The 139,391-nt window shown below is 49.1% G+C and overlaps 5 protein-coding genes, 1 long non-coding RNA gene, 1 other non-coding gene and 1 pseudogene across 24 annotated transcripts; 5 read left to right on the forward strand and 3 right to left on the reverse strand.

Annotated features, from left to right (window-relative positions):
- Positions 1-5,382: 5,382 nt before the first annotated feature.
- Positions 5,383-40,774, forward strand: EIF4B (eukaryotic translation initiation factor 4B). 2 transcript variants are annotated; one of them, XM_015151796.3, is made up of 15 exons: positions 5,383-5,601; positions 15,362-15,499; positions 17,689-17,897; positions 18,861-18,977; positions 20,775-20,829; positions 21,462-21,596; positions 26,657-26,782; positions 26,882-27,055; positions 32,157-32,385; positions 32,976-33,088; positions 35,810-36,023; positions 36,611-36,666; positions 37,852-37,957; positions 38,252-38,324; positions 38,707-40,774. In XM_015151796.3, exons 1-15 carry the CDS (start codon positions 5,589-5,591, stop codon positions 38,785-38,787), a joined length of 1,839 nt encoding a protein of 612 aa, XP_015007282.3. In that variant the 5' UTR covers positions 5,383-5,588; the 3' UTR covers positions 38,788-40,774.
- LOC107000870 (uncharacterized) lies at positions 11,742-45,661 on the reverse strand. Of its 5 annotated transcripts, XR_013401133.1 has the most exons (6): positions 45,383-45,661; positions 44,497-44,597; positions 44,115-44,181; positions 43,599-43,720; positions 14,254-14,331; positions 11,742-13,778 (listed from the first exon to the last, which is right to left on the reverse strand). It is a non-coding gene; the product is annotated as an uncharacterized LOC107000870 (long non-coding RNA). The 5 variants fall into 5 exon arrangements; XR_013401132.1 differs by lacking the exon at positions 14,254-14,331; XR_013401136.1 differs by lacking the exons at positions 11,742-13,778; positions 14,254-14,331 and adding an exon at positions 38,315-38,429.
- TNS2 (tensin 2) lies at positions 42,970-63,202 on the forward strand. Of its 12 annotated transcripts, none has more exons than XM_077954351.1 (29): positions 42,970-43,185; positions 50,374-50,482; positions 50,974-51,011; positions 51,924-51,962; positions 52,282-52,320; positions 52,472-52,521; positions 52,777-52,948; positions 53,813-53,863; positions 54,195-54,317; positions 54,406-54,470; positions 55,627-55,710; positions 56,181-56,293; positions 56,385-56,445; positions 56,639-56,714; positions 56,927-57,056; positions 57,206-57,271; positions 57,348-57,461; positions 57,684-58,895; positions 59,037-59,187; positions 59,307-59,896; positions 60,012-60,101; positions 60,454-60,579; positions 60,793-60,885; positions 61,016-61,093; positions 61,260-61,337; positions 61,759-61,927; positions 62,019-62,087; positions 62,387-62,416; positions 62,565-63,202. In XM_077954351.1, the coding sequence occupies exons 1-29, from the start codon at positions 43,111-43,113 to the stop codon at positions 62,701-62,703; spliced, it is 4,230 nt and encodes a 1,409-aa protein (XP_077810477.1). In that variant the 5' UTR covers positions 42,970-43,110; the 3' UTR covers positions 62,704-63,202. The 12 variants fall into 12 exon arrangements, with proteins under 12 accessions (XP_077810477.1, XP_077810480.1, XP_028685342.2 ...); XM_028829509.2 differs by lacking the exon at positions 42,970-43,185 and adding an exon at positions 45,351-45,595; XM_077954350.1 differs by lacking the exon at positions 42,970-43,185 and adding an exon at positions 45,763-45,916.
- A 252-nt stretch (positions 63,203-63,454) lies between these two features.
- On the reverse strand, positions 63,455-79,240 carry SPRYD3 (SPRY domain containing 3). Its single transcript, XM_015151828.3, has 11 exons — positions 79,161-79,240; positions 76,356-76,502; positions 74,990-75,065; positions 74,032-74,156; positions 73,585-73,720; positions 72,529-72,714; positions 67,335-67,484; positions 66,824-66,881; positions 65,418-65,537; positions 65,159-65,331; positions 63,455-64,811 (listed from the first exon to the last, which is right to left on the reverse strand). Exons 1-11 carry the CDS (start codon positions 79,181-79,183, stop codon positions 64,677-64,679), a joined length of 1,329 nt encoding a protein of 442 aa, XP_015007314.2. The 5' UTR covers positions 79,184-79,240; the 3' UTR covers positions 63,455-64,676.
- A 19,249-nt stretch (positions 79,241-98,489) lies between these two features.
- Positions 98,490-103,091, forward strand: IGFBP6 (insulin like growth factor binding protein 6). The gene is made up of 4 exons (XM_015151830.3): positions 98,490-98,871; positions 101,428-101,573; positions 101,757-101,876; positions 102,778-103,091. Exons 1-4 carry the CDS (start codon positions 98,541-98,543, stop codon positions 102,898-102,900), a joined length of 720 nt encoding a protein of 239 aa, XP_015007316.1. The 5' UTR covers positions 98,490-98,540; the 3' UTR covers positions 102,901-103,091.
- An 888-nt stretch (positions 103,092-103,979) lies between these two features.
- Positions 103,980-117,958, forward strand: SOAT2 (sterol O-acyltransferase 2). 2 transcript variants are annotated; one of them, XM_001102393.5, is made up of 15 exons: positions 103,980-104,520; positions 105,020-105,075; positions 105,983-106,119; positions 106,436-106,495; positions 106,781-106,888; positions 109,270-109,546; positions 109,984-110,053; positions 112,539-112,623; positions 113,089-113,134; positions 113,324-113,453; positions 115,026-115,123; positions 115,543-115,641; positions 116,501-116,636; positions 117,148-117,293; positions 117,493-117,958. In XM_001102393.5, the coding sequence occupies exons 1-15, from the start codon at positions 104,439-104,441 to the stop codon at positions 117,541-117,543; spliced, it is 1,581 nt and encodes a 526-aa protein (XP_001102393.2). In that variant the 5' UTR covers positions 103,980-104,438; the 3' UTR covers positions 117,544-117,958. The 2 variants fall into 2 exon arrangements, with proteins under 2 accessions (XP_001102393.2, XP_077810483.1); XM_077954357.1 differs by having other exon boundaries at positions 104,383-104,520; positions 105,955-106,119.
- A 6,850-nt stretch (positions 117,959-124,808) lies between these two features.
- Positions 124,809-127,547, forward strand: LOC144332922 (vesicle transport through interaction with t-SNAREs homolog 1B pseudogene; annotated as a pseudogene).
- Positions 127,548-131,205: 3,658 nt separating this feature from the next.
- On the reverse strand, positions 131,206-131,312 carry LOC114671255 (U6 spliceosomal RNA). The gene has a single exon (XR_003721129.1). It is a non-coding gene; the product is annotated as a U6 spliceosomal RNA (small nuclear RNA).
- Between the last annotated feature and the right edge of the window lie 8,079 nt (positions 131,313-139,391).

Here is a 139,391-nt window from a genome sequence, read left to right on the forward strand (position 1 = left end):
AAGCAATTCTCCTGCCTCAGCCTCCTGAGTAGCTGGGATTACAGGCATGCACGAGCATGCCTGGCTAATTTTTGTTATTTTTAGTAGAGACAAGGTTTCACCATGTTGGCCAGGCTGTTCCGAACTCATGACCTCAGGTGATCCGTCCGCCTCGGCCTCCCAAAGTGCTGGGATTACAGGCATGAATCACTGCACACAGCCCCATTATTTCTTTTTATGTATCTATGTATTTATTTATTTGAGATGTTGCCCAGGCTGGAGTGCAGTGACGCGATCTTAGCTCACTGCATCTTCCACCTCCCGGTTCGATTCTCCTGCCTCAGCCTCCCCAGTAGTTGGGATTACAGGTGCGTGCCACCACACCCAGCTAATTTTTGTATTTTTAGTAGAGACGGGGTTTCGCCATGTTGGCCTGGATGGTCTCGAACTCCTGACCTCGTGATGTGCCCACCTCAGCCTCCCAAAGTTCTGGGATTACAGGTGTGAGCCACTGCACCGAGCCAACTTTGTAGTTCTTTAAGATGCGTCGTTAGATTGTTTATTTGAAGTTTTGTTTTTTTTTTTTGTTTGTTTGAGACGGAGTCTCGCGCTGTCACCCAGGCTGGAGTGCAGTGGCCGGATCTCAGCTCATTGCAAGCTCCGCCTCCCGGGTTCACGCCATTCTCCTGCCTCCGCCTCCCGAGTAGCTGGGACTACAGGCGTCCGCCACCTCGGCCGGCTAGTTTTTTGTATTTTTTAGTAGAGACGGGGTTTCACCGTGTTAACCAGGATGGTCTCGATCTCCTGACCTCGTGATCCGCCCGTCTCGGCCTCCCAAAGTGCTGGGATTACAGGCTTGAGCCACCGCGCCCGGCCTATTTGAAGTTTTACTTTGTTTTTTGATGTAGATACTTATAGCTATAAACTTCCCTCTTAGTACTGCTTTCACTGTATCCCATAGGTTTTGGTATTTTGTGTTTCCATTATTATTTGTTTCAAGAAATTTTTCAAGACATTCTTCTTAACGTCTTCATTTTGCCACTGGTCATTCAGGAGCATACTGTGTAATTTCTGTGTGTCTGTATAGTTTCCACAGTTCCTCTTGTTATTGACTTCTAGTTTTATTCCATTGTGATCAGAGAAGATGCTTGATATTATTTCAATTTTTTGAATGTTTTAAGACTTGTTGGCCGGGCACGGTGGCTCACGCCTGTAATCCCAGCACTTTGGAAGGCCGAGGCAGGTGGATCACGAGGTCGGGGATTCAAGACCATCCTGGCTAACACGGTGAAACCCCATCTCTACTAAAAATACAAAACAAAATTAGCCAGGCATGGTGGCAGCCGCCTGTAGTTCCAGCTACTTGGGAGGCTGAGGCGGGAGAATGGCGTGAATCCAGGAGGTGGAGCTTGCAGTGAGCCGAGATCATGTCACTGCCCTCCAGCCTGGGTGACAGAGTGAAACTCCGCCTCAAAAAACAAACAAAAGACTTGTTTTGTAACTTAAGGTATGGTCTATCCTTGAGAATGATCCATGTGCTGAAGGAAAGAATGTGTATTCTGCAGCCATTTGATGAAATGTTTTGTAAATACCTATTAGGTCCATTTGGTCTATAATGTAGATTAAGTCCGATGTTTCTTTGTTGATTTTTCTGTCTGGAAGATCTGTCCAATGCTAAAAGTGGGGTGTTGAAGTCTCCAGTTATTATTGTATTGGGGTCTATCTCTTTCTTTATTATAATATTTGCTTTATATATCTGGGTGATCTAGTGTTGGGTGTATATATAGTTACAATTGTTATATTCTCTTGCTGAATTGACCGTTATCATTATATCATGACCCTCTTTGTCTCTTTCAGTTTTTGTCTTGAAACCTATTTCGTTGCCTGGGCATGGTGGCTCACGCCTGTAACCCCAGCACTTTAGGAGGCCAGGGTGGGTGGATCTCTGGAGGTCAGGAGTTTGAGACCAGCATGGCCAACATGGTAAGACCTCATCTCTAGCAAAAATACAACAATTAGCTGGGCGTGGTGGCAGCAGCCTGGAATCCCAGATACCTGGGAGGCTAAGGTACAATAATTGCTTGAACCTGGGAGGCAGAGGTTGCAGTGAGCCGAGATCATGCCATGGCACTCCAGCCTGGGAAACAAGAGTGAAACTCCATCTCAAAAAAAAAAAAAAAAAAAAAGAATTGGCCAGGCATGGTGGCTCACACCCATAATCCCACCAATTTGGGTGGCTGGGGCAGGTGGATCACTTGAGCTCAGGAGTTCAAGACCAGCCTGGGCAACATGGGGAAACCCCATCTCTACAAAAAAAAAAATACAAAAATTAGCTGGGCATGATGGCACGTGCCTGTGGTCGAAGCTTCTCGGGAGGCTAAGGTAGGAGGACCACTTTAGGCCGGGAGGTTGCAGTGAGCCATGATCTCGCCACTACACTCCAGCCTGGGTAACAAAGTGAGACCCTGTCTCAAAAAAAAAGAAAAGAAAGAGGAATAAAAGAATGGCTACTCCATAGGCAGAGAGCAGCAGCACGGGCTGCTTGACTAAGAATACTTAAATTATTTCTTGATTTTATGTGAAACAAGGGGTGGATTATTCATGCCTTCCCTGGAAAGAGGAGGGCGATTCCCATACTGAGGGTTCCTCCCCCTTTTAGACCATATAGAGTAACTTCCTCACATTGCCATGGCATCTGTAAACTGTCAAGGCCTGGTGGGAGTATCTTTTAGCAGGCTAACGCATTATATTTAGCATATAACGAGCAGTGAGGTCACTTTAGTCGCCATCTTGGTTTTGATGGGATTTGGCCGGCTTCTTTGCTGCATGCTGTTTTATCAGCAAGGTCTTTGTGACCTATAACTTGTGTTGACCTCCTATCTCATCCTGTGATTAAGAATGCCTAACCTTCTGGGAATGCAGCCCAGTAGGTCTCAGACTTATTTTACCCAGCCCTATTCAAGGAGTTGCTCTGGTTCAAATGCCTCTGACAACTGCACTCTCCATTCAGCAGCCTGAGTAATCTCTTTTTTTTCTAATTAACGCGTGACTTACATAAAGTACACAAATCTTAAGTATATGAATTCTAGATATACACCCATGTAACCACCACTCACATCAGGATACTAAATAATCCTTTTTAAAATTTTATTTCTTTTTTTTTTTTTTTTTTTTTTGAGACGGAGTCTCGCTCTGTCGCCCAGCCCAGGCTGGAGTGCAGTGGCGCGATCTCGGCTCACTGCAAGCTCCGCCTCCCGGGTTCACGCCATTCTCCTGCCTCAGCCTCCCGAGTAGCTGGGACTACAGGCGCCCACAACCGCGCCCGGCTAATTTTTTGTATTTTTAGTAGAGACGGGGTTTCACCGTGGTCTCGATCTCCTGACCTTGTGATCCGCCCGCCTCGGCCTCCCAAAGTGCTGGGATTACAGGCGTGAGCCACCGCGCCCGGCCAAAATTTTATTTCAAGTCATGACATTTCTCTGCTTTAAATCATTCCATACTTTCCCAATCCCCTTGAGACAAAATCCAAACACCTCCTAAACCTGGTTACACAGTCTCACATGATCCAGCCCCTATCTCTCAGGATTCATCCTGTACCACGCTTCCCTCCCCTGCCCTCACCATATTGCAGCAATCCCATCTGCGCATCCTGTCTTCTCCTAAATCTCTTCAGAAGACATTTCCAGTGCTGGCAGCTTATAATTTAGATCTCCGGCCGGGCGCGGTGGCTCAAGCCTGTAATCCCAGCACTTTGGGAGGCCGAGACGGCCGGATCACGAGGTCAGGAGTTAGAGACCATCCTGGCTAACACGGTGAAACCCCGTCTCTACTAAAAAATACAAAAAACTAGCCGGGCGAGGTGGCGGGCGCCTGTAGTCCCGGCTACTCGGGAGGCTGAGGCAGGAGAATGGCGTAAAAACCCGGGAGGCAGAGTTTGCAGTGAGCTGAGATCCAGCCACTGCACTCCAGCCTGGGCGACACAGCGAGACTCCGTCTCAAAAAAAAAAAAAAAAGATCTCCGTCTGAATGTCACTTCCTCAGAGGTCTCCTCTGACAGGCAATCTAAAGTTGCACCCAATCACTTTTCATTACACCACCTTGTTTTAAGTACTCACAGAATACTTGTTGTAATATTTTATTTATTAGTTGCTTATATATCTGTCCTTCCCCCACTAGAATATAACCCCTTTTGGGACAGTTCTATTCCATGTTGTACCCACAAATGTCTGTGCCTGGCACACGGTGAGCAACAAAAATTTTCATTGAACGAATGAAATGGAACATCAGCTAGGGGAAGCATGAATAGCCCTAGTCTCAGAAATCCTGAAGGCCTAAATTTGACTAAACCTAGTCAGTAAATTGGAGCATTAAATGAGGTAAAAGCCCATGGGAATTAAGTCTTCAGCATTTGTTACCTTCTTATTCCGTCTGAACATGCCTCATTAAAGCCATTCTTACACAAGACGCTCGATTTGTTTTGCCTTTACAAAAAGTAATTTGAAAACAAACTCTGGCCGGGAGCAGTGACTCACGCCTGTAATCCCGGCACTGTGGGAGGCCACGGAGGGAGGAATGTTTGAGCCCAGGAGTTCGAGACCAGTCCGGGCGACATAGGGAGATACAGCGCCCCCCCTACGCCCGCCACTCTGTCTCCACACAAAAACTTTTTTTTAATTAGCTGGTCCTGGAGGCGCTCGCCTGTGGTCCCAGCTGCTCGGGAGGCTGAAGTGGAAGGACCGCTTGAGCCCCGGAGGTTGAGGCTGCCGTGAACCGAGATCGCGCCACTACACTCCAGCTTGGGCGACAGGGCGAGACCCTGTCTCAAAAAATAAAAATAAATAAACAGTAATTTCTGATGTGGCTTTTAAAAACTAGGCCGGTCGCGGTGGCTCACGCCTGTAATTCCAGCATTTTGGGAGGCCGAGGCGGTGGACAGCCTGAGGTCAGGAGTTCAAGACCAGCATGGCCAAGATGGTGAAATACCGTTTCTACTAAAAAATACAAAAAACTAGCAGCGAATAGTGGCGGGCGCCTGTAATCCCAGCTACTCCGGAGGCTGAGGCAGGAGAATCGCTTGAACCTGAGAGGCGGGGGTTGCAGTGAGCCGAGGTCGCGCGCGCCATTGCACTCCAGCCTGGGCAACAACAGCGAAACTCCGTCTCAAAAAAAAAAAGTACGTTAAACTCAGACTCTTCCCTTTCAGAACATCCATTTCGCCACACCCATCACCGGCTCCGTGCAGAGTAAGCGGAACCAGCAGCGAAGCCCCACCCTTCCCGTCACTCTTCCGGCAGGAAGTCTATGCATCACGAGGCCGGCCAGGGCTCAACCCCAGCCCCGCGCCCGCGTGTAGCCCTACGTAAAGCGTGAGGGGTTTCGCGACAACCCAGGCCCCACCCCTTTGGCCACATGTCGCGCATGTCTTCCCGTCGGAAGCCGTGCCACCTCGCCGCGCAGCTTTACGAACCTAGAGCAGCGCCGCCCCGCCTCCTGTCTCCGTCCTCACCTCCCCGCCCCCTCCCAGCTTCGAGTCTCCTAGCCCGACGCGCCCGCTGTAATCACGTGATTGCCTCATCCGGGTCCTTTGCGTTCTCTTTCCCTCTCCCAACATGGCGGCCTCAGGTGAGCGAGCAGCCGAGCGCGGCCAAGGACTGGGCTCGGAAACCCCCCTCCGAGCGTGATCCACTGATTTCCTGAAGTCGGGGAACTGCTGGCACCGGTTCCTTTCTGAATTGAGGGCTGCGGCAGGCTGGCGGCGTAGCCCTGTTAGGTTACTACCTCGGGATGTTTGGGGGGGAGGGGAAGGACACCTTCCCCTCCCCCTCACACTCTTTTCACCCTTTCTGCGCGAGATTGGAATAGGCAGTAATGGTGGACTCTGGCTTGGAGAAGGAGGCGCAGAAAGGTGTGCGGGTGGTGCGAGGCCTTTTCGTAGACGTGAAGCACCGTGCCCACGTGAAGGCGTGGAGGAAGGAAGGAGGCGGTTGCTGCGCGGACGAGTGCACATTAGGCTACGTCTCCAAGGCGCGAGGCTGTAGCGGACCGGAGTCGGGGGCAGGGGAATAAGTGTGGGGGGAGCAGTTGGAACGCGAGCGCGAGTCGGTGGAGGGGCGGGGGAAGGCAGTGGTGCGCGTGCGCGGTGGGAGACACGAGGGTAGTGGAGACGGGCGCGCCGTCAGTCCTTGCGCTAGAACCCAGATGGGAAGCTTTTAACGCGCCTGTGTTGCGCTCTTTTTATGTCCTTTTAGGTTGTCTCTTCCCTTTCTAGAGTGTGGCCCTGTGCCTGTATTCTTCCAAGGGTATGTGTGTTAGGCTTGGAGGTTGGTGCTATTGGGGGGTGGGGAACCCAGTGTGGTGCACCCACGTGTTGAGAAGCACGGATGTGCACCTGGATTTCCTTCTAGGCTTTTTTCTCATACTCGGAGGCGTTTTTACTCAGCGCAGCTATATGCAAGGATCAGGTTTCTCTTCTGGCGCTTCCATGTTGGTTGAATGTGGATAGCTCCAATGGGAGATTTCAGCTTTTTTGTTGTTGTTGTTAAGGTAACTGTACAACTACCAGCAGGTACTTTAAGATAGTGCTTACTAGTGGCTGGAGTTGCTTACTTTATGTATTACTAGTGATTGGAGTTGCTTACTTCTTTAGACAACCTTGGAGGTTGCCTTGCAAGTCTACTTACATATCTAATGGGCCTGTAAGAGCAGTGATGACCCAACATCTTGTAGCATTGATTTTAGTTTGGGGAATATAGTTTGTTTTCTCTGGCATGACCTTGCATTCTTGAAAACATTATTTGAACTCCCATCTCTGGGTGCTCATTTCTTACCCGGTAATTCATCATCTCTGTTACAAAGAAGCTAAGGGTTATGGTTGGCTTTGGAAAATGTTGAGAAATTTGAGGTGCATTTGAAGATCTTTCATTGGTGTAACACTTGGACAGTTGGACAGTTGACCAAGCACTTTTGTGCATTGTTGTCTCCTTCGATCCTGAGGTACTGCAGAGAGCTGGTGGTATTTCCCAGCTGAGGAATATTATTTAAGGCCACACTACTCTCAGCTGGCAGAGCAAGCTCATAATCTTTGAGACTCCTCAGCAACTTAAAAGTATCAAGGTGTCATCATCAATTTAGGACGCTGCCCTAAAGCATCTGAAGTTTACAAAAATGTTCAAATTTTTTTCTCCAGTGGGCTAGTACAAGTCCTAAATATATTTTAAACTAATCGTTGCTTAAAGTACTTACTTGGTCTGGATTTGCCACCTTAACAGTTTAGTAATTTAGTGAAGAAAATTTGTGTTTTCTTAACTTTCGTTTTTTTTTTTTTAGAGGCGGAAGACGTGCCAGCAATTTATGTCCTTTGTTTTACCAAGTTGAGGGAAATCCAGACTGATTAAAGGGATTTACTCAGTGCCGTCCCATTTTCTTGTTCTTCCATATTTACTCCACTCCCTTGAAAACCCTCATCTCCTTTAATTCACTTCAGTAAATCTTTTTAGCTGGTACTGGTATTTGAGCACAAGTCACGTCTTTCAGTCTGCCCTTGAGGAATCTGGGGTTTATCGGATGGTTTCCCCGCCCCTCTTTTCCAGTCACATTGGCTTTGTGAAGTAACCAGTATTCCCTGATGAGGGAAATGGATGTTATGTATTCTGTGTGAAAATACATAAAACAACTTCATTATGCCTCTTTTACTGTTAAATGAGACCAAAAAATTCTTTGCAGCAATACCAGTTTCCAGTGTGATCCATTATTGACCTTCAAGAACTAAGGTAGGTCTCAGAACTAACTATAGAATGAGGATAGTTTGAATTCCTAGAAACTTGATACATTGAGCCAGTACACTTAATTTCTTGCTTTGCTTCTTAGAAAGAATTCTTCAAGGCCTGGCGCGGTGGCTCACGCCTATAATCCCAGCACTTTGGGAGGCTGAGGCGGGCGGATCACTAGGTCAGGAGTTGGACACCAACCTGACCAACATGGTGAAACTCTGTCTCTACTAAAAATACAAAAATTAGCTGGGTGTGGTGTCGCGTGCCTGTAATCCCAGCTACTCAGGAAGCTGAGGCAGGAGAATCACTTCAACCTGGGAGGCAGAGGTTGCAGTGAATCGAGATTGTGCCACTGCACTCCAGCCTGGGCAAAAGAGCAAGACTCCATCTCAAAAAAAAAAAAAAAAAAGTCTTAAAAATACGAAGTTTTTCATTTCCCTTAAATTTTCATTGTGACTACTTTAGTAGACTTGTTACAAGCCAGTTACCTCTTGAATCTCAGTTTCTTTATCTGGAAAGTGGTCATTATTTGTCTGCTCTCCCCTTACCTAGAGGGAATCAGATGTGTTTGATACAGTTTAACATTTAAAATGCTTTCAAATTGAGCAGGTTGCAGTAGCTCATGCCTGTAATCCCAGCACTTTGGGAAGCCGAGGTGGGCAAAACACCTGAGAACAGGAGTTCGAGACCAGCCTGGCCAACATGGTGAAACCCAGTCTCTACTAAAAATACAAAAATTGGCGGGGTGTTGGGCTGGGCATGATGGCTCACGCCTATAATCCAGGAGGCAGAGATTGCAGTAAATTGAGATTGCACCACTGCCCTCCAGCCTGGGTGACAGAGCAAGACTCCGTCTCAAAAAAAAAAAAAAAAAAAAAATTTAAAATTGGAAATAACATACATAAGCTCATGCACAGGCCTTTCATTTCCATAATGCTTCAAAATGCCATCCTGTGTGACATCTCATTTGATTATTTTTATAGGGAGAAGATGCTCTGCAGTGGTTGTTTTCATACACTGCTAACTCTCACAGTAAAATGGTTTTAAGGGTTGCCATTGTATATTGCTTATAGATTACCCAGTTTCAAATTCCATCCTCCATCATGTATATGTTATTCTGGGAGTAAGATGCCCAGAAGGCTAAAACTAAAACTCTTTTTGAAAGTTTAAATACCAATACAGAATACTGTCAGTTAAGATAAAGCAGTGTTTCTAAGTAATGTCATTGAAAAAAGAGGTATGTTTCATCTCAAAACATTCTGGAATTCTCTTTTCATAATGGTAGAGGAAATAACTGATGAGTACAGTATTTTAAGTGCATATTTGTAATTAGATTTGCCTTATGTACATTTATGAGCCAGTTTCTTAAATTTGTAGTAGATACTGCTATGGTCCCAATAGTAGGAAAGTACTCAAATCAAGAAGTTTAATTTGAATTTGTGTAGCTCCTGTCTCCCATTTTGGGTAATGGTTAGTATGGCATGCATTGGGCACTTTGATTATGTAAATGATCAAATTCAGTATCCCTGGAGGGATAAGGAAAAGGTAGTATGGCATCTTCTTGTGTCAAAATGAAGTAATTGGGCACAGAGAGGTCATGAAGCTGAATCTGTACGGGAGTCAAGATGGTGGAGCTCTTATGAGTTCTGACTTAGTCTTTATCTCTACTATGCTAAACTTACCCAATCCCCAACTAAATCAAAGGGTGGTTTACATTGGGATCTTTTCAACTTTACAATGGGTTTATCTGGATAGTAAATGCTGTTTTTACTTGAGATGGGTTTATCCTGATAGTCTTATCATAAAGTCGGGGAGCATCTATATAGTGCAGTAAAGGTGAAGGTGAAATATTATGATATTACATTGCATGAAATGTCTTTTCATGGCTGGGCTTTAAACACCAATGTAATTAGTCTAATTCTAGACACTCTATTTGGGTAGATTGATTGTGTTTATACAATGTTGTTGATTTAGGGAAACATTTGTTAATCATTAATTCATTATTTAAAGTAGCTTTTTTTGTTGTTTTTGTTTTTGTTTTGAGACAGAGTCTCACTCTATGGCTCAGGCTGGAGTACAGTGGCATGGTCTCGGCTCACTGCAATCTCCACCTCCTGGGCTCAAGCAGTTCTTGTAGAGATGGAGTTTCACCGTGTTAGCCAGGCTGGTCTCGAGCTCCTGACCTCAGGTGATCCTCCCACCTTGGCCTCCCAAAGTGCTGGGATTACAGGCATGAGCCACCACGCATGGCCTAAAGTAGCCTTTAATTATGGAGAATTTGGCAGAACTCACTTTTAATAATAGCTTTATTCAATGTAATTTGTATACCATAAAATTTGCCCTTATAAAGTATACAGTTTGGACCGTGTGCAGTAGCTCACACCTGTAATCCCAGCACTTTGGGGTGCCAAGGCAGGAGGATCACTTAGGCCCAGGAATTCAAGACCAGCCTAAGTAACATGGTGAGACCACATCTCTACAAAAATTTTTTAAAAAATTAGCCAGGGATGGTGGCATGTACCTGTGGTCCTAGCTACTTGGGAGTCTATGGTGGGAGGATTGCTTAAGCCCTGGAGGTCAAGGCTGTAGTGAGCCATGATCTCACTACTGTACTCCAGCCTGGGTGACACAGCAAGGCCCTGTACAATTTGGTGGGGTTTAGTGTATTCAGAGATGTACAACCATCATTATTATCTAATTTCAGAACCTTTTTATCACCCCCAAAGAAAAGTCCTTTGTATAGGACTAACATTTCCTTTTCATTTATCTTTTTATTCATTGAAGTGAAACATCACTTAGAACATGGTTCTCAACTAAGGGACAGTCTTTCATCCCAAACCCCCATCCCACCATAGAGCATTTGGCAGTGTCCAGAGACGCTTTTGGTTGTCACAGTGGAATTGTTGTCGGGGGTTGCTATTGGCATCTAATGAGGAGAGTCAGAGATATTGCTAAAGATCGCCCCATGACAAGAAATTACCTAAGCTAAAATATGAGTAGTGCTGAAATAGAGAAACTCTGAGTTAAGAAGTAGGTTGTATTTATTTTAGTGTCTATTATAACAAATTCTGTTTATTAAGAAAACCATGAATGTGTTGTCTCTTGTTTAAGGGCTTCTGGACTTAGCAATATTTCCGTTTTTAAGATCTTCTATTAAACCTGTATGGATATATAAAGAGCTGGTGGTGTCTTTTCCCCACTGTAGACCATGTATAAATAATTGGGACACGTTTTGTTTTGCGAGGTGATTGATTTGTTACCTTTTTAACCAGTTCACATAAGATTTAGAGAAAATTAAAGAATTGGACCAGTTCATTGTCGAATTGCAAAGGATTGATAAACCTGGAGCATTAAACAGTGCTTTACTTATAAGGCAGAGGGAACACTGTTGATATCTAAACATGTAATGGGCCTAGGTATTGGGGGAGCAAAGGGCATGGAGGATTTAGATAACATCTTTTCTCAGTTACTGGAATGAAATGGAGTGGAACAAACACGGGCACCTACTTTAGGCTTATTGATTTTGCTTTTCAAGGGCTAATTCCTTTAAACCTGCTGTTCATGTTGTGACTGAGTCAATGCTGCTGCTGCAGTTAAATAAGTTAAAGATCTTGTACGGAATTTTAGCCTTTTTTTTTTTTTTTTTTTAAGACTTATCTAATAGCTGGGGTGCAGTGGCTCACGCCTGTAATCCCAGCACTTTGGGAGATGGAGGCAGGAGGATCACCTGGGGTCAGGAGTTGGAGACCAGCCTGACCAACATGGAGAAACCCCGTCTCTATTAAAAATACAAAATTAGGTGTGGTGGCGCCTGCCTGTAATCCCAGCTACTCGGGAGGCCGAGGCAGGAGAATTGCTTGACCCTGGGACATGGAGGTTTTGGTGAGCCAAGATTGCACCATTGCACTACAGCCTAGGCAACAAGAGCAAAACTCTGTCTCAAAAAAAAAAAAAAAGACTCGTCCAACAGTAATTTCTTAACCAGAGGGCCTGGGAGTGGGTGGCAATCAGAGGAGGGGGAGACTTGTGATTTGAAAAGACATTCTAAGATTTAAAAGTGCCTTTAATATTTTTTAGTCATGATATTTAATTTGTTTGGAAATTTCAAATAACATTAAAGAGGAAACTTGTTTGTCAAAGGAGTCAAGGGGTAAGAGTTGAGAAACTGATCTACAAAGTTGATTTAAGCCAAATCGGACTAAAGGGCAGATTAATTCCACATTCTGCTGTTTTGGTAGAAGATACGTATATAGAACAAAGAGGAAAGGGATACCTTATTCAGATTGTTATGTTCTTATGTTGAACTTGACCTCATTGTACTGACCATCAGTTCTATTTTTATCCTCCCAGTGGAAGGACAGGTTAATAATTGGATATTAGCTGATGATACCAGATTAAGCCCCATGAGGGTAAGGATATCTAGCTAGCATCATGTTAATCCCAGACTCTATTTTTGAATTAAATGATATGAAAAAGTCTAAAATAAGTGGTTTACCTCATGTCTTATCCATGTTAGCTTATTAAACTCTCCCGTAGATCTTTGCATATGAGGCTGGGCGCACAGTGGCTCATTCCTGTAATCCCAGCATTTTGGGAGGTCGAGGTGGGTGGATCCTTTGAGGTCAGGAGTTCAAGACTAGCCTGGCCAACATGGTGAAATCCTGTCTCTGCTAAAAATAACAAAAATTAGCCAGGCTTGGTGGCACGTGCCTGTAATCCCAGCTACTCGGGAGACTGAAGCAGGAGAATCACTTGAACTTGGGAGACAGAGGTTGCAAGATGGTGCCACTGCACTCCAGCCTGGGCAACAGAGTGAGACTCCCTCTCAAAAAAAAAAAAAAAAAAAACTTTTGCATATGAGCTGCAGCAATAAAAGTGCTATGAGACCCAACATCTGCATAACTGTATTCTTTGAAAGCTATGGAATAAGGCCAAGTGCAGTGGCTCACATCTCATCCCAGCACTTTGGAAGGCTGAGACAGGTGGACCACTTGAGGCCAGGAGTTGAAGACCAATCTGGGCAGCGTAGCAAGACCCCCGCCTCTACAAAAAATTTTAAAATTAACTGGGCGTGGTGGTGCATGCCTATAGTCCCAGCTACTCAAGAGGCTACAGTGGGAGGACTGCTCGAGCCCAAAAGGTCAAAGCCGCAGTGAGCCATGATTGCACCACTGCAAAAAAAAAAAAAAAAAAAAAAAGAAAAGAAAAGAAAAGAAAAAGAAAGCAGGCCAGGCGCGTTGGCTCACATCTATAATCCCAGCACTTTGGGAGGCCGATCACAAGGTCAGGAGATCGAGACCATCCTGGCTAACACTGTGAAACCCTGTCTCTACTAAAACTAAAAAAAAAAAAATTAGCCTGGCATGGTGGCACGCACCTGTAGTCCCAGCTACTTGGGAGGCTGAGGCAGGAGAAATCACTTGAACACGGGAGGCGGAGGTTGCAGTGAGCTAAGATCACACCACTGCACTCCAGCCTGTATGACAAAGCGAGATTTCATCTCAAAAAAAAAAAGTAGGATGGATTCAAAATGTGATCTGGTTGATCATAAACGATACTTTCGGAGCTGGATTAATGTTAAGTCACTTGAGAGATATGGAAAATACCATGTTCGTGGTCAACTTTGATTATTTTAGCCGGGTTCATCTGGTTTGCACGTTGAGACCGTAATACTTCAGGTTCCGATTGTGTCCGGAAGGCTGTGTGTTAACATTCATAGCAAACTGGTTACCTTTATTTCCTGAAAGTTGAATTTTGAAAGAAAGGCAGATACCAACTGAGAAAGCAACCTTCAGTTAAACAAAGGGGTACATCAACTTTGATATTCTTGGATTAAAAATCAGGTGACAGTTGGAACATGGAGGAGAAATTCGTGATTATAAAAACCATGAAGCCAATCTTTTTTACAACAAAGCTGCTTGCTTTTTTCTTAATCATGTAGTGTCTGCTATCAGGCCAGTTCTGGAACTTTACTGAGTCCCTTCTGCTCTTCTGAATTAGTTCTTGATTGGTGGTAACTTCTCAGAAGTTCTGAGGACCAAAAAGAAAGAGCAGTGTCAGTTCGCTAAGCTGAACCATTTGGAGATTACAAAGTATTCCATAATGGTGGGAAACACTTAAATGTGTTGGTTATTAGGGTTTTCTTGTGTTTTCCTTTTAGCATTATATCCTCATATGCAGTGTTGTTACAGTAGAGAAGGACATTTTTTCTAGAGGGCAGAGAGATCTAGGAAATATGACTTTTACCATTTGAACACTACAAATAGCAGTACGTTTTACCATGGTTTTGATAATCTGACATAGAATAAGCTGCTGAGAGGCAAGGATACCTTGGTATATAGAAAGAACCTTGGACTTCGTATGAAAAAAACTTGGGTTTTATCTTCAGCCTAGCCATCTAATGTCTCTGTAACTTTACAGACATCTAGTGTTTCACTTAACCTCTCTGAGACTTAGTTTCCTTTTCTGTAAATTGATAGTTGTGGCCAGGCACCATGACTCATACCTGTAATCCCAGCATTTTGGGAGACTGAGGCAGGAGGATCACTTGAGCCTAGGATCCTCCAGGATACTTGAGACCAGCCTAGGCAACATAGGGAATAAAAAAAAAAATTAAAAATCAGCTGGACATGGTGGTGTACCTCTGTGGTCCCAGCTATTGAGGAGGCTGAGGTGGGAGGATCGCATGAGCCTGGGAGGGTTGAGGCTGCAGATAGCCGTGGCCACACCACTGCACTACAGCCTGGACAACAGAGCAAGACCCTGTCCCAAAAAAGAAAAAAAAAAAATGGGGCCGGGTGTGGTGGTTCACACCTATGATCCCAGCACTTTGGGAGGCTGAGGCAGGTGGATCACCTGAGGTTAGGAGTTTGAGACCAGCCTGGCCAACATGGTGAAACCCCGTCTCTACTAAAAACACAAAAAAGTTAGCGGGCATGGTGGCGGGTGCTGTAATCCCAGCTACTCGGGAGGCTGAGGCAGGAGAATTTCTTCAACCCAGGAGGCAGAGGTTGCAGTGAGCCGAGATGGCACCATTGTACTCCAGCCTGGGATACAAGAGCAAGACTCTGTCTCAAAAAAAAGAAAAAGGATAGTTGTGATTCCTTCCTCCTATGGTTTGTTTACAAGTGTCAAACAATCTTCAGAACTGCCATACAGAATGTGTTATGTGAGATACAAATTTTTATTCATCTTTTTTATCCAAGGAGCAGTGAAAGTAGTAACTGAATAGAAGTACTTACAAAATTAAAGATCTCAAATGATAAGTGAATATAGTAGAAAATAAAAGGTTGCCCCCACACTCCAAACATACTCTCCAGGGGGTATCTCAAACACCCAGACCCTTTTCCATACGTAAACATGTGTTTACACATAATAGATATTCTGCAACTTTTAAATTTCTTATTGTTCACTTCTTCTTTTTGTACCATTATATTGTGCTTTCTCCTTATTTATGTCTGTATAGTACCCCTTCATGGAAATGCCATAATTTAACCATTTGAGGAGTGTCCATGTTACTTTCTTTGAAAATAACGTTTTACAATATTGCATTGTACCAGCCCTGTAAATATCTGGGTATTGATGAATAATCTTTCTCTTGCCTTTTAAAACAGCAAAAAAGAAGAATAAGAAGGGGAAGACTATCTCCCTAACAGACTTTCTGGCTGAGGATGGGGGTACTGGTGGAGGAAGCACCTATGTTTCCAAACCAGTCAGCTGGGCTGATGAAACGGATGACCTGGAAGGAGATGGTAATTTTTCTTTTGTCATCATGTTTGGAATGTTTATTATTTTCTAGAGGAAACCTATTACATAATAATTCACATCATTTGTAATCTGAAAAGAACTTACTCATTTTTTAGCACCTGAAATCTTACATATTTTGTAGAATCTAAGGTTTATTCTGAGGTTTGGGCTATCAGACTTTGCAGTGAAGACTGAAGTGGTCATTTAAGAGAGCTTTGATAGTTCTTGCTCTTGCACTAACAGACTTCTTAAGTTACTATTCTTTTGGGCCTCATTTTCTTCATTTTAAAAGTAAGCAATTCTATGGGGTCCTCATAAAGTGATGTTTCAGGCTGCTCGCAATGGCTCACACCTGTAATCCCAGCACTTTGGGAGGCCGAGGTAGACAGATCATGTGAGATCAGAAGTTCAAGACCAACCTGACCAACATGGTGAAAACCTGTCTCTACTAAAAACAAAAATTAGCTGGGCGTGGTAGCATGTGCCTGTAATTTCAGCTACTCGGGAGGCTGGGGCAGGAGAATTGCTTGAACCCGGGAGGTGGAGGTGGCAGTGAGCCGAGATCATGCCACTGTACTCCAGTGTGGGTGACAGAGCGAGACTCCATCTCAAAAAAATTAAAAACAAAAAGTGATGTTTCAGTGTAATCTGTTAGCTATGTTTACTCAGAGCCAAGGAATAATTAATTCTAGGAGTTATTAGTATAAAATCAGTGTCCTTGGGTAAACAAAACTGGTCTGAGGAAAAGGAATGAGAACACTAATTATGGTGGGAAAATAAAGAAGAGTCATTGAATGTCATTTGGACAAGTTCTGTACCTTCAGGGAGTCACCAGAAATAATCAGGAGCTATTTTTTATAATTACCAGGTATGACATAAATCTCATTACCATTGTTTTTTTCCTGAAAATCTTTTATTGCATGCTGAAAGAATAATTTTTCTTGTGACCTGTTCTCATAATTCCTAAAAATGGGATTTTTTTTTTTTTTTTTTTTTTTTTTGATACAGTCTCACTCTTATCGCCCAGGCTGGAGTGTAGTGGCGCACTCTCAGCTCAGCACAACCTCTGCTCCTGGGGTTCAAGCGATTCTCCTACCTCAGCCACCTGGGTAGCTGGGATTACAGGTGCCTGCCACCGCGCCAGCTACTTTTTGTATTTTTAGTAGAGTTGGGGTTTTACCATTTTGGCCAGACTGGTCTTGAACTCCTGACCTCATGATCCACCTGCCTCAGCCTCCCGAAGTGCTGGGATTATAGGCATGAGCCACCGCACCCAGCCAAAACAGGAAATTTTATATAGGTCGTACTTCCCATAAGTGTTGGTATCTGAAGTACAAATTCATGGACAGTTCTGTAGGGAAAGATTGTTGTTGTTGTATTTTTTGTTTGTTTTCAGACGGAGTCTCTGTCGCCCACACTGTAGTGCAGTGGCGCAGTCTCTTGGCTCACCGCAACCTCCGCCTCCCGGTTCAAGCAATTCTCCTGTCTCAGCCTCCCAAGTAGCTGGGATTACCGGCACGCGCCACCGTGCCTGGCTAATTTTTGTATTTTTAGTAGAGACAGGGTTTCACCATATTGGTCAGGCTGGTCTTAAACTCCTGACGTCAGATCCACCCACCTTGGCCTCCCAAAGTGCTGAGATTACAGGCGTGAGCCACCGAGCTGGGCTTATTGTTTTTAAGGGAGGATAGACCATGCAGAAAAATACTCACTTCAGCCTCGCCACTAGGAGTATGAGAGTTGTCAGTAGTCGTTAAATACACCTGGAGTAAGAGGGACCCAGGTTTGAATCCTAGCTTTACCATCTGTGACCTTGGGCAAATTACTATGTGAAATCTGAGTTTGCTTTTCTGTAGAATGGGGGACAACCTCATAGGACTGTTAGATAAGATGGGATATAATTAATATAAAGTAGCTGGCACACAGTAATATTCCATGAACAGTTGTATTTATGGAATAATTCCATACATTTATGGAATAGTATTTCTTTGCTACATAAGGATTGAGGTGTCATAATTAATCTCAGAAGCATCTTCTTTTTGTAAAGCGCCCTTGTTAGTGAACCCCCACTTTTTTTTTTGTCTGTTTCCTTGTATAGCATGTTTAATATTTGGCAGTTAACATGGGTCCTCTTGTTCTATGACAGTAGTGAGAGACGTTTCTTCTAATTCTTGTATTCATTCCTCTATCCTAGTTTCAACAACGTGGCACAGTAATGACGACGATGTGTACAGGGCGCCTCCAATTGACCGTTCCATCCTTCCCACTGCTCCACGGGCTGCTCGGGAACCCAATATCGACCGGAGCCGTCTTCCCAAATCGCCACCCTACACTGCTTTTCTAGGGAACCTACCCTATGATGTGACAGAAGAGTCAATTAAGGAATTCTTTAGAGGATTAAATGTAAGTGTAAAAGTTGTAATAATTAACTAGATATTGAGGATAGTGTCTAAAAAAGACTAATTGTGGAATCAGCAGTTGCTCTTAAACAACTAAAAATACAGTTTAAGGCTGGGCATGGTGGCTCACACATGTAATCCCTGCATTTTGGGAGTCAGAGGTGGGTGGATCATTTGAGGTCAGGAGTTCGAGTCCAGCCTGGCTAATGTTGTGTTCTTCTACTAAGAATACAGAAATTAGCTGGGCGTGGTGGCACACGTCTGTAATCCCAGCTACTCGGGAGGCTGAGGTAGGAGAATTGCTTGAACCTGAGAGGGAGAGGTTGCAGTGAGCTGACATTGTGCCACTGTACTCCAGCCTGGGTGACAGAATAAGACTCTGTCTCAAAAATATATATATATATATATAATTTAGTTTTTTTGTTTGTTTGTTTGTTTGTTTGTTTGTTTGTTTTTTTGAGATGGAGTTTCGCTCTTGTTGCCCAGGCTGGAGTGCAACGGTGCAATATCAGCTCACTGCAACCTCCATCTCCCAGGTTCAAGCAATTCTGCCTCAGCCTCCCAAGTAGCTGGGATAACAGGCATGTGCCACCATGCCCAGCTAATTTTTTATATTTAGTAGAGATGGGGTTTCACCATGTTGGTCAGGCTGCTCTTGAACTCCTGACCTCAGATGATCCACCTGCTTCAGCCTCCCACAGTGCTGGGACTACAGGCATGAGCCTCTGCACCTGGCCTGAATTCATATTTCTTTTAAGGGTTAAATTCATATAGTTCAAAATTCAGAAGGTATAATAGGGCATTTAGTAAAGTTTCTACTATCCCTCTGCATCAGTTTTCCTCCTGAGACAACCATGTTCTTGTGTATTCATAAAAATTCACGCACATACAGTAATGCTTTCGTACTCCTCTCAAAAAATGGCAAATGAAGAACGTTGGGAAACTTTGTTGTTTCTTATTCCTTCAGATCAGTGCAGTGCGTTTACCACGTGAACCCAGCAATCCAGAGAGGTTGAAAGGTTTTGGTTATGCTGAATTTGAGGACCTGGATTCCCTGCTCAGTGCCCTGAGTCTCAATGAAGAGGTAAAGAAAATAAGAGTGGGGATATGAGGGGTGTAAGTTCACAAATCTCGTGTTTATTTATCAAACTGATATTTTTTAGGTTGAGTGAGTGGCTCACTTCAAAGATTCCCATATCTACAAATAAAGGCCTGCATTATTTAACAGTATATCACTTAACATTCAACATTTAGCAAGTCACACTTCAGCAAATTCAGTAGGCCCCAATAATTTAGAAGAGGTACTTAGGTGGAAAATTGTGGAAGAAACGCGCCACACACCATGTCTCTAAAAAAGTCTCACATTGGTTTACCCATAGTGTTGCCTCAACTCCTATGACTTTTTCAGAGTAATCTGACCTGATAAAGGCAAATAGAAAAATCAAATTTGTTTAGTATTGAAAGGCATATCTCATTTTCAGGGAAGTGTTGTAATGGTATTTTTTGTTCATTTAAGAGGATTTGGAAACATTTCCTACAAAGGAATATATTATAGGAGAGAGACAAATATCCAATCCTTCTGCTTGTCAACACTCTCTACAAAATATTTTCCTGTCCCAGAACTTGAGAGGCTTATATCTCAGAAGAAAAAAGACTTTTTTCCTCCTTTAACTCCAAAAACACCTTATTGTTTATTGATAAGGCAATTTCTAGTGCCATTTGTGCCATAATTCGTGCCCATAAGTCCTAATTTGCCCTATGACATGATTGAAATCAACACCTCTTAGAAATAGTTTTGCTGCCTCATAATTACCATCATCATAATCTGTCATCAGCGTGAAATAGAGATAAAAATTAATGTACTTAGTTAAATTTAAATGCATATGAAGGTCTAATGTTGTTCCAGAGTTACTCTTATTGGATTGTTTTTAGATTTTATTAACTTTAGTGGTCTCTAACCTTACTCAGTCTGGATAAGAAAAAGAATACCATGCAGTTGTTAACTATTTGATGCTTACTAGATGAACTATTACTTAATATATTGTTGTGGTGCATATTTAAGAGTTACTTTGTTACTAAAGATTTCATTATAGTGGTGTTTAATATAGTTTTGGGTATTTTTAACTAAAAATCATTGTTATCCTTCTTCAACTGTAGATTCTACTATGAAATGAGGAAAAATCAGCAGTAGAATTAATTGGGTTCAAAGTGTGTAAATAATGATGTGGGAAAGGGAAGTCAGAGGGTATCTCTGGAAGAACTGATTTATCCAAAGGTAATACTGAGTGAAAGAACCTAAGATTGTAGACAAAGCATGCTTTATGCAATTTTGCTGGTGTATAGTACTAGTAGGGGCTCTATAAATGTGTTGGGTGTTTTTATTTTTAGGAGACAGGGTCTTGCTATATTGCCTAGGCTGGACTTGAACTCCTGGGCTTAAGTGATCCTCCCGCTTCAGCCTCCCAAAGAGCTGAGACTGTAGGTACATGCCACTGCACCTGGCTTCTATAAATTTTGATAAATAATTGCTGTGGCACCAAATATGCCTTTTATTCAGCTAGTTATGTGAGGATTGTTTTTAATTTACTACATTTGACAAATTACCTTGGATCGTTAAAAAGTTAATTCTGTTCTGTGAAATTAAGCTTTGTAAAAGTAGTATGATAATTGACCTAATATTCAAAGCCAGCTTAAATTTGTTGAATTTTTAAGTCTTTATAAAGGACTCTTTAGCCCACAGATTGGAGTGTTAGCTAGATTACAGTGTTCTCCTTTATCTTCCTTCCCCTAGTGCTTCTGCTATGCCCAGACGTTCAAGGTCACTCAAGGGATTTGTGCATAATGGGGCAAAAGGTTGGTTAATATGGTCCTATGCTCTCAGTCTCTAGGTAACAGGAGAATTCGAGTGGACGTTGCTGATCAAGCACAGGATAAAGGTAAGGAAACTGGTAGAGATTTCTGACTGGTAATGGTCCTAGGATGACAACAAACCATCCTTTCCCAGAAAATTTTAATAGGGGTAGTGGTGGGCCTGCCTGAATCTACAGTAACAGTTTTCAATCAGTTTTGCCCCACAGGGGATTTCTGGCAATGTTTTAAGACAGTGTAGGTTGTCACAATTGGAGGGAGTGCTGCTGACATAAGTAGAATCCAGGGGTTAATTCTGTAGGGGATAGGACAGTCCCTATCAACAAAGAATTATGCAGCCCAAAATGCATGTCAAGATTGAAAAGCCTGATTGATCTAGATGAACATTAAATAGATGATAAATAGATTATCTGCCTAACAGCACATTGGTCACAAAGGGGACCTAATTTGTATATGTTTCACGGACTCCTGGCCTATGCAGAATTTGAGATAGCTAAGCATTAAATCAATAGGAAAAAATGGGAGGAAAAGAACCACTCGGGTTGAATTGGAGCATGTACTTATGGGGCCTGAGGTAACTGGGATGACAGTGTGATGTGAAAGTGAAAAATACGGTCAAGTGGGGTTTTTCTATGTGTGAGAAACATCGGGCAAAGTTTTTATGAGCTAACTTACGGTTTTTGTTTTAATGTATCTGTAGACAGGGATGATCGTTCTTTTGGCCGTGATAGAAATCGGGATTCTGACAAAACAGATACAGACTGGAGGGCTCGTCCTGCTACAGACAGCTTTGATGACTACCCACCTAGAAGAGGTGATGATAGCTTTGGAGACAGTAAGTGTTTTTATGAAGTTAGTTTCTTCTGTGCTTTGGGAGGCTATTTAGTAATAGGCCAAATGTGTTACAGATGATCACATTAACAGATAGAGGGGGGAAAGCAGATTAAGAAAAATTTTGGATAATATCTGAAAGAATTGATAGATGCAGAAAGCAAATTTGACAAATTAATAATTTTATTTAGAAACTTAACCAAAGAAAGGGACAGACATTTCTCTTTTTTTGGAGACAATTGTTTATAAAGAAACCCAACCTGGGCATGGTGTCTCACATCTATAATCCCAATACTTTGGGAGGTCAAGGCAGGTGGATTGCTTGAGGCCAGGAGTTTGAGAGCAGCCTGGGTGACAAAACCCTATCTACCAAAAAAAAAAAAAAAAGCTGATGTGGTAGTGCGCACCTGCAGTCCTAGCTATTCAGCAAGCTGAGGCAAGAGGACTCCTTGAGCCCAGGAGGTCTAGACTGGGTGACAGAGCGAGACCCTGTCTCCAAAAAAAAAAAAAACCCAACACATTCTACAAAGTGAGCTATTTGAAATCAGAAAGAGACAGAGTCTTGCTCTGTCGCCCAGGCTGGAGTGCAGTGGCGCGACCTTGGCTCACTACAACCTCCACCTCCTGGGTTCAAGCATTTCTCCTGCCTCAGCCTCCCAAGTAGCTGGAACCACAGGCGTGCACCACCACACCCAGCTAATTTTTGTATTTTTAGTAGAGATGGGGGTTTCACGATGTTGACCAGGATGGTCTCGATCTCTTGACCTCATAATCCGCCTGCCTTGGCCTCCCAAAGTGCTGGCATTACAGACGTGAGCCACTGTGCCCAGCCGATCAGTTGCATTACTATATGCTTGTAGCAAACAATTAAAATACATTTTTTTTATTTTTTTACCCGAGACGGAGTTTCGCTCTTGTTGCCCAGGCTGGAGTGCAATGGCATGATCTCAGGTCACCACAACCTCCGCCTTCTAGGTTCAAGTGATTCTTCTGCCTCAGCCTCCCGAGTAGCTGGGATTACAGGCATGTGCCGCCACGCCTGGCTAAATTTGTATTTTTAGTAGAGATGGGGTTTCTCCATGTTGGTCAGGCTGGTCTCGGACTCCTGACCTCAGGTGATCCTCCTGCCTCAGCCTCCCAAAGTGCTAGGATTACAGGCATGAGCCACCACGCCTGGCCTAAAATGTAAGTTTTTAAAATAAAAATATTGATTCACTTTAAAAATACTCAAGATATAGCAGTGAACAAGGATATAGCAGTGTAATTTTTTTCTAATAAAAATTGATTCACTTAAATGCTCAAGATACAGCAGTGAACAAAAACAAGAAAATCCTGTCTTTATTGGGCATATGTTATTATAGTGGAGGGAAGAGAGTGTGTGAATAATTAAATAGTTGGGGTGCGGAAAGATAGGGGAGTGGGAAATATCATGGGGTAGGAGTAGAGATTAATTATATACATCACTTTAACAAAAACCTTTATTGGGAAAATTATGCAACTTTATTAAAATACACAAAAATAGACGACACTAATTATTTTTAAAATGGAAAGAAGCTACTAGCTAGTAAAAATAAATTAGTGTTTTGTCTGTAATCAAATAATAAGATAACAACAGGGATAAAATTCAAAACCTGTTACATTAAGGGGAAAAAAATTGTGTATAAATTTGAAAACAATACCATGTAGTATTAATGCATAAGTTGTAAAAAATATAAAGCTGTGCATGGTAATTTTAACCACCCTTGTGATTGTTGGTGGGGGTAGGGAAAATTCTGTTGTTACATCTGTAACATATTTCTTTTAAACAAAAAACTGAAACATGGCAAAATATGACATTCACTAAACCTAAGTAATAGGTTCATAAGTTTGTTATAATGGCTTCTTTACTTTTCTATATGTTTGAAATAGTTTAAGTAAAAACAGAAAAACTTAAATTTAAAAGCTCTTTGTTTTGTTTTTTTGAGACAGAGTCTCGCTCTGTTGCCCGGACTGGAGTGCAGTGGGCCTGCCAGGTTCAGGGTGTTCCTTGTGCCTCAGCCTCCTGAGTAGCTGGGATTACAGATGCATGCCACCACACCTGGCTAATTTTTGTATTTTTAAGTAGAGATGGGGTTTCACCATGTTGGCCAGGCTGGTTTGTAACTCCTTACCTCAGATGATCTGCCCACCTTGACCTCCCAAAATGCTGGGATTACAGGTGTGAGCTAGCACTCCCAGCCACAAGCATTTTAATTTTGTGAGGTACCTTTTGAGCTTTGTACTAAATATAATTGAGGAAGCAATAAGGGATATAATTCCTATTAGAGGAGAGTCTTTAACCATTTAAGATGTAGAAGGAAGAAGAATGGGTCATAGGTCTGAAAGAAGGGTAAATCAGCAAGTTTATATCTGACTTCTTACATGACTTTGACACAACAAAGCCTTGGGGAGAACTACCTGAGGTGATTAACTTCAGCATTTATGCAAGAGATTCTATTGTTAACAGGAAGAAATGGCTCTTGAAAGAAAAAGCAGACAGTCAGACCAAGGGTCCTGTTTTGAGTCCAGGGGCATGACTTTTCTCACCTGAAACCTTGAATTTAGAGCAAGCAGGATGGATAACGAGTGAGTGTGCTGTTGTTATCCAAAGCTGCCCCAAAGTCAACTTAGTTAACCTGAATTAAAGATCCAGAGACTCCTATCCCAAGCATTAGGCCAAAAACAGAACCCTGAGGGGTGTTGGGGGGTATTACACTAAGTATTCCTGTGAAATGTCAGTAATAGCATGTGCTGCTTTTCTCCAATGTGGATCTGTGCTTTCTCAATAAATGCAAGCTTATCATAATTTCAGTATTATCGAAATAAAATCAAGTGTAAATCGCATCTGCAGAAATTAAACCACATTTCAAAATAAACACAGGGCTGATTTTCTTGTGTCCGTTTTAGATCATTTCTATAATCATTTTACTAACATTAGCATGTTCTTTAATATATAAAGTTTATAATACTGGGAAATGTTATGTCTGGTCAGTAAAAAGTATGTGGTTTCCAAAATGAAATCATTATTTATATTTAAAAGACAGTAGCCACAAGAAAAAGATCCCTGGCCTGGCACGATGGCTCACGCCTGTAATCCCAGCACTTTGGGAGGCCGAGGTGGGCGGATCATGAAGTCAGGAGATCGAGACCATCCTGGCTAACACGGTGAAACCCGTCTCTACTAAAAATACAAAAAAAAAAATTAGCTGGGCATGGTGCCGGGTGTCTGTAACCCCAGCTACTCGGGAGGCTGAGGCAGGAGAATCACTCGGACCTGGGAGGCAGAGGTTGCATTGAGCCCACGATTGTGCGACTGCACTCCAGCCTGGGCAACAGAGGGAGACTCCGTCTCAAAAAAAAGAAAAAAGAAAAAGATCCCTGTTTGGCCCCTGTATGTAAATTAATCAGCCTTATAAAATATTTGTAGGTTTTTTTAGTTATTTAATTTATATTTAGAAATTCAGATTTTTTTTTTTTAACATAAAAATCTGGGCTGCCAGCTTCTCTCAGAAAATTGGAAGATCCTAGCAACAGTCAACTGGAGCTAAATAGCAGCTATCCCTTTTACAGACAACTTAATGCTACCCAGTTTGCTATCTGAGTTACTACATTTCTTTATACAGATTTCTAGTATTTAGGTTCCTCTGATACTGAAATGCACATGTGTGTGTAAAATATAGTTTATAACAAACATTGCAACGAATGTCTTTGTACATGTATCTTTATCACACATCCAGTTATTTCCTCAGGATGAATTTCAAGAAATTAAATTGTTGGCCAAGAAGGGTATACATGACTTCAAAGCTTTTCATGCATAGTTCTAATACAACTTTCAGTATTTATACTAATTTATTGATTTACTTATTTATTTTGAGAAGAAATCTCACTCTGTTGCCCAGGCTGGAGTGCCTTTGGCACAATCTTGGATCAGTGCAACCTCTGCCTCCCTGGCTCAAGTGATCCTTCCACCTCGTCCTCCCAAGTAGCTGGGACCACAGGCCTGTACCACCATGCCCGGCTGATTTTTTGTATTTTTGATAGAGTTGTGGTTTCGCCACGTTGCCCAGGCTGGTCTCAAACCCCTGAGCTCAGACGATCCTCCAGCCTCAGCCTCCCAAAGTGTATTTGTACTGTTTAAAATTATGATCAGCAGTGCAGAAATTGATTAAAGCTCCTAAACTTCAATAGAAAATTATGTCCTGTTAGTCATATGTTGCATATATTGTTTCTCATTTTGTTTGCCTCTTAAATAAAGTAGTCTTTGTGGCTGGTTGTTATGGCTCAGGCCTGTAATCCCAGCACTTTGGGAGGCCAAGGCTGGAGGATTGCTTAAGCCCAGCAGTCCAAGACCAGCCTGGGCAGCATAGAGAGACTCTCTCAAAAAAAAAAAAAAAAAAAAAAATGAGACATAGTCTCACTCTGTCGCCAGGCTGGAGTGCAGTGGTGTGATCTCAGCGCAGCCTCCGCCTCCCGTGTTCACACATTCTCCTGTCTCTGCCTCCCAAGTAGCTGGGACTACAGGTGCGCGTCACCACGCCCAGCTAATTTTTGTATTTTTAGTAGAAACGGGGTTTCACCATGTTGGCCAGGATGGTCTCAATCTCTTGACCTCGTGATCCGCCCACCTTAGCCTCCCAAAGTGCTGGGATTACAGGCGTGAGCCACCACGCCCAGCTAAAAAAAATTTTTTAATTAAAAAATAGGTGGTCTTTGGGATCACACATGGAAGATTCCAACTGTGTTGTTTTAGTGTCTTGTGCTTACTTTGGTTTTTTTGTTTGTTTGTTTTGTTTTTTGTTTTTGCATATAAACCTTTTCTCCTTCTGGAAATTCATTATAGAATATTTAGGGATTTTATTTATTTCCAACCCACCCTTCCCAGATTATTAGCTGAGCAACATTTATTTCACCTGAGAAACTTTTTGAAGAAATCAGATAGAAAATTTAAATAAACACAAATTCTTCCAAACTGGTCTGATAGCTTACCATGTTTCTATTAATGGTGCCAGAGGAAAGGGGATGGTGTTACTTGTCTCTTTTCTCTAGAGTATCGAGATCGTTATGATTCAGACCGGTATCGGGATGGGTATCGGGATGGCCCACGCCGGGATATGGATCGATATGGTGGCCGGGATCGCTATGATGACCGAGGCAGCAGAGACTATGATAGAGGTAATTGTAAAATGTTTATGTTGAATTGTTCTTTCAGTAACTTTTTTGCTTCTTTTTCTCTCTCTGCTGTGATTATTATAATTTGGGATATGTTTACAGGCTATGATTCCCGGATAGGCAGTGGCAGAAGAGCATTTGGCAGTGGGTATCGCAGGGATGATGACTACAGAGGAGGCGGGGACCGCTATGAAGACCGATACGACAGACGGGATGATCGGTCGTGGAGCTCCAGAGATGATTACTCTCGGGATGATTATAGGCGCGATGACAGAGGTAATAGTTTTTTTTTTACTTACATGGAGCAGAAACTGGGAAAACTACAGAAAATTTGTGATTATGTTACAAACCACTGAGTTGGGCACAGATATAATTTGCACATTGTACAGGAAGCAGCAAAGCATAGTAGAAAGAGCATTGGCTGGCCGGGCACAGTGGCTCACGCCTGTAATCCCAGCAATTTGGGAGGCCGACGCGGGCGCATCACGAGGTCAGGAGATAGAGAGCATCCTGGCTAATGGTGAAACCCCGTCTCTACTAAAAATAGAAAAAGTTAGCCAGGCGTGGTGGCAGGCGCTTGTAGTCCCAGCTACTCGGTAGGCTGAGGCAGAAGAATGGCGTGAACCCGGGAGGCGGAGCTTGCAGTGAGCGGAGATTGCGCCACTGCACTCCAGCCTGGATGACAGAGTGAGACTCTGTCTCAAAAAAAAAAAAAAAAAAGCATTGGCTAAGGATGACATCAGTGGAAATACAGCAGTCGAATTCCTTTGTCTCATATGCCTTCACAGATAGATTTTTTCAGTTAAAATTTATTGAATAAACAGTAAAAATAGAAAAAAAAAATTGCCAGATACTGTTATGTTGTGATCTCAGTAAATTACACTTAAAGCAGATGGTTTTAGCTACATTTTTCAAGTGAGGGAAATGAAACTCAGATTAAACGTAGTCCTGTAGCGCATCATTGGTACTGTGGGGTTGAAAACTAAGCATTAAGGGTAAGTGCAGTGACTCACACTTGTAATCTCAGCGTTTTGGGAGGCCAAGATGGGCAGATCATTTGAGGTCAAGAGTTCGAGAACAGCCTGGCCAACATGGTGAAACCCCGTTTCTACTAAAAATACAAAAATTAGGTGGCCGGAGCGGCACACACCTATCATCCCAGCTACTCGGGAGGCTGAGGCAGGAGAATTGCTTGAGCCCAGAGGCGGAGGTTGCAGTGAGCTGAGATCGCACCACTGCACTCCAGCCTGGGCGACAGAGTGAGACTGTCTCAAAAAAAAAAACATTGCTGATTTCAGTACCATTATACCATAATAATTGATGTTCATTAATTATAAAGGTGAGATTTTGGTACACCTATTCTAAAATCATGCCCTAATATTATAAGATATAAAATGTAAACTGTTACAAATCTAACTTGTTAGAAAATACTAATAAATGGCCACCATTTGTGTTCTAACTTCAGTGATGTCATATAAAAGGTTATGGCATGTGTCCCAGAATTTTTTCTTTTTTTTTTTTTATTGAGACAGAGTCTCACTCTGTTTGTTGCCAGGCTGGAGTGCAGTGGCACGATCTCGGCTCACTGCAACCTCTGCCTCCTAGGTTCAACCAATTCTCTTGCCTCAGCCCCCCAAGTAGCTGGGACTACAGGCGCACGGAGTTTCACCATCACTAGTAGAGATGGGGTTTCACCATGTTGGCCAGGATGGTCTCGATCTCTTGACCTCGTGATCCGCCTGCCTTGGCCTCCCCAAAGTGCTGGGATTACAGGTGTGCGCCACCGCGCCTGGCCAAAAAAACTACATTCTTTTTTTTTTTTTTTTTTTTTTTTGAGACGGAGTCTTGCTCTATCACCCAGGCTGGAGTGCAGTGGCCGGATCTCAGCTCACTGCAAGCTCCTCCTCTCGGGTTCACACCATTCTCCTGCCTCAGCCTCCCGAGTAGCTGGGACTACAGGCGCCCGCCACTTCGCCCGGCTAGTTTTTTGTATTTTTTAGTAGAGACGGGGTTTCACCGTATTAGCCAGGATGGTCTCGATCTCCTGACCTCATGATCCGCCTGTCTCAGCCTCCCAAAGTGCTGGGATTACAGGCTTGAGCCACCGCGCCCGGCCAAAAACTACATTCTTAAAAGCTATTTCCTCAAGCAAGAAGCCTAAAAATAATAACTAACATTTATTAACTACTCTGTTCCATCTGTGAGCTGAGTGCTTGTACAAGTATTGTTTAATTCTGACTTCTGTGTGGTATAGGTAAAATTACAAGTTAGAAAAGTGGAGGCTTAGATGTGGGCTTCATGTTCTCCTTGACTTCTGATCTTTTCCTATGTCACACTGTCCCTTACCTCCCCACCAAAAGCTGCATACCTGATTTTTTTTCTTTTTCTCTTCTTGCTCTTACCCCCAATTCCCTCTAAGATCTGCTGTCTTGTCTCTAGTCGCTGCTGCTACCTTTGTTGAAGCCTCATTGCTGCACCCACATTACTGGCCATTGCCTCCTAACAGAGTTCCCTTCCTTGCTCCATTCTTCACATTGGCCCCAGTTGTCAGTTGTCTTTCTGGCATAAGATCTAATTACCCTATTCTCCTCTGTTTAGACCTTTCTAGTTTCCCCAGGACCTGGAAGATAGCCCTTTCTCTATACCTCTGACATACACAGGCCTTCACTGTTTGCCCACCATTTACTTTTTTTTTTTCTTCTTGAGACAGGATCTCATTCTGTTGCCTAGGCTAAAAGTGTAGTGACATAATCATGGCTAACTGTAGCCTCAGCCTTCTGAGCTCAAGTGATCCTCCTACCTTATCCTCCCCAGTAACTGGGACTATAGGTGCATGCCATAGGCCTGGCTAATTTTGATATTTTTTATAGAGATGGGGTTTCTTCATGTTGCCAAGGCTGGTTTTAAACTTCCAAGTTCAAGTGATCCACTTGCCCTCGGCCTCCCAAAGTGCTGGGGTTACAGGCGTGAGCCACTGTGCCCAGCTGTATTATTTTATTAATATCTTAAATATCTGAAGTGAGCTACTTTTTCTGAGCCCCCATTTTATCTTATAAAAGTGACAGGGCTATAATACAGATGTAAAATACGTCTAGGAACATATATAAACTGTCGACTTTAAGCCCTCATAGAAAATTTAGATCTTGTTAAACAGTACCCTCTATCTACAGGTACTACGTGCATACGTAGTAAAAGTATAAAGTCAAGTGTGGGCATGATAAAGTCACCATCTAGTGGTTATTTAGAGGACAGAGTGCAGCTGGTCATGTCATCAGGAGGTTTTACCTCTTCGTTAAGGTTACATTACTTAAGTCAGGTGATTGTATAGATAGGCTTTCTTTGTATCTTTGGTATATCCAAAATATTTAGGACAAACAATGATTTTTAGTAATTTAACTTCCTTGAAACACTTAGGTTTCTCTTTAAAGTATTCTGACAACTTGAATCAAGGAAGAAATCAGGCTGCCTTAAGAGTTTATTTGTTCAGTGTTACATGCTTTGCCTCATGAACCACCTGCCAAATTTATATTATACACAGAGACAAGGGTATAAGATTTAGAGTCTTCCTGGCTGGGCGTGGTGGCTCACACCTGTAACAGCACTTTGGGAAGCCGAGGCAAGCGGATCACTTGAGGTCAGGAGTTCAAGACCAGCCTGGCCAACTTGGTGAAACCCCATCTCTACTAAACGTACAAAATTTAGCTGGGCATGGTGCCATGTGCCTGTACTCCCAGCTACTCTGGTGGCTGACGCAGGGAAATCAGGGAGGCAGAGGTTGCAGTGAGTTGAGATCACACCCCTGCGCTCCAGCCTGGGTGACAGAGCGAGACTGTCTCAAAAAAAAAATAAAGAACTAGAGTCTTCCGTATCATATTGTATTAGTTCTTAACGCACAGATTTCAGAGCAAGATACTTTCATCCAGTAGTTTAATGATGGTCAAAACTTTTTCCCATATAAAAGAAATCTTAATAGATTATTAATTTATCACTTTTTTTTTTTTTTTTTTTTTTTTGTGGAGAACGGGATCTCACTATATTACCCAGGCAAGTCTCGAACTCCTGGGCTCAAGCTATCCTCCCGCCTCTGCCTCCCTGAGAGCTGGGATTACAGGCATGAGCCACCGCGCCTGGCTTTCGCTTTTTTTTTTTTTTTTTTTTAATTTATCACTTTAATGTTTACCATTTTTAGTCTTTCCTGTGGTCTTGAACTACATCATGGATGTGGTACAAGAGTAATTGAAGTTGATTGGTTTTTTGTTTGTTTGTTTTGTTTTTTGAGATGGAGTTTGGCTTTTGTCGCCCATTCTAGAGTGCAGTGGCACCAATCTCGGCTCACTGCAACCTCCGCCTCCTGGGTTCAGGCGATTCTCTTGCCTCAGCCTCCCGAGTAGCTGGGATTACAGGCGTGTGCCACCACTCCCGGCTAATTTTGTATTTTTAGTAGAGACTGGGTTTCTCCATATTGGTCAGGCTGGTTTCAAACTCCCAACCTCAGGTGATCTGCCCGCCTCGGCCTCCCAAAGTGCTGGGTTTACAGGCGTGAGCCATCACACCCAGCCAGAACTTGGTTATTTATGCCACCTATTTTTATTTTTATTTATTTATTTATTTTAGGCAGAGTTTTGCTTTTGTTGCCCAGCCTGGAGGGCTGGAGTGCAGGGTTGCAATCTTAGTTCACCACAAACTCTGCCTCCCAGGTTCAAGTGATTCTCCTGCCTCAGCCTCCTGAGTAGCTGGGATTACAGGCACGCGCCACCATGCCAGGCTAATTTTTTATTTTTAGTAGAGATGGGGTTTCTCCATGTTGGTCAGGTTGGTCTCGAACTCCCAACCCTAGGTGATCTGTCCGCCTCAGCCTCCCAAAGTGTCGGGATTACAGGTGTGAGCCACCACACCCGGCCTAAGCTACCTTTTTTTTTTTTTTTTTTGAGACAGAGTCTCGCTCTATCGACCAGGCTGGAGTGCAGTGGTGCAATCTCAGCTCACTGCAAACTCTGCCTCCTGGGTTCACGCCATTCTCCTGCCTCAGCCTCCTGAGTAGCTGGGACTACAGGTGCCTGCCACCACGCCCAGCTAATTTTTTGTATTTTTAGTAGAGACGGGGTTTCACCTTGTTAGCCAGGATGGTCTCGATCTCCTGACCTCGTGATCCACTCGCCTCAGCCTCCCAAAGTGCTGGGATTACAGGCGTGAGCCACCGCGCCCGGCCTAAGCTACCTATTGTCTAATGATGTCCTATTTGACTTCTGCGGATTGGTTAGGCCACTAACTTGAATCTCATATAGCATTTCATAGGAGTTATATCTGGGAATCTGGCTTTCAGCCATCAGCTTCTGACAATTTGGAAAACTATTACTTAACGTTTCATTTAACTTAGGTCCCCCTCAAAGACCCAAACTGAATCTAAAGCCTCGGAGTACTCCTAAGGAAGATGATTCCTCTGCTAGTACCTCCCAGTCCAGTCGAGCTGCTTCTATCTTTGGAGGGGCAAAGCCTGTTGACACAGCTGCTAGAGAAAGAGAAGTAGAAGAACGGCTACAGAAGGAACAAGAGAAGTTGCAGCGTCAGCTGGATGAGCCAAAACTAGAACGACGGCCTCGGGAGAGGTAGGTTTTCTTCTTGATGGATATCCCATCTAGGAATCCAGTGGTTCTTAATGGGGGCATTACATCCCCAGGGGCATTTGGGAAATTTGTGTCATTATCATATCACTGGTTGTCACTGATGAGCATTTAGTGGGCTGTGGCTGGGGGTGTTAGTATGCAGTGTTAGGGACAGTTTTACACAATGAAGAGTTGTTTCCTGTCCATCACAAAAGTGTTTACTGTTAAAAGCTGGTATGGCATCTAAAAGGCTAGAGACCTCCTATAATAAGTAATTGCCCTGAAAAACTAGGCTTGGTAGTGAGTGGCTTGTAGAACCATGTTAAAGAAGGGCAGTATTGTAGATTATGTAGGATAGTGTTCTTAACCGTATTAGTTGATTCTTGCTGAAGTAATTAGGGCCAAAGTGTGTCTTAATGTCTGTAGCTTTCAAATAGTTTGAGGGAAAGATAAATTTATATGCACATACACCTATAGATGAAGCAAGTGTGGTAGAATATTAATAAATGATGGTTCTTGAGGGGTCAGCATGGGTCTAAGGTGGCCTTCATTGAGCCAGGCATAATGTGTGTTTTGTGAAATCTCTCGTACAGACACCCAAGCTGGCGAAGTGAAGAAACTCAGGAACGGGAACGGTCGAGGACAGGAAGTGAGTCATCACAGACTGGGACCTCCGCCACATCTGGCAGAAGTAAGTCAGACCAGGGTGGGTATTGTGTTATTGCCGTTTTCCATAAACTATCCATAACCAAATTATGCAGAGACTTTGCAGTATTTAAATTCAGTCATGAACTCTTTATATGAGTTGCATGGGCCGACTGGAGTTTCATGTCTTCTGCTCTAAAGAATTTGAGGAATGGGTACCAGAGTAGACCTAGATGATCTGCTTAATAATCTACCACTGAAGCGGATACTTGACTGTTAGGCTTGTCTCTTCATTTTATGTCCCTTTTTTTTTTTTTTGGTGTATTTTCTTTTTTCTTTTTTTTTTTTTTTTGAGACGGAGTCTTGCTCTGTCACCCAGGCTGGAGTGCAGTGGCCGGATCTCAGCTCACTGCAAGCTCCGCCTCCTGGGTTTACGCCATTCTCCTGCCTCAGCCTACCGAGTAGCTGGGACTACAGGCGCCCGCCACCTCGCCCGGCTATTTTTTTGTATTTTTTAGTAGAGACGGGGTTTCACCGTGTTAGCCGGGATCGTCTCTCGATCTCCTGACCTCGTGATGCGCCCGTCTCGGCCTCCCAAAGTGCTGGGATTACAGGCTTGAGCCACCGCGCCCGGCCTTTTTGGTGTATTTTCATTTTATATTGTGACATCTTAGAATGTTGTCTATTCAGAACAGTCAAAGGCTTGGAGTTTCATATGAGCTGTCCCAAGACCAACCTTCTTTGATGTTATCACCAGAGCAGTGTTCTCAAGCAGTGTTACTACTGGTTGATCAAGCACTTTTAGTGTTTTAGAAACCTCAGTGGTTCAATTATAATACCTCCTTCCCTTACCGTGATGTGGTTTTTTTGTTTTGTTTTGAGATAGGGTCTTACTCTGTCACACAGGCTGGAGTGCAGTGGCATTATGATGGCTCACTGCAGCCTCACCTCCTGGACTCAAGTGATCCTCCCACCTCAGCCTCCCTAGTAGCTGGGACTGTAGGCATGCACCACTACACTGGCTAAATTTTATTTATTTATTTATATATTTATTTTTGAGATGGAATCTTGCTCTGTCTCCCAGGGTGGAGTGCAGTGGCACGATCTCGGCTCACTGCAAGCTCTGCCTCCCGGATTCATGCCATTCTCCTGTCTCAGCCTCCCAAGTAGCTGGAACTACAGGCGCCCACCACCACGTACAGCTAATTTTTTGTGTTTTTAGTAGAGACGGAGTTTCACCGTGTTAGCCAGGATGGTCTCGATCTCCTGACCTCATGATCTGCCCGCGTCGGCCTCCCAAAGTGCTGGGATTACAGGCATGAGTCACCGCGCCCGGCCTATACCCAGTTAAATTTTTGTAGAGATGGTTTCCCCATGTTGCCCAGGCTGCTCTCAGCCTCATAAAGTGCCAGCCACTACGATGTTTTTTAAGGTCTTTTCTCCCACCTCTAAATTGATTTGTACTTGCATTCTTTTATTTATTTGTTTGTTTGTTTATTGAGACGGAGTTTTGCTCTGTCACCAGGCTGGAGTGCAGTGGCACAATTTTGGCTCACTGCAACTTCTGACTCCCTGGTTCAAGCAGTTCTCCTGTCTCAGCCTCCTGAGTAGCTGGGATTACAGGTGAGCGCCACCATGCTCAGCTAATTTTTTGTATTTTTAGTAAAGATGGGGTTTCGCCATGTTGGCCAGGATTGTCTCCATCTCTTGGCCTCATGCTCTGCCCTCCCTGGCCTCCCAAAGTGCTGGGATTACAGGCATGAGCCACCGCTCCCGGCCTAGTTTTTTATTTTTAAGACAGGGTCTCATTCTCACCCAGGCTGGAGTGCAGTGGTGCGATCATAGCTCACTGCAGCCTTCAACTCCTGGCCTCAAGCAGTCCTCTTGCCCCAGTATCCCAAGTAGCTGTGAACGATGGGTGCATGCAACCATATCTGGCTAAATTAAAAATTTTTTTTTAGAGATGGGGGTCTGACTACACTCCCCAGGCTGGTCTCAAACTCCTGGCTTCAAGCAGTCCTGCCTCAGCCTCCCAAAGGAGGGTCCTTGTTTTGAGAAGACACGTATTACCTTTTTTAAAAAACACACATATGTAGGTTGTTGTTTTGTTTTTTGAGATGGGGTCTCACTCTTGTCAGCCAGGCTGGAGTGCAGCAATACGATCACAGCTCACCTCATCATCCCTAGTAGCTGGGACTACAGGCACATGCCACACTCAGCTAATTTTTCTATTTTGTGTAGAGCTGGGGTTTCACCATGTTGTCCAGGCTGGTCTGAAACTCCTAGGCTGAAACGATTCCCCCCACCCCCACAGCCTCCCAGTGTCCTAAGATTACAGGCGTGAGCCACTGCACCCAGCCAGTAGGCTGTTTTTCATAAATGTGATTGCATCATAGTCCATGTGTGTTGAGTTTTAAGTTGAAGTTGAGCAGTGGTTACTACAGTTTGGGATTTCATCATAGGTCCTCTTCACATATGTACATTCTCCAGGTCAAGACACTTTAACATTGAGAATGCAGAAAGGCTGTCAAGGATACTCATTCCTAAAAAGGTCAGATGGCTGGGTGTCCCTTAAGTTGTATACGTGGTCATTATTTTTCCTATTTCTCTGTGCATCAGTAAGACATTGTTCTGGAAATACTTGTAAACCACTGGTTTAGGGATAAATCCATCTTTGGGAGCCAAAACTTGGATGTGTACCATTTTCCACACTATTGAGATCCTGGTAGATGCATGAGCATCTGCAGCCTGATAATTTGATCTTTTCACTCTGGCTTCACAGATGCACGAAGGAGAGAGAGTGAGAAGTCTCTAGAAAATGAAACACTCAATAAGGAGGAAGATTGTCACTCTCCAACTTCTAAACCTCCCAAACCTGATCAGCCCCTAAAGGTAATGCCAGCCCCTCCACCAAAGGAGAATGCTTGGGTGAAGCGAAGTTCTAACCCTCCAGCTCGATCTCAGAGCTCAGACACAGAGCAGCAATCCCCTACAAGGTGAGTCAGCTTGGAAACAGTAGTTGGTTAGCTGTGCAGATTCTAAAATACTGTGATGTAATGACAGAAGATGCCCTACAGGATGCCAGCATTGTATAGCACCTTACAAGTTATGCTGGCTTTAGTCTCTTAGTGTGCTGGAATTGGCTCATAAGACCTAGTTCCATTTTCTGGAGTTTTGATAGCCAGTTGACATCACTTTGGTAGCTTGAAATCAGCTATGATGGGAGTACTAGTGCCACATAAATCTGCAAATATAAGTCAGAGGCTTGAGCCCGGGAGGTGGAGGTTGCAGTGAGCCAAAATGTGCCATTGCACTCCAGCTTGGGCAACAGAGTTAAGACTCCAAAAGAAAAGAAAATAGCAATACTAATCTTGCATGATGTGATGATTAGAAAGCATATGGCATTTAGTGTTCAAATTACTGCTTTCATTGCTTGCTTTCCCATATTTTAATGTTCCATAACATTGAGTATGATTTTGTTTTCTGTAAAGCTTACCTACTGCATTTGGAAGATGATTATAAGTTTCTTGGCTGTTTTCTCCCTGAAACAACTGATGAATGTGATTACCTGTTTTCCTTCTAGTGGTGGGGGAAAAGTAGCTCCAGCTCAACCATCTGAGGAAGGACCAGCAAGGAAAGGTGAGCTCATAGTATGGGAAATAGGTTTTTCACCTAGAAGCCTAAATAAAAAGGCCTCCAAAATTAGATTTTGAAGAGCATGTGTCTTGCACCTGATACTGTGTTAAGAGTTCTTGGGTTGGGCCGGGCGCGGTGGTTCAAGCCTGTAATCCCAGCACTTTGGGAGGCCGAGACGGGCGGATCACGAGGTCAGGAGATCGAGACCATCCTGGCTAACACGGTGAAACCCCGTCTCTACTAAAAATACAAGAAAATTAGCCGGGCGAGGTGGCGGGCGCCTGTAGTCCCAGCTACTCGGGAGGCTGAGGCAGGAGAATGGCCTGAACCCGGGGGGGGTGGAGCTTGCAGTGAGCCGAGATCGCGCCACTGCACTCCAGCCTGGGGCACAGAGCAAGACTCCGTCTCAAAAAAAAAAAAAAAAAAAAAAGAGTTCTTGGGTTGGCCGGGCATGGTGGCTCACACCTGTAATCGCAACACTTTGGGAGGCCGAGGCGGGCAGATCAGAGGTCAGGAGTTCGAGACCAGCCTGGCCAACATGGCGAAACCCCGTCTCTACTAAAAATACAAAAAAAGTAGCCGGGTGTGGTGGCACATGCCTGTAATCCCAGCTACTGGGGAGAGGCTGAGGCAGGAGAATTGCTTGAACCTGGGAGACGGAGGTTGCAGTGAGCTGAGATGGCCCCACTGCACTCCAGCCTGGGCGATAGAGCAAGACTCCATCTCAAAAAATAAAAGAATTATTGGGTTATCTACCTTTTCTTGCCAGTAGAGGGAGGAATGGCCTCTTTGGAGAAAGTATGAAACCCTGCCCTTTCCTGGTAGAACATTTCTTTGACAGGAGGAGAAAAAAATCGGAAGGAAATTAACACTTTCAATCCAGATTAGAAATGTTACCATCAGCAAGGCCAAGGTCACTACAGAGCGTCATAGTCTTTATTTCCAGCTTGCTTTTCATGATGGCACATCCCTACATGGAACTTTTTAGTGGATTTTGTTTGGTTTTTGTATTTTTGTGTGCTATAGAGGATGTGGAAAGAAGGCTTCAGGAAGGAAGTCTGGGTTGGCATGAGGTTAGTTTCCCTCAGTACATGTGGGCACAGTTTTCTTCAGCTTAAGGGAAATCTTAGGAGAAGGACATTGATAATTTTACTTGCCTTTAATTTGTTTACATGACTGCTCAAACAGATGAAAATAAAGTAGATGGGATGAATGTCCCAAAAGGCCAAACTGGGACCTCTAGCCGTGGACCAGGAGACGGAGGGAACAAAGACCACTGGAAGGAGTCAGATAGGTATGCTTGTTCTCTTTCTCATTATCATCTTTCCTCTGATCCACGTTTGTGTAATTAAGAAATTAAGTTCTTGGTTCTCAAAGCACTGTCAGATCTCTCATTGTGAGCAAACTAAAGTCAGCCAACATGACAGTTAAGATTCTGAAAATCTAGAAGTAATACATCATCCAGACAACAAGGACTGTTGGCTAGAGGTGCCAGTTTCAGTGCTTTGAAACTGCATGCATGCACGCACATATTTGTATTAGGCGAGTCCTTTCCTAAAGATGTGGTTTTATGCTTACGTCTCTGCAGGAAAGATGGCAAAAAGGATCAAGACTCCAGATCTGCACCTGAGCCAAAGAAACCTGAGGAAAATCCAGCTTCGGTAAGTGTTGAAGGCTGCTCCCAATTTTTCGTAGAATACTTTTTGCTGTTGGACTTCTTTCCATTTGGAATACAAAGTGTTTGGAAATAAGACATTGGTCTTTATCTAAAATAGCACAAGAAGTTTAGCTTTTTCCTGGTTTCTGCCTTCCTTTGTTCTCATCCCTTCTACAAGGTGTAGAGGTGGTATGGGACTACAGTAAGATCACATGTGCCTCTGACCCTCTTCCCTAGCTCCTCTCCAGTGGACAATGTTGATGACTAAGCAAGTGGGTGTCATCTGACTGTCATCCCCCATTGCCAAAGGATCAGTATTCTGTGTCTTGGGTTTTGATGTGATAATTCAAGGCCTTCATTATCCTGTCACTCTCGTTGTGTTACAGAAGTTCAGTTCTGCAAGCAAGTATGCTGCTCTCTCTGTTGATGGTGAAGATGAAAACGAGGGAGAAGATTATGCCGAATAGACCTCTACATCCTGTGCTTTCTCCTAGTTTCTCTCCACCCTGGAACATTCGAGAGCAAATCAAAACCTCTATCCAGACAAGACAAAATAAAACTCACCATCTCCTGAAGACCTTTCTTACCTTTTTTTAAAAACAAAAAATGAAATTATTTTGCATGCTGCTGCAGCCTTTAAAGTATTAAAGTAACTGGAGAATCGCCAATATAGCCAGAGAGAAAGGGACTACAGCTTTTTAGAGGAAGAGTTGTGGTGTGTTAGGTCACCACACAGTTGCCAGTGTGATTAGTGCCTAGGGGCCTCCATTTAGCAGAAATGGTAATGACAGTGATATAACGTCTGGAACCTGGTTGGGCAGTAGGGGAGGGAGGTAGAAGGAAAATTGTGAGATTTCTACCTTTTAGTTTTTATCCTATTGTGGCATATATGAATTCTCAAAACATTATCTGAATACATTTTCCACTCTTGGAAAGGTAGATTTAGCCTCAAGTTGTTTTAGTCTCCAGGAGGCTGCCAGCCCCTCCTCTTATTTAATTCTGAGTTTTCGGGGCCAGCCTAGGGGGAATTTTTTTTTTTAACCCCCCAGGGGGGTAGTTGGGAGTGAGACTATAGGCCATAAAGAATAGGACTGCATTGGACCAAAATAAATGGGAAAATCGTGGTTTGAAAAGAAGCTTTTGGGAAGTGATGAGTCATTTTGTACCAGGTAATGGGGAAAATTGTGTGACCTCCAGCAAACACATGAATGGTTATTTCCTGGAGCCGGAAGCACTTGGGGGTCGTCGTAATTCCCAGTGTTTTCTGTGTCCTAGTTTTACCCTTTCTAAACACTGTCCTTTTTGAAAGTTTGAATATATCCACATTCTGTTGAAACCTTGAAACTAAAAACTTAGACTCTTGTCGTCATCTTAAGTTCTTCGTGCTACTCTTAACCTCCCAAAAAGCAGTCTCTTAAGTCACATAGATGATGTCTTGGGCATTTTCTCTCTCAGCCATGGAGAGCTGTGAAAGGAAGAATCGCTGCTTTTCTCAAGCAAATCGGTTTCTTGATGTCTTTTGGTTCTCACTCCTTGCCTGCTCCTGATGCTTTGACCCCTTTTATAGATCAGAGTGCTCTAGAATAATGGATGGTCTTGGATGGTGGATAAATAGGGACAGGGACAGTTAAATTGGGAGCCTTTTTTACAACCTTGATGAGTTTTTCCCCCCACGTTTCCTTCTCCACTGAAATGCTACACCAATGCTTGTTGGATTCATGAGGTAGCCAGACCAATGTGTTGTTTTTCTTTATTTTTTTTTTTAAAGCTTCCCTTGAGAGAATAAATGGTAATGGAGAGAACTATTTAACAAGGTCCTGGTTTCTCTTGCAACACAGTAGCTAAACTTGCCTGCTTGTATGTGCATTTTTGTAGGGATCGGCTTGGTAGACAGTATTAGCAGAGAAACGACACCTTGATCTTGGTTTGCAAGCCCGTCTCCCATCAGTCCTAGATTAGGCCCTGTTCAGCCATGCAGGGGTGTTGGTTTATGCGTGCTGCAGCAGTGGGCATAATATAATTTACCCAGTTGACAAAGGTGTGTACCAAGTGAATTTAAATAATTGGTGTGGATTGGCCAGTAGCTAAGAAGTGGGCTTTTAAAGAGTGTTGAAGATTGAAAGGTTTTTTGTTTGTTTTTTTTTTTAAAAAGGAAAAACCATTGATTGTAGATAATGAAAAGCTAGGGTTTGCCCTCTTCATGTCTACTCTCCTTCCAAATAGTTATATCCAAAACTGTTTTTCCCTCTCCCCTGCCTTGTCCCCCCTATTAAAATAGAAACGGGGATTAATGTCCCACTCCTGAATACATGTAAAATTTGTACAAAAATATCTTCTATGAAAATGATTTGTAATCTGTAGACTTATTACCTGGGAGATGTCTTGATGTAAAATCCCATCCTTTGGGTTGTGGGTTTTTTGTTTTCTCCAAATAAATCTGATCTTTAAAGTTCATTGTAATGCTGAAATTCTTTGACATATACTCTTCACTCCCAGTGGTTTCTACTGGAGTCGTTGACTGCCTGTTCCTCCTTCCCCCACCATCTCTGAAGTTTTCATTTAGCATTAGATACCATATTGTCCAAGGTCAGAGGGTGGGGTTACAAGGTAATCCATTACAATGTTTATTGAGGCCCAGTAACACAGTTTGCATCCCAGCTCCCCTCTTGCTTGTTTTTTGGCCTGGTGTTAATTATTTAATCACCTGGATGTGCTTGCAGTCTATTTCCTGTACTGTTTATTTTAATCAAGATGTGGGAACTCTAAGAATGAATCCTTGCGTCCTTGGGGCAGTTCTCTCATAATCTCCCTCCCTTACTTCAGCAATCTGGAGAGGTGCTGCTCCCTTGAGTCAGCACTGCACTGGTGGACCAGAGATACTGGTGACAACCTGGTCAAGGTTACCAGAACAGAGGCTTACAGACTCAGTGGGAATTTTCCAAACAGCTAGGGACAGACTGGTCATTGTTGCAAGGCAGGAAAGGGGTTAGGACAGTGGCAGAGAATCCCTAAGGTCACAAGGAGGTGGAGCATACAAAGGAGCCCGGGAAAACCTCAGTCAACAATTTTGGGGATTTAAGAGCCAAGAGGAGGAGCCAGTTAACACAAATGGCATTTCCCAGCCAATTGGAACAGCTGCTCTTCTAGTTTCTGGCCAGTGCATTTTTCTGTTCTCCAAAATTGGCAAAGTTGAGGGATATGAGACTCAGCTGTGATGATGTGAAGGCTTTTCAATGTGGCTTTAGGTGCCCCTATCGCCCAGGCTGCCTGGGGAACCTACAAGGTAATGCTTGTTCACTGCCTCTCTACCACTGGAATCAGTTTCAGTCATATTCTCCAAGCTTTTGTTTCAAGCCACTCTCTTAGCTGTGCAATACTGAGGTTTAGGTAAATGATGGAAAGAAGGAACGAAAATAGGAAAGGCTTGTTGAAAGAGGTTTATGATGGCTGTGTACAGAAAGGGTATAGAGGAAGGCCCTGTGTATGGCCACATCCTCATAAAGTGTGTGGCCAGGTGCGGTGACTCACGGCTGTAATCCCAGCACTCTGGGAAGCCAAGGAGGGCAGATCACATGGTCAGTTCTAGACCAGCCTGGCCAGTATGGTGAAACCCTGTCTCTACTAAAAATATGAAAATTAGCCAGGCGTAGTGGCACACACCTGTAGTCCCAGCTACTCAGGAGGCTGAGGCAGAAGAATCACTTGAACTCAGGAAGTAGAGGCTGCTGTGGACCGGGATCGTACCACTGCACTCCAGCCTGGGTGACAGAGCAAGACTGTCTCAAAAAAAAAAAGATGTGTGTTAGCCGTGCATGGTTGCTCACACCTGTAATCCCAGCACTTTGGGAGGATGAGGCAGGAGGATCGCTTGAGCCTAGGAGTTTGAGACCAGTCAGGGCGACATGGCAAGACCCTTCTCTACAAAAAATAGAAAAATTATCCAGGTATGGTGGTGTATGCCCATAGTCGCAGCTACTCGGGAGGAAGGATCACTTGAACCCAGGAGGTCAAGGCTGCAGTGAGCTGTGATCACACCACTACACTCCAGCCTGGGCAACAGAGCAAGACCCTGTCTCAAAAAAAAAAAAAAAAATGTGGGTCCACCCAGAAGCCTCCCAGCTGCAGAAGTGGACCCAGGAGTGGTCAGCCCTCATTGCCAACCTCTTGTAAATCTTGAACTACTGGACAAGTAGGGGGAAAGTGCAGGTGCAGCATCCTACTTCACAAGGGCTAACTTGAGGCTGGTTAGGTCCCACGTGTATCCCAGTCCACATTAGCCTAGTTTCTTCTCAATAGAATCAAACACTATACTCTGGATCCCAAGGCACTAGGGTCCCAGTTCGTGCTGAGGGCGTCGCCTCAAGTGCTAAGTGAGCTCACAGCATCTGGTTTCTCAGGAAGTGAGAGAGCTACACATCTGCTCCTGGGAAGCATTATTTGTCAAATAAGCCTTGTTTCTCTGCAACCATTGTAGCCCCCAGGGCCACAAGTAAAGAGGGACTTGCTTCCCTTACCCTCCCCCAAAAGAAATTTGGAAGAGAAGAGCTGAGCTGCTCCCCGCCCAGCTGCAGCAACCTCCTGCTTGGACAATACACCCTCTGTCCTCAGCCAGGAGATCCGCCTCTGGAGTTGGCTCTGCCCCTTCCCCCACTCTTCCTGGTTCCCAGCACCCAAACCCTCTACTGGAGTTCTCCTGACCCAGTGGTCTCCAGCCAGGACAATCCCACACCTTCAAATCCTCCCCCTACAGCCCCTGCACCCCAAGGATCTGAGCACATTCAGTAACAGGCATGGGGTCACCCCAGACCATGGAAGAGGGGGTTCCACCTTCAGTGCCAAGATGGACCACCCTCTGCATAGTCAAGGTAAGAAAACCTGTGTGGAGGGAGGCCAGAGGTGTTCCTGAAATTATTTGGCCTTTATTAATATCAACCTGGCTTTCTCCTCCTCCCCTTCTCCCTCCTCTCTGAAGCTCCTGCTGCTGTGAGCTGGAAATCAGGATGCCTGGCTGGCCCTTCTGAACCTTTCATTTTTGTTTCACTCCCACCAAGCTACCTCCTGCATAACTTCTTATTCTCAGCCTTTCTCATCAGCTTCCTTCCTGCAGCTCCCTTCCCCACTATCCCCAGTTTGAGAGTAGGAATCAAGCCAGAGCTGGGAGTTGGACCACCCATCTTGTGACCCTTTTCCAATTCCTTGGAACCTTAAAGTTCCTCTCATGGGCCTGCCAGGCAGCAGCAAAACCAGCATGTGTGAGGTTCTAGCCCTTACCCCTCACCTCTCTGGGGTCCAATCAAGTTCCTCTTTGAGTCCCAGTCTCTCCATTGGTAACTTTACAGCTGAGGTAAAGGTACTGCCACAGCATCCATCCCAAGGCCCAGCCAAAGACCCTAAGGAATGCTGGGAAGAGCAAGATGTTAAAAGAGCTGGTTGAAGGCTCCAAAGACATGAACACATTTAATCATCTCATGTATCTCGATTACGTAATCAAATCTGGCCAAAATACATGGGACAACCTTCAGCCCTGCCCTTTCTCCAGAAGCCTCCAATCCCTGCCACTCTCCTCGGTATTCCCCTAACTCTTGCCTCTCCCCTCTTCCCAGTGCCTCCCTACTCGTTCCTGCCTGGCTCCCCCCACCCCCTCCTGTCCCCAGTGCCCAGTGACTCCCACTGCTCTAACCTCTGAAACTGTCTATTGAACACCAACTCAACCAAGAGCAGTAAGATCAAGGCTTCCCAGTCCCAACCATATCCACCCCTCCCAAATGCCAATTTCTGGGTGGGGGGGACACACCGTCATCACGCACTTCTTCACAGACTCTTCTTCCCTGCTGCAAGATTGGAATCAGGTGCTCCAACCCCTGGAAATGAGAACCAGTCTTCTCAGCCTTTGCCAAAGACAAGATGAGCACAGAAGGGACCCAGCTGAGACAAGACAGGGAGGGAAAGAAGGCCTTAGAGCCAGTAGTACTGGCTGCTTTGGGCAGGCACTGGACATTGAGCCCTGGGCACTGGGTTCTCAGAATCCCAACCTTCCTTCCCCCGCCCCTTTTCATCATGGAAAATCCAGCAGGGAGGGTGGAGGGAGAAAGTTTCAGGAAGTGCTCACTGCTAAAGGACGCTGGGGAATGTAGGAATGGCAATAAGTTCAGAACTTCTAGGAAGATATCCCCTACCTTATCCCTACCCTCCACCTTCCCCTCCAGGGTGGCACGACTCGAACCTGCCCTAGGACCCATTAGCTCCATTCCATAAAGTTCCTATCCAGTACCAGGCACTGCAAAAGAAGAGAATGAAGTCAGACCATAGAAAGAACTTCCATCTCCATTTGGAAAGCCTGGACTCAAGTTAAATGTAAGGAAGACCTTCTCAGAGGTCTCCTGCAGAGTGGGAATGACGGTCCAGCTCTTTCAAAACAGGGCAATGGGCCAGGCATGGTGGCTCACGTCTGTAATCCCAGCCCTTTGGGAGGCCGAGGAGGGGGAATCGCTTGAGCTCAAGAATTGGAGACCAACCTGGGCAACAAAGCGAAACCCCATCTCCACAAAAAATTAGCTGGGCGTGGTGGCGCCCGTCTGTAGTCCGAGCTACTAGGGAGGCTGAGGTGGGAGGATCGCTTGAGCCTGGGAGGCAGAGGTTGCAGTGAGCCGAGATCGCGCCACTGCACTCCAGCCTGGGTGACAGAGACTCCGTCTCAATGAATAAACGAAGCAGGGCACTGGATGGGATGGCTGGAGCTGCTTGCGGGTGGAGATGGGGGCTTGAGCCTGATGGAGGTCCTCAGCTGTGAATCCTTTCAGAATACTAGCCCAGGAGGTCTCCTGTGAGGCAGAGGACCAGGGAAGGGTGTCCGGCGACTTGGGCCAAAAGTAACACCAGGTGTCTTCACCTGATTCAGGCGCCCGCCTGGGGTAGGGGACGCTAGCACCACCAGGGTAGGCCACGGGTGGTACTCTCAGGTCAGGCCCAACCAGGCACACTCCTGTCGGGAGGGTGAGAGGCTGAGGCTGCGCGGCAGTTCCCTGTCTCCTTGTTCCTAGTTTCTTCTGGACCTATGCCCACCGTTTCTTCTGCGTCTGTCTGGCTCGCGTGTTTCTTTTTGCCTGTGTCCCGCCGGGTCAGGCTCTCCCCGTCTCTGAGACTTTCCCGTCCCCGTGTCCTCCGCGTCCGTCTCTCTCCAACTCTCTCTCCCCCTCTCAGCCACTTCCTGTCTCCAGTATGTGCCTGGCTCGGCCCCGCTGGCCGTCTGCGCACCCTCTTTCCCCTCGGCTCTTTGTGAGTGTGGGTTCGCGGGAGAAGGCGGGGAGGAGAGGAGGCCGAGGGGCGGGGAGCGGGCGGAACGTGGGGATTGGAGCCGGGAGGGAGGAGGAGGAGGAGCGGGCGGCCACGGGCGCGGGCGCGGGGCGCGGGGCGCGGCGCGCGGCGGGGGCGGGAGGGAGCCCAGCCGAGCGCGGCCGCCCGCTCCCGCCACCGCCGCCTCCGCGTCCGCGTCCGCGTCCGCTCCGCGCGGGCACGGGCGGGATGGGCTGGCCCAGGGGCTCCCCCTGCTGCTGCCCCGCCCCGCCGCGCCCCCGCCCCGCCGGGCGCCCCCCGCAGGTGAGTGGCCGCGCCGCGCTGCGCGGGTGGCGGCCTCTGCGTCACGGCCGCGCGGGCAGTGCCAGGGGCGGGCGCCAGGGGGCGCGGGGCCGCCGGAGGTCGAGGGGGCGCGGGGCGCGGCCCGGGACTGGGGCTGGGGACTCTGGCTGGCCGCATGGAGCTGGGAGCAGCTGGAGGCCAGGACAGTGACTAGGGGGCGGGGCGCGGCCGCGGTCCTACTCGATCAGGCCGCCACGCCTTCCAGCACCTGGGGCGCACGGGGCCGCGCGCCGTGCCACACACGCAGGCCCGGGACCCGGCAGCAGCTGGGAGCGGCGCCCGGGACCCGGCCTGGCAGGGTGCGGGCGAACGTTTTCCTTTCCTGCTTCACATGTGGGACACTGAGGCCCTAAGCGGGCACAGACGAGGCTACTTCGACTCGCCAGCCCCGCTCTGCGACCCCCTTCCTTCTCTGCCTCCATCCTCCAGACCCTTCTGGGCACACCCCCAGAGCCGCCACCCTCCCTCGCTCCTTCCCTGGGTCTTACCCCTCCTCCGCGGCGGCCGGGCTCCCAGCCTCCCTTCCAACCACAGCTATTTCCAGGAAGGGGGGTGTGGGTGGAGGGGGTTCTCCAAACAAACCCAAGACTTCGGAGAAAGAGGGGGCCCGGCTGGGGGAGAGGTTGACAGGCTCTGGAATGTTATAGGCGGGAGGAGGGTGAGGGTCCAAGTGGGTCTAGTGATGCCTTCCCAGCCCTCCTCAAGTGAGCTACTTTTCCCCTCGGGACTGGCTCATAGGGATTCCATCCCTGCCTCCCTTCTGAGGTGTGAGTGCCACAGGATGGGAGGGACTCACAGCCACAGTGGATCCTGACCACCCCACCCCTCACCGGACTCACTGCTTGGGCATCTCCTTGCTGGGTCTGGGTGGGGAGTGTGAGACCAGTGAAGGTGAGAGGATGTCTGGGGACCTGTTCCAGGTGAGGGGACTTTCAGCCCCTATGGAGGCAGCAGATCGAATCCTGTAGAGTCCTGGTCAGGGCCATGTGCCATAGAAGGTGGGACTGGACAGAAAAAAGCCACCCCCACCGCCCACCTTGTCACACTGCCTCATCTCCCCCAAGCAGGGCTGGGGGCTGGACAAGGCCAGGCCCGGTTGCCCACACTGGCCAGGGGCCTGGAATGTGCTGGGACACAGCCAGCCTGGCAGGATGGGGGTGGGTCGCAGAGCCCGTGCTCCTCTCCAGTTACAGGCTGGGGGCCCAGGCCTGCCACACAGATGCCACCTTCTGGCCAGGATATCCTGGGGACACACTTCTTGGCCTGGAAAATTGGAGCTTCAAGGGAGAGGTCTCAGGCTAGGCCCAGCCCAGTCAGGTTCTCACAAGGGTCTCAAGTGGGCACCCACAGCAGGCCTCACCCCAGAGAATGCAGGATTCTCCATCCCAGAGAACCCTTCCTGATGGGTATGAAGGAGCAGGAGGCAAATAGAAGGGATCCCGTGGGAGAAGCCAGGGCTGTGGGAGTTGCCTGAGTACTGGGACATTCAATAAATACCATGCAAATGAGAGGGGCACATTTGCACATTCTTTCAAGTGACAGCTACAGCCGGTCCCAGGGGCTGCTGTCCACAGCTTGGGGCTGAAGACTCCCAGGCCATTAACCCCTTAGCTTTTAGGGAGATTACTCCCCCTTTTCCAAGGCCCCATCCATCTCCCTCCCTTGACTCCCAGGACGGGAAGTTGGCCATGTTCCCAGGAGGGAGGCGGGAGGCCCGTGGATGGGGGTGGAGTATGTGTTGGGAGAGGGGACCTCCTGTCCAGTCCTCAGGCCCTGGGACAGCTGCTGAGGAAGGAGAGCAGACCCAGGAGAGCCATGAAGGTAGTACTCAGGCTTCGGGGTTGCAGCAGGGGGAGGGTACAGCCCTTGGGTGGAGAGACCAAGTTGCAGGGCTGGAAAGAGGGCTAGGGATCTGTGAGATCATGTCTGAAACAAAGCCAGGGAATGGGTGAGTGGGGGGCACTGTGTCAGGAGCAGAAACCTGGGGCCTTTCAGGAGAAGGGCCTCATATGCCTTAGGCTGTGGCAGGAAAATGGATTACTCCCCAAACCTGAGCAAAGCAGTCTTGTGGCTGGAACTTGGCCTTGCAAGGTGTATTGAGGGTAAAGGTGGGCGGTGCATGCTTTCCCTTTCCTACTTCATACAGAGTTAAACTGAGACAGGAAGGGGGCCCCCAGTCCCATTTTTACCTGACTCTCAGGACACATTCGGGATCCTGGGCCTGCCTGCTGGTAGTAGTTCCCAGCTCCACTCCCTCCCCAGCGGAAGTCCCTCGAGGGCTTGAGAGTTCTGGCTGGAGCCTGGCTGGGACACACTGTTCCCCACTTGCCCTTTAGCCCTGCCCTGAGACCAGAATTCTCACCCGGCCCCACTGGGGGCAGGATCTCAAGACCATGGATCCCTGCAGATCCCTGGAGAGTGTGGTGTCCCAGGTGTGGGACAACTCCAGAGTTGGGGAATGGGGGGAGCAAAAGATCACAGGCTGACACTCCCAGCAGGGTAGATCCTGGGAATCTGATCTCCTGGCCTCCCCCACATCCTCCCCCCTCCACTTCCTGGAGCAGCGACCTGCCCCCTTCCCGCCTGCACTTCCCTCCACGTCCAGGGCCGGGCTTCTCCTCACACCAGCCAGACAGCCTACCCTCCGCCCAGGGGAAGCGGCTGCCTCCGCCAGGCCGCTTCCAGGAAGCCCCGGGCCAGGCCCCAGCATTGTTCAGGCCCTGGGGCCAGCACCCCAGCCAGCAGAACACCATGAAGTCCAGCGGCCCTGTGGAGAGGCTGCTCAGAGCCCTGGGGAGGAGGGACAGCAGCCGGGCCACAAGCAGGGTAGGAGTGCCCACCAGCTGGGCAAAAGAGGGGCAGGGGTGGAGGTGTGGGCAGTGGGGGAGGGGACCTGGAATCAGGCCAGGCCCTCTTCCCAATTTCAGCTTCCTCAGCCTTCTCTCCTGGCCCAGCATCCCCTCCGGAGTGGCCAGGGCTGTAGTGTGAGGGGATGTTTGGGTTAGAGTGGGTACCGCTGTCTGTTTTGGCTCCTCTCACCTTCCCTGCTCTAGCCTGGGTCAACCCTGGGGGTCCTGGCCCCCCAAACCTAAGCCCCAGGTACCTCACTGTAGGACTTTGCCACGCACTATCCAGGTATCCTAGAGCAGACTCAGAGATCATCAGGCCCCTTCCCGGGCCCGGGGAAGTTTGAGGAAAATGGGGTGGCAGGGCAGAAAAGGAGAGAGGAGAGGGAGTCAGGAGTGCTTTCGAACTGGAGGTTTGCTTTCCACTGACAGCATCCATATCTGCTGCTAATGCCTGCATGCTCCCAAGTGTCCTAGTGGGTCCCACAAAGTTGGTCCAGCCCAGAAGTGTTGCAGGGACAGTCAAAAAACCAGAGATGCTGCCCACATCCCCATCACTCCCTTTCCCAACTTCCCAGTCTTGCCCCAAAAGCAGCAGCTCAGGACAACCTGAGAGACTACTGTGATGGGTCCCCAGGATGAGGACAGCAGGAGTCTGAACTCCAGAGGAGGGGGAATATGGGTAAAACAGAGAGGTGGCAAGGAGACAAGCTGTCCCCAGACAGAGGATAGGAGGAGTGAACCCACAGTGGGAGGGGAAGGGACTGAGATAGGCCTGGGCCATAAGGGGGCATCCCAGGCTCCTGCTTCACTGCACCTCTGGATCAGGAGGGGCTGAACAGAGAATCTGGTCCACTCCTTCCTCATTCAGTGTGTGAATGAATCCCAAGTGCCAGGGGGCAGGGGGTCGGGGGAGACCTCACAGCATCCAAAACCAGCTAAACATCTCTCCCAGTGACAGGCCTCTGTTTCCCTCCAGCATGACCACCCCCCTTATCCAATTGCTGTCTGCTGCCTCAATGCACAATGAGTAAACATGTTGTTCTGACCATGGGGGAGGAGGGCATGTCAGCTGTCTGGAGCGTGGGGACAGCAGGAGCTAAAGGAGCAGGACTGGCTGAGGCCACTCCTGCTGGCTCAGTCTGGTGCTGCAGGACTGACATACAACAGGTATGTCTGGAACCTCCCTGCTCACTCTGCACACAGGTCTCCATGAAGGGAGGACAAGACGGGAAGAGTCAGGGAGTACCCCTACTGCACCAGGGGGAAAGCCTGAGCATGTGGGCTTTCCACAAGGGCATCACATACCAGGGCCACGTGAGGGGCCCAAGTGATCCCCTGGGGAGGAGCTGACCCAGCAAAGGTGACGCAAGGGGTCAGATTCCATACACAGCTGAGGACAGGCCCAATGACCGCCCTGAAGCAGCTGTGGCCAAGTGCGTCCTACAAGTTTGAGGGCTTGATCTGGATGGAGGAAACCAGTGCAGTGCTAAGGCAAGGCTCCTGCCCAGTCCCAGAGATGGAGATGGGCCCACTGGGAACTCACACCTCTGTTTGTCCTTCCACCCTCAGCCTAGGAAAGCTGAGCCTCATAGTTTCCGGGAGAAGGTTTTCCGGAAGAAACCTCCAGTCTGTGCAGTATGTAAGGTGACCGTCGATGGGACAGGCGTTTCGTGCAGAGGTGAGGTGCTCTGTCCTGTGACTCTGAGACCCTCCACCCAGTACCACTGTGTTGCACAACTCCAGCAGGCCAACTCACACAATCTCAAATGTAATATGCTGCTCCTGGATTAGGCACAATGGCACCTAAGAGGCGGCTGCCTCCCCCTTCACATGGCCCTGGCTCCCCATGACAGACACCCCCCACAACCCAGGAGACCCAGTATTCTCCACCATCTTCCCATCCTGACTTGTGACTGTAGTCTTCCTTCCCTCCCTTCCTCCTCACCTCCACCCACCCTGGAACGTTACCCCTGGCCTACGCAATAGTACCCCACTGCCACACTCTTCCCTCAAAACCTAGCCCTGCTCCTCCGCCCTAGCCAGCCCAGTCCAGCTGGGATCCTGGAAGTCCCAGGATCTGGTTCCAGGGTCTGGGAGATGAGGGAAGGCCATTCCTTCCACTGTCCCACAGGCCCCTGCTAACCCCTCTCCTCCCCCTACCTCCCCTAGTCTGCAAGGTGGCGACGCACAGAAAATGTGAAGCAAAGGTGGGTATCTGATTCTACCTGATAGGGGGAGAGGGTCTGGAGTCCCTTCCTCCTCCCAAACAGGCTTCTCCAACCACACTGGCATCAACCCTCCACCTCCACCCCTCTCACCATTGGGGAACCCCTCCTGGGTGGGAGGGGTGCTGACTGGGCCCTTTAAGAACCACCCTACTCCGCCTTCTGGAGGGCTGGCCGGCCCAGGCGGGTGGACAGCGAGACAGCGTTTGTCTTGGTGCTGTGCCCAGGCTGCAGCTGGCGAGAGGATGGGGGTGGGGAAGAGGAGGAGAATGAGGAGGAGGAAGGGTGGGGTGGGTGGGGGGTGGGGGAGCAGGATTTCAGAGACTGGGCAGCCGGATGGGCTGTGCCTTCCCTCTGGGGAAGGGTCCTCAAAATGCCTGGGCGGGCCTTGTCCTGGGCCCTGGAAAAACTGGGCCTTTCCAGAAATAAGCTGTAGATAGCACCCACTGTCCACTGGGCACCCAAGACAGCCCTATCTCTGAGGAGGTTCCCTGGTCTTCCTGCAGGGCAGGGAAGGAGGGTCCCAGGGCCCTGGAGCTGGCTTGGGGGAGCTGTGTGCCCAGGGGCGGGGTCTCCCGGTGAAAGAGGCCAGTGTCCGTCCCTGGCCATGGCCTGCCTGCGTGCTCTATATATAACTCCTGCCCTGCAGCTGGATGAATGGGGGTCTGTGTGGGCTGGGGGCTGAGCGCCAAGAGCAACAAGTGGGGGGCCTGGGGGGTGGGGGACCAAGAGGCCAGAGGGGAGGTGCCCTTAAATAGCACAACCTCAGCTGGAGCCTGTGCCCATCCGCTGAAGGCCCCTCCACCTTCCTCCTGAAGCTGAGGGGCTACCCCATCCTCAAGCCCAGGAGAGCCCTTCACCAGGAGCTCAGTTCCTTACTCGGTACCCTTCCAGGTGACTTCAGCCTGTCAGGCCTTGCCTCCCGCGGAGTTGGTGAGTGCGCTCTGGGATGGGGTGGGGAAGGCAAGGAACCTGGCCATGGTGTCCAGAGGTCTGGTGGCTCCAGAGAGGGCCCCCAGGAGATGACCTTGAATGTAGTGCTGTGGGTATTGCTCATCCTACAAGGAAAGAAAAAACTGTCTAAGTCCTCTGCTGATCTTGTGCCCTTGGGCCTGCTGGGGATAGAACTCCTCTCCCTTTGTCCAGTACAGCCTTCATCAGGACACTGACATTCCCTTCCACTGTTCCCAGGCCCACAGTGGTCCTTGCCCCTGCTGTAACCACTCCCTTTTCCTCCCCCATCTCCCTCTAGCGGCGAAACACGGCCCCAGTCAGGCGCATAGAGCACCTGGTAAGGTGATGCTGGAGGAGGAGGGGGAAGCAGGTAGCTTTGGGAGTAAGGATCTAGATTTCCTGAAGACAAAAGTGTATGGCTCTGGAGTGGGCAGTCTAGAGTAGGGGGCACCCAAAGAGATGTCCAGACACTGTCTGTTATCCACCAGGGATCCACCAAATCTCTGAACCACTCAAAGCAGCGAAGCACTCTGCCCAGGTAAGTGAGGGTGCTGGGGTGGTCCCACGTGACCCCCTTTCCGCCGGCCCCACACCTCAGCCCAGGGCGCTGCCCCTCAACAAAGCTCCCCGGGACAGCCCCCCACCCCCAAAGCGGTATTCTCTCTCCGGACCGACCCACCCACCCTCAGGACCCACCAGGCTTCACCTGCTGCCCAACAGACAGCCTTCCCATCACACTAGCCACCTCCGGGTGCCCTGCCCCTGCGTTCATGCGTAGGCTCCCCCTCCCCAGGAGCTTCAGCCTGGATCCGCTCATGGAGCGGCGCTGGGACTTAGACCTCACCTACGTGACGGAGCGCATCTTGGCCGCCGCCTTCCCCGCGCGGCCCGATGAACAGCGGCACCGGGGCCACCTGCGCGAGCTGGCCCACGTGCTGCAATCCAAGCACCGGGACAAGTACCTGGTGAGGGGCGGGGCCATCAGGAGTCAGCCAATGAGAGGGGCGTGGGGTTCAGATGGGCGAGGCTAATCACTGACGTCACCAGTGGAGGCGAGGCCGCCAGTGGGCGGGACCAGAGGAGTGGGGGTGGGGTGGGGTGGGGTGGGGTGGGGTGGGGTGGGGTGGGGTGGGGTGGGGTGGGGGCGGGGGCGGGGGCGGGGCCCGCAGTGGCGCCTGGAGCGGAGCGGAGTATCCAGGAGCGCTGGCGACTTGGCTGTGAGTGGCTAGGCCGGGCCTTAACTACCTTCTTATTTTCTTTCTTTCTTTACTTTTTTTTTTTTTTTTTTGAGACGGGTCTCTCTTTGTTGCCCAGGAGGTGATCCGCCCGCCTCGGTCTTCCAAAGTGCTGGGGTTACAGGCGTGAGCCACTGCGCCAGGCCTGCACTTTGTTTTAGAGGAAGATTCTTTTTTTTTCTTTTTTTTTTTTTTTGTTTTTTTTGTTGTTGTTGTTGTTTTGAGGCAGAGTCTGCACTCTGTTGCCCAGGCTGGAGTGCAGTGGCGCGATCTCGGCTCACTGCAAGCTCCGCCTCCCGGGTTTGCGCCATTCTCCTGCCTCAGCCTCCCGAGTAGCTGGGACTGCAGGCACCCGCCACTGCGCCCGGCTAATTTTTTGTATTTTAGTAGAGACGGGGTTTCACCGTGTTAGCCAGGATGGTCTCGATCTCCTGACCTCGTGATCCGCCCGCCTCGGCCTCCCAAAGTGCAGGGATTACAGGCGTGAGCCCCCGCGCCCGGCCTAGAGGAAGATTCTTAACTTAGGATCCACCTCCACCTCGTGCCTCATTGCCGGAGGTCCCTTCTGTCTAAAGCCCTCCCCCTTTATTTCAGCTCTTCAACCTTTCAGAGAAAAGGCATGACCTGACCCGCTTAAACCCCAAGGTATGAAGGAAATGGCCTGCCCAGTCATTAAACCAAGCCACCCCTACCCCAGAAGCCCCCAGCTTCCTCGTTATTAATAGTAGCGATTGGCATCTACTTCACTCTTAAGCACCTTCCCCCTCTCGCATGACATATTACTGGAAACACCCCAAAACGTGATGCAGCAGGTATCAGCCCATTGTATAGATAAGGAAAGTGCTGAGGTTATCATGGAGAACCAGCAGATCCCCAGCCTTGCCCCCAGACCCGTATGCCCTGTCCCCTTTCCACACCGCCTGTGTCTCTCTGTTGGTGGGCCCCAGCCCCAGTTGCACCCCTGCACTCTCCCCAGGTTCAGGACTTCGGCTGGCCTGAGCTGCATGCTCCACCCCTGGACAAGCTGTGCTCCATCTGCAAAGCCATGGAGACATGGCTCAGTGCTGACCCACAGCACGTGGTCGTACTATACTGCAAGGTGGGCCAGGACCTCGGGTTCCCTGGTGCCTGGAGGCTCCAGGTCAGCCTGGAGCCCCCAGACCCTCATCCCTGTCTCTGTCTCTCAGGGAAGCAAGGGCAAGCTCGGGGTCATCGTTTCTGCCTACATGCACTACAGCAAGATCTCTGCAGGGTGAGGCTCCCAGCACCGGAGTAGCCCCTTCCCCAGTGGCCCTTTCTCCAGCTGGCCCCTTAGGAACCATCTCCCCTGGAGCCCACCTCTTCATTGAGAGTCCTTTGCTGTCAAGTTAGCATTTCCACCTCCCTTTTATCACTAGTACAGCAACACAGTCTGCAGCAGATGGTCTGTAAAGTTTCCTAGGGCAGCCACAAACAGGGTGGTGTAAAACAGTGGAAATGGGCCAGGTGCCGTGGCTCACACCTGTAATCCCAGCACTTTGGAAGGCCGAGGTGGGCGGATCACCTGAGGTCAGGAGTTTGAGACCAGCCTGGCCAACATGATGAAACCCTGTCTCTACTAAAAATATAAAAATTAGCAGGGCGTGGTGGTGGGTGCCTGTAATCCCAGCTACTCAGGAGGCTGAGGGAGGAGAATCGTTTGAACGCAGGAGGCGGAGGTTGCAGTGAGACCACATGGTGCCACTGGACTCCAACCTGGGCAACAGCGAGACTCCATCTCAAAAACAAAACAAAACAAAACAAAAACCGGTGGAAATATACTGTCTCACAGTTCTGGAGGCCAGAAGCCCCAAATCAAGCTGTCGGCAGGCCCTTGCTTCCTCTGAGACTTGAGATGGAATCCTTCCTTGTCTCATTCTACCTTCTGGTGGTGGCCAGCAAGCCTTGGCGTTCCTCGGTTTGCAAACACATCACTGTAATCTCTGCCTCTGTCATCACATGATGTTCTCCCTGTGCATCTCTGTCTGTGTCTCTTCCTCTCTTCTTATAAGGACACCAATCATATTGGATTCAGGGTCCACCCTCCTTCAGTATGAGCTCATCTTAACTAATTATGTCTGCAATAGCCCTATTTCCAAATAAGGTCACATTCTGAGGTACATGTCTTTCGGGGGGATATAATTCAACTCATGAGATGGTTTTGTTGCCCCGTTTTACAGATGAAAAAACTAAAGTTCAGGGAATAATTGCCTGGGGCCCAAAAACTAGTAAAGTGACTGTACATGGTGCTTCTCATTCTCATTACCACCACTCTGGGCTTCCTCTAGACTCAGGGGATCATATCTCTCCTCCCTCCCCTGGGGCTCAGGGATGGGAGGCCAGGATGAAGACTAGTCCCTAATCCTCAACACTGGCCTTGCTGTCCTCAGGGCTGACCAGGCACTGGCTACTCTTACCATGCGGAAATTCTGCGAGGACAAGGTGGCCACAGAACTGCAGCCCTCCCAGCGTCGGTGAGCAGCCTGGGTGGGGATGGGCCAGAGGAGCAGCTCCCTTCATGGCTACCAAGGCCAAGACTCTCGTATCCATGCAGCACACCTTCACTGAGTGTGCCAGGGGCTGTGCCAGGTGCTGAGAATTCAAAGTGGACAAAGCCCCTGCTCTCATGGAGCTTTCATGCTAGTAGGATGGAAGGCAGTAGACCTGGGAATAAATAGACGAGGAGGTCCGTCATAAAGAGAACCTTAAGGACAGTCGGGGCCTGCCACTATAAAGTAAAGCAGAGCTCTGGGGAAAGAGCTTTGAGGCAGAGGGGAGCAAGAAGGATTGAGATTAGATGCAAGGAAGAACTTTCTGGTGACCTGGTAGACGGGAAGGAAGTGCTGAGGAGAAGAGCCAGCTTTCTAAGGGTGGATGGTTGAAATGATACAAGGTGACCTCCAGAGGAAAAGGCTTATGTTCTCCTCGACACGCCCTCTGCCAGATACATCAGCTACTTCAGTGGGCTGCTGTCCGGCTCCATCAGAATGAACAGCAGCCCTCTCTTCCTGCACTATGTGCTCGTCCCCACGCTGCCAGCCTTTGAACCCGGCACAGGTGAGTCTGCCTGAGATGTGCTCCCTAGGGAGAGCCACCTTCAGGCCCCTCCACTCAGCACCCCTCCGCGCCTTCTCCTCTGCCCCTCCAGGCTTCCAGCCCTTCCTTAAAATCTACCAGTCCATGCAGCTCGTCTACACGTCTGGAGTCTAGTGAGTGCTCTATTCCCAGGCCCCTGACACTTCATGGCCAGGGCCCCGCTTGCTCCCTGCATTCCTGCTTCTCCAGCCTCCCCAGACACCTGGGCAGGGCTCCGACTCTGGTCTCCTGGCTCCCCCTGACTGCATAGCTGCCTCTGCACACAGGAGCTCTGGTTCATCTCTGCCTTCTCCTCTCTCCCCACAGTCACATTGCAGGCCCTGGTCCCCAGCAGCTTTGCATCAGCCTGGAGCCAGCCCTCCTCCTCAAAGGCGATGTCATGGTGAGGGGGTCCTGGCAACAAGGAGAATCCCGGAGATGGGGCAGGGGTTGGTGGTGTAGCCACACAGTCACCAATTTGAGACAGATTGGAGGGCGAGTAGGGAGATCACCTTGAGATCGAGGCAGGGCAGAAGCTGTGACTAGGCAGTCCCCAGGGTGGAAGCACAGAAGAGGACTTGAGGCCTGATTCCCAGCCTCCTGCCTTTCCCCCAGGTAACATGCTATCACAAGGGTGGCCGGGGCACAGACCGGACCCTGGTGTTCCGAGTCCAGTTTCACACCTGCACCATCCACGGACCACAGCTTACTTTCCCCAAGGACCAGCTGGACGAGGCCTGGACTGGTGAGTCTGAGACAAGTGGCCTGGGGCTGGAGCCCAGGTGGCAGGCAGGCAGGTGGCAGGCAGGCAGGTGGCAGGCAGGCAGGTGGCAGGCAGGCAGGAGAGTGTGGTATGGGCCAGGGGCCTGGCTCTTCACTGTCTACTCCCCATAGATGAGAGGTTCCCCTTTCAAGCCTCCGTGGAGTTTGTCTTCTCCTCCAGCCCCGAGAAGATCAAAGGTAAGAGCAGGGACATGGGCTGGGGACTGACGGCTGCCTCTACCCTGCTCCCCAACACCCGAGTGGCCTTCCACAGGCAGCACTCCACGGAATGACCCCTCGGTCTCTGTCGACTACAACACCACTGAGCCGGCTGTGCGCTGGGACTCCTATGAGAACTTCAACCGGCACCACGAGGACAGTGTGGATGGTGCGCAGGGCAGCCTGCAGGGTGGGAGGTACAGGGTTGTGGCAGGGCCCTGGAGGGGCCGTGGCCAGGGAGAAGAACACTCCCTCCTCCCCAGGCAGAGCCCACTCTCGAGAGACACCCCCGGCCCGATGGCTATCTCCAGTGCCATCCCCTCTCATGAACTCTCTCTCTCCCTCCCTATTCCCTGCTTGCCCTCCCTCCCTGATCCTCTTCCCCACTCAGGCTCCCTGACCCACACCCGGGGTCCCCTGGATGGCAGTCCTTATGCCCAGGTGCAGCGGCCCCCCCGGCAGACCCCCCCGGCACCCTCTCCAGAGCCTCCACCACCCCCCATGCTCTCTGTCAGCAGCGACTCGGGCCATTCCTCCACGCTGACCACAGAGCCGGCTGCTGAGTCCCCTGGCCGGCCGCCCCCTACGGCTGCTGAACGGCAGGAGTTGGATCGCCTCCTAGGAGGCTGCGGAGTGGCCAGTGGGGGCCGGGGGGCTGGGCGAGAGACGGCCATCCTAGATGACGAAGAGCAGCCCACTGTGGGCGGAGGCCCCCACCTCGGAGTGTATCCAGGCCACAGGCCTGGCCTCAGCCGCCACTGCTCCTGCCGCCAGGGCTACCGGGAGTCCTGCGGGGTCCCCAATGGGGGCTACTACCGGCCAGAGGGAACCCTGGAGAGGAGGCGACTGGCCTATGGGGGCTATGAGGGATCCCCCCAGGGCTACGCTGAGGCCTCGATGGAGAAGAGGCGCCTCTGCCGATCGCTGTCAGAGGGGCCATACCCCTGCCCACCTGAGATGGGGAAACCAGCCACTGGGGACTTTGGCTACCGCGCCCCAGGCTACCGGGAGGTGGTCATCCTGGAGGACCCTGGGCTGCCTGCCCTATACCCATGCCCAGCCTGCGAGGAGAAGCTGGCGCTGCCTACAGCAGCCTTGTATGGACTGCGGCTGGAGAGGGAGGCTGGAGAAGGGTGGGCAACTGAGGCTGGCAAGCCTCTCCTGCACTCAGTGCGGCCTGGGCACCCGCTGCCTCTGCTCTTGCCTGCCTGTGGGCATCACCATGCCCCGATGCCTGACTACAGCTGCCTGAAGTCACCCAAGGCAGGCGAGGAAGGGCACGAGGGCTGCTCCTACACTATGTGCCCCGAAGGCAGGTATGGGCATCCAGGGTACCCTGCCCTGGTGACATACAGCTATGGAGGAGCAGTTCCCAGTTACTGCCCAGCATATGGCCGCGTGCCTCATAGCTGTGGCTCTCCAGGAGAGGGCAGAGGGTATCCCAGCCCTGGTGCCCACTCCCCACGGGCTGGCTCCATTTCCCCGGGCAGCCCGCCCTATCCACAATCTAGGAAGCTGAGCTACGAGATCCCTACGGAGGAGGGAGGGAACAGGTACCCATTGCCTGGGCACCTGGCCTCAGCAGGACCCTTGGCATCTGCAGGTGAGGGGCACCAGAGTGCGCAATGCCCAGGGCAGAGGAGGTTCTGGAAGATGGTGGGAAAGTCAAGGGGGAACAGGGTGAGAAACAACTAAGCCAGACAGAAGAGCCCCATCCTGCTCACAGCCCACCTCTCCACTGCAGAGTCGCTGGAGCCGGTGTCCTGGAGGGAGGGCCCCAGTGGGCACAGCACACTGCCTCGGTCTCCCCGAGATGCCCCAGGCAGTGCTTCGTCAGAGTTGTCTGGTCCCTCCACGCCCCTGCATACCAGCAGCCCAGTCCAGGGCAAGGAAAGGTATGCAGAGGGGCCGGGGACACTTGAGTGCTTTCTTGTCCAAGCAGTTGATGAAGGCAGGTGGGGTGGGAGCAGCCACAGTGGGGGCTCTGCTGACCACCTGCCCTTCCACCCTACAGCACCCGGCGACAGGACACCAGGTCCCCCACCTCAGCGCCCACTCAGAGACTGAGTCCTGGCGAGGCCTTGCCCCCTGTTTCCCAGGCAGGCACCGGAAAGGCCCCTGAGCTGCCTTCGGGAAGTGGGCCTGAGCCTCCGGCCCCTAGCCCCGTCTCTCCGACCTTTCCTCCCAGCTCGCCCAGTGACTGGCCTCAGGAAAGGAGTCCAGGGGGCCTCTCAGACGGTGCCAGTCCTCGGAGCCCTGTGCCTACCACACTTCCTGGCCTCCGCCACGCCCCCTGGCAAGGCCCTCGAGGCCCCCCAGACAGCCCAGATGGGTCTCCCCTCACTCCTGTGCCTTCCCAGATGCCCTGGCTTGTAGCCAGCCCAGAGCCGCCTCAGAGCTCACCCACACCTGCTTTCCCCCTGGCTGCCTCCTATGACACCAATGGCCTTACCCAGCCCCCACTTCCTGAGAAACGCCACCTGCCCGGGCCAGGGCAACAGCCAGGACCCTGGGGCCCAGAGCGGGCATCATCGCCAGCCAGAGGCATCAGTCACCATGTCACCTTCGCACCTCTGCTCTCGGATAATGTCCCCCAACCCCCAGGTATAAAGGCCTTGAGGGGGTTGGGGCCACCTTGAAAGAACCCTTTTTCCTGGGATATAGCATGGATGGGGACCCGGGTACCCTGCGGTCTGAACCTACTCCCTCCCTGTCCTAGAGCCTCCTACACAAGAGAGCCAAAGCAATGTCAAGTTTGTCCAGGATACATCCAAGTTCTGGTACAAGCCACACCTGTCCCGTGACCAAGGTGAGAAGCCAGCCTGCCCCCACCCCACTCCATCCCACCCTCCCGGGTGTCTGTCTTGTTTTTAAGCCCCATCCTGTTGAAGCTCTGGGCTCCTCCTGTCTCAGCTGTGTTTACTCTTGGCTGAGCGTTTGCCAGCAGGTGATTCTGGGCTTTGGGCCAAGGTGGTGAGATCCAACATGGTCAAAGCCCCTGTGAATCCTAGAGCCCTGTCCTCAGACTCCTACCACCACCACAGCTGCCAGGCCAAAACAGACCCATGGAGCTTGTCGGCGGAGGAGGGGGGCTGCATGGGGCTCAGTCCACCCCTGTGAAAACTTCTCCTTCCCGCTGCCCGCTACCCCTCACCCTGCAGCCATTGCCCTGCTGAAGGACAAGGACCCTGGGGCCTTCCTGATCAGGGACAGTCATTCATTCCAAGGAGCTTATGGGCTGGCCCTCAAGGTGGCCACACCGCCACCCAGTGCCCAGCCCTGGAAAGGTACAGAACGCCCAAACCTGAGTGGGGTGGGGACGAAGTTGGGGGGTGGTGCCAGAGGCAAGGTAACAGGGCGGGTGGGGGTGATGTGCTGGCCATGCCGCTGTGGAGGGGAAAGGCAGGAAAAGACCTCAGCTACTTGGGAAAGAATCCCATTAGGGAAGAAGCTGGAGCCTGGAATCCTAAAGCCACAATCTTCCCCTCTCTTCCTCTCAGGGGACCCCTTGGAACAGCTGGTCCGCCATTTCCTCATTGAGACTGGGCCCAAAGGGGTGAAGATCAAGGGCTGCCCCAGTGAGCCCTACTTTGGTGAGAAGCAGGAGCTTGGGGAAGGCTACGTTGGGTCGGTTTAGGGAGACGCCAAGGGATCTCAGGAGGGTGGAAGGGAAAGGCGGAGCACCCTGGGCACCTCAGGACTTTCCCACCTCCTCGTCCACAGGCAGCCTGTCCGCCTTGGTCTCCCAGCACTCCATCTCCCCCATCTCCCTGCCCTGCTGTCTGCACATTCCCAGCAAAGGTGGGTGTCTGGTCATCTGTCCTCCCCACCTCTCCCCTCCCCCTGCAGCCAAAGCAGGATCCAGAGGTCTTAGCTCCCCACCTTCCCTTGGGGAGGCAGAGGGAGTGCTCCAGCTTGGGGAACGCTCTGCCTTCTGAGCTGCTTTGTCGGTTCTCATTGCCCTCAGATCCTCTGGAAGAGACCCCAGAGGCTCCAGTGCCCACCAACATGAGCACAGCAGCAGACCTCCTGCGTCAGGGTGCTGGTAGAGACTTCCCCTCCGCTCCCCTCCCTCTCCCTGGGCACCAAGGGGGCATTGTGGATACAGGGCATGGGGCACTGAAAGGCCTTGAGGTGGGTGAGCCCTGGCCAACCCATGAGGGCAGGGGAGCCCCATCCTGTTGGGGATGAGGAATTGGGTCCTCAGCCTAGGGTCTCAAAGTCTCATGAACAGGAAAGAGGATCATGAGGTGGTAGCAGGGAGAAACTTGTTAGAATGTAGATTCTCAGGCTTTTCTGCCTCGCTTCTGACTGTAGTTCCGGTAAAGTCGTGGAATCTGCCTTTTTAACAAGTCACCTATGTGATTGTAAAGCATGTGACAGCAGTAGCTGGGGAATGTGCAAGAGCTGGTGGGGGTGGCTAGAGGATGGGCACTCCCTCTGTGACCCACTCCCTGCCCCCATAGCCTGCAGCGTGCTCTACTTGACCTCAGTGGAGACAGAGTCACTGACAGGCCCCCAAGCCGTGGCCCGGGCCAGCTCTGCAGCTCTGAGCTGCAGCCCCCGCCCAACACCAGCAGTTGTCCACTTCAAGGTGTCCGCCCAGGGCATTACACTGACGGACAACCAAAGGAAGTATGTGTACTCAGCCCTGTGAAACCCCATGCTTAAGGCCCCTAGGGGTCCCCGTTTTTGAGTGTGACTTTCCCCACCCTCCTCCTTGCAGGCTATTCTTTCGCCGCCATTATCCAGTGAACAGCATCACCTTCTCCAGCACTGACCCTCAAGACCGGAGGTGACCCTCCCTCCAAACCCTTTGCCTCAAACCCCCATGGTCCCACCAGGTCCCAGTCCCAGCCCCAGCTCCCAGCCCCAGCCCCAGCTCCCACCCCAGCCCAAGCCCCAGCCCCAGCCCCCAGCCCCCAGCCCCCCAGCCCCAGCCCCCAGCCCCCAGCCCCAGACCCCAGCCCCCCAGCCCCAGCCCCTCAGCCCCAGCCCCCAGCCCCCCAGCCCCAGCCCCAGCTCCAGCCCCAGCCCCCCTTCAGCAGCTGTCCCCTGGAAGTGTGCATCTTCACACTTCTTCTCCTTCTGCAGATGGACCAACCCAGACGGGACCACCTCCAAGTAAGCCCCACGAATTCAGCCTCTTCCCTCCAAGGGACCAGGGTGCTGCCGTCCTCTCGACGCTGGCATTTGATTCATCTCACCAAGGCCAGCTACATTTCCTTGTGGAAGGAATGCTAAGCCCCCTCCCCACCCTTTGTCCCCCTAGGATCTTTGGTTTCGTGGCCAAGAAGCCGGGAAGCCCCTGGGAGAATGTGTGTCACCTCTTTGCAGAGCTTGACCCAGATCAGCCTGCTGGCGCCATTGTCACCTTCATCACCAAAGTTCTACTGGGCCAGAGAAAATGAAGGAAGGCCACAAGCTGAGAGCCCACATCAACACTGCACCCCTCCCAGCACCCCACAGCCCTCACTTCCCCTGGCCTGGACCCAGGAGACCCAAGAGAAAGCACCCTCCCTTAGGAATGAGGAGTGGGCATCAGGCCTGGGACACTGCTCTCCTTCCCCACCCCCAGCTGGCTAAGTTAAGTGGATGGGCCCATGAGATGACCTTGCATGTGAGCAGATGGCAGAGATGGGTGTGTGAGGGGTGAGGAGGCATCAGCAGTTGAGCCCCAAAGGAGATCAGGCAGCCCCACCTGCAGGAGAACGTCAGCCCTCCAGGGGATCGGCCCCTGCCAGTTCCACCCACCTGCAGGTCCCAGCATGGCAGGGATGGGAGAGGGGTGGGGAGCAAGTCACTGCCTCCTCTGAGCAGAGATTCAGAGTAGGATCACATGAATAGGGGGAAAAAAGAGAGTCTATTTTTGTCTAATAATAAAGAAATAAAGAATTTCTATAAACTTTAGTCAAAGTTGGAGTCAACCCTTATTCACAGGAGGGTCAAAGCCTCATCTCCCAGGGGACGTATCTGTGCTTCCTGGGGGCATCCCAGGGCCCAGGCCTACAGCCAGGCCCATAGAACATATGATTCCCATCCCTGGCCCAACGCTGGTCTAGATCACCCCACGAGCAAGCTGCCCTCGGCTGCCCCCGCCCAGCAGTCCTGTTCCTAGCCCTGTGGACTGGAAAGGCTCCTGGTTCCGGCCATACTGATAAATACGGAAACTCCATCTTTATTGGCTGTATAAACATCTCTGGTCTGTACATACATTTCATACATCATAGGGCAGGAAGCGAGGGCCAAAGGGAGGCCCAGCAGCACAACAGCTCACCCGCTTTCCCCACAGCCCTACCCGCTCTGTGCAAACCAAGACCAACAGCTCCTGCTCCCTCTTCCTCCATGGAGAAGTCACTGTTATGGGGAGGGGGTCAGGGGTTGAGGGATTAGGAGATAGAGGGCTCGGTGGGGACGACACATGTAAGTGCTAGAATCAAACACTGAAGCGAAACAGGCAACTGGCACAAGCAGCAAGCTGAGGCATGGGACGGGGCAGGAAAAGGGGAGGGAGAGGCCACGCTGCCCCTCTGGGCTTGCTCGGCTGAGGCTCTGGGGTGTTGCCCTCACGCTGACAGGGAGACAGGCCCCAGAGCCTCAGCCCCAGTACCTGGGAGTTAGGGACATGGGTGGCACTGGCAAAGAAAGGATGGAAGGGGAAAAGGAGCGAAGGTCCTAGTGCCCTGTCACCTCACAGCCCCTGTCTCTTAAACATGCAACAGGCACCCACCTATGTGGGTCCAGGTATGGGGAGCCAGAGATGCAGATTCTCTGTGGTGCCTGAGCAGGCTGGGGTGGGGAGCCAGCTCTCAAGGGAAAGAATGGAGAGCCGAGAGGAGTCTTCTGGGGCAGCAGCTAGTGAAAGGACAGAGATGACCAAAGAGAGGTCCCCTGGCCCTGCCAGGGGTATGACAGCAGCAACTGGTTCACACAACCAGGAAAGAAAACAAGAAAGAGGAATTCAAGGAGAAATACCATGGTGAGTAGGGGAGGGGGCTGTCTACTCCACCCTCTACAAAGCATCATGCCTAAATAGCAGCTGAGATAGGGTGCTCACGCTTCTCCACCCACATGGGGCCAGTGAAGGAAAGGGGGATCCAGAAGCCCACCGACGGAAGCGAGTGGGACCACCCACATACCAACACCATTCTTTGGATCCATTCCTGTCCAACCAGGGACTCAGGCCCAGGGACTGACAACAGTGGCAGCACCAGGTCAGAAACGTGGGCACAGAGAAGCATGACGGGCCTGAGCCAGTGGGGGCAGAGTGACTACACACCTCCAGGGGCCTGCTGGGTAAATGAATCCTCTGGGAAGTCAGGAACTGGGTGCCTGGCCCAGCAGAGGGTGGGCAGGGAGAAGAAGCAGGTCTGGAGGGGAGGCCCTAGCCACTCAAGGGGTGCAGATCTACTTTGACTTTCTCCCCGCAGCTCAGCATTCCAATGGTGGGGAAGAAGCCTCCAGAAGGAACAACAGCATCCTTTTTCCCAATGATCTTGCCATTCCGAGTGAAGAAAACCTGGGGAGGAGGTGGGGAGAGGAATGGAGCAAGCAGGCTGTGGCCTCTTCCCTGAGGATGCTGGAGCTCCACAGGCCTGAACCCCAATCACCCCAACTTGCAGCGGGGCTGGAGAGGGACAGTTAAGGTGATACGGGAAGTGACCACCAGAGGGCATGCTGAGGCTAGAAAACAGCCTCCCAAGACTGTCTCCCCATCTCAGCAGCCCCTGGAGCTTGGAACAGCCCTTGGGCAGCGCCAGAGCTTCCCGTCTTTCCCACCCTGGTTGTGAGTTCTACTCCCCACTAATACCCACCCTTTGCCCAGACCCAAGAACCCTGGTACCACCCCAAACTCTCCCTACTCACCACCACCTTCCTGCCCTCATGCTCCGGCTCTATCTCTTCCCCATCCTCTTCCTCTTCCTCTTCCTCCTCTTCCTCTTCCCCTTCCTGGTGCAGGTACATGACATTCCGCACATTCCGGACAGCCCGGGCAGTCGGAGACAGGATCACTGTGTCACAACTGTCATCACTGTCCCCTGGGGGACCAGGAAACCTGAGCTCCTGTGGTGCCTTTCCACCCTCAGCCCCAAGCAGCCTGGTTGGCCACCCCCACCCCACTTACCCTCACTGTCCAAAATGTAGTCCCGGGGGAACATGATTCCACAGCCCATGATGTCCCCTTTGTAACAGCGTGGCCCAAAGGGGTCCCCCACACCGCTGCCATGGAAGATCTTCCCATCGTCTGTTGGAGGGAGGGGAGAGGACACACACTTGAGGAAGGAGAGCTGACAACACACCCCCAGAGCGGCCCCATGAAGCTGAACACTTCCCATCCCTCAGAGGAAGGGAAGGGTCAGGGCGGAAACAAAGATGGAGAGAAAGGCCGGGCGCAGTGGCTCACGCCTGGAATCCCAGGACTTTGGGAGGCCGAGGCGGGTGGATCACCTGAAGTCGGGAATTTGAGACCAGTATGGCCAGCATGACGAAACATCTCTACTAAAAATACAAAAATTAGCCAGGCGTGGTGGCACTCGTCTGTAATCCCACCTACTTGGGAGGCTGAGGTGGGAGCGTCACTTGAGCCTGGGAGGCAGAGGTTGCAGTGAGCCAAGATCGTGCCACTGCACTCCAGTCTAGGCAACAGAGTGAGACTCCGTCTCAAAAAAAAAAAAGAAAAAAGAAAAAGATGGAGAGAGAGATGTGGGAAGGGGGCACCAAAAAAATAAAGAGATGTAGTATCAGCCAGGCGCAGTGGCTCACGCCTGTAATCCCAGCACTTTGGGAGGCCGAGGCGGGTGGATTACAAGGTCAGGAGATCGAGACCATCCTGGCTAAAACAGTGAAACTCCGTCTCTACTAAAAATACGAAAAATTAGCTGGGCCTGGTGGCGGGCGCCTGTAGTCCCAGCTACTCAGGAGGCTGAGGCAGGAGAATGGCGTGAACCCGGGAGGCAGAGCTTGTAGTGAGCCAAGATCGCGCCACTGCACTCCAGCCTGGGCGAGAGTGCGAGACTCCATCTCAAAAAATAAATAAATAAATAAAGAGACGTAGTATCCATCTGCTCAAGGGGGTAAGGGGGAAACCCTTAGGAAAGGAGTCAGAGGAGGGGGCCCTAGGAAAGGAATGAACACCCAAGGAGGGCAGGCAAGGGGAGGTGAGTCGGGGAACTCTGGGCTCAGTTTTCTTCTAAAGAAAACCCTAAAGTCCTAAAGGAAACCAAGCAGCAAAAAATAAAAATAAATCAAGAAAATGAGGATCTGCAGGAAGGGCACAGAGGGGACCAGCTCAGCGGCCTGGAATGTCCCATCTGGGCCCAGATCTCCCTCTCCTGTCCTGCTCCCCCGGTTTCCAGAGCTGGGAGGAAAACACAGATGGGAGGAAGCACTAGCGATTTGGGAAGGGGAGGTCAGCCAGCAGCAGGGCAAAGAGCGAGGCCATTTGTGAGGGGCCATGAGAGGGGAAAGTGGATATCCCTATGCCTCCACATCTCCCACCATCCCACCTTTCCCAGGCAGCCCACTATTCACCTGCATGATAAGCCACAGACCCTCTGCTCCAGCCAGGGTGCCTGTTCTTGGGATAGTCCTGCATCCAGAAGAAAAAAGAAAATCTATGGTCCCACGTATAAACAAGAAGACAGGAGAGAGTGGCGAGTGGCATCTGAACCTCTGGAACAGGCCATGACCCAGACAGTGCCAAGCCCGCACACTCTCATACCCTGCAGGCACTGGGGCTTCAGGGGAACCAGGGAGGGTGAGGAAAGTGTTAGTTAAGCTTTTAAGGCCAGAGCCATGGCATGTCCCACCCCCACCTCCCAGGCCTTAGTGTGTGGTGCAGTCACGACCTGTCTCAGGTCCTTGGTCACATGGGGTGTGTACTCTTACACAGCTGACACATACAACTGTGTTCCATCTCAGCTAACACCCTCCCTCCAAAGTCTGGGCTCCCCTGGTTTCTTCTAAGAGCTTCCTGGCACTGCCCCAACAGCCCCAGACCTGAGCAGCTCCATGGGCAAAAAAGCTCAGCCCTTGTGCCCACCTTCCGTGCCAGCCCCAGAGCAATGTAGCATTTCTCTCCAGGGTCCACGATCTCCACCTCGAAGTAGTGGCTGCGGGTGCTGAGTGGGTGCCGGGCCTGGGCCAGCCCCACATCCACGATGCTTTTGCCCTTCCCTAAGTACTCCAGCAGCTGTGGGGGAAAAGCCAGACGGGGGTCAGGGGACAGGCTGACACCCACCCTGGAAACCTGGGCCCAAGACAGTCTGGGTCCCACTTTCCCAGGTTTGACAAAAATTTCTGGCTAAAAGGGAAAGAATCCTAGAGATACAATGTGGCTCCAAAGTTCTAGGCCAGCATGGAAGAGCAGGATGGGGTGGGAGGCAAAGGGGAGAGCATGAGCAGGGGGAGCCCCTTGCTGAATGCCCACCTCCCCGCGACGCTTTCTGGGAGGCCAGGGAAAGCGGCACAGCTAGGGGAGTGGCACACCAGGGGGCTCTAGATAACATCCTCATCCCGGTGAAGAACCCTGCAGCCTTTCCTGCTGGGAAAGGTCCACCCAGGGTCCCGAACACAGGGGAAAGGAGAAGCAAGACTAGGCTGAGAGGAAACTTGATGACTTTCTCAGCGGGCCTAATGAGGACAGGGAGGATGCAGAAGTTAGGTGCCAACCCCAGATATTCAGAGGAAGGGGGTGAGTGCAGAAGCCAATTCTGCCTGGGATGGGCCTGACATAATTTCTCAAGGTCCTTGTTTTACTTGGCTGTGAACACAGCTGTTCTTAGCTGGGTCAGGGAGGTGCTGAGGGGAGCCCAGGGACCCAGAATGCCCAGCTCTACTCCCTCATTTCATGTGAGGGAGGGGAGAGGTCAAAATGAAGACAGAGGCAGGCTTAGCTGTTCCCAGCCCCTCATTGCTCATTCAAGCTGGAGTAGGGGCAAGGAGGTAGGAGAGGGGAGATGACTGATGGGTTCTTGGGACTCTTCAGTCCCACAATGGTCCTGCCTGGGCACGACGGGGCGGCAACCCCCAATCTGGGAGGATTTATTTGTCAGTTGTCATGGTAATAGTGGGGCGATGACTCAACCCCATCCCCTTTCCCCCACCCTCAGCCTCACCTGGGATTTCTTAATCTCCTTTTAATTAGCCCAACTGCCCCTCAAGACTTTCTTCTACCCTCCCGCCCCTGCAGCCCTGAAGGAAACATGCTGCCTGGGGACCTCCTCCATGTCTCCCTGGCAAGCTTTGGGACGCTGGCCTCTCACCTCTCACAGATTCCTGCCTGAACAGGAAAGGAATTATGCCCACCTGCACCAGCACAGAAGCCTGTGTGTGTCTCCAGCAGAGGCTGCTCCTGCATCCCCACTCCCAGCCTCAGATGGCCGGCTGCTTAGCTCAGGTGCTTAGAGTGGGGTGCTACTAACCCCTTCTGAGAGTAGGACTAGAGGGACTTGGTGCCCTTCTCAGCCTGGATCCCCAAAGCCCCACCACCTCAAGTCCATCCTTCCCTCCTCTCCAAAGATAACTGGGGATGGATGAGGGGGAAAGCAGCATGCACGGGAGACCACCTAAGCCCATCCCCAAGGCCACACTGTTTGAATTCTGTTCATGGTGTATTTTCCGCTCAGCCTGGGTTCCTCCTCTGCCTCTCTCCCCAGCAAGCCAGGAGGGGTGTGGCTTGATCCACATTAACTAGTTTAGACTCCACCCAGGCAGAGCAGCCCCCATCCCACCCTCTCCACCCAGCATTGCAGAACTGGGTGGGGGACCCCACAGCTGCCTTTGACCCATTCTATCCAACTGGCCTCGGTGTAGGAAACACAGTGTTCTCCATTTCCAGAGCCAAAAGACAGCTGATCCAGATCCTGATCCTTGGGAAACACCCGCCCAGCCCTTCCCTTTGCCTCAGCTCAGAAGAGGGTAGCTGCTGCATTTCTGTCTCCGGATAGGGTGGAGGTGCTTTCTCACGCTAAAAGCCAGGACAGACTACCCCAACATGGGTCTCTAAAACCCACTCTCCACCTGCCAACCGCAGAGCACTTCAGACAGAATGCTGATGTCCTGGACAACTAGGTACCTGTGCAGTGTACAGGAGAGCCTTGTACAGCGTGCCCTCTTCAGAGGGGGCAGCCCAGCCCTCACAATGAAAGCCATCAGAAACCTCCTGATCCACTCTCCTGCTCCTGGACAAAGTTCCCCCGACCCCTCCTGAGCCTTCCCAGAGAACTCAGAGGGGTGGAAGTGGGGGGAATATTTGGCCTCCCTGACAGATTCTTTCCTGAATACATTCCTCTGCCTCCTTGGTCTACAGCTGTTGGGAACCTAGAGGAGGAGTTAAGGTTAACCCTTAGAGTCTGAACTGTTAGGATCTTGATGCTGGTGCCTCAATCTGTGCCTCAGAATCCAACAGACCTGGGTTCAAATCCTAACTCCTATTACTTAACAGCTGCTAACCTCAGGCAAATGACATTCACCTCCTTAAGCCTTGGTTTCTTCAACAGTAAAATCAGGATAAAATTACCTGGATTTCCAAAAACAGGGGAAGACTTAATGAATGACCAATACACATTGCTGCCTCTCCCCAAATCAGGAAATGGGGTTACACTGGAACTGCCAATCACAAACAAGGAAATGATCTTTCATCTTAGCCATTACTTCCAACTACAATGGTCCCTTAGGCCAACCAGGACGATGACCACTCCCCAGACAACTCTACCCTACGTGTCCTCCTCTCAAACAATGTCCAATCAACAGAAATGTTTCTCTGCATTTTTGGTGGGGGAAGAGGAAGCCCTTTCTTTGGGTGTCCCCCTAGTACACACACACCACCAAAGCCCCAAGAAGCCAAAGAGGTGACTCAGTGCCACAGAGTGGCGGCTGCAGACCAGAGTGTGGACAGTCTCGTGCACTCCACACCCTCCCTCTACCAGTAGCACCTTCCCAGCCTCTTCTCCCCTGCTGGTATCCGCCCTCCTCCCCTTGCCAGCAGAGACCCTAAATCCTCTTGACAGGAGCAACAAAGGGCTCAGTGCCCTGAGGGCCCACAAGCAACTGAAACAGGAACCAAGTACACACTCTCCACTGGCCAGCTCAGGCCCCAACACGGCCTCCCTCTGGGCTGGGTCTGGGGAGGACCCCTGGAAGGGTGGGGCCTCATTCACCACCCTGTGTATACCAAAGCTGTTGCCCCTGTCACTAAGGAGTTGTCAGAGGAGCTGTGAACAGGGCACAAACACAGAATGAGTTTAATCCCCCAGCTGTTACCTACCGCCCCCAGCTCCCCTCCACCACATTACCTCACTTTGCGAGGCCTGGGGGCAGGGATGAGGCAAGAGGCAACACTCCCACCCCTGAGCAAGTGCCCCAGCAATTCCTCAACCCCCTCAGAGCTCTGGGGGGATGGCCTCTTTAGGAGGGGAAACAGGCCACAGGAGGCAGGGGAAGAATTCCACTCAAGAAAGAGCCAGGTCTGTCTATATCCAAAGACTCAAATCTAACAAATGTTGAGGCCCAGTGCAGTGGCTCATGCCTCTAATCCCAGCAATTTGGGAGGTCAAGGTGGGAGGATCCCTTGAGCCTGGGAGGTGGAGGCTGAAGTGAGCCAGCACTCCAGTCTGGGTGACAGGGTGAGAGCCTGTCTTAAAAAAAAAAAAAAAAAAAAAGGGAAAGGTGGCATGACTGGAAGAAGGCACATGTCCCTCAGGAGGTTCATGCCCAAGTCAGCCCCAGAGGAACGGGTGCCCCAGGAGTAGTGCTCCCACCCTGCCACCTGGCCCAAGTTGGGGTGAGGGTCTGAGAGAAGGGCCCAATTCAACAGCTTATGTCTAAAAAAGAAAAAAAACTCCTAAATAAGTGGCCTGAAGGTGTTGGGGGGAGGGTGGGGAGGAAGGAAGGCTATTTATAAATGTCTACAGGATTCTGCATCAATTAGAAAAGATTGCCTGGGAGGAGCTTAGAGCAGAGTGGGGACAGGTCCAGGCAGAGAAAGGATGCCAGGAAAAAACTCTTGAGGAGAGGTCAGAGATGAGAGCTGGAACATCGCCCTGGCTCAGCCCCAAGTTTAACTCTAGATACTGTCAGAATGATGGTAGATTGAGGGAAAAAAAGGAGACATGAGAGTCACGGAGTGGGCATCTGAGGTCTCTTAGTTCTCGGTCGCTGCAGTCTGGGACCCTGATGCCAGAAGGGGGTGCAGAGTGTCAGAAGCAGCAGAAGGGCACACTTCCTGTCATTTTTCCTGAGTTCCACTCTACCAGGGGGAGGCCTGGCTCCTAATCCACTCCCACCCCCCACTGCTTCTGTTTTGTTATAAAAGACTGAGTTGAAAACAGCCTGAGTTGGGGTGGAAAGGCCAGAGGGTGGAGAAAAAGGCCAGGCCAGGAACAAGGGGGTAGCAGAGGGACAATTCAAAGTGGGAGGGCTGAGCAGCCCACTAGAGGTCAGGGCCAGATCCTGGACTTGGCGTCCCTTCACTCCCAATGCAGCACAGTGTATTGAGGCCAATAGGAAGAATTTCCCTTTCTCAAGGTTCATGAATTTTCCAACAAAACTTAAAATCCAGGGAGGAAGAATTTCCCTTTCTCAAGCTCCACATGCTTCCCAACGAAGCTTAAAATCCATACTAAAGCAGGTATGAGGAAAAGATAAATGAAGCAAGCTTTGGAGGTGCAAGGATGCTCACTGAATCTTTATCTGCCTCCATTCTAATCCTCTATCAAATGCAGGGATAAGACAACAGAGACTGACACTGACGCTTCCGCAAAAAAGATGGCTAAGAACCTTCCACCACATGTGTGGGACTTCTGACCACACCTGCCCCACAACACTTTGAATGAAAAGCCTGGGCCAGCTGAGCTGGGATCAAGCCAAGAGGGGGATCCAGGCATTTTGCCTCCAGATCAGCCCCCAGCCCCTCAAAGGCAGGTGTGCAGGGCTGTAGAAGACACCAGAAGCTGAAGGAACCAAAAAAGGCAAAGCAGAACTGCTTGTTCCCAGGGTCAAACTACGAACCTGAGTTCCCCAAAGAGGAGGAAGTGAAGAAAAGGGAATACGTGCTAAAGAAAACACAGATCTGGACTCAAGGACTCATGTCAAGAGCCTGGGCTATCCTGCCGAACCCCACACAGACACTGTCCCAACTCCCCATTCCCAGCAATTCAGACATGACCATGCGCCCACAGGTGTTCTGCCCAGCCTCCTCCGACCCAGCCCCTCCCACCCTCCCACCCGCTACTTACAGTCCCACAGACTCTGACATCATGTAGCCGGCCCCATTCGTCCTCGTAACTGTCCACCATCATGACGCTGTCGTCCTCACAGCCCAGCTCAGCGTTGAGGTGCAGCCGCACCTCCTCACCCAGGGAGTGCATGCCCACTGCTGGGAACAGTCCATCTGGGGACATGGGCATGATGGTAGAGCCCACCTGCAGCGGGGGGAAAGAGGGAGCTGCCGCCTGGCCTGCTTTTCCATAGCTCACCTAATTCTTACAAGGGTACTTTTAAGATGATGCACCAATAATTATCGCACACACTGACAGATTTAAAAAAAAAAAAAGCAACCTAGAGGTGCAGAAAAGTTTACAAATGTGCTAAGTACTCCTGGCTAAGCAAGGTATCTACAGAGCTAGAAGACAAACACAAGTCTCCTGACTTGCTGCCAAATACTTTCAGTACGTGTGCTGGATAGGAGAGTGCCAAGGTGCAGATGCTAAAGGCAGCAGGACCCCTTGGCCAAGGCCTGAGAAACCAGTTTCCCAATGTGGGAGATGGAATTGGATAGAAGGGAGAGAGCTGAGTGTCTCTCTCTTCTATTGGCTCCTGTCCCATCTCCTCACCACACATAGTCTCTCTATGAAGAGGATAGTGAAAGAGATGTGAAACAAGGAAAACAGGACACAGAAAGGACATATCCCCAAAAGCACTCAAGTCAAAACCCAAAGAGGACCTCCAGCTCACATGGCCAGGCCATAATCTTCCCCTCTCTTTTATCTGCTCAAAACCTTCCCCCAAATCACCTAATTCTGTTCCCCACAATTCCTGCTCATCCTCTGCTCCACTAACTTGCCTCTCTCTGCCTGCCATCTGGGCAATGTCCCAGCTTCCTCTGGCCATGGGAAGTATCTTCTCTTACACACAGGAGACTTCAGGAGAATCTGAGGCTGGACTGGAGGAGATGGGAACTCAGTGCAAGGGTCCCTGGGCAAGCCCCAACCAGCAGGCTTTTCCTAATCACTCCCCACAAATCCTTCGGCAGATTTCAGCCACATAAATCCCACCCACGATTTCCCACTCACCCGCTTCCCATTTTTGGTGAAGAAGATCTGGGCAGTCTGCACATCAAACGACACAGGCTCAATGCCACAGCCAATCCGGTCCCCGGAGTTGCACTTTGACCCAAACTGGCGGCCCTTGGCTCGGCCATTGTACAGCCTGCAGACAGAATAGTACAGACACAGGACCCGAGCCTGGCCTCCCAACTTCTCCCCAGCACTGACACCAGAGGCCTCATCCTCATCTTGCTGCTCCTGGTCACTCTGTGATGGTACCCACTTATGTCCTGGCGTGAGCATCACCCTCCTCTAGTCTGTAAGCCTTCAAGGGTAGCTGCCAGGCCACTTCCCCGTCCTGCCCAGAAAAGTCTATGAAACACCGAATGGGAAAAGCCAGCCCAACGTAGTTCTTCAGATCTAAGATTCCCAAATTCATAGGAAAAGGGCCAGGTTGCACAGGAGGCAACTCACTTGCCATCATCAGCATGGTAGGCTACAGAGTCAGGCAACCAGCCAGGCTGGTGATCCAAGCTGTAGTACTGAGGGACCAGCCCCACAGCAATGGTGCCCCGGACTCCACTGTCCACAATAGACACCTGGAGAGAAGAGAGCAGGGCACAGTCAGCAGGCTGGAAAATGGGATGAATTGCTGGGGGTGGGGGAAGGGGACTTAGAGATTAAAGGGGGCTGAGGCTCAAAGAGAAAAAGGACATGGGAATCAGGAAAAAAGATAAGATACTCAGATGGGGGAACTGGTGAGAGTGGGTGCCTGTTTCACTTAGAAAATTACTCCCAAGCGGCCGGGCGCGGTGGCTCAAGCCTGTAATCCCAGCACTTTGGGAGGCCGAGACGGGCGGATCACGAGGTCAGGAGATCGAGACCATCCTGGCTAACACAATGAAACCCCGTCTCTACTAAAAATACAAAAAAATTAGCCGGCCGAGGTGGCGGACGCCTGTAGTCCCAGCTACTCGGGAGGCTGAGGCAGGAGAATGGCGTAAACCCGGGAGGCGGAGCTTGCAGTGAGCCGAGATAGCACCACTGCACTCCAGCCTGGGCGACAGAGCGAGACTCCGTCTCAAAAAAAAAAAAAAAAAAGAAAATTACTCCCAAGCTTTGGAGAAAGATAGGACTCACGTCCCTGTATGGTGGGTTTGGGTTAGGGGACATGAGTCAAGGTCTGGGATATGGGTCAAAGTCTACCTAGGTAAGGGGCAGGAGAGCAGAAGGGACAGGGTGACAGGTCTCCAGGGCACCTATCTCTCAAATGAGGGGCCGTGCTATCCTGCACCTATTTCCCAGCCAACAGGACAGCCCTGATGGAAAATTAAAAGGCCCAGGTCATACATCTAGTAAAGGAGCTCCTTGGGGCTTAATGATCTCACCCCCGGGCTCATCCCCTGCTCTGCCCAACCACTGCCTTGATCACCTCAAAATAATTGCTGTCCTTGGTCAGGGGTCGAGAAGCCACGTAGCAGCCAACTTCACCAGAGTTTCCATGGTAACTGAAGGAGGAATGAGGGGGAAATTCCATTAACAGCCTAGCCCAAGAGTAGGGGGAGGGCCTCAGCATCTCCACCCTTACCCTGCAAGGGCCAGCACACAGGAGAATCCATCAGGCCGCACTTCAGTACATCGGCAGACATCATAACCAGATACTTAAGGTCACCTCACCCTACTTCTCTCACAGTCTCCAGCTGGAATCCAACCCATAACAGACCAGTGCAAGCCTGGTTTCTTCATTTCCAGGAGGAAAAGAACGTAGAGCCTCCTTTACTTGCCTAAGTGAGGTCTCACAACCCTGTTTAACCTCAATCTCTCGTGCTGCAGCTTCGGCCCTTTTCCTCTAGCTCTGTCCTCAGTGGAGCTGGAGAATGGCTGGTCTCTATCCTCTTTACCAAAGCCCTTCATCAACTGGAAGACAGTGATTCAGTTCCCATTCCTCAGCTTTCTTGCCTCTAGTTAAACAGCACTACTTTCTTCCCTCTTCAGTGGAACTTTGTGAGAGCATGGGCTCAGAAGGAGTCAGGGAAGGGGTTCAAGCCAGAAAAGAGGGAGGAAACACACACACAAGCCAAGGGGCTGGAAATACAGGAGTTGGTGGACAGGGTACACTATACAATGGCCCTTCCCCAAATAGGAAATCAACTGCCTTTGAAACAGCCAGTCTTTGCTAGACCCAATCCCTGAGACAGAGGCAGGAGACTCAGGAACCCCACTGGAGTCTTAACAAAGCGCCTGCGAAGCTCCTGAGACCCCAGCAGCCTCCTGTGTCTGACATGATCCCTTCCCCTACCCAGCTGGATCCCCTCCTTGCTGGATGAGGACAGAGCCACCCAGTGACAGAGGCAGAGGTGAGTGCAGGGTGAGGCAGCACACACTGCTTCACTCAGAAAGGCCTCTGGGCGGGTGGATCACTTGAGGTCAGGAGTTCGAGACTTGCCTGGCCGACATGGTGAAACCCTGTCTCTACAAAAATTACAAAAAATATTAGCCGTATGTGGTGGTACACACCTGTAATCCCAGCTACTTGGGAGGCTGAGGCAGGAGAATTGCTTGAACCCATGAGGCGGAGGTTGCAGTGAGCCAAGATCACACCACTGCACTGCAGCCTGGGTGACAGAGTGAGATTCTGTCTTAACAAAAAAAAAAAGAAAAAGAAAAGCCTCTGGAGTCAAGGGCATCCCCCTTTCCCTCTGCACAGTCCCCTTCTCTGGGGAAAAAAAAAAAAAATCCCTTTCCTCTCTAAGATCTGGAACAGAGAAGAAAATGTGGAAGCACTCCCCTAAACTCACCTTAAAGTATCTCCATCTACAAGGATATGTTTGAACCTCTCCTGATACCGGAAAGCTCGGACCTCTCGAATCTCCCGGATCCGCCGGCGCCAATTCAGAAACCGGTAGTGCAGGTTGAGGTCATCCATCTTGTTCATGAGAACAAACCTGCCAAGGGGAGAAGGGGATTGAGGAGAAGGCAGGGCCCTGAGTAAAGCACCTTAGCCTGTGTGACCCAGAATGTAGAGAAGGCACTGGCCTTGAGGCTAGCTGCCCAGATTGACCTCAACAACCCCCATCTTCGTCCTTCCATTCAACAAACATTTACCAAGCTCCTACTATGTGCGCTCTTCTCCATGCTAGTGATGGAGCTGTGAACAAGATGGACAGGATTCCCATTCTCACACGCTGGGAGGTGGACATGACAGGCAATAAACAGACATAATTGCAGCTGAGAAAAGAACAGGGTGATATGATAAAGAATCTGGAGGCAGTGGACAGAGTGGACAGAGGCGGTCTCTCTGAGGAGGTGACATTTGAGTTGAAAAGGAGCACTTTGGGAGGCCGAGACGGGCGGATCACGAGGTCAGGAGATCGAGACCATCCTGGCTAACACGGTGAAACCCCGTCTCTACTAAAAAATACAAAAAACTAGCCGGGCGCGGTGGCGGGCGCCTGTAGTCCCAGCTACTCGGGAGGCTGAGGCAGGAGAATGGCGTGAACCCGGGAGGCGGAGCTTGCAGTGAGCTGAGATCCGGCCACTGCACTCCAGCCTGGGCGGCAGAGCGAGACTCCGTCTCAAAAAGAAAAAAAAAAAAAAAGAAAAGGAGCTAGGCAAATGACAAGCCAGGCATATTCCAGGCAGGAAGAGCGGCCACAGGTCCTTGGGTGGAAGAGAGCTGGCATGGTAGAGAAACAGAAAGAAGGCATGGACAGCTGGTGTGAAGGGAATATGAGGGAGAATGTACAAGATGAGAACAAGGCAGGAGTCAGATCAAGGCCTTACAGACAATAGTAAGGAGTTTGGATTTTATTCCAAGATGGAAACCTCTAGAGGGTTGTAGCAAGGAAATGCCATGATTGGCCAGGTATGATGGCTCATGCCTGCAATCCCAGCACCTTGGGAGGCTGAGGCGGGAGGATCACTTGAGGCCAGGACTTCCAGACCAGCCGGGGCAACATAGGGAGAGCTTATCTCTATCAAAAATTAAAACAATGAGCCAGGTGTGGCAGTGTGCACCTGTAGTCCCAGCTACTAAAGAGACTGAGGATGGCTTGAGTATGGTAGGTCAAGGCTGCAGTGAGTTCTGATTGCGCCACTACACTCCAGCATGGCTGACAGAGCAAGACCCTGTCTCAAAAAAGAAAAGAAAAAAAAAAAAAAAACACAATGATCCTGGGCCTGGTGGCTCAAGCCTGTGATCCCAGCACTTTGGGAGGCTGAGGTGGGTGGATCACAAGGTCAGGAGTTGAAGACCAGCCTGACCAACATGGTGAAACCCCGTCTGTACTAAAAATACAAAAAAATCAGCCAGGCGTGGTGGTGCGTGCCTGTAATCCCAGCTACTCAGAAGGCTGAGGTAAGAGAATCGCTTGAACCTGGGAAGTGGAGGTTGCAGTAAGCCGAGATCGTCCTACTGCACTCCAACCTCGGAGACAGGGTGAAACTCCATCTCAAAAAAAAAAAAAAAAAAAAAAAAAAAAAGGCACGATCTTAATCAATTCCTAAAGATCATTCCAGCTGCTGGTTGGAGAACTGATCACAAGAGGATCAAGAACAGATGTGGGAAAACAATTCAGAGGTTGTTGCAGCAGTTCGGATGAGAAATGACATCCACTAAGTTGGTAGCAGCGCTGATGGATGGGAGTGGGATGATCCAGGTATTTAAACAACTTTCTTTTTTTTTTTTTTTTTTGAGACGGAGTCTCGCTCTGTTGCCCAGGCTGGAGGGCAGTGGCGGCGATCTCACCTTGCTGCAAGCTCCGCCTCCTGGGTTTAAGCCATTCTCCTGCCTCAGCCTCCCGAGTAGCTGGGACTACAGGCACCCACCACCTCGCCCGGCTAGTTTTTTCTATTTTTTAGTAGAGACGGGGTTTCACCATGTTAGCCAGGATGGTCTCGATCTTCTGACCTCGTGATCCGCCCGTCTTCGCCTCCCAAAGTGCTGGGATTACAGGCTTGAGCCACCGTGCCCGGCCGTATTTAAACAACTTTCTACATATAAATGAATGAATGATTTTTCCTGGGAGTCAAAAGTGAGAAAGAGGTGAAGTACTCTTCTCTTCCCATTCCCCAAACCCTGGGACAGGGGTTTCTTAAGGCCTGGCATTGCCTTGCACACGGTAGGTGCTTAGTAAGCCTTCGGTGGGCTGAATTTGATCCCAATGCGCAAATTACGACTCTTATGCAGTAGCTACAGCCCACCACGTGGCCCAGAAGAGTAGGCACCTGTGGGACAGACAGCCCTAAGATTCCACTCCCAGGCACTTAGCCTGGGCTCGACCCCAGGTAGATGCTGGTTGCCCAGACTGCATAGCCTTGCCACGGGCGAGTGGCGGCCCTACTGGGCCCCGTCTCCTCCCCGGGCACAGCTTGATCACTGAGATGAGACCCAGGAGCAGCGGGGCCCCAGCCTATCCGTGTGCCTACGCCCAGTCTCCCCAGGCCCTGCACTGGGCCGAGGGTGCGCCGACAGAGGAAGCCCAGTGACCACAGCGCAGGGCCCCGCCCCTGGCCCCGTAGCCCCCGCCCAGGACCCCCGCCTTGCACTTCAGGCTCCGGGGAGATACGAGGCCTACGGGACCCCGCCCCCGATCCCCGCCTACCGGGGCCGCCGCGTCCTCCTCATCCATAGGCCTCTCAGCTCCGCACACAAGCTCTTCGGCCGCCGCCGCCACACACATCCGGGTCCCCGCCTTTCCTTCACTCCTCGAGGCCCGCCCCGTCCCCCACCTAAGCCAATCAGCAACGGCCTCTGACGACGGGCACCTGCAGGAGCCAATCGGAGGGCGTAGGCCGGGTGTGGGGCGCGGCCCGGTGCCCTGGGTACCCAGCTCAGGGCCGGGTTTACTCAACCCGGCAGTCGCTGGGTTGAGCCAAGGCGACGTGGCAGCGCGGACGCTGCTGGGTGCCTGGGCGCCGCTGTGGCGGACAGGGGGCGGCTCCTGAGCGGCGCCGGGCGGGACGGGACGGGCGGAGAAGGTGGCCAAGCTCGCATAAACCTTGCGAGTATTACGAGTATTATTTGAGCCCTCGTTCCGCGCCGGACTAAAAGCTTTACCGGAATGTCCATTTAATCCACTGTGCAGACTTATGAAATAAATCTTATTATCTCCTTTTTACGGATGGGCCAGAGGCTGGCCTCGATAGCCTGCGCGCTTAACTGTTACTGTATGCTGTATACCCTCCCGAGCTCCGTTTCATGGCACTGCTCGCTCATTATTGGCAAGAACATTCCATTCCAGGAGGAGAGAACTTGGGATGCAGAAGGCACAGTGGCACGAAGCGGCGTTCTGTGGAGGAACACAGGGATTTGGTAGGCTGAAGGAAAGTTAGACTGGGGTCAGAATGTGGAGGGAGGAAGACATAAATATTTATTGAACACCTAATAAAGAGTGTCTATCTGCCATTCTGGGGGATTGGACTCCTACATGAGGACTTCCTTGCTCCCTTCCCATCACCATATCTCTCTTTTCTGGACGGAAAGATTTATAACACTTCATTTATAACACTTATTTATAACACTGTTTTTTTTGGGGGGTTTTTTTGTTTTTGTTTTTGTTTTTTTGAGACGTAGTCTCACTCCGTCACCCAGGCTGGAGTGCAAGTGGCAGGGTCTCGGCTCACTGCAAGCTCCACCTCCCTGGTTCACACCATTCTCCTGCCTCAGCCTCCCGAATAGCTGGGACTACAGGCGCACACCACCACGCCTGGCTGATTTTTTTTTTATTTTTAGTAGAGATGGGGTTTCACCGTGTTAGCCATGATGGTCTCGATCTCCTGACCTCGTGAGCCGCCTGCCTTGGCCTCCCAAAGTGCTGGGATTACAGGCGTGAACCACTGCGCCCGGCCATTTATAACACTTATTACTGTCTTGCTTTCGTTATTGGAATCACTTGTGTGTGTAGACCCGTCTCTACTAGACTATGAGTTCCTTCAGACACTGAACTATCCTATTCTCATCACACTAGGTACTCTAATGTGGGGAAAAGAAAGAGAGATCAGCCTGTTACTGTGTCTATATAGAAAGGAGTAGACATAAGAGACTCCGTTTTGTTCTGTATTTGAGATGCTGTTAATCTGTGACCTTACCTTTAACCTTGTCCTTGCAAGAGACATGTGCTGCGGTGACTCAAGGTTTAATGGATTTTGGGCTGTGCAGGATGTGTCTTTGTTAAACAAGTGCCTGAAGGCAGCTTGCTGGTTAAAAGTCATCACCATTCTCTTAATTTCAACTACCCAGGGACACCTACACGGCCAAAGGTCGCAGGGACCTCTGCCTAGGAAAGCTAGGTATTGTCCAAGGTTTCTCCTCATGTGATAGGCTGAAGTAATGCTAAAAGGTTTATGGAGATGTTTGCATATGCATCTCAAGGCACAGCATTTTCCTTTAAACTTATTCACGTCACAGAGGTTTTTGTTCATATGTCTTACTGCCGATTTCCTCCCTACAATGATCCTATTGTCCTGCCACTCCCTTATCTTTAAGATGGTAAAGATAATTATCAATAAATACTAAGGGAACTCAGAGACGGGTGCTGGCGTGGGTCCTCTGTTAGCTGAGCGCCAGTCCCCTGGGCCCACTTTCTCTTTCTCTATACTTTGTCTGTGTGTCTCATTTCTTTTCTCAAGTCTCTCGTTCCACCTAACGAGAAACACCCACAGGTGTGGAGGGGCAGGCCACCCCTTCACTCTAACGTGTTGAGTGCAAGGAAAGCCACCAACTCGCATATCGTAAATAGTGCCCACTCGGCATAACGGAAATGGGTGATGGGAACAGATGAGATGGGAAACTGGGAAACCTGGATTAGAACCCCAATTCTGTGTGACTAAAAGGTCAAGGTCTTGGTGTTCTCATCCCTAAACAAGAATTATTGAAGTATGTGTTCTCTTAGCTCCCTTCCAGCCCCTGGATGACTCAGTTCTGAATAGCTACCCTTCCAACTCATCTCCACCTCCTTCTGATTCCCCCATTGCTTCTCCTCCGCTCCTCTTCTTGTGTTATGAAAATACCTCGACACTGAACTCAGCTCTTCCCAAAGGCAGCAAGAGAGGGACAATCTTAGGAGGCTGCCAGAGTCATGTTCATCCCAGACAAGGGCTCATTCCAGAAACTAACTAGCTAGCTGGCTAGGGTCAGACATGGAGAGAAATGGCAGAAGAAGGTGTTTCCATACTGTTACTGATGGTTGGTGATTCCACTCGGAATTTCCTCACCTTCAAGTTCCAGGTGTGGGGCTGGCCTTTTTGGTGAATTCTCCATCCACTGGCATGCTCAGGACCCAGTTGGTAATTTGTGCTTGGTGTCTACATGTATTTGAATAAACAACTTTATTGCCGTATAACCGACATACAATACACCATATATATTTAAGGTGTACAATTTATTCCTTTCCTTTTTTTGTTTTTTAATTAGAGCAAAGTCTCACTGTGTTGCCCAGGTTAGTCTCAAACTCCTGAGCTCAAACAACCCTCCCACCTCAGCCTCCCAAAGTGCAAGGATTACAGGTAGAGCCACTGCACCTGGCCAAGGTATGCAATTTGATACGCTATGTATACACCTACAAAAATGAAAATCTCACCACACCCAAGATAGTGACCATATCATCATCATCCCTAAAAATTTCCTCATGTTCCTTTATAATCCCTCTCTCTCACTCTTTCATCCCTACGAACCACTACTCTGCTTTTTGAAACTTTTTTTTTTTTTTTTTGAGACAGAGTCTCACTCTGTCACCCAGACTGGAGAGCACTGGGGCAATCTCGGCTCACTACAAGCTCCACCTCCCAGGTTGAGGGGATTCTCCTGCCTCAGCTTCCCAAATAGCTGGGATTATAGACGCCCACCACCATGCCTGGCTAATTTTTGTATTTTTAGTAGAGACGGGGTTTCACCGGTTGGCCAGACTGGTCTCGAACTTCTGCCTCAGTCTCCCAAAGTGCTGGGATTACAGGCATGAGCCACCACACCCAGCCCACTAACCTGCCTTTTTGTCACTAGCTTAGTTAACATTTCCTAGAATTTTATTTAAGTGGAATCATACAGTAAATGCTCTTTGAGGTGGGGTGTGTCTGGCTTCTTTTCTCACTTCACTTCACTTTTGATTTGCATTTCCCTAGTGACTAACGAGGTTGAGCATCTTTTCACATGCTTATTTGTCATCCATATATCTTCTCTGGTGAAGTGTCTGATTAAATCACTTGCTCATTTCAAAAAATTGTTTCTTATTACATTTTGAAAGTCTTTATAGCCGGGCGCGGTGGCTCACGCCTGTAATCCCAGCACTTTGGGAGGCCGAGGCGGGCGGATCACAAGGTCAGGAGATCGAGACCACGGTGAAACCCCGTCTCTACTAAAAATACAAAAAATTAGCCGGGCGCGGTTGTGGGCGCCTGTAGTCCCAGCTACTCCGGAGGCTGAGGCAGGAGAATGGCGTGAACCCGGGAGGCGGAGCTTGCAGTGAGCCGAGATCGTGCCACTGCACTCCAGCCTGGGCGACAGAGCGAGACTCCGTCTCAAAAAAAAAAAAAAAAAAAGAAAGTCTTTATATATTCTGGATTCAAATTATTTATCAGATATGTGCTTTACAAATATTTTCTTCTAGTCTGCAGCTTATCTTGTCATTTTTTTTTTAACAGAGTCGTTCAGGCTGGGCATGGTGGCTGACACCTGTAATTCCAGTGCTTTGGGAGGCCAACACAGGGAGAATTGCTCGAGCCTAGGAGTTCAAGACCAGCCCTAGCAACATAGTGAGACCTGGTCTCTACAGAAAATTTAAAAATTAGCCAGTGTGGTGGCACACACTTGTAATCCCAGCTTCTTGGGAGGCTAAGATGGCAAGATTACTTGAGCCCAGGAGGCAGAGGTTGCAATGAGCCATGGTTGTGCTGCCACTGCACTCCAGCCTGGGCAACAGAGTGAGATCCTGCCTCAAAAAAATTAAAAAATAAAAAAATTTCTGCCGGGTGCAGTGGCTCACACCTGTAATCCCCGCACTTTGGGAGGCCAAGGTGGGCAGATCACCTGAGGTCGGGAGTTGGACACCAGCCTGACCAACATGGAGAAACCCCATCTCTACTAAAAATACGAAATTAGCCAGGCATGGTGGTGTATGCCTATAATCCCAGCTACCCGGGAGGCTGAGGCAGGAGAATCGCTTGAACCGGGCAGGCTGAGTTTGTGGTGAGCCGAGATTGCGCCATTGCACTCCAGCCTGGATAACAAGAGCGAAATTCCCTCTAAAAATAAAAAAAAAAGAGCCAGGCGCTGTGGCTCATACCTGGAGGCCGAGGTGGGTGGATTGCTTGAGCTCAGGAGTTTGAGACCAGCCTGGGCAATATGGTGAAACCCTGTCTCTACTAAAATACAAAAAATTAGCCGGGCGTGATGGCACACGCCTGCAATCCCAGCTTCTAGGGAGGCTGAGACAGGAGAAATGCTTGAACCTGGGAGGCAGAGGTTGCAGTGAGCCAAGATCGTGCCATTGCACTTCAGCCTCGGTGACAGAGCGAGACTCCGTCTCAAAAAACAAAACAAAAACAAAAACAAACAAACAAACAAACAAAAAAACAAGTTATTATATAATTTAGGGTCTCATTCTATTGCCCAGACTGGAGTGCAGTGTTGCGATCTCAGCTCACTGCAACCTCCACCTCCTGGGCTCAAGCAGTCCTCCCACCTCAGCCTCCTGAGTAGCTGGGACTACAGGCGGACACCACCACAGCTGGCTAATTTTTATATTTTTGGCAGAGACAGGGTTTCACCATGTTGTTCAGACCTGATCTTAAACTCCTGGGCTCAGTGATCCACCTGCCTTAGCCCCCACAACTGTTGGGATTACTGGTGTGAGCCATAGTGCCTGGCTCCTCTATCTGTATGTTTTTGTTACTATAGCTTTATAATAAGTCTTGAAATCAGGTAATATAAGTCCTCCAACTTTGTATTTTGCATTTCCATATGTGATAATCAGCTTGCCGATTTCTATTGAAAAAGGCCCTGGTGGCCTGGCATGGTGGCTCACACCTGTAATCCCAGCACTTTGGGAGTCTGAGGCAGGCAGATCACCTGAGGTTGGGAGTTCGCGAGCAGCCTGACCAACATGGAGAAACCCCACCTCTACTAAAAATACTAAATTAGCCAGGCATGGTGGTGCATCAAGCCTGTAATCCCAGCTACTCGGGAGGCTGAGGCAGGAGAATCACTTGAACCTGGGAGGCAGAGGTTGCAGTGAGCTGAGATCATGCCATTGACCTCCAGCCTGGGCAACAAGAGGTAAACTTCATCTCAAAAAACAAAAGGCCCTAGGGATTTTAATTGGTATTACATTGAATCTATTGATCAATTTTGGAAGAATAGGCATTTAAACAATATATCTTTAACAGTATATCTTCTGATCCATGAACATAGTATATCTCTCCATTTATTTACATCTTTTTAAATTTGTCTCAGCAATATTTCATGGTTTTTAGAGTGCAGATATTTGTCAGGTTTATCCTTAAGTATTTCATATTTTTTACAATTTTGTTAATGTTATTTTAAAATTTCAATTTCCAGTATATAAAAATTATTGCTCGTATAAAAAAGTACAATTGATTTCTGTATATTGACTTTCCATATACTTGATTTTGATGTGTGAAATTTAATTGCTATCTTCCTAAATGTACTCTGGCTGTTTAATATTAAATTATAGGCCCTCAGTTCAAAATTTTAGGAAAGGAAAAAAATATTTACTGTACTTGATATTTTGTTCAGAGCCCAAGATACTTCTTCAACAGCTGTGCCAGAGATAGGCTCTAGGAGTGCATAGCTGGCCTGCCCAAAAGGATAAGGCCCAGCCCTCAAACAGCCCCAGGTTGTTTTTGGAAAGAACCCAGACTTAGACTGGGGATATTCTCATAGCTCAGGAAGAGGAAAGAGAGGAAATCTAGTCTTTTCATGACTTGCCAGAAATATTTTATCTAGTATTTTATTAACTTGTTTCTAACTTTTTTCTTTTTCAGTTTGTGCTGTTTATTATAAAAATATATTTCTTGTTTTTATTCCCTACCCCATCCCCAGCATAAGGCAACCATTCTTTTTATTTGCCTTAAAGCAATCTTTCTCTTGCCCTAGAAATTGCACACAGATTGAGTATTTAGAGAATTTAGCAAACAAGTCTGTATGTAACTTATCTACCCCCTTGATGTTTTTCTACATTATGAAATTTTTTGTGGGGTTTGGGGGAGGGAGAGCATCAGGAAAAATAGCTAATGGATGCTGGACATGGTACCTAGATGATGGGATGCTCTGTGCCGCAAACCACCATGGCACACTTGTTTACCTATGTAGCGAACCTGCACATCTTGCACATGTACCCCTGAACTTAAAAGCTGAAGAAAAAAGAAAAAGGAAAGTTTTTGTGTTTCAGTGAAAAGAGTTTTGAACTCGGAATCTAGTGGATTCTGTCATCTAGCTGTATGGCCTTTGGCAAGATATTTAACTTCTTTGGATATGTCTTCTTATCTACAAAGTGGAGATGGTAATGGAACATCATGAGAATTGTACAAAAAATAAATAAGCAGCCAGGCACAGTGGCTCACACCTGTAATCCCAGCACTTTGGGAGGCCAAGGTGGGCGAATCAGAAGTTCGAGACCAGGCTGACCAACATGGTGAAACCCCATCTCTACTAAAAATACAAAAATTAGCCAGGTGTGGTGATGCATACCTGTAATCCCAGCTACTCGGGAGGCTAAGGCAGGAAAATCTCTTGAACCCAGGAAGTAGAGGTTGCAGTGAGCCAAGATCATGCCACTGCACTCCAGCTTGGGCGACAGCATAAGACTCTGTCTCTAAATAAATAAATAAATAAGCAAGCATTTAGTGTGAGTTGAATCTGACTATATCTGCCTCCTCTTCAGATTGAAGAGCCCTCATCTGTTTGGTTAGCTCTGACAGGCTATTTTCCCATCCTGCTGAAACACTGTCTTTCTCTGGATCTTTTCCAGTCCAGTGAGGTCTTCCGAGGCACAGATTTCCAACTGTAAACAAAACAGCTTCGAAACAGGGTACCATCATTCATTCAACAAATACTGACTACCTTAGTATGAGCCAGAAACTGAGCTAGACACTTCATTCATTTATTACAGAAAAAAATCATTGAGTGTCTGTATATGTAGGTTATATGAATTATTGCTAACACTCCCAACAATCCTGTGTAAATACTGCTACCTGCATTTAACAGAGGGTCGATAGAGGATATGGCCCCTGTCCTAAAGGAGTTCATAAGCCAGCTAAAAGCTGCTGGAAATACAAGACAAACTACAAGAGAATGTCAAGAAGGGACACACGATTGTTAGAGACATGTGTGCCCCCTCTGCCTGGAAGCCTTTCCCTTAATTCCTTCCCTCACAAATTCCTATTCCTCCAAGAGTCAACCAAAGCATTATCTCCTCTGTGAAGCCTTCTGTGTTTCTTCCAGGCAAGCTTAAGTCTCTCTCCTCTTGATCCCTCTTATCCTTATATAGTGTCATTGTTGATTTACCTGTCTGTTTTCCTGATAGACTATGAGCTCCTTGGGATTAGGATAAACAGACTTACTCAATTTCACCCAGACCTTGATAATAAAAATCAAAGAACACATGGTTAGAGAAGAAGCAAAAGGTTAGAGGTGTGATCATGAGTAAAAGTTTGCAGGTGTGAATTCAAAGAGTATATTTGGTCAAGATGGAATCATTATTGTAAGGTAATAATAGGATTACAGAATTAGTGACTTTAAACCCAAGAATTTGGACTTGACACTGGAGTAAATAGGGAGCCATTGAAGGTTTCTGAGCAGAAGAGTTGTTTGCTGTATTTTCATTTCAGAAAGAATAGTTTGTGTTTAGAGCAGATAGTGTCTGAAAACTGGGTAGTCCATAGGAAATGATTGCCATGGCCCAGGTGAAAGATGATGAGAACCAAACCATCATGATGGTCTTAGAAATGAAAAAACTGACTGGGCACAGGTGGCTTGCGGCTGTAATCCCAGCACTTTGGGAGGCCAAGGCGGGCGGATCATCTGAAGTCAGGAGTTTGAGACCAGCCTGGCCAACATGGCAGAACCCCGTTTCTACTAAAAATACAAAAATTAGCTGGGCATGGTGGCGGGCACCTGTGATCCCAGCTACTCAGGAGGCTGAGGCATGAGAACCGCTTAAACTCAGGAGGCAGATGTTGCAATGAGCTGAGATTGTGCCACTGCACTCCGGCCTGGGTGACAGAGCAAGACTCCATCTCAGAAAAAAAAAAAAAAAAAAAAAAAGCTATTTATTTTAGAAGAATTTTAGATTCACAGCAAAGTTGCAAAGATGGCATGGAGAGTCCCCAAATGTCCCTCACTCAGTTTCTCACATTGATAACCTTCTATATGACAATAGTACATTGGTCAAAACTAAGAAAGCAACATTAGTTCATCACTATTAACTGACCTTCAGACATTGTTTGCATTTGGTCATGTTTCTATTGATGTCCTCTTTCCGTTCTGGGGTCTAATCCAGGGTGCACGCTGCTTTAGTTGTCATCTCTCCCCATTTTTGCAGTCTTTCTTGTTGTTGTTTTATTCTTTCCAATTGTATTTTAGGTTCTAGGAGTACATGTGCTGGTTTGTTACATGGGTAAATTGTGTGTCACAGGGGTATAGATAACTTTGTCATCCAGGTCACGAGCATACTACTCAATAGGTCATTTTTCGATCTTCACCCTCCTTTCACCTCCACCCTCAAGTAGGCGTTGGTATCTATTATTCCTTTCTTTGTGTCCACATGCACTCAATGTTTAGCTATCACTTATAAGTGAGAAAATGCAGTATTTGATTTGATTTGATTTCCTTTTTGTTTTTTTGTTTTTTTGAGATGGAGTCTTGCTCTGTTGTCCAGGCTGGGGTGCAATGGCATGATCTGAGCTCACTGCAACCTTCGCCTTCAAGCGATTCTCGTGCCTTAGCCTCCCGAGTAGCTGGGATTACAGGCACGCACTACCATACCTGGCTAATTTTTGTATTCTTAGTAGAGACAGGGTTTCACCATGTTGGACAGGCTGGTCTCGAACTCCTGACCTCAGGTGATCCACCTGCCTTGGCCTCCCAAAGTGCTGGGATTACAGGGGTGAGTCACTGTGCCTGGCTGATATTTGGTTTTCTGCTCCTGTGTTAATTCACTTAGGATTCCTTTGTTTTTGGTAACTTTGACAGTTGTGAGGATTACTGGCCAGGTATCCAGTAAAACATCCGCCAATCTGGATTTGCCTAATGTTTTTCTCACTATTAGATTAGAGTTATGGATTTTTGGAAAGAAATCTATAGAGGTAAAGTACTTCTCATCTCATCATATCAGGGGTACATGATATCAGCATGACATCACTGGTGAGGTTAACCTTGATCGCTTGGTTAAGGTGATATTTGCCAGTTTTCTCTACTACAAAGTTAGCATTTTTTCTCTTCTGATCTCTATTCATTGGAAGCAAGTCATTAAGGTCTAGCCCACTTGTTTTTTGTTTTTGTTTTTGTTTTTTTCAGATGAAGTCTTGCTCTGTCACACAGGCTGGAGTGCAGTGGGGGTGATCTTGGCTCACTGCAACATTCACCTCCCAGGTTCAAGCAATTCTCCTGCCTCAGCCTCCCCAATTTCTGGGATTACAGGCGCACACCACCATGCCCAGCTAATTTTTGTATTTTTTAGTAGAGAGGGGGTTTCACCATGTTGGCCAGGATGGTCTCAATCTCTTGACCTCATGAGCCACCCGCCTCAGCCTCCTAAAGTGCTGGGATTACAGGTGTGAGCCACCGCACCTGGTCAGGTGTGGTGCCACTGCACTCCGGCCTGGGTGACAGAGCGAGACTCCATCTCAGAAAAAGATGTTCTGTCTGTCTAGCCCACTTTCAAGGCAGGAGGGGTGTTAAGTTCCACATTCTGGAAGGCAGAGTATCTACATAAATTATTTGGAAATCTTCTAGAAGAAAGTTGTCTCTTCTCAATTTATTTATTTATTGACTCAAATATTTATTTATAACAGTGTTATAGATTGAGTTGTATCCTCCAAAAGAAGATATGTTGAGGTCCTAAACCCCCCGTACCTCAGAATGTGACCTTATTTGGAAATAGGGTCTTTGTAGATTTAACCAAATTAGGATAAGGTCATGAGGGTGGACTCTAATTCAATATAACTTGTGTTCTTATAAAAAGGGGAAATTTGGGCCGGGCACGGTGGCTCACGCCTGTAATCGCATCACCTTGGGAGGCCAAGGCGGGCGGATCAAGAGGTCAGGAGATGGGAGACCATCCTGGCTAACATGGTAAAACTCCATCTCTACTAAAAATACAAAAAATAAGCCGGGCATGGTGGCACGCGCCTGTAGTCCCAGCTACTCAGGAGGCTGAAGCAGGAGAATCGCTTGAACCTGGGAGGCAGAGATTGCAGTAAGCCGAGATCGTGCCACTGCACTCCAGCCTGGGCGACAGAGTGAGACTCCATCTCAAAAAGAAAAAAAAAGAAAGAAAACCCAAAAAGGGGAAATTTGGACAGACACAGAAGGAAGACACTGCGAAGACAGTCACGTGATGTCAGAGACAGAGATTGAATTGACACAGCTGTAAGCCAAGAAATGCCAGAAATTGCCAGTCACCACTAGCAGCTGGGAAGAGGCAAGAAAGCCCATTCTGCCCTGAGTCTCAGTGAGAGCAGGGTCCTGCTGACACCTTGATTTTGGACTTCTAGCCTCCAGAACTCTGAGACAATGTATACCTGTCTTAGCCACCAATTTATGGCTCTTTGTTACAGTAGCCCTAGCAAACTAATGCAATCAATATGTATTCATGTATCTTTATTTTATACCTTCAGTTATAATCCAATACTATGTAATCTATTTTGTTGCTCAAATTGTTTCAGCCTCTGTCATTGAGAGCTCTTTCAGGTTGATTCCCTTGTCCCCTTGATATGCCCCCATCCTTTTGTTTAGTTGGTACTTCCTTACTTTCTAGTACTGCAAGATGCTCTAAATCATCAATTTTCCCTGCCCCGGCCCCAGAATCAGCCAGTTCTCCACATTCTTCCTTTTATTGGAGAATGGTATTTAGAAACCAAGATCTAGCTGTGAGATATGCTACTGTTATTGTAGTGTCATTGCTTCTAGGCCCTCTGGGGCAATGGAGTTAGGTAATACATGTATGTATACTAACCATGTGCATATAGGTATCTATAATCATTTCCGTATCTATTCATCTGACTATACACTAAGCTAAATACAAGTTCACACTGCTGTCTCCCATGCTAACCCAGTACCACAGAGTTCATTCTAGCCTTTCCCCCTTGTGGGTGTGTGACTTCTCCCTCTGACAGTGAGAAACCTGGCTCCCAACATTCATTACTTATTTGCTCAACCCCAATATATATGTAAAGCATTTTCTTTTGTTTGTTTGTTTGTTTTTTGTAAAGCACTTTCAAAATTTTTAACCCATAGCCCAATGAGAAATAGATGTAACGGTTAGGCCGGGCGCGGTGGCTCAAGTCTGTAATCCTAGCACTTTGGGAGGCCGAGACGGGCGGATCACAAGGTCAGGAGATCGAGACCATCCTGGCTAACACGGTGAAACCCCGTCTCTACTAAAAAATACAAAAAAAAAAAAACTAGCCGGGCGAGGTGGCGGGCGCCTGTAGTCCCAGCTACTCAGGAGGCTGAGGCAGGAGAATGACGTGAACCTGGGAGGCGGAGCTTGCAGTGAGCTGAGATCCGGCCACTGCACTCCAGCCTGGACGACAGAGCCAGACTCTGTCTCAAAAAAAAAAAAAAAAAAAAGATGTAACGGTTACAGTACAGTATTTTCTGTAGAGTGCATCCTTCTTTTTGTTTTTAGCCTTTGAGAGTTTCCAGTGAAAACACTGTTTTCCAAAGTTACTTAGGTCAGCTCCTTTTCTTCTCACCCTCCTCAGTGTGTGTATCATAGATGTATAATATAATTAGATTAATTTGTCACAGTCTGCATTCTAGCCCAGAATACCTTGGCATCCTGGCTGATTTTCTCAGTTGTTTATCATATGTTGGGTAAACAGATATTAGCACTAAGCTCTCTGGGAGCACAATTCCTACTTATGTCCATATCTCCCAGTTACATCTGCATAACTAGGTGCCCCATGAATCCATTGAATGACTGAATATACTTTTATTAATTTAATTATATATATAAAAAAAGCAAGACGCAGATCCTTAGTTGCTCCTTTTTGTTCACTAATGACTCCCAACTCTCAACCATCTGGCTGGCTCCAGCCCAGTCTAGAAAAGTCTTGTTCCCTTTCCAGCTCTCCTTCCTCTGATGTACTGAGACACTGGGGACCCAGGTGGAGCACACATGTGCGCACACACATCAACACGCATATGCTGTTTTGCTCCCCTTGCCCTTTTACCTTTACAACCATTACACAAAGATGTGCTTTCCTCCTTGGGATGCTTTCACCATCCCCTCTCTTCATCCCTATCCATCTCTTCTCCCAAACTCTCTTGTAAAGCCCTATTCCCTGGGAAGTCCTGTTTGATTTACCCTGGGGGCAGTTTTCCCTCTCCTGACAGCACTCTGGGCCCCTCAGACTATTGGCCTTTACCTGAGAGCAGGGAGAGGATGAAGAAAAGAGAGAGGAGGCGCTGAAGGGGTGAGAGGGCCGAGAGAGTCCCTGGAGTAGGCTTGGCTGGCGCCGAGGTCCAGGAGGATGGCTGAGCCTCCAGAAGAGTTACAGTGTCTCCATCACCTCTCTGTCCCTCCCCCAGGACTGCCTTTGCTCCCACCAAAAACACCAATATTTCTTGGTGTCCATTCTAAACTACTTCCATGGGCTGGAAGCTAAAGTTCCAGAGATAAAAAAGGCATGGGGGGCCGGGCACGGTAGCTCACGCCTGTAATCCCAGCACTTTGGGAGGCCAAGGCGGGTGGATCATGAGGTCAGGAGATCAAGACCATCCTGGCTAACACGGTGAAACCCCGTCTCTACTAAAAATACAAAACAATTAGCCGGGCGTGGTGGCGGGTGCCTGTAGTCCCAGCTACTCAGGAGGCTGAGGCAGGAGAATGGCGTGAACCCGGGAGGCGGAGCTTGCAGTGAGCCGAGATTGTGCCACTGCACTCCAGCCTGGGCGACAGAGTGAGACTCCGTCTCAAAAAAAAAAAAAAAAAAAAAAGGTATGAGGGCCCTATTCCCAAAACACCCACAATCTAACTGGAAAAATGACACAGGAAAAGAGGAACAAAAATATAAAATAGCAACACAATAATGTGGATGAATTACAAGGAGGGCTAGGTGTCAACTGGCCAAGTAGGTGAGGAAGAGGTGCCAGAATTTGGTTAGTGATGGGCTAAGTGTGGTAGCCCTAGGATTACATGCCTGTAATCCCAGTACTTTGGGAGGCTGAGGTGGGAGGATCACTTGAGTCTAGGAGCTCAAGCTCCTATATTGTCCAGCCTGGACAATATAATAAGATCCTGTCTATATTAAAAAAAAATTTTTTTTTTGAGGCAGAGTTTTGCTCTTGTTGCCCAGGGTGGAGTACAATGGTGCGATCTCAGCTCACTGCAACCTCCGCCTCCTGGGTTCAAGAGATTCTCCTTCCTCAGCCTCCCAAGTAGCTGGGATTACAGGCATGTGCCATCACGCCTGGCTAATTTTTTTGTATTTTTAGTAGAGATGAGGTTTCACCATGTTGGTTTCACCAGGCTGGTTTCGAAGTCCTGACCTCAGGTGATCTGCCCACCTCAGCCTCCCAAAATGTTGGGATTTCAGGCGTGAGCCACCGTGCCTGGCCTAAAAAATTAAAACATTAGCCAGATGTGGCGGTGCATGACTGTGGTCCCAACTACTCTGGAGGCTGAAGTGGAAGGATCACTTGAGCCCTTGAGGTTGAGGCTGCAGTGAGCTGTGACTGAGCCACTGCACTCCAGCCTGGGTGACAGAGTGAGACCCTGTTTCAAAAAAAAAAAAAAAAAAGAATGTGGCTAGTGATGAGGGGAGTGAAGGGAGGGTCCTTGTAAGCTGAAAGCTTGGAGTTCAGGGGAAGAAATGATCTCTGAGCAACTATGCCTCATCCTCACTTCCCCTTATCCCATGTCAATCCCCAAGATGAGAAACCACCAGGGGGTTCTGGGGCAGGTGATTCAGTCAGCTAGCTAAAGCAGAGTGTGTTTCAGGGTCATTGTCCATGGGGCCCTGATTGTCAGGCGGAGCACAGGTTCTGTGGTCAGGGAGGACATCGAGGAACAACACATATCCACCGGGGCCTGTGGGGTCGGGGGGCGAGGGGAGGGAGAGCATCAGGTCAGATAGCTGAGGCATGTGGGGCTGAATACATAACTATTTGGCCGGGCGCGGAGGCTCATACCTGTGATCACAGCATTGTAGGAGGCCGGGGTGGGCAGATCATGAGATCAGGAGTTGGAGACCAGCATGACCAACATGGTGAAACCTCATCTCTACTAAAAACACAAAAATTAGCCTGGCATGGTGGCACGTGGCTGTAATCCCAGCTACTCAGGAGGCTGAGGCAGGAGAATCGCTTGAACCCAGGAGGCAGAAGTTGCAGTGAGCCAAGTTCGCGCCACGGCACTCCAGCCTGGGTGACAGAGCTAGACTCCGTCTCAAAAAGAAATGAAAAACAAAAAACAGGCCGGGCGCGGTGGCTCAAGCCTGTAATCCCAGCACTTTGGGAGGCCGAGACGGGCGGATCACGAGGTCAGGAGATCGAGACCATCCTGGCTGACACAGTGAAACCCCGTCTCTACTAAAAAATACAAAAAAACTAGCCAGGCGAGGTGGCGGGCGCCTGTAGTCCCAGCTACTCGGGAGGCTGAGGCAGGAGAATGGCGTGAACCCGGGAGGTGGAGCTTGCAGTGAGCCAAGATCACGCCACTGCACTCCAGCCTGGGCGGCAGAGCGAGACTCTGTCTCAAAAAAAAAAAAAAAAAAAAAAAAGAAAAACAAAAAACATAAATACGTAAGTGACAGGTTGATGGGTGCAGCAAACCACTGTGGCGCATGTTTACCTATGTAATAAACCTGCAAGTTCTGCACATACATCCCGGAACTTAAAGTAAAATTTAAAAAATAAGAAATAAAAAGTAAAGGGCCCCCGAAGTCCTTGAGGAGAAGAGAATTATGGGGATCAGGAGCACGTTTCAGCAGGACCAGTTTGGATGGTATGTGTGGGAGAGATGGCAGAAAACAGGGGCTGCAGGTCAGCTGAGGTTTACACAGTAGTTCCCATCAGGCCCACATCAGCCTTAGACCATGTTGTGATGTGGTCATTGAACTTCCTCTCTGGGACTTTCTGTCTGTGGACTGTGCCACTGCTTCTTGTTTCAAATTTAAAGCTGAATATGGTCCAGGCAGGCCCCTTCCTTTACCCCTTGTTCTCAAAAGGAAGTCGGCACTTGGGGCACCATGAATTTAGAGGGACAGGTTGAGTGTGAGAGACACAGCATGAGCGACCAGAAGACCAGCGTATAATGTAGACGAGGAGGAGGAAGTTCCAGCAAAGTTTATTTATGGAAAAGCTTAAGTGATAGCCCAAGCTATTTAGCCTTTCCTCAGCCTGGAAGAAACTTCTCAGCAAACCCTTCTCACACAAAGGCCAGACAGAATCCGAGTTTTGTACCTTGGCCCACACTCTTGGTCTGAGTGCTAAACACGTGCTTCAGATTTCTGCCCTGGGTACTAAGGCAGAGGGCATCCCAATGGCAGGAAGGCAGAGTTCAAGGGGCTCAATCTGCAAAGAGACTGGTTAGACCCTCAGCACTGATGGCCATACAACTGGGGATCATGCTAGAGGGAGGGGGAAACAGGGAAGTGTAATGCTGGGGTGATGGATGGAACTGGACTGTGCAATTGGGCTTAGAATCTAGAAACTAACAGAGCTGGGCAGGTGGGAGAATCGGAGGAGGTGGTGGTCGCAGTGTGGGAAGGTGGGGCTGGAAATTGAGGAGGATTGAGGAGAGAGTGGTGGATGTTAGAAGCTGGCAAAGTGTTGGGCTTTTTCTGAAAGATAACCTACAAAGGAGGAGCACAGATTTTTTTTTTTTTTTTTTTTTTTTTGAGACAGGGTCTCACTCTGGTTGGCATGCAGTGGCATGATCTTGGCTCACCCCTCCCGCCTTAGCCTCCTAAGTGTCTGAGACTAAGGCATGCACCACCACGCCTGGTTGATATTTTGTATTTTTAGTAGAAATGGGGTTTGGTCATGTTGCCAGGCTGGTCTGGAACTCCTGGGCTCAAGTGATCCTCCCGCCTTGGTCTCCCAGAGTGCTGGGATTACAGGCATGAGCCACCGTGACAAACATCTTTAAAGAGCCACATCAAGCTGGGTGCAGTGGCTCACGCCTGGGCAACATGTCGAAACCCCATCTCTACTAAAAATACAATTAGCCAGGTGTGGTGGTGTGTGCCTGTAGTCCCAGATACCTGGGAGGCTAAGGTGGGAGGATCTTGTGAGCCCAGGAGGTCAAGGTTACAATGAGCCGTGATGGAGTCACTGCACTCCAGCCTGGGAAATAAAAGGAGACCCTGCCTCAAAAAAAAAAAAAAAAAAAAAAAGAAGTCTAGAACCAGACCAGAAACACCATTTGACCCAGCGATCCCATTACTGGGTATATACCCAAGGGCATATAAATCATTCTATTATAAAAATACATGCACATGTATGTTTATTGCAGCACTATTCACAATAGCAAAGACATGGAACCAACCCAAATACATGGAATACTATGCAGCCATGAAAAGGAATGAGATCATGTCCTCTGCAGGGACATGGATGAAGCTGGAAGCCATTATTCTCAGCAAACTAACACAGGAACAGAAAACCAAACACCACATATTCTCACTCATAAGTGGGGGCTGAAAACAATGAGAACACATGGACACAGGGAGGGGAACAACACACACTGGGGCCTGTGGGGGCGGGGTGGCGAGGGGAGAGAAAGCATCAGGTCAAATAGTTAAGGCATGTGGGGCTTAATACCTAGGTGTTGGGTTGATGGGCAGCAAACCACATGGCACACATTTACCTATGTAACAAACCTGCACATTCTGCACATGTATCCCAGAACTTAAAATTAAATTAAATTTAAATTTAAAAAAAGAGCCACACTGGGATCCTGCAAGAGCACAGCCATCTCTTTGCCCTTCCCAACTTCCCACAGGCTTTCCATCTTATTCAGGAGCACCAACCCGAAGTCCAGGAGAAAGACCCTAAGACCCTAGCCAGAACCATGTGTAGGACAAAATAAATCGTGATAAAGGGGGTGGGGCAGGACCCCAGTACCCTGGAACCCGTCTCTGACCAGCCTTGGTTCCAGGGAGCCTGGTCAGAGCTTGGGGCAGGGGGTTGAAGAGCCTTGGTGGAAGGGGTGCTTTCTCTTACCTCTTTCCCAGTTTTGCCTTTCCTCTCCTCTGCCCTGGTCTACTTCTCCCATCAGCAGTAGCTTCTCCCATCAGCTGCCCCACAACCCTCTCCTCCCTGCCTCTCCAGTCTGCATCAGTATCTCAGGGCAACAGGAAAACACCATCCTCCAAACACAGGTCCTAGGGTCCCAGGGTAATGTGTGGAAGGGGGCGGTGCTGACAATGAGGTCCGTATTATTTCGTATTTACCTAAAAGTTCAAGAAGTCCTTGCTGACGTTCTTGCTTGAGGCCCAGCATTTAAACTTAGTCACTGCCCAGAGCCCTTGTTTTAGGAAAGAATGAGATGGTCCCTGTTGCATAACCCAGAACTGGATGGGTGTGGGTTGCCGAAGGAAACAGTCCCTCTTCCTTTCTCCTGTGAGGCCTGGCTAGGAGTGCCTGGGATGGGCGGGACACTGCCTAGGGAAGGTGGGTGGGGGGCGGTGGAAGCCGACCCTTGCAGCGAAGGTAGACAAGTAAGCAGGCAAAGATGCTCAGAGTAGTCCCTCCCCCGAAGCCCCCTGGGCACAAGACAGTCTGATGAATCTAGAAAACCCCATGGATGACTGGGAGGGAAGGAGACGGATTCTGGGAGAGGAGAGGAATGGAGGAGCGAGCTTACCTGAAGGATGGGGATGGGAAGGGGGGTGGGGTCTGCTCTCTGGCCACTGTCCCCAAGAGCATCCAGAATACGAGTTCCTCTATTTCTGTCCCTCTCTAGTTTCAACCGGCCAATTTTCCCCCTTTCCCTGCCTCCCAGCGAGTTCTCACCCCGCACACAGCCCTCTCCAATTCTTCCAGACTCCGCATGCGCCCACCACAATGCTAGGGTCTCCTACGGTTCATTCAAGGTGTATCCCTCCCTGCCTCCCGGCCCTTCCCCCGTAGGCTTACCCCAGTCTGGCTCCCCTCGGGCCCCTTTTCTCCTTAGTCACATCTCAGGGGTGCTTTCTCTTACCCCTTTCCCAATTTTGCCCTTCCTCTCCTCTGCCCTGGTCTACTTCTCCCATCAGCAGAATTTCCCAAGACCCCGTTATCCACCCTCTCCATCTTTTCTCTGTCCCTCCACATTTGCCCACTCCTCTTGTGATCGACACACACCATCTCTTCTCAGTTCCCTTTCAGCCCCCATCTTCTCACTCCCCACCGGGTCCCTGCATGCCCCTCGTCTTCCTACATAAACACACTAAATGGATTGCACTCCAGTCCTCCCCTTCTTCCGCTCCTCCCCACCCTCCAGTCCCTCCAGCCAGCTGTACAGCTCCCAAATTCCGGGCCGAGATTCCCGGGAACAAAGCAAGAAACATCAGAGCAATTTGGGAAGTAAACAGAAACTGCAAAGGGAGGGGGAAAGAGGAGTGGGGAGGACCCAGGTTGGGGGGGCCCTCCCCAGTCCCACCCAGTTTAGGGAATGCCCCTGCCCTCTCCCCCCCCCCTTCACCTGGCTCTTAAAGGGCCCGGCCCCTGGCCGGCGGCTACTTAAGACAGAGGGGCGGCGGCGGGCAGCAGCTGCGCTGCGACTGCTCTGGAAGGAGAGGACCGGGCACAAACCCTGACCATGACTCCCTACAGGCTGCTGCCGCCGCTGCTGCTGCTAGCTCTGCTGCTCGCTGCCAGCCCAGGAGGCGCCTTGGCGCGGTGCCCAGGCTGCGGGCAAGGGGTGCAAGCGGGTTGTCCAGGGGGCTGCGTGGAGGAAGAGGATGGGGGATCGCCAGCGCAGGGCTGCGCGGAAGCTGAGGGCTGTCTCAGGAGGGAGGGGCAGGAGTGCGGGGTCTACACCCCTAACTGCGCCCTAGGACTGCAGTGCCATCCGCCCGAGGACGACGAGGCGCCTTTGCGGGCGCTGCTGCTCGGCCGAGGCCGCTGCCTTCCGGCCCGCGCGCCCGCGGGTGAGTCCGCGCCCCGCCCCTGCCCCGCCCACGTGAGACCCGCGTCCTCCAGGCAGGGTCCTGGGGAGACGAGAGTGGGTGGCCCTGCAAGCCTTTGCGCCCTGACCCTTGACGCTTCCGACTTTGGGGGGCACATTTGTGTGGGGGAGAAGGGGCAAGTGCAGGAAGCTGGGGTGCGGCCAGGGGACTTGGGGATACAGCAGAAAGTGTCTGCGCTCTCGGTCTTTTTTGCTCGGTTTATTTTTCCTTGATGTAGTGTGTGTGCAAGTGGGAACTTGGGGACGGCAGGGGGAGAAATGGAGGGTTTTAGGGCCATCCCATGTGCTCCAGCAGGCCCAGCTCCTACAACCCTAGACGGCAAGCTGGGGAAAGGACACAAATGTTGTTCTCAGCTTCCACTTTGAGAAAGAGGGAAGGGAACCCCAGACTCCGAAATTCTGCACACACTGAGAAATGGCTCGTTTCCTCCTAATACGGGTGTTCGAAGCACCTAAACAGGAGGGGTCTAGAACCGAAGAGGCCCCAAATCCAAAGTTGTATTAGACTTGAGTAGGGACTGAGGGCAGGCTAGGGCGTAGGGTGGGGGAGAGGGGAGAAAGAGTGGGGGAAAGAGGGAATCTGCCAAATCAGGGTTATGATTTAAACCTGCTCAGAACTGTTCACCCATCCTACCCCACCCTGCTCCAGGGAGGAGAGCAGAAGCTGAGTCACTGGGTGGGTGGGACAGAAGTGAATCAGCACTGAAAACATGGGGGGCAGCAGGGAGATGGGGAAGACAGGAAATGCAAACTGCGCATCCCAGAGTCTCTGGGTTCCTTCCTCTGGAGGGGATGGAGAATTCACTTGGAGTTTCTTTCAGTCCCAAATGCTTGAGTGCAGGCTTCTGGGGGTCCTCCTAGAAGGTGGTCTGGGTGGATGAGAGAAGGCAGTTTGGAACTACATGGGTGGGTGCTAAATGTAGGGAATGAAGGACAAGGTCTGGGGAGGGGCGGGCATCCTGAGGAAGAAGGATCAGACTCAGGGTTGCAGGGGAAATGTCTCCTGGGTTGTGAGTGGTAGTTGGGAGCTTATCTTTGGGCACAGAGGGAGAGGCAGGATCCCTTCAGGGGTTCTGGTATCTTATTAGATATTAGGCAAATTCCAAGCAGTACATGCTCCCCTTTCTGCCTTTTCCTATCCCTGACTTATTTCCTCACCCCTTCCCAGTCCTGAGCTCTCCCCGGACCCTCCGGAAACTTTCTCCAGAGCCAGGAGCAACCTGCAGATTGGAAGCCCCTCATTCCCTGCACCTTCTTAATCTGCCCTCAGCCTATCTTGGTTAAGGGTTGAATCCATGTGCTCCTGGGACCACTGGGGTTGAGCTGGCCCGGATCACAGGGTATCAGAAGGGAGAGGTTCCCACTGCAGTGCCCCAGAAGTAACCACATCTCAGGCCTGGGAGGGGTGGGTTGAGTCACAGCAAGGTCACAGCAGGGACACACATTCCATTTGGGTCCCTGTTGGCCCCCCTCCTACATCCGTTGCTCTCTGCCCCAGCTCCCTGGCTTCGTGCGCCCCCTTCTGGCCTCTGGTGGAACAGCCAGGTCTTTTCATCCAAAGCCCAAAGCCCTGAATAGTCCTTTGCATTTGTTCTCCATTTTTCATTTATTTTATTATTTATTGTAATTCATTAATTTATTTTTAAATTAATTAATTTTTAAAACATATTTATTTATTTATGTTGAGACAGTCTCACTCTATTGCCCAGGCTGGGGTGCAGTGGTCCAGTGTCTCACTGCAACCTACACTCCCCCAGGTTCACGCCATTCTCCTGTCTCAGCCTCCGGAGTAGCTGGGACTACAGGCACCTGCCACCACGCCAGGCTAATTTTTGTATTTTTAGTAGAGACGGGGTTTCACCATGTTGGCCAGATGGTCTCAATCTCCTGACCTCAAGTGATCTGCCCACCTTGGCCTCCCAAAGTGCTAGGATGACAGGCACGAGCCACCGAGCCCAGCCAATAATTTATTTATTTTTGAGACAGGGTCTCACTCTGTTGTCCAGGCTGGAGTGCAGTAGCACAATCATGGCTCACTGCAGTCTTGACTTCTGGGGCTCAAGCAGTCCTCCTGCCTCAGCCTCTAATGTAGCTGGGACTACAGGTGCATGTCACCACACCTTGGTAATTTAAAAAATTTTTTTGTAGAGATGAGGTTCTCATTATGTTGCCCAGGCTGGTCTCAAACTCCTGGGCTCGAGCAATCCAATCCTCCCACCTCTGCATCTCAAAGTGCTAGGATAACAGGCATGAGCCATTGCACCCATCCTCATTTTCCATTTTTGCTTTCCAAAATGCATCTCCCTTATAAGCCTTAAGCTCACTATGGGAAATACTGGGGAATATTGTCAGGAAAAGTAATGTAACTATTTGTCAGAGAAAGAAACTAGGGCCAGCATCATGCAACAATGGGGCATAAGGCCCTCCCTTCCTTACTTCAGCAGGTGATGTGGGCAAGGCCCTTCTCCACATGGCTCTGGCTGATTTCTGGCCTCTCCTTCTCCTATTCCTCCTGCAGTTGCAGAGGAGAATCCTAAGGAGAGTAAACTCCAAGCAGGCACTGGCCGCCCACAGGATGCGAACCGCAGAAACCAACAGAAGAATCCAGGCACCTCTACCACACCCTCCCAGCCCAATTCTGCAGGTGTCCAAGACACCGAGATGGTGCGTTTGGAGCTGGTAGAGAGCAGGAGGGGTGGGAAGCCCTGGAGACTGCCATCTGAGACTGCTCCCTTGGGCTTGGAGACGGCTCCATTGTCGGTCCTGGGTGCTTGCCTGGTGGGCCAGAAGGTTGGAACAGGGAACTGGGCTGGAGCGGTTGTAAGCTGCCTGCTCTCCCTCCCCCAGGGCCCATGCCGTAGACATCTGGACTCAGTGCTGCAGCAACTCCAGACTGAGGTCTACCGAGGGGCTCAAACGCTCTACGTGCCCAATTGTGACCATCGAGGCTTCTACCGGAAGCGACAGGTGAGGCTATTTTTCTTCTCCCCCTGTTCCAGTAGAAGGCTCCTGCCAGGGAGTGGGGACAATGGGGCTTGCAAAGCTGCATAAATAAGACACTGCCCCATCTTTAAGGATCTTCCAACTTTAGGAGAACATAGAGAATAATATAATTTGTTATACAAACTTAGAGAATAATCAACCACACACTGTGGGAGAAAACCTGCTGAAGGAATGGCCTAACTCAGTGGCTCTCAAACTTGAGGCATCGGAATCCTCCGGAGGGCTTATGCCACACAGATGGCTGAGCCCCACCAGCAGCCTTCCTGATTCAGGAGGTGTGGGGTGGGGCCTGACAATATGCATTTCTAACATGTTCCCTGGTGATCCGGATTTGGGAATGCCACTTTGAAAACTACTGTTCCAGGCTAGCAGAATGCACACAATTTATTGGTTGAAGAGGGGGAACTAAAGAGAGGGAACCCTGGGCCGGGCGCGGTGGCTCATGCCTGTAATCCCAGCACTTTGGGAGGCCAAGGTGGGTGGATCACGAGGTCAGGAGTTGAAGACCAGCCTGAACAACATGGTGAAACCCCGTCTTTTTTAAAAATTACAAAAATTAGCCGGGCGTGGTGCTGCGCACCTGTAATCCCAGCTACTCGGGAAGCTGAGGCAGGAGAATTGCTTGAACTTGAGAGGTGGAGGCTGCAGTGAGCGGAGATCATGCCATTGCACTCTAGCCAGGGCAACAGAGTGAAACTCTGTCTCAAAAAAAAAAGAGAGAGAGAGAGAGAGAGGGAACCCAGTGACCCTTGCTGTCCCAAGGGGACCCTCAGGTGTTTTTGCATCCTCAGACTCAGACATCCCCTCTCATTCTCCTGCTGGAAGCCTCTGGCCTCACCCCTGACCTGTGTGCCTCTCTCTCCAGTGCCGCTCCTCCCAGGGGCAGCGCCGAGGTCCCTGTTGGTGTGTGGATCGTATGGGCAAGCCCCTGCCAGGGTCTCCAGATGGCAATGGAAGCTCCTCCTGCCCCACTGGGAGCAGCGGCTAAAGCTGGGGAATAGAGGGGCTGCAGGGCCACTGGAAGGAACATGGAGCTGTCATCACTCAACAAAAAACTCAAGGCCCACGATCCACTTTCAGGCCCTGCCCCATGGGCCCCCTCACCCCTGGGCCTTTACACATGCGGTTGGAAACAGTGTTGGTGTTGGCTGGGGTGTCAATAAAGCTGTGCTTGGGGTCGCTGGCTTGTGTCTCTGTGTCTACCTCTCACAATTCTGGAGCCCCTGGCCCTCTCTTTACCCCACTACAGTTCACTCACAGCATTTCTTCTTTCCTATGGATACCTTTAGTCCTTCCTGTGACAGCCAGGCAGAAGCTTCAAGCCATCAAGCTTCACAGAGCTGCCCACCAGGAGTTGGGAGTGGGAAGGGGAGACACTGAGATCATGGCCTTAATCTGAAGTTGTGACCTTGTTTCTAACATTGATCTTTGGACATAAGGGGAGGGGAAGGATTAATAGTTAATCCCAGCAGGAACCCAGCAAAGAGGAACTCTCAAAGCACGTACCCTTCTGTTACTTCCTACTAAAAAAAGAAGGAAATTATTACTAATATATGAGCTCATCCCATGGCCCTGAACCATGTGATTTTACCTGGACTACCTCATTTTGAGCTTACAATAAGCTTGTGATATAGGGATTTTTGCCCCCATTTTTCAGAGGAGGACACTGTGGCTTGAAATTTGGGGTCACTTGCCTGAAATTATATAGCTGGTAAATGACAGAGGGAGGTTTGCATCTGGTTCTTCCGTATGTGACAACACCTGAGGTGCTTAATTCTTAGGTGCTTAATACGTGTTTGTTTAGCCTCCTTTCTGCCTACATGCTCACCCAAGCAGGTGTCAGGAAGCGCAGATGTTCAGGGGCCCTGGCACTCAGCCTTTTCCTTGGGTGCTTAATACATGTTTGTTTAGCCTCCTTTCTGCCTACATGCTCACCCAAGCAGGTGTCAGGAAGCGCAGATGTTCAGGGGCCCTGGCACTCAGCCTTTCCTGGAGGAGCCCCAGCTCCATGAGTAGCACGGTGCTAACCCCATCAGAATATTACCACATGCATCAGTCACACACCTTGTGGTGAAAGGGAGCTGAACGCACTGATACATGAAGACATTTCTGACTCCTCCCCGACCTTCAGCCTGCTGGGAGAGACTGAAGGCCAGCCATGCTAGGTGACAAGCTTCTGAGAGGCAAAGTTCCCCTCCCCGCGACATACCCAGCCACTATTCCTGTGTGTGTGTGGGGGGGGTGGATAGCACCCTTGGAGCTGGGCATCTGGATGATGGTTGGGGTGTTAGGGGGATGTGGCCATCCCTGGAACAGACAGCAGAGTGAGGCCTGAATCTGAGAAGCTCTGCCCTCCGGATCAGATAACCTATCGCGCTCCCAGAGGCCCCCTCCTCCTGAAAGGACTTTAGTCTTTGGAGCTGTCACCTGAGCTGAGTGGGACAAGAGTTCTGTAGGGCAGGCCACGCTGCAAAGTAAGGAGGGAACACAGGCAAGGGCTGCCTGCTGCCCACTGGAGACCGCTCCATGGAGCCAGGCGGGGCCCGTCTGCGTCTGCAGAGGACAGAAGGGCCGGGAGGGGAGCGGGAACACCAATCCTGCAGAGATGGTGAGCCGGCCTCGCCCTCGGGGGGCACAGAAGGCACCAGCGGGTGGTGGGGCAGGAGGGGAGAGATGCCCTATGGAGAGAAGGCTCCAACTGCCTGATGCCAATCCTTCCTGCTGTCCAGAGAGGCCAAGGAAGGCAGACCCTGGCCTCAGCCCTGAGCCACCCAGCTGGGAGATGGAACAGAAAAGAGCTACGTCAGAGCTGTGGCCTGGCCTTATCTTTCTGACTCTTTAGCCCCAGAGGGTGAACAGAGTAGCTTCCCATTCCCTGAGTGCCCTGTTCGCAGTAATGTCACCAGGCCCCCTGCTTGCCTATGGCCGCCTCACCACTGGCAACAGCAACTTCCCCTTCTAGTAGCCCCACCCATGAAACTAGATATTGGCTGGTTGGGGTGAGGGTGGCTGCTGAGCACACAAAGCATTTCCTGAACACAGGATGCCTCTGGGTCTGCAGAACCCCAACTCCTCCTGTTGACTGTGCCTTTGATCACTCCTCTCAGGAAACACTGAGACGCACAGAGCCCCGGACTTGGTGAAATGGACCCGACACATGGAGGTGAGGGGCGTCAGAGGTCAAGTGGACAGATGCTTGGTCGCAGGAGGCAGGAGTGAGGCTTGGTGATAAAGATGCCTTGTTTTGGTTTTTGCTTTTTGTTTTGAGTCAAAGTCTTGCTCTGTCGCTCAGGCTGGAGTGCATCAGCACAATCTCAGCTCACTGCAACCTCTGCCTCCCAGGTTCAAGTGAGTAGCTGGGACTACAGATGAGTGCCACCAGGTGTGGCTAAATTTTTTTTTTTTTTGTATATTTAGTAGAGACGGGGTTTCACCATATTGGCCAGGCTGGTCTTGAACTCCTGACCTCAAGTGATCCACCTGCCTTGGCCTCCCAAATTGCTGGGATTACAGGCGTGAGCCACGGTGCCCAGCCTGATGACTTGTTCCTGGTACAAAGATCAGGTTAGAATTAAGGGTAAAGATGTAGGGGTTTGAAGCACAGGTCCCGAGGGTCATTGAAAGCCAGTAGATAGAGTCTTCCTGCTAGTGTGGCTGGAGGACAGGGGTGAGGACTGACAATCAGAGGTGACCAGGCTGGAATTCAGACCCAGGGAGGGGAAGCCTTGCTCCTGCTGTCACTCCCTGATCCTTACTGATGCCCCGGGAAGCCAGAAGGAGATCAACTCTGGGCAGGAATCATGGCTTGTTCATCTTTTTACCACAGCACTTAGCATTGTGGGGTCCTACCCCACCAGCAGACCCATCACCACCCCACCAATGCCTGCCCTTCCCCCCACAGGGCTGCCACTGCTGACCACTGATCCCCCATCCCTGCAGACCCCCCAGGTTTTTTTTTTTTTTTTTTAAAGCACTATGCCTGGCATAGGTAGAAACTCGGTGAATGTCTGGTAAATGAAAGGATGGCTGACTGGAGGGACAGTGGGCTCTGCCCTGGCTTTGTCCCACAGGCTGTGAAGGCACAATTGCTGGAGCAAGTGCAGGGACAACTGAGGGAGCTGCTGGATCGGGCCATGTGGGAGGCTATACAATCCTACCCATCTCAAGACAAACCTCCGCCCCTGCCTCCCCCAGATTCCTTGAGTAGGTGAGTCTAGGGAGCAGCTGCGCAGGCTCCTCTGTAGCAATGATCATGAGCTATCACATGATGTGCCCTTGCCAGCCTTGGCAGGACTGCGACTCCAGCCTTCCCTCTTCCCCACTTATCTTGTCTTCCTAACACTGGCCTCCACCTACTGGGCCTCACTCTGCCCTGGCCCTGACCTTCCACCCGGTCCTGCCCTCTGGCCCTAGCCCTGGCCTCTCCCTACCACTCCCCTTGGCTCTCAAGTATTGACCTTCTGCATGGCCCTGCCCTCTGCCCACTGACTTCTTCCTGACCCTGAACAAACATCTCAATTCAGGACCCAGGAGCCATCCCCGGGGAAACAGAAAGTTTTCATCATCCGCAAGTCCCTGCTTGAGTAAGTCGGGTGATGACAAGTAATGGGAGGAAAAGAAAGGGCTTTGGCTGGGGATCACGGTACCTCATTTCTCATCCCCAGGCTCTAGGTGGTTTGTGGGGAGGACTTGGAAAGGGTTTCTAAGGTGCAGGTCCCCTATTTGCCCTGGGCGTGGTTGTGGAAGAAAGGCCTTTAGCTGGAAGTTCTGGATCGTTAGGCCCCATGCCTCATGTGTACAGTGTCTGAGCTAGTTCACACCACCCTGAGGACCCTCCCACACTGACCTTCAGGCCCCTGTCCCTCCAGTGAGCTGATGGAGGTGCAGCATTTCCGCACTATCTACCACATGTTCATCGCTGGCCTGTGTGTCTTCATCATCAGCACCCTGGCCATCGACTTCATTGATGAGGGCAGGTAGGTCCCCTTCCCACCTGGGACAGGCACACCTATCTGATCAGACCCTCTGGGTCCTCAGTGCCCCACTTGCCCTTGGGGCAAGCGGACACAGGTCCCCCCTTTGGTTATTGGACATGTACCAACTTTGCTCCCAACAACCTTCCCACCCGAAACACTCTCTAGGATCCCTTCCTTCCCCAGCCTTGGTTGGCCCTTGGTCTGTCCTCCCAGGGCCAGTCACTCTCAAATGCTTCTCAATGACACCTTGCCCTGAGGCAGATGTGTGTGTGTGCACACATGCACACCCATACACACTCCTTTCCCAGTCAGTTCTATTCAAGTAACCTCCATTGAGCACCTCCCGAGTACCAGTCCTAGTGTTCAGAGAAATGAGGGGGCAGACCCCACTCCTGTCTGTGAGGCACTCCCAGTCTTGTGGGGAAGACAGACATGTACCCAAGTGCCTGGGTGGGTCATTTCCCCCACAGAGCACCCCACCCAACTGTGAGGATGAGCTTCAGAGAGCTGTATAACCTGGGGGTCTGTATTTTCAGGACTCCCACCATTCCTGGACCAAACTGAGGGTTGGGGCTGCTACTTCTTGTGGCCCAATAACGAGATGCAGATGAACTGGGGAGGAAGAGAGTTTTTATTTCTATAACTGGTTACAGGGAGAAGGCCTGTAAATTATCACTAGGCCAACTAAAAATTGCAATTTCCAGAGCATATATACCTTCTAAGCTATACGTCTATGTGTAAGTGTGCATTCATCTAAAGACATAAGTGATTAACTTCTTTTAATCTATAACTAAGGTCTGAGTCTTGAAGACCTTCTTCTGGAGCCTCAGTAAGTTGACTTAATCTAAATGGGTCCAGGTGCTGGGGTGATTACCCTTCTCTTGTCTCCTGCTAAATCATGGAGGTTTGAAGAGCTTCTTCAGACCCCCAGCAAAACTTGTTTAATCATGCTTTGAGGTTCAGGAAAGGCCTAGGCAAAACTCTTGGTGGGCTTTTGTTACATTCCGGCCTTTGTCTAAGGGCACTGGCTTTTAATATTTAACTTAACCACTCAGCCAGTACTGAAACAGTTGTTATGGAGGCCTGTGTTAGTGAAACCTGGCCTGCCACAGCCCCTCTCCCTATGTCAGGCTTGGGAAGCAATAACAAAAACAGGACCAAGGATCCACAGGTTCAGCAACAGCATTGCCTTTTGGTAAAATTTTTGTTGTTAGTTCTGTAAGTATTAAAAGGGTAAAATCTACCGCTAGGTTTGCATAAGAAAAAAACAAATTAAAAAAATTAAAAATGATAAAATCTCAGTAAAAAGCTCAAATACATGTTTTCCTGTAAAGGGGGTCCTTCTTGACCACCTCCTTCAATCCCACACTGCTTTCTGACTGGGCGCAGTGGCTCACGCCTGTAATCCCAGCACTTTGGGAGGCCAAGGCAGGCGGATCACTTGAGGTCAGGAATTCAAGACCATCCTGGCCAATATGATGAAACCCTGTCTCTACTGAAAAAAAAAAAAATATATATATATATATATATATATATATATATACACACACACACACACACACACGAATTAGCCAGTCGTGGTGGTGCAAGCCTGTAGTCCCAGCTATTCAGGAGGCTGAGGCAGGATAATTACTTCAACCCGGGAGGCGGAGGTTGCAGTGACCAGAGATTGCACCACTGCACTCCAGCCTGGGTGACAGAGCAAAACTCTGTCTCTAAAAAAGAAAACAGTTTCTGAGTTTCCCTCCAGAGCATTTTCCATGCATTGACATTCAGTACCAAAGATAGGTACATTGTGGAGGTTTCACATAAATAAGAAACTGTACCTATTATTGTGTAATTTGCTTTTACTCACTAACAATTTATTTTAGGGATCTTTTCATGTTAGTCCATTGGTTTGAAGGACTGCAGAGTATGGAGGTGTCAGATTTGTTCACTTAGTCCTTTACTAATGGACAATTAAGTTGTTTTGTTTTTCCCCTTAACAAACCACACACTCTTAACCTAGGCTAACAAAACACTGAACAACCGGCATCCTATTAGCTCCAACCTACAACAGACGCTCCAAAGGAACAAAACTAACTCAGTCAGTCTAGTTACCTCATATCCTAACATGTGTTGTATATAGAGTACTGAGCCCTTAGCAACGCCATGAAACCAGAGAGGGCTCTCAAGGTCATTTAGAATCAAACTCATGCCATGACTAAGTCTCCTGGAGCAACGCCCTGTGCCACAGAGGTGCCGTCTTGAACACCTCCAGAGACGGGGAGCTCACAACCTGATCAAGATACCTCAGTTCATCTTCCAGGAGCTCGGACTGAAGAGGAAGGGGACAAGAATGGACTTCACTTGTCTACTTTGTCTCTCCTCCCCACTCCAAGGCTGCTGCTGGAGTTTGACCTACTGATCTTCAGCTTCGGACAGCTGCCGTTGGCGCTGGTGACCTGGGTGCCCATGTTTCTGTCCACCCTGCTGGCGCCGTACCAGGCCCTGCGGTTGTGGGCCAGGCCTGGGGCCAGGGGCACCTGGACGCTGGGGGCGGGCCTGGGCTGCGCGCTGCTAGCTGCCCACGCCCTGGTGCTCTGCGCACTGCCAGTCCACGTGGCTGTGGAGCATCAGCTCCCGCCGGCCTCCCGTTGTGTCCTGGTCTTCGAGCAGGTGAGGGCCAAGCCCTGCTGGGGGACAGGAAGGAACGGGTGGGCGGGGCCATCTCAGCAGAAGGGAGTCCCCGAAAGAGGGGGCAGGGCCCACGAGAGGGAGGGCAGAGACTGCATTGGCAGGGGCGGAGCTAGTTACCGGGGCAGAGTCCCTTACGAGGGATTTGGGGAACCTGCAGGCTGGAAGGCAAACAGTGTGACACCACCATCACAGGAGGTTGACCGGAAGACTCCGCTCTGGCCTCTCATCCCAGCAACCTTCATTCATCCCAGCATATGTTAGGCTATACAGCCATCAAACAAAAAGAAAAAATATGGACTCTGACCAGACAGATCTTACACTCTGCCTGCCTCTCAGAGGTAACCCAGAGCACAGAGAGGTTAAGCGATTTGCTTAAAGCCACACAGCAACTTGGCCTCCCTTCCACTCTGCCACAGGTTAGGTTCCTGATGAAAAGCTACTCCTTCCTGAGAGAGGCTGTGCCTGGGACCCTTCGTGCCAGAAGAGGTGAGGCCTTCATCTTGCCCGGTTGTGAACTCAGTCCTCTTTTTTTTTTTTTTTTTTGAGACGGAGTCTCGCTCTGTCGCCCAGGCTGGAGTGCAGTGGCCGGATCTCAGCTCACTGCAAGCTCCGCCTCCCGGGTTCACGCCATTCTCCTGCCTCAGCCTCCCGAGTAGCTGGGACTACAGGCGCCCACAACCGCGCCCGGCTAATTTTTTGTATTTTTAGTAGAGACGGGGTTTCACCGTGGTCTCGATCTCCTGACCTTGTGATCCGCCCGCCTCGGCCTCCCAAAGTGCTGGGATTACAGGCGTGAGCCACCGCGCCCGGCTAACTCAGTCCTCTTGACTGACTGAACGAAGCCAGCAGGTGCAGGATCCTGATAAAATCCCTGCCTTCCTAAGCCCAGGTTGCCCACCAGGCACAGCCCTGGCCTCCAGCTGGGCTCTGTGGGCTTTCATCGATAGGCATTCTCAGCTCCTGCCTCTGACAGATGGCACCTCTTGTTACCCAGGACTTCTGGCACTTTCCTATTTCCTATTTCCAGGCCCAGCCTGTCACCCAGGCTTTGTTGTTCCATTTATAGAGCACATGCAGTGTATATTTAGCATCATTCTTAAGGGCCCTAGAATTTTTGGAATGACAAGTTGGCACTGGCTCCAACTTAAATCACCAGCTGCATTAGCCCTTAACAAGAGCCCTTAAAGTCACCAGCTGCAGGCTGAGCACAGTGGCTCACACCGGTAATCCCAGCACTCTGGGACACTGAGATGGGAGGATTGTTTGAGCCCAGGAGTTCAAGACCAGCCTGAGCAACATAGTGAGATGGGGTCTCACTTCAAAAAACTTTTAAAAATTAGCCAGGTGTGGTGGCTAATGCCTGTGGTCCCAGCTGTGTGGAAAGCTGAGGTGGGAAGATTACTTGAGTCCGGGAGGCGGAGGCTGCAGTGAGCCATGACTGTGTCACTGTACTCCAGCCTGGGCAACAGAGTAAGATCAAGTCTCAAAAAAAACAAAAAAAAAGTGAGAGACATGCAACTCTTTCTTTCACTCACTTGAACACTTAAAGACCATTTCAAGGTTATTAATTGGCCTAATTTCAATTTCAATTTTTTTTTTTTTTTTGAGATGGAGTCTTGCCTTGTTTCCCAGGCTGGGTGCAATGGCGCAGTCTTGGCTCACTGCAGCCTCCACCTTCTGGGTTCAAGCGATTCTCCTGCCTCAGCTTCCTGAGTAGCTGGGATTATAGATGTGCATCAGCACACCCAGCTAATTTTTTTGTATTTTTAGTAGAGACAGGGTTTCATCATGTTGGCCAGGGTGGTCTCGAACTCCTGACATCCAGTGATCCACCCATCTCGGCCTCCCAAAGTTCTGGGATTACAGGCATGAGCCACCATGCCCAGCCAATTTTTTTTTTTTTTTTAGAGACAGGGTCTTGCTATGTTGCCCAGGCTGGTCTTGAACTCCTGGGCTTAAGCAATCCTCCTGCCTTGGCCTCCCAAAGTGTTGGGATTACAGGAGTGAGTCATTGAGCCTGGCCCCTAACTTCAATATTGTTGTATCTCAGAGAATAGGAAGGCTCGAGGAGAACAGAAGAGATGGGAGAATGGCCGGTCAGTGCAGTAGTCAGAACACACACATAATTTGTCAGTTAAGTTTGCTCTCTTATTTGGGTGTGTTTCATGATGCCCTAAAACAATTACAATAGTACATTAAAAATCACTGATCACAGTGATTTTTGCTCAGGTGAGAAGATGGGGTAGAAGGGTGGACCTGTGACTCATGGTGGCGGAGAGGGGACATTTCTGGGAGGCCTGGGGAGGCAGTGGAAGGGTGGTGCCAAGGGAAGAGGAGGCCAGTGCTGGGCCAAAGGTCCAATGCCACCGGCAGCTGCCAGTGTCCCTCTCCAGTTAGGTGTCCCCATGCCCCCTCCAGGCCCTGGGCTGTGTGTTCTATGCCTGTGCACCATACCACATATAATAAAAAGAAGAAAGTTATAAATATTTCAGGAATTGCCAAAATGTGACACAGTGGCATGAAGTGAGCACTTGCCGCTGGAAAAAGTGGCACTGATAGGCTTGTCTCTTGCAGGGTTGCCACAAACTTTCAATTTGTAAAAGAGGCAATATCTGGGAAGTGCAGTAAAACAAGATGTACCTGTATTACGAAGTCCAGACAGAAGGGGAAGGAGAATGGGTTGTCGAACGTGTGGGTACCAAATGAAGCTCTGGCCACAGCAGGCCCTGCACTGGAAGAGAGGGTGCCTGAAATGAAAACAGAAGAGATGGTGTTACAGAGCCAGTTCCATTCCTGCCCAGCTTAGCTCCCCCAGCCTGCATCTAGGTCCTACATTCAGCTCCTTGCTTATCCCCCACCCCCACCCTATCCATTTCTCCACTCACCAGTCCCACTACCCTTCCCCAGCAGCCCCCTCACCTCTGTCCTCTGCCCTTCCCCTTACTAATCCACCTCTCTCATTCCTCCCCAGGTGAGGGGATCCAGGCCCCCAGTTTCTCCAGCTACCTCTACTTCCTCTTCTGCCCAACACTCATCTACAGGGAGACTTACCCCAGGTAAGACCCTGCATCCCTTCCCCACATGCCTAGGCCCACAGGAACCTTACCCTTCTACTCTCCCCTCCCTGAGGTCCTCAGGCTCACCTAAGGCACTGGCCACTTTCTCAGGAAGCATCTAATAATAAAGATGGGAAATAGGTGACTGGTAGACTACCCTGTCTCCTTGCCCAGCCTATGATGACACTAGGGCAGCCCACTTTCCTGGTTTACCCAGGACTGTCCTGATTTTACTTCTGAAAATCCTACCCATCCTACACACCTTTGTTGACATCCATGCTTAAAACCCTCTTGTCACTCTGTTATGGAAAGTTCAAAGTATCCTAGACCCCACCACCCTAGATAATCCTCCCAGGCCTGAGCAATTAAGGGAACTGCGGAGAGAGGGCCCCAAAACCTGTGCCTAGGCTGAGCAGGGAACAACATGAAAGAATGAGAAACATATTGTCCCAATTGCCGCTGCAGGACGCCCTATATCAGGTGGAATTATGTGGCCAAGAACTTTGCTCAGGTGAGAAGATAGGGTAGAAGGGTGGACCTGTGACTCATGGTGGTGGAGAGGGGACATTTCTGGGAGGTCTGGGGAGGCAGTGGGAGGGTGGTGCCAAGGGAAGAGAAGGCCAGTGCTGGGCCAGAGACCCAATGCCACCAGCAGCTGCCAGCGTCCCTCTCCAGTTATGTGTCCCCACGCCCCCTCCAGGCCCTGGGCTGTGTGCTCTATGCCTGCTTCATCCTGGGCCGACTCTGTGTTCCTGTCTTTGCCAACATGAGCCGAGAGCCCTTCAGCACCCGTGCCCTGGTGCTCTCTATCCTGCATGCCACGTTGCCAGGTGAGCCAACTAAGGTAGGGCTGGAGTAGCTGTGCCCTGGGGAAGGCAAATCAGGGAAGGCCTTGCTAGTTACCTTCCCTCTGTTTCAACACGTTCTCCTTCTGAGTCTCCCCTCACATCTGTCACCTCCTATCAGGGCCCACTGCCATGGTCTCGGTTCAGACCATCACTCCCCCTCCACATCAGCTTCCTACCCATCTCCCTGGCACCCAGATCTTTCCTCTCCCATCTACCCCTGACACTGCTGCCCAGGGGAACTTTCCTACTACAACTCATCATTCCCTACCCTCCCTCAAAAATTCTAGTGATAAGTCAATGCTGGCACTTTCGGATCAGATTTGAACCCTTGATGTGGCATCCAAGAGTCCTTCCCACGCAGCCCCAGCCTATCTTCTCATCCTACCGCAAGCCCTGAAAGATACGTACTTCCATGCCTCCAGGCCTTTGCCCATACTGGCCACTCAGCTTGAGATACCCTTTCCCCACGTTCAGCCATGGAATCTAGTTGCTTCTTGGAGGCCCATGGCTGAGATGCCCCCTCCTCTGGGAAACCTTCCTTTTGTAGCCACCAATTACCACGACCCACCTGTTTCTCTGTACCCCCAGGCACATCAGTGCCACCGTACTTAGCTCCCATTACATTTGCCCTGGCATATGGTCGGACGTGTCTTTCTGTCTCTGTGTCTGTGTGTGTCTCACTTCAATCACTCTGTGAACTCCCAATGGCCCTTTGAGATTCATCTCCATCCCCAACATCTGGCACGAAGTAGATGCCAAGTAAATGTACATGAACACATGGATGAATAAATGAATGCATGAGGCCAGGCACAGTGGCTCACCACCTGTAATCCCAATACTTTGGGAGACCAAAGAAGGAGGACCGCTTGAGGCCAGGAGTTCAAGACTAAACTGGACAATATAGTGAGATCTCATCTCTACAAAAAATTTAAAAACAGTCGGGTGCGGTGGCTGACACCTGTAATCCCAGCACTTTGGGAGGCCGAGGGAGGTGGATCATGAGGTCAGGAGATTGAGACCATCCTGGCTAACACGGTGAAACCCCGTCTCTACTAAAAATACAAAAAAAATTAGCTGGGCGTAGTGGCAGGCGCCTATAGTCCCAGCTACTCAGGAGGCTGAGGCAGGAGAATGGCGTGAACCCGGGAGGCGGAGCTTGCAGTGAGCCAAGATCTCACCACTGCACTCCAGACTGGGAGAGAGAGGGAGACTCTGTCTCAAAAAAAAAAAAAAAATTAAAATTAAAAATAAAAATTAGCTGGGAATGGTGGCTCACATCTGTAGTTCCAGCTACTTTGGAGGCTGAGGTGGGAGGATCGCTTGAGTCCAGGAGTTTGAGGCTGCAGTGAGCTATGATCACACCATTGCAATCCAGCCTGTCTCAAAAAAAAAAAAAAAAAAAAAGGAATGCATAAATTTGTGAATTACCAATAAATGAATGGTAAGAGTTGGGGCCCTGGTTTCTGGGCAGGGGCTCCTCAGAGCTCAGAGCAGGGCTGCCTGCGGGTCCATGTGGGCCAGCCTGACCTGCAGCCTCTTGTCGCCATCCACCAGGAATCTTCATGCTGCTACTCATCTTCTTTGCCTTCCTCCATTGCTGGCTCAACGCCTTTGCCGAGATGCTACGATTTGGAGACAGAATGTTCTACCGGGTGGGGCCTGGACCTAGGCCAGTTGGAAGCTGGAGGCAGGGAGGGTTAGGGAGGGATCTGGGGAAGATGGTGGCCAGGTTGGATGTCACTTCAGCCATGCTGTTCACCTCCCATAATAAGAAATGCAGTCCCCTAGATGTGGTTATAATGCCACCCCTCCATCTCCTGACAAGCCAGGGCTAACTGCTTTTGTGTGCATGGTACTACAGAATCTTCTCCTGAGAGAGGGAGTAGGAGGGAGGACAGGGCCTCCATGTCCTAAGGAGGGAGCTGGGAGGGTGTCTGCTGTCCCTGTTCTGCCAGGAGCCAGCCCTTCTGGAACACTGGGATAGGGTGCAGGCAAAGGGAGCAGTGGGGAGGAGCCGGAACCCAGATGCTTGCTTACCTCCTTTCCCCCACCTTGACCCCACTTTCTCCAGGACTGGTGGAACTCAACGTCCTTCTCCAACTACTACCGCACTTGGAACGTGGTGGTCCATGATTGGCTGTACAGCTACGTGTATCAGGATGGGCTGTGGGTATGGGTTCTGCAGACCCCTTCAGCTCCCACATTTAATGAGGGCTCTCCTTCCTTCCCTCTCCTTTCCTCCTGCTACAGTGTGGCATCTACACCACCACCTTTTCCAGGCCTAAAGGCCCTTTTGATTTCATCTGTCCTCATTTTCTCATTTTACCCAACCCAATGGGTAGAAAGTCCTTGCAATCTTAGCTTTCTTCCATCTTTATCCTTAATTCCACCCTCTCCACAGGGCATTGTTTCCCACCTTAGCCTTCTAAGGAACATGCACATATCTGTTTTCAGCTACCAAGGGTTTTTACATACATTTAATCAGCACAGTAACCCTGAGAAGTAAGTATTATTATATTCTCATTTTGAAATGGCACCTAAGTCCCAATGGGATAGTAGCATGCTCTTTTTTTTTTTTTTTTTTTTTTTTTTTTGAGATGGAGTCTCGCCCTGTCTCCCAGGCTGGAGTGCAGTGGCGTGATCTTGGGTCACTGCAACCTCTGCCTCCTGGGTTCAAGCGATTCTGCTGCCTCAGCCTTTCAAGTAGTTGGGACTACAGGCGAATGCCACCACACCCAGCTAATATTTGTATTTTTAGTAGAGACGAGGTTTCACCATATTAGCCAGGCTGGTCTTGAACTCCTGACCTCATAATCTGCCCGCCTCGGCCTCTCAAAGTGCTGGGATTACAGACATGAGCGACCGTGCCCAGCCAGCACACTCTTAAATAAGATTGATGTCACCCCTTCTGACCTCAGATCCCATATTCTCTCCACTGTACCACACTCTCCCTGGCTTCCTTAAGGTGGGGACTCTTTGTGGAGGAGCTCATGGAGACTCACTCTTCACTCCTTTCCTTACCCTGCCAGCTCCTTGGTGCCCAGGCCCGAGGGGTAGCCATGCTGGGTGTGTTCCTGGTCTCCGCAGTGGCCCATGAATATATCTTCTGCTTCGTCCTGGGGTTCTTCTATCCCGTCATGCTGATACTCTTCCTTGTTATTGGAGGTGAGCTGGCCTCTCTGCCACTGGAGGGGAGCCATCCAGAGGGAGGCCTGGGTCCTGCTCCTGGAGATCCCAGACTGATGGTGGGAGGCCTCCCCCCCAGGACTGAAGGCGAGGCTGCTGGGACTGAGAGGTGGAGTGGGGGAGGGGGTCACTTGGAAAGCAGGGAGGGAGGCAGCATTGGGAGGAGCCAAGCTGTATCCTGGGGCATGTGGGAGGAAGTTTCTGGTTGGAGAAAAGCACTTGAATAGATCACTCATCGAGGAAGACAAAGGAGAAAACTGAGATGAGGTTGAGAGGCTCAGTATGAGATTCAGGATATTAAAGTGCAAACTGAAGAATCCTGGTTTTACACGAGCCACTTTAGACCTCTACAAATTTCTGCACCTGGGTTCAAGATCTTCTCCAATGGGGTCTTCTTGTTCCATCTCTTCCCAATACCCTGGAATGGGAGGGAAGCCAGGGAGACAAGGAACTCCTGGAGCTGGAGTGACAACCTTTCCTCCTGCACCAGGAATGTTGAACTTCACGATGCATGACCAGCACACCGGCCCGGCATGGAACGTGCTGATGTGGACCATGCTGTTTCTGGGCCAGGGAATCCAGGTCAGCCTGTACTGCCAGGAGTGGTACGCACGGCGGCACTGCCCCTTACCCCAGGTAAGAGACCACAACCCTCACCCAGCTCCCCATCCGTGAGGACACACAGCCCTACAGCCAGTCCCTCCTTGTTCCCCAACTCACCAGTCACAATCAGGCACCAAGGCCTGGCTTGGGGGTGATGGACTCTAACGTCTTGGATGCATGGGTTGGGTCACCAGGAATGACCTCATTCACAACTTATTCTTCTCTGGCTCAGACAACCTTCTGGGGGCTGGTGACACCTCGATCTTGGTCCTGCCATACCTAGAGGTCAGGGCAGATGACACCACCTGCCCAGATGACACCACCAAGTTCTCTGCCTGCAAAACCTGGGACCAGGACTCCTGTCTGCATTCCCAAAGTTGGCTCTGAGTCAAGGCAACCTGCACACAAGACCCCACCAGGGAATGTGCAAGGACTGAGATCTGCAGACTTGTGGGTAGCTGAGCACAGACCTCAGCATGGGGGTGAGAGGGGTGACTCTTCAGTCCCTATCCCCATGGGCTGGGTACAGGATACCCTCCTACCCCATGACTGTCTTGGGGAGACTTGGGGGACCTTATGGATTTGACGAATGTGGGGGAACTCAGAGGAACTGGGGCCACCCAGGTTTGAAAAGGGTCTCGTTCTTGATTTCGTATTCCTTCCAATACAGCAATAAACTCTGTCTCCCTTTTCATTAATTCATTAATTCATTAATTCATTCATCATTTGTTCAAGGCTCACTTGGATTTTTGTAGAGTTATGTCTGTAGAGGCAAGACTTCGTGGTAGGATGGGTGAGAATTTTGGGTGCCCCCTGCCTTACCTTCTCTATGCCACCCCCATCTCCCAGAAACCTGACCTCAATGCTTCTTCCACCTCTTCTCCAACTCACATTGAATTTTCTAGCCCCTTTAATCCTTCTGCTCCTGGCAACCCCTAGCACATTTTGAGAGGACACGTAGCAGGCCTCCTTTCCTTTAGCAGACCCAGGAGAGGAATGCCTTGTACAGACCTGAAGCAAAGCTTTTAATTTCGTGAACCCAAGTTTCTACAACTATAATAGGGACATTAATATTAGGAGTGTCCTGACTGAAGGAGACATAAGGTCAGAATACTTCTATTCAAAGCTGTTTCAGAAACCAGACTGTGTGGTCTGCCCTCCCTACACTGATTCCCTGCCTGATGTGGCTCTGGGGAGACATCTGTGTAAGAAAAGGGGGAACGGCCGGGCGCGGTGGCTCAAGCCTGTAATCCCAGCACTTTGGGAGGCCGAGACGGGCGGATCACGAGGTCAGGAGTTCGAGACCATCCTGGCTAACACGGTGAAACCCCGTCTCTACTAAAAAATACAAAAAACTAGCCGGGCGAGGTGGCGGGCGCCTGTAGTCCCGGCTACTCGGGAGGCTGAGGCAGGAGAATGGCGTAAAAACCCGGGAGGCAGAGCTTGCAGTGAGCTGAGATCCGGCCACTGCACTCCAGCCTGGGCGACACAGCGAGACTCCGTCTCAAAAAAAAAAAAAAAAAAAAAAAAAAAAAAAGAAAAGGGGGAACATTAGTGTCAGGGGAGCTGAGGACCAAAAAAACCAGGGTCCCTAAGAGAGAGAGATGGGGTATTTCTTTTTTTTTTTTTTTTTAACATTTCAACACTATGCATAAGACATCTTTTTATGTCAATAAATATAGATCTATTTTGTCACTTTTATTTATTTATTTATTTATTATTTTGAGATGGAGTCTCGCTCTGTCACCCAGGCTGGAGTGCAATGGCATGATCTTGGCTCACTGCAACCTCCGCCTCCTGGGTTCAAGCGATTCTCCTGCCTCAGACTCCTGAGTAGCTAGGACTACACACCACCACGCCCGGCTAATTTTTGTATTTTTAGTAGAGACGGGGTTTCCCCATGTCGGTCAGGCTGGTCTCGAACTCCTGACCTCAAGATCCACCCGCCTCAGCCTCCCAAAGTGCTGGGATTACAGGCGTGAGCCATCGCACCTAGGCTCTTTTCTCCCTCTTTTTATGCCTTCTTTTGAATAAATTATGATTCCACAAGTGGAATGAATGGTACATTTTTATTTCATTTCTGTTATCTTATTGTATGTTCTTTACCCATCCCATGATTTAACTTTTTAGCTCATGTTGCTATTCATTTCATTTTCCCTACCCCATTGTTATTTTAGATGTTCTATATTTTTCCATTCTTCTGTTAGTTACTTTCCCTTCCCAGCAATAATAATAAAACACACATTTCTTTATGATTATTTGCAAATATGCCAAATATGTATTCCATTAAGATGTTTCATGTCCTGCACTTCTACCAATAAGAGAGACATTTAGAATCCTTTTTCTTACCTCTCTCACTCTGCTTCCAACTCCTAGGTTTTTCTGAGATAGGATAGTACTTTTGGTTGTAGATATAGTTAGATGTAGGTCAAGCTCCATGAACATTTAACTGTATAATATTTTTCTTTCTAAGTTTGTTGCTCACTACTTGTTCTTTCTTCTCTTCACCTTCCTCTGTCTTGATTTCTCTGTTCTGTTACCAAACCATTCTTTCAGGTGAGGTATGAGATTGATATACTCTCTGAATCCTTTGGATCGCCAAAAAGATTTATTTTGCCCTGACAGGTGAAAGTTTTCTCAGCTGGGTATGAGATTCCTGTGTAAGGCTGGGCGCGGTGGCTCACACCTGTAATCCCAGCACTTTGGGAGGCCAAGGTGGGTGGATCTCTTGACGTCAGGAGTTCGAGACCAACCTGGCCAACATGGTGAAATCCCATCTCTACTAAAAATACAAAAATTAGCCGGGCATCATGGCAGGTGCCTGTAGTCCCAGCTACTCGGGAGGCTGAGGCAGGATAATCACTTAAACCTGGGAGGCGGAGGTTGCAGTGAGCCGAGATTGCACCACTGCACTCCAGCCTGGGCGACAGAACAAGACTCAGTCTCAAAAAAATAAAAATAAATAAAATATTCCTGGCCAGGCATAGTGGCTCACGCCTGTAATCCCAGCAGTTTGAGAGGCTGAGACAGGTGGATCACAAAGTCAGAAGTTTGAGACCAGCCTGACCAACATGGTGAAACCCTATCTCTACTAAAAATACAAAAAATTAGCCGGGAGTGGTGGCGCACACCTGTAATCCCAGCTACTCAGGAAGCTGAAGCAGGAGAATCACTTGAACCCGGGAGGCGAAGGTTGCAGTGAGCCGAGATTGCACCACCACACTCCAACCTGGGCAACAGAGCGAGACTCCATCTCAAAAAAAAAAAGAAAGAAAGAAAAAGAAAGATTTCTACGTAGTCATCTATTTCTCTCAGTTTTCCCACTTTGAGCTTCCAGTGTTGCAGATGAAAAGTCCTATACCAATGTGATTTGTTTCCTTTTGTAGATAACTTGCTCTTTCCGTCTAAAAACTTGAAAATGTTTTTCTTTAACCTTGAAGTTTGGGAGTTTCATGCCTGTGTGTATGTCTTTTCTTGTTGTATCTTCCTGTTTCCTTTCAGTCTTTAAGCTCAGATATTTCTTCAGGTCAGCAAAATTTTCTTCTATTCTTTATTGCCTCTCCTCCATCTATTCCTTTTCTCCCTTTTGGAACTAATATAGTTGAATTTTAGGACTACTGGATCTATTCTCCAAGAATCATATTTTCCTTGTTATTTCCATCTCTTCATATAATTTGCTCCATGCTTTGAAATATTATTTCCGTTTGTTCTTCCAAGCCACTAATTGGAGTCTCAGCAGTGACTATTCTCTCTTTCAATACGTATACTAATTCTTTTGTTGAAAATAATGTTTTTTAGTTCCAGAAAGTTGTTTATTTCTTTTTCCTTTTTTACTTTCTTTTCTTTTTCCTCTTTTTTTTTTTTTTTTTTTTCATACTAGTTGAATCTCTTCAAGTGCTCCTAATAGTTTAAGTTGTCGTATACCTCTTTCAGTGGCTGCTGTGCTTTCTGGTGGGCAGGGAAACCAGCTCTCATAACCGCATCCCTGCAGGGCCAAGGCCCTCTGAGTCACATTCTTCCAGTGTTCCCATGGTTCTGATCTCTCTGCTTTGGGTGCTTCAAAGCTGGTCTCCATGCAGTGAGAGTGAGGAAGCTCCTCACCAGGTCTGCACACCAGGACTTCCCCCCTCTAACCCTAAGTTAAGCCTTTACTTGGCACCCTGCAGCCTGGCTCCAGCAGCAACATGGCTGTTTGGAGATGAGGGTGGAAAAAAGTGGAAATTGCCTTAGAACTGTAGTTCTCAAACTCCAGCGTGCGTTAGAACTACCTTCGGAGTTTGTTAATACGGAGTTTCTGATTCATTAAGTTTGGGGTCAAGCCTGAGAATGTGCATTTCTAACAAGTTTCCAGGGCAAGCCCTTGCTGCTGATCTAGGGACCACCGCTGTAGCACACACCAAACCAAGCCCTCTTTCTTTTCCTCCTCTTTTCCCTTTTTCTTCTTCAAAATTATCTTTCTTTTTTTTTTTTTTTTTTTTTTTTTGAGACGGAGTCTCGCTCTGTCACCCAGGCTGGAGTGCAGTGGCCGGATCTCAGCTCACTGCAAGCTCCGCCTCCCGGGTTTACGCCATTCTCCTGCCTCAGCCTCCGGAGTAGCTGGGACTACAGGTGCCCGCCACCTCGCCCGGCTAAGTTTTTGTATTTTTAGTAGAGACGGGGTTTCACTGTGTTAGCCAGGATGGTCTCGATCTCCTGACCTCGTGATCCGCCCGTCTCGGCCTCCCAAAGTGCTGGGATTACAGGCTTGAGCCACCGCGCCCGGCCTCTTTTTTTTTTTTTTTGAGACAGAGTCTCGCTCTGTCGCCCAGGCTACAGTGCAGTGGCCGGATCTCAGCTCACTGCAAGCTCCGCCTCCCGGGTTCATGCCATTCTCCTGCCTCAGCCTCCCAAGTAGCTGGGACTACAGGCGCCCGCCACCTCGCCCGGCTAGTTTGTTTGTATTTTTTAGTAGAGACGGGGTTTCACCGGGTTACCCAGGATGGTCTCGATCTCCTGACCTCGTGATCCACCCGTCTTGGCCTCCCAAAGTGCTGGGATTACAGGCTTGAGCCACCGCGCCCGGCCAAAATTATCTTTCTTACTTTTCTTTTTTCTTTTCTTTTCTTTTCTTTTTTTTTTTTTTGAGACAAAATATTGCTGTCATCCAGGCTGGAGTATAGCAGTGCGATCTCAGCTCACTGCAATTTCCCCTCAAGAGATTCTCATGCCTCCGCCTCCCGAGTAGCTGGCGTTACAGGTGTGCTCCACTGCACCTGGCTAATTTTTTCTATTTTTAATAGAAATGGGATTTTGCTGTGTTGGCCAGGCTGGTCTTGAACTCCTGGACTCAAGTGATCTGCCTGCCTCAGCCTCCCAAAATTCTGGGATTACACGTGTGAGTCACTGCGCCCAGCTCAAAAATATACTTTCTTTTTATGGTAAGGAAATTAACCCAACGTCAGGGAATTATCTCTTAGTTTTATGTTTAGTCTTCCTACTAGCTCACAGTACTGAGACTTGTACATGACTGAGCTCCATCCAGGCCTCCTCCACCGAAACGCTCATGGGTCTATCCCTGATGAGCCCAGCTCTGTCTAAGCGGGAAGCACCGGCAGGGTGCCGAAGGCACTCCAGGCAGGACACCACCACTGGGCTCACCTGAAGATGAGTAAAGGTGGGTCAGACCAGAAATCACCATCTGTGCGTGGCCTCAGGACCCCTTCCTCTTTGGACGCCCTTTTATTATTAGCTTTGTGCCCACACAGCCCTCCCTTCAGGATCCTTAGGGATAAGAGGGCTGTGGGACAGGAAGTACCTAGGGTGGCGGTGGGTGGTGAGGCTTCTGCCCAACAGGACTTTCCTGCCCTGCTGGGAGCCACCTTTCTTCCTGTCTAGGGTCTGCGAGTGTTGTCCCCTGTGTGTCCCGAGACTGCACCCAACTGCTTGTTCCAGCCACCTTCCCTTCACCCCTTTGATTTTGCCCAGTGTTTTCTCTTCTCCAAATCACGTTGTCTGTCCTGGGACCCTTACAGCACTCGCTCTGCTGTCCTATAGTCCCCTCCTGAATCTATGCTGGCCAGTGTCTGTGACCTCTGCAGCACCCCACACCTTACTATCCACGCTCCTCTCGTGCTTTACCATGCGGAGCCCCTCTTCCATAACACACACTCCACCGTTCTACAACACAGGCTTCAAATGGGCATTTCAGCGAAGTCCAATGACCCTAATCTTTATCTGCATGCAGGATTTCCCTTTTTTTTTTTTTTTTTTGACAGAGTCTTTCTCTGTCTCCCAGACTGGAGTGCAGTGGTGCAATCTTGGCTCACTGCAACTTCCGCCTTCTGGGTTCAAGTGATTCTCATGCCTCAGCCTCCCGAGTAGCTGGGACTACAGGTGCATGTCACCACACCCGGCTAATTTTTGTGTTTTCAGTAACGACAGGTTTTCACCACGTTGGCCAGGCTGGTCTTGAACTCTTGGCCCCAGGTGATCCACCCACCTCAGCCTCCCAAAGTGCTGGAGTTACAGGCATGAGCCACCGCGCCTGGCCAGGATTTCCTTTCCATTCTCCAAAGAAACTATTTCATTGGTTCTCTCTCCTCCCATCATCCCTCTCCAAGCCCACAGAACTCCCAGCAGTTCTCCTCTGCCCCAATTCCTTCCTGTTGACTGAAGGAATTTGCCCTCTTCCCTCTCCTCCTACCATCTCGCTCAATCATATCAGCAGCTCCAGCACCACCTCTCCATTCTCCCTTCTACTAGATCGCTCCCAACAGCAGCCAGCTATGCTCCTAATCTACTCTCCCCATGTCTAACTGTCCCTCTCCTCACCCACAGCTGCATCAGGCTGCTGTCCCACTTCTCAGCTCCCTGTCACAGCCACACTTCTCCAAAGAGGTGCCTGTCCCACTGTTGAGGGTTTTCACCTCACATTCACTCAAGTGTCGATCATGGGTCTGCAAAGGGGCCTCTCATATTTTAATATTTGCTCCAGTATCCAAACCTTCCTGTTACTTCCCTTCTCGTCAGAGGGACCCACTCTAACACGTGACAAATCTGTATGGAGTCTTGAAAATATGGTGTTTTATTGTACCTTTTAAATTTAGGTAAAGGGTTTGGTCAGCTTTATTCAAATATAATTCACATATCATGCAATTCGTCCACTTAAAGTATGCAAGTCAATAATGTTAGTATATTCAGATTTGTGCAACCATCACCACAGTTAGTACATTTTCATCACTGGCCCCCAAAATCTCATACCTACTAGTAGTCACTCTCCATGTCCCAAAAACCTCCCAGCCTTGGGCAACCACTGATTTACTTTCTGGATATTTCTTTTCTTTTTCGTTTTTCTGTTTCTTTGAGACAGGGTCTCATTCTGTCACCCAGACAGTGGTTTCTGAGTGCAATGGTGCCATGATAGCTCACTGCAACATTGAACTCCTCACACAAGCGATCCTCCTACCTCAGTCCCCTGAGCAGCTGAGACCACAAGTGCTCACCACCACACCCAGCTAGTTTTTGGACTTTAAATTTTTTTTTTTTTTTTTTTTGTAGAGATGGGTTTTGCCATGTTGCCAGGCTGGTCTCGAACTCCTGTGCTCAAGTGATTTGCCCACCTCAGCCTCCTAAAGTGCTGGGATTATAGGCATGAGCCACCATGCGTGGCCTGTTCTGGATATTTCACATCAACGAAATCAGGCATCAGTGGTGGTGATGGTTACAGGCCAGGGCTGCTGACTGCCAAGCTAGGAGCGGGCCCAGCGCCCAGAATCTTGATGGGCGCTGCTCAAGCACCGCCTGCGCCATGCCCCTCTCCACCACCTCCTCAGAGCATTTTGAGCAGCTGCACGAGATGTGCCTCTGAGGGGTGTACTAGTGGCTGCTGGATATGGCAGGGACCCAGGAGAAGTTGATCAGAGATTTTGATGAAAAGCAACAGGAAGCAAACAAAATGCTGGCACAGATGGAGGAGGAATTACATTATGTACCCCTATCTTTCCATAACCCCATAATGTCGAAGCTTCAAGACTAACAGAAGGACCTTGCCTAACTCCACCTGGAGGCAAGAAGTGTCTTTGCAGCCATGCTTGGGGACCAAGGAGTCATGAAATATGGCACATATGCTGTAGAGATTGAGCATATGAATAGGCTACAGTCGCAAAGGGCAATGCTTCTCCAAGGCACCGAAAGCCTGGGCCGGGCCACCCAAGAGACTGACCAGATTGGCTCAGAAATGTCAGAAGAGCTGGGGAACCAACAGGACCAGCGAGAGCGTACCAAGAGTACACTGGGAAACACAAATGAAAACTTGTGCAAAAGTCAAAAGATTCTCCCTTCAAGGTCCAGAAAAGTGACAACCAACAAGCTTCTGCTTTCCATCATCATTTCACTGGAGCTAGCTGTCCCGGGAGGCCTGGTTTACTTTGCATTCCTTTGCAAGCATGGGGCTTGCAATAGGGAAGGGTTGTGGACCAGAACTTTGACCTTGGGAATACATGGTGTTAGGGATGTGGATGGAATAAGCATGTTGCTCCTGTGGGCTAACAGTTCAAGGATGCACTGTGTAGCCAGACTATGGGAGAAGGGAGGAAAGATGGAAAGCCAGTTAAATGTGAAGTGACAGCAACAAGACCAGTATGATATACCAAGGTAATAATGCTATTTATGACTTCTTTAAAAATACAAAAGCCTGGCCAACATAGCAAGAACTCATCTCTACCAAAAATAAAAAAAATTAGCCAGGTATGGCGGCCACATCTGTAGTCCCAGCTATTTAGAAGGCTGAGGCAGGAGAACTGCTTGAGACCAGGAGTTTGAGGCTGCAGTGAGCTATGATAGCGCCACTGCACTCCAGCCTGGGTGACAGAGTGAGACCTTGTCTTCAAAAACAAAATTAATTAATTAATTTTTAAGAATATGCCAAGGTCGGGCACTGTGGCTCACACCTGTAATCCCACCACTTTGGGAGGCTGAGGTGGGGAGTTCAAGACCAGCCTGGCCAACATGGCGAAACCCTGTTTTTACTAAAAATACAAAAATTAGCTGGGCATGGTGGTGCGCACCCATGATCTCAGCTACTCCAGAGGCTGAGGCAGGAGAATCGCTTGAACCCGGGAGGCAGAGGTTGTGGTGAGCTGAGATTGTGCCACTGCACTCGAGCCTGGGCGATAAAAGGAGTCTCTGTCTAACAACAACAACAAAAAAAGGCGCGGTGGCTCACACCTCTAATCCCAACACTTTGGGAGCCTGAGGTGGGCAGATCACCTAAGATTGGGAGTTCGAGACCAGCCTGACCAACATGGAGAAAACCCCGTCTCTACTGAAATTACAAAATTAGCTGGGCATGGTGGCACATGCCTGTAATCCCAACTACTCGGGAGGCTGAGGCAGGAGAATCGCTTGAACCCAGGAGGCAGAGGTTTTGGTGAGCCGAGATCGTGCAATTGCACTCTAGCCTGGGCAACAAGAGTGAAACTCTGTCTCAGAAAAAAAAAAAAAAAAAAAAAAGTGCCGCGCATGGTGCCACATTTTGGCAGCACTTTGGGAGGCCGAGACAGAGAGATTGCTTGAGCTCAGGAGTTCAAGACCAGCCTGGCCAACATGGTGAAAATCCGTCTCTACTTAAAACAAAATTAGCTGAGCATGGTGGTACATGCCTGTGGTCCCAGCTACTCTAGAGGCTAAGTGAGGGAGAATCACCTGGGCCCAGGAGGTCGAGACTACAGTGAGTCAACATTGGGCCTTGCACTCCAGCCTGGTGACAGAGTGAGACACGGTCTCAAAACTGACAGTCAACCAATAAATGAAATCATACCTTATGTGGTCCTCTGAGATGGCCTTCTTCTTAACCTGTTTTGAAGATTCAATCATGTTTTAGCATATACCATACTTCATTTATCTTTCTGTTTTTCAAGATAAGGTCTCCCTCTGTTGCCCAGGTTGGAGTGCAATGGTCTGATCATGGCTCATTGCAACCTTGACTTCCCAGGCTCAAACTATCCTCCCACCTCAGCTTCCCAAGTCGTTGCAACTAAACGTGGGCACTACCATGTCTGGCTAACTTTTTTGTATTTTTTTTTAAATAGAAAGAGGTCTCACTATGTTGCCCAGATTCGTCTCGGACTCCCCAGCCAAGCAGTTTGCTGCCTCTGCCTTCCAGAGTGTTGAGACTACAGGTGTGAGCCTATGGAAATAAAGACCGCACCCGGTCCTTTATTTCTTTTTTCGACTCACAAGTGCTTGGATGTTCCTTCTTATTGTCAAATTCTACTCCATTGTATGGATATACCACATTTTATATACCCATTCACCAGTAATGGAATTGAGTTTTTTCCACTTTTTTGTCTATACTGAATAAAGCTGCTATGAATGTTTGTGTATAACTCTTTGCCTCAACAAATGTTTTTTATTTCTCTTGGCTATATACCTGGAAGTGGAATTACTGGGTCATATGATAATTCTACATTTAATCATTTGAGGAACTGCTAGACCATTTTCCAAAGTGGCTGCACTGGTTTATAATCCTGCCAGCAGTGTATGAGAGTTCCAACCTCCCACATACTCACCAACACTTCGTTATTATCTCTTTTTTATTATAGCCATCTTCATGTGAAGTGATATCTCATTGTGGTTTTGATTTGCATTTCCCTCACAACTAATGATGTTAAGCATCTTGTCATGTGCTTACTGGCCATTTGTATAGCTTCTTTGGAGAAATGTCTATTTAAATCCTTAGCCCATTTTTAAATTGGATTATTTGTCTTTTTTGAAATTGTCTTGAAACTACTGTAGTTTTACAGTACATTTTGAAATCAGAAAGTGTGAGTTCTCCAAGTTTGTTCTTTTTTTCCAAGATTGTTTTGGCTATTAAGGGTTTCTTGCATTTCCATATGAATTTCGGATCAACTTGTCAATTTCTGCAAAGAAGCCAACTGGGGTGGTGATAGAGATTGTGTTCATTCTGTAGATCCACTAACATGAAATGTCCTTCCATTTATTTAGATCCTTAATTTATTTCCACAATGTGTTGTAGCTTTCAGAGTATACATTCTGGCCAGGCATGGTGGCTCACGCCTGTAATCCCAGCACTTTGGGAGGCTGAGGCAGGCGGATTACAAGGTCAGGAGATCGAGACCACCCTGGCCAAGATGGTGAAACCCTGTCTCTACTAAAAATACAAAAATTAGTTGGGTGTGGTGGCATGTGCCTGTAATCCCAGCTACTTGGGAGGCTGAGGCAGGAAAAGAGCTTGAACCAGGGAGTTGGAGGTTGCAGTGAGCCAAGATCGTGCCACTGCACTCCAGCCTGGCGACAGAACAAGACTCCGTCTCAAAACAAAACAGAACAAAAAAACAGAGTATACATTCTACATTTGTTTTGTTAAATTGATTCCTAAGTATTTTATTCTTTTTGATGCCCTTGTAAATAAAATTATTTTATTAATTTCATTTTTAGATCATTCATTTCTAATGTGTAGAAACACAACTGATTTGTATGTTGATCTGTTATTTATTTATTTATTTATTTATTAAAAAATAGAGACAAAGTCTCACTATGCTGCCCAGGCTGGTCTTAAACTCCTGGGCTCAAGTGATCCACCCATTTCTGCCTCCCAAAGTGCTGGGATTACAGATGTGAGCCCCCATGCCCAGCTGTATATGAAATAAATTTCATTTTCTTACCTAATTGCCATGGACAGAACCTGCAGTACCGTGTTGAATAGAAGTAGGGAGAGCAGACATTCTTGTCTTGTTCCTGATCTCAGAGGGAAAACATTTAGAATTTCACCATTAGGTGTGACATTAGCAGAGGGTTTTTGTAGCTACCCTTTATCAGGTTGAGAAGAATCCCCTTCTATATCTAGTTTGTTGAGTTTTTTCTTTTCTTTTCATTTCTTTTTTTTTTTTTTTTGAGATGGAGTCTCACTCTGTCGCTCATGCTGGAGTGCAGTGGCATGATCTCAGCTCACTGCAACCTCCACCTCCCAGGTTCAAGTGATTCTCCTGCCTCAGCCTCCCGAGTAGCTGGGATTACAGGTGCTCATCACCATGCCCAGCTAATTTTTTTTTTTTTTTTGTATTTTTAGTAGAGACAGGGTTTCACCATCCTGGCCAGGCTGTATGTATTGAGGTCATCAACAGACCACATTGAAATGTGATTTTTGTCCTCTATTCTATTGATATGGCATAATACATTAATTGATTTTGGATGTCAAACCAACCTTGCATTTTTGAGACAAATCCTACTTTGTCATGGTATGTAACTCTTTTTTTTGTTGTTGTTGTTTTTTGTTTTGAGACAGACTCTTGCTCTGTTGCCAGGCTGGAGTGTAGTGGCATGATCTCGGCTCACTGCAGCCTCCGCCTCCTGGGTTCAAGTGATTCTGCTGCCTCAGCCTCCCTAGTAGCTGGGAGTACAGGCGTGCACCACCACACCCAGCTAATTTTTTTGTATTTTTAGTTGAGACAGGGTTTCACCATGTTGGCCAGGATGGTCTTGATCTCTTGACCTCATGATCCGCCTGCCTCAGCCTCCCAAAGTGCTGGGATTACAGGTGTAAGCCACTGTGTCTGGCCAACCCTTTTTATATGTTGCTGAATTTGGTTTGCTAGTTCAGGATTTTTGCATCTAAATTCATAAGACATATTGGTATATAGTTTTCTTCTGATGTTTTTGCCTTGTTTTGGTATCAGGATTAATACTGCCCTCATAGGATGAGTTTAGAAGAATTCTCTCTTCTGTTTTTTGGAAGAGTTTGTGAAGAATTGGTGGTAAGTCTTTAATGTTTTGTAGAATTTACCATTAAAATCTTCACTTTTCTTTGTGAAATGCTTTTAGATTACTAATCCAATTACTCTTTCTCTGTTTATTATAGGTCTATTCAGAATTTATATTTCTCCTTGAATCAATTTCAGTAGTTTGTGGTTTTCTAGGTATTTGTCTATTTCATCTAAGGTACCTAATTGGTTGGCATAGTCATTTATAGTATTCTCTTATAACCTTCCTTACTTTTGAAAGTTCAGTAGTAATGCTCCCTCTTTCATTCCTGAGTTTAGTATAATTTGAGTCTTCTCCGTTTTTTGTTTCTGTTCTTGTTTTAGAGAGACAGGATCTCATTCTGTCACTCAGGCTGGAGTGTGGTAGTGTGAGCTCACTGTAACCTCGAACTCCTGGACTCAAGCAATCCTCCTGCCTCAGCCTCCCAGGTAGCTAGGACTACAGGTACATGTCATCATAACTGGCTAATTTTTTTATTTTTCATTTTTTTGGAGCGATGGACTCTCTCTCTCTCTCTCTCTATATATATATATATATGTGTGTGTGTGTGTGTGTGCGTGTGTGTGTGTGTGTGTGTGTATTCAAGTGATCTTCCCACCTCAGCCTCCAGAGTAGCTGGGATTGCGAGCATGTGTCACCACATCCAGCTAAATTATTATTATTATTTTTTTTTATTATTTTTTTTTAAGGCAGAGTCTCGCTCTGTCGCCCAGGCTGGAGTGCAGTGGCATGATCTCGGCTCACTGCAAGCTCTGCCTCCAGGGTTCACACCATTCTCCTGCCTCAGCCTCCCAAGTAGCTGGGACTACAGGTGCCCGCCACTGCACCCGGCTAATTTTTTGTATTTTTAGTAGAGACAGGGTTTCACCATGTTAGCCAGGATGGTCTCAATCTCCTGACCTCGTGATCCACCCGCCTCAGCCTCCCAAAGTGCTGGGATTACAGGCATGAGCCACTGCGCCCAGCCTTTTTTTTTGTATTTTTAGTAGAGACCATGTTTCACTATGTTGGCCAGGCTGGTCCCAAACTCCACCAAGAAATCCACCTGCCTTGGCCTCCCAAATATATATACATATTTTAATGTTATAATTTATATATATATATATACTTTTTTACAGGTATATATGTATTTTAAATTTTATAATTTAGATTTTTACATATACATTTTCTTAATTTTAAAATTTCAAAAAATATGGAACACTTCAAAAGTTTACACAACATCCTTGTGCAGGGGCCATGCTAATCTTCTGTGTATTGTTCCAATTTTAGTATATGTGCTGCCAAAGAGAGCACACCCAGGCTGGTCTTGAACTCCTGGCCTCAAGTGATCTTCCCACCTCAGCCTCCCAGAGGACTGGGATTACAGATGTGAGCCACCATACCCAGCCTTTCTCTGTTTTTGTCTTAATCAGTCTAGCCTTGTTGATCTTTTCAAAGGACCAACTATTCATTTTGTTGATTTTCTTTAGTGTTTTTCTGTTGCCTGTTTCATTAATTTAAACTCTAATATATGTTTTTCCTTCATTCTTCTTGCTTTAGGTTTAGTTTGCTCTTTTTCCAGTGTCTTAGGGTAGAAGGTTAGTTAATTGATTTGAGATCTTTCTACTTTTCAAATACAGGTGTTTACAGTTGGAGATTATTGTTTTGTATATGCTCCCATGAGGTTGAGAAAGTTGCCTTCTACCCCCGAGTTAGCCAAACCCAGTCCTCCACAATACTGTCCTTACTTCTGAGAGCAGCTGCAAGTTTGGGGTTTTCCCAAAACCACCCTCTGATCACATAATTCACTGAAGAAGTGACAGAACTTAGGCCAGATGTGGTGACTCACGCCTGTAATCCCAGCACTTTGGGAGGCCAAGGCAGCTTTAGATTTTCCTTCTTCAGGAGTTCGAGACCAGCCTGGCCAACATGGTGAAATCCCATCTCTAATAAAAACACAAAAATTAGCCGGGCGTGGTGGCACATGCCTGTAGTCCCGGATACTCAGGAGGCTGAGGCAGGAGAATTGCTTGAACCCAGGAGGCGGAGCAGTGAGCTGAGATCATGTCATTGCACTCTAGCCTGGGCAACAAAGTGAGACTCCATCTCAAAAAAAAAAAAAAAAAAAGGAGTGAGAGAACTCAGTGAAAGCTACCTATTATTCTCATGGTCACAGTTTATTCCAGGGAAAGGATACTCTAAAATCAGCCAAGGGAAGGGGCACATAGAGCAGAGTCTAGGAGGATTCCAAATGCAAAGCTTTCATTGTCATCAGGAGATGTTATCCTCTCAGCATCGATGTGTGAAAGTACACACGGAGTGTTGCAAATCCAGGAAGCCCGTCCTAACTTCAGTGTCCAGAGTTTTTATTGGAGTTTGCATTATACAAGCATGATGATGGTTGAACTCAGTCTCCCATCTCCCTCCCCTATCCCTGGAAGTTAGGATGGTATCATGGTGAGATCCACCAAGGAGCCCATCTTGATTCACCTCATTGGCATAAACTATCAGATGTAATCTTAGGGGCCCACATGAATAACAAAGATATATATATATATCTTTTTTTTTTAAGAGACAGGGCTTCAGTCTGTCACCCAGGCTGGAGTGCAGTGATGTGATCAGAGCTTACTGCAGCCTCAAACTTCTGGGCTCAAGTGATCCTCCCACCTCAGCATCCTGAGTAGCTGGGTGCACACCACAGTGCCCAACTTGAGAGATATTCTTACCACTTTGGGAATTCCATGGGTTTAGAGGCTACCTCTCAGGAACCAGGGACAATGGCCAGGCCTTTCCTTGGGCAAGGCCAAATCCTTTATGCTTTCTATTCCTAGACAGCTGAATTTTTTTTTTTTTTTTTTTTTTGAAACAGAGTGCTGCTCTGTTGCCCAGACTGGAGTGCAGTAGTGCAACAATAGCTCACTGTAGTCTTGACCTCCTGGGCTCAAGCAATCCTCCCATCTTAGCCCCCAGAGTAGCTGGGACTACAGACTTACACCACCACACACTGTTAATTAAAAAAAAATTTTTTTGATAGAGATGAGATCTCACCACATTGTCCAGGCTGGTCTTGAACTCCTTGTCTCAAGTGATCCTCCCACCTCGGCCTCCCAAAGTGCTGGGATTACAGGTGTGAGCCACTGCCTGGCCAGCTAAATGTTTTTACATGTTTAGTATTTCTTATCCAAAATGCTTGGGACCAGAAGTGTTTTGGATTTCAGACATTTTTTGGACTTTGGAATATTTGCATTATACTTTATATGAGTATCCCTAATCAGAAAATCAGAATTCTGAAATGCTACAATAAGCATTTCGAGTCATGTCTACTCAAAAAGTTTCAGATTTTCAGACCAGTCAGGGTATGATAAGAAAAAAAATAAGTTTCAAATGTCAGAGCATTTCAGAGTTTGGATTTTGGATTAGGAATGCTCAACCTACATTAAGAATGGATACTGGGCGCAGTGGCTCAAGCCTGTAATCCCAGACTTTAGGAGGCTGAGACGGGTGGATCACAAGGTCAGGAGATCGAGACCATCCTGGCTAACACGGTGAAACCCCGTCTCTACTAAAAAATACAAAAAACTAGCCGGGCGAGGTGGCGGGTGCCTGTAGTCCCAGCTGCTCGGGAGGCTGAGGCAGGAGAATGGCGTAAACCTGGAAGGCAGAGCTTGCAGTGAGCTGAGATCCGGCTACTGCACTCCAGCCTGGGCAACAGAGGGAGACTCCCTCTCAAAAAAAAAAAAAGAATGGATACCGGGGCTGGGCACAGTGGCTTACACCTGTAATCCCAGCACTTTGGGAGGCCGAGGTGGGTGGATCACCTGAAGTCAGGAGTTCGTAGACCAGCCTGGCCAACATGGTGAAACCACATCTCTACCAAAAATGCAAAAATCAGCCACGTGTGGTGGCACGTGCCTGTAACACCAGCTACTCAGGAGGCTGAAGCAGGAGAATCACTTGAACCCGGGAGGTTGCAGTGAGCCAAGATCATGACACTGCACTCAAGCCTGGGTCACAGAGCAAGACTCCACATCAAAAAAAAAAAAAAAATGGGTATTGGATTTTATTAAATGTCTTTTCTGCATCTATTGAGAGGATAATGCAGTTTTTAGTTTTTAGTCTGTTAATATTCTGAAAGGAAAATAAATCTTAGGACACCAAACACACTACACCAAAGGGAAAAGTCAAGCTGGGAATTGAGTCAGGCAAACTTGTCTCCCATTTCCCCATTTTGTTCCTAAATAAGATAGTTACAAAGATTTTAGAAGCTACATACTGGCCGGGCGCTGTGGCTCACGCCTGTAATCCCAGCACTTTCAGAGGTCAGGAGTTTGAGACCAGCCTGGCCAACATGGTGAAACCACATCTCTACTAAAAATACAAACATTGGCCAGGTGTGGTGGTGGGCACCTGTAATCCCAGCTACAAAGGAGGCTGAGGCAGGAGAATCTCTTGAACCCGGGAGGTGGATGTGAGCCAAGATTGTGCCACTGCACTCCAGCCTGGGCAACAGAGCAAGACTCTTGTCTCAAAAAAAAAAAAAAAAAAACGCTGGGCGCGGTGGCTCACGCCTGTAATCCCAGCACTTTGGGAGGCCGAGGTGGGTGGATCATGAGGTCAGGAGATCAAGACTTTCCTGGCTAACACCGTGAAACCCCGTCTCTACCAAAAAAATACAAAAAATTTAGCCAGGTGTGGTGGTGGGCGCCTGTAGTACCAGCTACTCGGGAGGCTGAGGCAGGAGAATGGCGTGAACCCTGGAGGCGGAGTTTGCAGTGAGCCGAGATCGCCGAGATCGTGCCACCTGCATTCCAGCCTGGGCGACAGAGCGAGACTTTGTAGGGACATGGATGCAGCCGGAAGCCATCATTCTCGGCAAACTATCCCAAGAACAGAAAACCAAACACCACATGCTCTCACTCATAGGTGGGAACTGAACAAGGAGAACACTTGGACACAGGAAGGGGAACATCACACACCCGGGCCTATTGTGGGTGGGGGGAGGGGGGAGGGATAGCATTAGGAGATATACCTAATGTAAATGATGAGTTAATGGGTGCAGCACACCAACATGGCACATGTATACATATGTAACAAACCCATATGTTGTGCACATGTACCCTAGAACATAAAGTATAATTGAAAAAAATAAACAGTATTGCCAATTAAAAATCCAATTTACGGCCTGGCGTGGTGGCTCAAGCCTGTAATCCCAGCACTTTGGGAGGCCGAGACGGGCGGATCACAAGGTCAGGAGATCGAGACCATCCTGGCTAACACAGTGAAACCCCGTCTCTACTAAAAAATACAAAAAACTAGCTGGGTGCGGTGGCGGGCACCTGTAGTCCCAGCTACTCGGGAGGCTGAGGCAGGAGAATGGCCTAAACCCGGGAGGCGGAGCTTGCAATGAGCTGAGATCTGGCCACTGCACTCCGGCCTGGGCGACAGAGTGAGACTCCATCTCAAAAAAAAAAAAAAAAAAAAAGAAAAGAAGAAAAATCTAAAACCAATGTCCTCAGCTTCCACCTTAACAAACTAGAAAAGAAGAGGAGATTATACTCAAAATAAGCAGAATAAAGGAAATAGTAGATTAAAGCAGAAATCAATTAAGTAGATAACAATGAAGACAGTGAAACCAAGGCTGGTTCTTTGAGAAGATCAATTGCAATTGTATTAGTCAGGATTCTCCAGAGAAACAGAACCATTAGGATATATGTAAGTATATAAGAGATTTATCGGCCGGGCGCGGTGGCTCACGCCTGTAATCCCAGCACTTTGGGAGGCCGAGGCGGGCGGATCACAAGGTCGGGAGATCGAGACCACGGTGAAACCCCGTCTCTACTAAAAATACAAAAAATTAGCCGGGCGCGGTTGTGGGCGCCTGTAGTCCCAGCTACTCGGGAGGCTGAGGCAGGAGAATGGCGTGAACCCGGGAGGCGGAGCTTGCAGTGAGCCGAGATCGCGCCACTGCACTCCAGCCTGGGCGACAGAGCGAGACTCCGTCTCAAAAAAAAAAAAAAAAAAAAAGAGATTTATCATGAGAATTGGCTTGCACAGTTATGGAGGTCAAGAATTCCCATGATATGCCATTTGTAAGCTGGAGAATCAGGAAAGCTAGGGGTGTTATTCAATCAGAGTCCAAGGGCATGAGAACTAGGGCAGCCAGTGGCATAGCTCCCAGTCTGAGGCCAAAGGCCTGAGAACCAGGGCAGGAAATAGTGTAATCCCAGAGTCCAAAGTCCTGAGAACCAGGACCTCCGGTGTCCTTGAGTGAGTGTCAAGGTCGTAAGATTGATGTCCCAGCTCATGATGAGAAAGAATGTGCCCTTTCTTCACCTTTTTGTTCTATTGAGCCCTCAGTGATTGGATGATGCCTGCACATTGATGAGGACAGATCTTCTTTCCTCAGTCCACCAATTCAAATGCAAGCTCTTCTAGAGACAGCCTCACAGACACACCCAGAAATAACATCTACCAGCTCTCTAACCTAGGCCAGTTGATATATAACATCAGCCATCACAGGCCAGACATGAGGGCTCATGTCCTTAATCCCAACACTTTGGGAAGCTGAGGCAGGAGGTTAATTTGAGCCCAGCCTGGCCAACATAGCAAAACACCATCCCAGGCCAGGCATGGTGGCTCAGGCCTGTAATCCCAGTGCTTTGGGAGGCTGAGGTGGGCAGATCACTTGAGGTCAGAAGTTCAAGACCAACCTGGCCAGCACAGTGAAACCCCGTCTCTACTAAAACAAAATACAGAAATTAGCCGGGTGTGGTGGCATGCGCCTGCAGTCCCAGCTACTTAGGAGGCAGAAGCTGGGGAATTGCTTGAACCCAGGAGGCACAGGTTGCAGTGAGCCGAGATCATGCAACTGTACTCCAGCCTGGGAAATAGACAAGACTCCATCTCCAAAAAAAAAAAAAATTTTTTTTTTAAATAAATAAAACACATCATCCCTACAAAAAAAAAAATTTACCATCACAGCAATAAACCTCTCACTAAAATGAACAGGAAAAAAAAAAAAGGGAGAAAACACAAATAATTAATATCAGAAATGAGAAAAAGGACAATATAGGTTCTATAGAACTAAAAGCATAATAAGGAAACAAGTTTATGTCAATAAATCCTGAAACTTAGATGAAATAGACAAATTTCTGGACAGGTTTGGTGGCTCACGCCTGTAATCTCAGCTCCTGGGAGAGTTAAGGGGTAGGATCGCTTAAGGCCAGAAGCTGGAGACTGGGCAACAAAGTGAAACCCCATTTCTTTTTTTTTTTTTTTTTTTTTTTTGAGGCGGAGTCTCGCTCTGTCGCCCAGGCTGGAGTGCAGTGGCGCGATCTCGGCTCACTGCAAGCTCCGCCTCCCGGGTTCCCGCCATTCTCCTGCCTCAGCCTCCAGAGTAGCTGGGACTACAGGCGCCGCCACCATGCCCGGCTAATTTTTTTGTATTTTTAGTGGAGACGGGGTTTCATTGTGTTAGCCAGGATGGTCTCGATCTTCTGACCTCGTGATCCGCCCGTCTCGGCCTCCCAAAGCGCTGGGATTACAGGCTTGAGCCACCGCGCCCGGCCGTGAAACCCCATTTCTAAAAAAAAAAAAAAAAAAAGCCAGGCATGACAGCATGCTCCCGTAGTCTCAGGTACTCAGGAAGCTGAGATGGAAGAATTACCTGAGCCCAGGAGTTTGAGACCAGCCTGGGAGACAGAGTGAGACCCCATCTCAAAAAAAAAAAAAGGAAAGAAAAGAAACAGATTTTTTTTTTTAACTGCTTCTTATGGAACAGGGCTACCTCATAGGCAGTATCCCCAAAACAAATTTCTTTCTTTTTTTTTTTTTTGAAACAGGATCTCATGCTGTCACCTACGCTGAAGTGCAATGATGTGATCTCAGCTCACTGCAACCTCTGTTTCCTGGGCTCAAGTGATTCTCCAGCCTCAGCCTCCCGTGTTGCTGGGATTACAGGTATAAGCCACCAAAGCCTGACTAATTATATATATATATATATATATATATATATATATATATATATATATACATAAAATTTTTTTTTTTTTTTTTGTAGAGATGACGTTTTCCCATATTGCCCAGGCTGGTCTCAAACTACTGAGCTCAAAGTAATCCACCCATCTCAGCCTCCCAAAGTTCTGGGATAACAGGCATGAGCCACCGTTCCGGGCTGCCAAAACAAATTTCTTAACAGACAAAAACTACCAAAGTTTACTCAAGAAGAAATAGTCCTAAATAGCCATTATCTTTTTTTTTTTTTTTTTCTTTGAGACAGAGTCTCGCCTTTTGGCCAGACTGGAGTGCAATGGCGCGATCTTGGCTCACTGCAAGCTCCACCTCCCGGGTTCATGCCATTCTCCTGCCTCAGCCTCCCTAGTAGCAGGGACTACAAGCGCCCGCCACCACGCCCAGCTATTTTTTTTATTTTTTAGTACCATGTTAGGCAGGAAGGTCTCGATCTCCTGACGTCGTGATCCGTCTGCCTCAGCCTCCCAAAGTGCTGCGATTACAGGCGTGAGCCACCGCGCCCGGCCCTGAATAGCCATACTCTATTAAAGAAATTGAATTTGTAATTTAAAATCTTCCCCTAGAGAAAATCTCAGTGTCAATACCTGCTGTACATAATCCTCAAGTCTATTTACCCTGGTAGATGGGAACAGCACCCAAACCACCTCCATTTGACATTAAAAAACACTTCAACTCCTGAGCTAACTTAAAAATGTATGTTGTTATAAGAAAAGCTAAAAATAACATGCTACAAATTAAGAAAGTGTGCGAGCTAATTATGTTGGCACTGGAGAATTTGCTAAAAGTGAACTCCAGGAATATTTTCAAAAGTGGGTCATCAGACTGACTGGACCCTGTAACATGTAGAAACTGGATCTGAAGAGCTGTCAAAGTTGCCTAGAAAAGAAAATACAGAATGATTGCATTTGTTGGGATGAAATAAAGAAATGTTAGCTGGACCTGGTAGCATTCACCTATAGTCCTAGAGCTACCTGGGAGTCTGAGGTGGGAGGATTGCTTGAGCCCAGGAGTTGGAGGCAGCAGTGGGCTATGATTGCGTCACTGCACTCCAGCCAGGGTAACAAAGCAAGACCCTTTCTCTAAAAAAAAGCAAAAAAACCAAAAACAAAAACAAAAAGGCGGAGGGGTGTTATGACACAGAGTTTCGCTCTTGTTGCCCAGGCTGGACAATGGCATGATCTCGGCTCACCGCAACTTCTACCGTCTGGGTTCAAGCGATTCTCCTGCCTCAGCCTCCTGAGTAGCTGGGATTACAGGCATTTGCCACCACGCCCGGCTAATTTTGTATTTTTAGTAGAGATGGGGTTTCGCCATGTTCGTCAGGCTGATCTTGAACACTCGACCTCAGGTGATCCACCTACC

Source organism: Macaca mulatta, chromosome 11 (genome assembly GCF_049350105.2).
Source record: "Macaca mulatta isolate MMU2019108-1 chromosome 11, T2T-MMU8v2.0, whole genome shotgun sequence".
In the NCBI taxonomy this organism is placed as follows: domain Eukaryota; kingdom Metazoa; phylum Chordata; class Mammalia; order Primates; family Cercopithecidae; genus Macaca; species Macaca mulatta.

Excerpts from the sequence above, each read along its gene's own strand:
- EIF4B (XM_015151796.3), top strand. Across the intron at positions 32,386-32,975 it reads GAACGACGGCCTCGGGAGAG|ACACCCAAGCTGGCGAAGTG; the intron begins GTAGGTTTTCTT and ends TCTCTCGTACAG. Across the intron at positions 33,089-35,809 it reads CAGAAGTAAGTCAGACCAGG|ATGCACGAAGGAGAGAGAGT; the intron begins GTGGGTATTGTG and ends CTGGCTTCACAG.
- TNS2 (XM_077954349.1), top strand. The coding sequence starts at position 49,828 with ATGAGTAAACATGTTGTTCTGACCATGGGGGAGGAGGGCATGTCAGCT. Across the intron at positions 51,012-51,923 it reads ACAGAAAATGTGAAGCAAAG|GTGACTTCAGCCTGTCAGGC; the intron begins GTGGGTATCTGA and ends GTACCCTTCCAG. Across the intron at positions 53,864-54,194 it reads TGACCCGCTTAAACCCCAAG|GTTCAGGACTTCGGCTGGCC; the intron begins GTATGAAGGAAA and ends CACTCTCCCCAG.
- SPRYD3 (XM_015151828.3), bottom strand. The coding sequence starts at position 79,183 with ATGAGGAGGACGCGGCGGCCCCG. Across the intron at positions 75,066-76,355 it reads GTAGATGGAGATACTTTAAG|TTACCATGGAAACTCTGGTG; the intron begins GTGAGTTTAGGG and ends TTCCTCCTTCAG. Across the intron at positions 64,812-65,158 it reads ATGAGGGCAGGAAGGTGGTG|GTTTTCTTCACTCGGAATGG; the intron begins GTGAGTAGGGAG and ends CCTCCTCCCCAG.
- IGFBP6 (XM_015151830.3), top strand. The coding sequence starts at position 98,541 with ATGACTCCCTACAGGCTGCTGCCGCCGCTGCTGCTGCTAGCTCTGCTG. Across the intron at positions 98,872-101,427 it reads TCCGGCCCGCGCGCCCGCGG|TTGCAGAGGAGAATCCTAAG; the intron begins GTGAGTCCGCGC and ends TTCCTCCTGCAG. Across the intron at positions 101,877-102,777 it reads GCTTCTACCGGAAGCGACAG|TGCCGCTCCTCCCAGGGGCA; the intron begins GTGAGGCTATTT and ends CTCTCTCTCCAG.
- SOAT2 (XM_001102393.5), top strand. The coding sequence starts at position 104,439 with ATGGAGCCAGGCGGGGCCCGTCTGCGTCTGCAGAGGACAGAAGGGCCG. Across the intron at positions 110,054-112,538 it reads GACCCTTCGTGCCAGAAGAG|GTGAGGGGATCCAGGCCCCC; the intron begins GTGAGGCCTTCA and ends ATTCCTCCCCAG. Across the intron at positions 113,135-113,323 it reads TGGCCAAGAACTTTGCTCAG|GCCCTGGGCTGTGTGCTCTA; the intron begins GTGAGAAGATAG and ends CGCCCCCTCCAG.